Source organism: Apium graveolens, chromosome 8, assembly GCF_009905375.1.
Source record: "Apium graveolens cultivar Ventura chromosome 8, ASM990537v1, whole genome shotgun sequence".
NCBI lineage: Eukaryota > Viridiplantae > Streptophyta > Magnoliopsida > Apiales > Apiaceae > Apium > Apium graveolens.
Window position 1 is genome coordinate 142,327,959 of NC_133654.1, and position 144,179 is coordinate 142,472,137.

At 37.3% G+C, this 144,179-nt stretch overlaps 1 protein-coding gene and 2 non-coding genes across 3 annotated transcripts; 1 reads left to right on the forward strand and 2 right to left on the reverse strand.

Annotated features, from left to right (window-relative positions):
- Positions 1-169: 169 nt before the first annotated feature.
- On the reverse strand, positions 170-276 carry LOC141682237 (small nucleolar RNA R71). Its single transcript, XR_012559638.1, has one exon. It is a non-coding gene; the product is annotated as a small nucleolar RNA R71 (small nucleolar RNA).
- Positions 277-19,432: 19,156 nt separating this feature from the next.
- On the reverse strand, positions 19,433-110,621 carry LOC141680042 (uncharacterized). The gene is made up of 8 exons (XM_074486373.1): positions 110,321-110,621; positions 47,882-47,970; positions 47,570-47,656; positions 47,410-47,470; positions 46,840-46,991; positions 45,984-45,997; positions 19,637-19,714; positions 19,433-19,547 (listed from the first exon to the last, which is right to left on the reverse strand). Exons 1-8 carry the CDS (start codon positions 110,619-110,621, stop codon positions 19,433-19,435), a joined length of 897 nt encoding a protein of 298 aa, XP_074342474.1.
- LOC141681206 (small nucleolar RNA R71) lies at positions 73,130-73,236 on the forward strand. Its single transcript, XR_012558648.1, has one exon. It is a non-coding gene; the product is annotated as a small nucleolar RNA R71 (small nucleolar RNA).
- Positions 110,622-144,179: the final 33,558 nt, after the last annotated feature.

Here is a 144,179-nt window from a genome sequence, read left to right on the forward strand (position 1 = left end):
TAAGTTCAACGATGTGTCTGAAAATGCTATCAAGTTGCGACTATTCCCGTTCTCTTTGAGGGATGAAAAAAAGTGATGGTTACATTCTCTACCACCAGGGTCTATCACCATATGGGAGGATCTTGCTCAAAAATTTCTCACTAAATTCTTTTATATGGTGAAGACTGTTATAATCAGGAATGCTCTTACTCAGTTTGCTCAGCAAACTGGTGGATCTCTGTGTCAGGCTTGGGATCGATATAAGGAGATGCTAAGGAAGTGCCCACACCATGGCATGCCTGATTGGATGATTATAAATTATTTCTACAATGGTTTAGGTGTGCAATCTAGACCTATGCTTGATGCAGCATCTAGTGGAGCCTTATGGGCTAAAAGCTACAATGAAGCTTATGAGTTGATTGAGCTAATGGCAGCCAATGAATACCAGAATCCCATACAAAGAATGTTTCAAGGAAAGGTAGCAGAAATTCTGGAAGTGGATCAAGCTACTGCTATAGCTGCACAACTTCAAGATTTGACAATGAAAGTGGACTCTTTGGCTAATTATGGAGTTAATCAAATCACTAGTGTTTGTGAGCTTTGTGCGGGGGCACATAAAACTGAGCAGTGTCCTATTTCTAGAGAATCAGCTCAATTTGTGAGCAACATTCAGAGATCACAGCAGCATGCTCCAGCCACTTATCATCCGAATAACCGCAATCATCCTAATTTCAGATGGAGCAACAATTAGAATGCGGTGCAACAATCTTATCAGCCATACATAGCAAAGCAGTATAACCCTCCTGGTTTTCAGCAACCGTAATATGCCCCGAGGAAACAAATTCAACTTCAGCAGTTACCTCAAGCTAATGAAAAATCTGAATTGGAGGAGTTGAGGCTCATGTGTAAGAGCCATGTTATTTATATCAAAACCTTGGAAAATCATATTAGGCAAATTGCTAATGCATTACTGAATCGTCAACCTGGCATGCTTCTGAGTGATACTGAAGTTCCTGGAAAGAAGGAAGCTAAGGAGCATGTTAAAGCAATCACATTGAGGTCTGGTAAGGTTGCAAATCCTGAAAAAGCTAAGGCTCTAGATTATGAAGTCGATGCTTAAGAAGAAGAAATGCAGAAGGAAGTAGAAGTGCAACCAAGGAAGACTACTGTTGAGCACACTCCTCCTGAGGGTACTACAGGAGAGAAACAGATCTATCCTCCACCTCCTTTTCCTAAGAGGCTGCAGAAGAAGAAGCTGGACAAGCAGTTTGTGAAATTTCTGGAAGTGTTCAAGAAACTTCACATCAATATACCTTTCGATGAAGCTCTCGAACAAATGCCTAGTTACGCGAAGTTCATGAAAGGTATTCTCTCTAGGAAGGTGAAGCTTGATGACTTAGAGACCGTTGCTCTCACGGAGGAATGCAGTGCGGTGCTGTAACAGAAATTGCCTCCGAAGCTTAAAGATCTTGGAAGCTTCACTATTCCTTGCACCATTGGAAATGTGTCATTTGATAAGTGTCTATATGACTTGGGAGCTGGCATCAATCTGATGCCCTTGTCAATCTTCAAAAAGTTGGACTTGCCTGATCCAAAGCCTACATACATGACTTTGCAGTTGGCCGATCATTCTATTACATATCCGCGAGGTATTGTGGAGGATGTCTTGGTCAAGGTGGATAAACTCATTTTTCCTGCTGATTTTGTAATTCTTGATTTCGAGGAGGATAAGAAAATTCTCATAATCTTGGGAAGACCTTTCTTGGCTACTGGCAGAACCTTGATAGATGTGCAGAAAGGTGAGCTTACCATGCGAGTGATGGATCAGGATATGACTTTTAATGTGTTCAATGCCATGAAGTTCCCTACGGAAAATGAGGAGTGTTTTAAGGTAGAGATGGTCGATTCCGTGGTTAATTATGAATTTGATCGATTGCTAAGGTCTAATTCCTTAGAGAAAGCCTTGTTGGGGAATTCCGATAGTGAAGATGACGAAGGTGGTGAGCACTTTCAATATTTGAATGCTTCTCCCTGGAAGCGAAATATGGATATGCCTTTCGAATCTCTTGGATTGGAGGAGCTGAAAAGTTCTCCGAAGCGACTCAAGCCATCTATTGAGGAAGCTCCTACTCTTCAGCTTAAGCCTTTACTTGAACATTTGAGGTATGCTTTTTTAGGTGATGCATCTACTTTTCCTGTTATTATTGCATCTGACCTTTCAGGTACCGATGAAGAGAAGCTTTTGAGAATTCTTAGAGAATTTAAATCGGTAATTGGTTGGACTACAACAAATATCAAGGAAATCATCCCTTCGTATTGTATGCATAAAATCCTGCTAGAAGATGGAAGCAAGCCTACTGTTGAGCAACAAAGATGGCTAAATCCAATCATGAAAGAGGTTGTGAATAAGGAAATCCTCAAGTGGCTAGATGGAGGGATCATCTATCCTATTTCTGACAATTCATGCGTGAGCCAAGTTCAGTGTGTGCCAAAGAAAGGTGGTATCACTGTGGTAGAAAATGAGAAGAATGAGCTAATTCCTACATGAACAGTAACATGGTGGAGAGTTTGCATGGATTATAGGAAGCTGAACAAGGCTACAAGGAAGGATCACTTCCATTTTCTTTTCATTGATAAGATGCTTGATAGATTGGTTGGGCATGATTACTATTATCTTCTGGATGGATATTCGGGATACAATCAGATTTGTATCGCTCTAGAAGATCAAGAGAAGACTACAATCACATGTCCTTTTGGCACTTTTGCTTTCCGAAGAGTTTCTTTTGGGCTATGTGGAGCGCCAACCACTTTTCAGAGATGTATGATGGCTATCTTCTCTGATATGATTAAAAATAATATAGAAGTGTTCATGGATTATTTCTCCGTCTTTGGAACTTCTTATGACGAATGCTTGCACAATCTTGGGTTAGTGCTAAAAAGGTGCGTTGAAACCAACTTGGTTCTCAATTGGGAAAAATGTCATTTTATGGTGCGCCAAGGCATCATTCCTGGTCACAAGGTTTCTAGTAAAGGTTTAGAGGTGGACAAAGTCAAGGTGGGTGGGTGATCGAAAATCTTCCTCCGCCAATACCTGTTAAGGGAATTCGCAGTTTCCTTGGTCATGCGGGTTTCTATAGGTGATTCATCAAAGACTTCTCAAAGATTTCGAAGCCATTGTGCAATTTTCTAGAGAAAGACGTTCCTTTCAAGTTTGATGACGAGTTCCTTGCTGCTTTTGAAATATTGAAGAAGAGTTTGATTGCGGCACCTATCATAACTGTACCTGATTGGTCTGAACCATTTGAAATGAGGTACGATGCGAGTGACTATGCAGTTGGAGCAGTTCTTGAGCAATATAAGAACAACATAATTCATGTAGTCTTCTATGCTAGTAAGATTTTTAATGGTGCTCAACTGAATTACACCACTACTGAGAAAGAACTTTTAGCTATCGTCTATGGTTTTGAGAAATTTCGATCTTATCTACTTGGGAAAAAGGTGACAGTTTTCACTGATCACGCTGCAATTCGATATCTTGTCTTGAAGAAGGACTCGAAGCCAAGGTTGATTCGATGGGTTCTTTTACTTCAGGAGTTTGAATAAGAGATCAAGGACATAAAAGGGTCTGAAAATCAAGTCTTCGATCATCTCTCGTGCTTAGAGGATCCAATTATTACTTCACAAGATAAGTCTTTGATTAATGAATCTTTTCCCGACGATCAGTTATTTGGAGTGCAAGCAGAAGAACCGTGGTTCGCCGATATAGTGAACTACCTTGTGAGTAATGTTATGCCTCCAGAGTTGACTCCCGTTCAAAGGAAGAAGTTTCTACATGAAGTGAAGTGGTATATATGGGATGAGCCATTTCTTTTTCGCCAAGGAGCTGACCAAATCATCAGGAGATGTATTCCTTACAGCGACACGGGGGGGATCTTGCGAGATTTCCACTCAACGGCTCATGGAGCATATTATGGTGGAGAAAAGACAGCATCTCGTATTCTTCAAGCAGGTTTCTTTTGGCCAACTTTGTTTAAAAATTCTTATCAGTTCATTTTGAAATGTGATCAATGTCAACGTCTGGGTAATATGTCTAAGAGGGATGAGATGCCTCTTAATGTGCTTCTCGAGGTCGAAGTCTTCGATGTTTGGGGAATTGACTTCATGGGGCCATTTGTCTCATCTTGTAACAATCAGTATATCTTGTTGGCGGTTGATTATGTGTCAAAATTGGGTTGAAGTTAAGGCATTGCCAACGAACGATGCGAAGGTAGTGCTTAATTATTTCCACAAGTTGATATTCACAAGATTTGGAACTCCAAGAGTCATAATCAGTGATGAGGGGTCGCATTTTTGTAACCGCAAGTTCACTGCTATGATGTAAAGGTATAATGTCAATCATCACATTGCTACGGCTTATCATCCTCAGACGAATGGTCAAGCCGAGGTATCTAACAGGGAGATCAAGCGCATTTTAGAGAAAGTTATGTGTCCATCGAGAAAAGATTGGTCTTTGAAGTTTGATGAAGCTGTTTCGGCATATCGAACAGCGTATAAGACTCCGCTAGGGATGTCATCGTATCAGTTGGTTTATGGTAAGGGGTGTCATTTACCGGTAGAGCTAGGGCATAAAGCATATTGGGCTTTGAAGAAATTGAATCTGGATTTGGATGCAGCTGGTAAGAAAAGGATGCTTCAATTGAATGAGCTCGACGAGTTTCGACTTCAAGCTTACGAGAACAACAAAATGTATAAGGAGAAAGTCAAGAGGTGGCACGATTGGGGTCTAGTGCTCAAATCATTTGTGTCGGGATAACAAGTTCTTATGTTCAACTCTCGTCTCCGGCTTTATCCTGGAAATTTGAAGTCAATATGGTCAGGGCCGTTTATTATATTCCACATGGAGCGGTGAAATTTTTTGAGAATGATCCGGGCCAAGCGTTTAAGGTAAATGGTCAGAGGTTAAAGCATTACTATGGTGACACGACAAACTGCAAGGTGGTTAGTGCCGTTTTATTGTCCGTTTGATCTCGAGTTTTACATCAAGCTAACGATGTAAAGCATGCGCTTCTTGGGAGGCAACCCAAGTTTGTTGAACATTAGTAGGTAGAGGAAGCAAGAAGAAAAGAGAAAAACATAAAAAAATCAGAAAAACAGAAAAACTCAGGGCCAACTTCAGAAGCCAGGTGCGCCCGTACTAATCTAGCGCGCGACCGCACTGGAATTACAGAAACCAAGCGTGCGCGCCCTGATCTAGCGTGCGGCCTCGCAGATTTGGCAGAAGTTGCGCGCGCCCGCTCTGGTCTAGCGCACGGCCGCGCTGAGCTCCCGACTTTGAAAAAAATATAAGGTATTTTTGTGAAGAGAAAATCGGGATTTTTAATAGAAAATCAATTTATGCTCGAATTTTACTCTCCCATATCCCAAATTTCCCTCTCCAAATCAAACCCATTATTCCCACTATTCCCATAATCAAATCCCACTTTTATTCCATATATAATTCTATTTTCACCACCTATAAATACATACACTTATACACAAACTTCTCCACCACTACACAAATTCTCAAACACAAATTCTCTGTCAAACATACAACTCTTATTCTCTCTACTCAATTCCAATGGCACCCAAGAGACAAAGAACGGAAGTATGCAACAGCACCACCGATTCTTCTAGTGTGGGTGGTCTGAGGCCAAGGTTTTCTACTCCTGAGGCTGAAGCGGAGTATACGAGGCTTCTCTCGAAGCCTATCATCAAGGAGCGAGGTTTTCTGCCATCGGGGAAGGATGGTAAGCTGTTGGAGATGATTCTGGAGATGGGATGGGTTCTTTTTTACGAGGAACCTGCTGATGTGCCCATGAGTGTTGTTTGAGAGTTCTATGCGAATGCGAAGGCGGAGAAGAATGGTTTCACGATGGTAAGGGGGATGACTCTGGAGTACAGTGTTGATGCTATTAGGAGGGTGATTGAGCAGCCCGAGAGGAAGCCCGGGAAGGACACTTGGAACGATAAGACTCTAGAGGACTTTGATCTGAATCTGATTGTTGCTACTTTCTGTGTGCCTGAGACTCATTGGAAGTTCAAGAGGGGCACGACTGATTACTCCACATTCCCTGTCTCGTGCATGAACAGGTTTGCACGTGCTTGGAATTCGTTTATCTGTGCTAACATCATGCCATCTTCTCATGTGCATGAGATTACTGTGGAGCGTGCACGACTGTTATGGGGCATTCTTTAGGGAAATTATGTAGATCTGGGGATGGTTATTTACCAGGGTATTTTGAGGTTCTTGAGAGGAGGTACTATGGGTTCTATACCATATGTGTCCATTGTGACGAAGTTGTGTGTGGCAATTGGTGTTCATTAGCCCGCAAATGAGCAGCTACAGCTTCCTAGTGCTCCTATCGACAGTTCGATGTTGTTGAACATGATAGAGTGGTATGGTGGAAAGCCCAATCCTAAGGGACTTGGATATTCTTATGACCATCTGCCAGGTGGAAGGCCAGCTCCTTAGGCATATATTGGTAGCACAGTACAGGCGAGCAAGGCAGCTTGGAGAGATGAGTTAGGTGAGGCTGGTCCATTGCAGCCGGAGCAGGAGGAGGCAGGAGAAAATATTGGAGCTGGTTTAAGCAAGACACAGTATAGGCGTCTGACAAGGAGGATGGATGCGATGCATGACATCCATAGCAGGTTTGCACGAGAGCTCACCCAGGCATTGGGGACAACTTTTAGAGCCACGGGTGTTGACATCCAGTGGCCATTATTTGGTGAGGATTCCGTGTATCCACCTCCGGACACGCCTGACACTCCCGCGTTAAGGGTGAGGATCCTGATTCTGATTAGGTATGCTTGATTCCTTACTATTACCTTCACTGAGGATAGTGAATATTTTAAGTTTGAGGGTAGTAGTTGAAGGAATATGTTTTGTGTGAGTCGCATATAGTTTGCATATTCATGATAGTTGTTTAGTTCATATAGTTGCATTTTTCCCATGTAGTTTTTTTTATTATTTTTGGTAGTTGTTATGTTAGTTTGTTCATGTAGTTCGTGCATTTACATTATAACATAATCCCAGTATGATTTTTCCGATTGACTTGTGATATTGATGCTAATGTAGTGATATTGTATTTAGTGATGTTGAGTCGTATTGAGGTGATTTGCATGCTAGAGACATTTGTATTTCACAAAGTCTTATAGGTTGCTTAAGTGCTAGATCATGATCATGGTTGGTTTGTTTGTTGAGGTTTAATCGCTTGTTTATATTTAAAATTTAGGATATTCTCTTAATAATAAAATAACATGGATTTTTAGAAATTGGATTAAAAATTGGATTTCATTGCTAGTTGTTGTGGCTAAGTGTCAAATGGCTAGTAGCCAGCTCATATTTATATGAGTAGTCTAGGGTTGACCGAGATGGAGCGAAACGCACTCGTTTAGAAATTGTGAAAAGAAAAAAAAAAGAAAAAAAAGTAAAAAATAAGTGTTATATAATTGATCACGAGTGGGCTCTTTAGTACTCGAGTTATTAAGTTCTTTGGGGACTGTGTGCCTAGTGGCCTAAGGCTTTTATAGTCTGGGATCTGCTAACCTAACGCTCGCTACATGAGTACTATTGTATAAGTCTTTTGTGGACCTCACTCATTGCACGATCAAATATCATATGTGTATTATTTTGTTGTGAATAAAAGCATGAATCCATGTAAAACTCCAATATAAGAATTGAAGTGTCATAAGTTATTATGAGTCTAGCTTTTTATTTTATTTATAACCTTGTGAGTGCCTTGATGAGTAGTGAGTCATGATTATTGATCCAGTTGCGATAGTATATTTGTAAGCATTTGCACACACGCACATCTCTAGTTTGTCAGTTGATTTGTATGGTTTGACTAATCTTTATGTGAGTAACTGCATTGGTTGATATGTTGCTTGTTGATTGGTTTGGTTATTCTATGGGGATCGTTGCATTCATTTAGTTACATTCATGCATTTATGTTTCTTGTTCTTTGAGTCTGTTTATGTTTGAGGACAAGCATCGATTGAAGTTTGGGGGTATGTTGAGTGGCATTTATGAAACCTTATAATGCTCTATTAAGCTTTGAATTGATGCATTTGTACTCAAGTTTTTGGTGTTTTAATGTGTTTTATAGTATTTTTGCATTTCAGGAATTAATCCAGGAATCAGGTGAATTAGCATTATTTTGGTGCTAATATGGTGTTAGGATGATGTCCAAAGAATAAATCTCGGGAAGCCAACTCAATTTCAGCAAGAATTAAAGAAAGAAAAAGTTTTTCCATAAGCATGGCGCACCCATGCTGGTCTAGTGTTCGGCCATGCCCAATTATCAGAAAGCCAGCTCGCATGTGCTGATGAAGCGCGCAACTACGCCGGGTCGGGATGCAGAAATCCTGATTCTACTCAAATTCTAATTGGAGAACTTCTACTTGCATGGGCTGCTATATATAATTAAATAAAGGATGTTTTCCAAAAGAGGGACGTTCCAGATCACAAGGAGAAGCCTGCGAAGACCGTTTTAGCACGATTCAACGAAGACGAAGAAGATCTTATTTTTACTTATGAATCTTTGTTCTAAGTTGTAACTTGGATGCTAGTTTTCTTATTTATGAACCTTACTCTTGTTTCGTACTTTGTTTTATTATTTAATCAGTATAAAGACTACATTTATTATACCATGCTTTTATCGGAACCCACGTTGATGATGAGTCTGATTATGGGTTAATCGTTATCGTGGGGTTCTAGCGGATGCTATTGCATTGTTTGCTCTAATGATGGCTTTTCTTATGGATTTATTTAGTTAATATGTTTCGATACCTTAGTGTGTGGTGAATGTGTGATAACCTAGTATTGGTTGTGCTTATTCGTCTTATGAGCGTCGCGATATTATAAAATATCGTGTTAATCTTTAATGAAGCGACAATGAATTTAAGGATTTAGAACTTGCCATGCTAGCATAGGTTCATGTCTTATTGCTACACATGATTCGTAGGTAATTTTAACCATCTTAGTTTCCCTGTGTAATCATGATAGATAACTTGTGCTTTAATCCATTCTGTTTTCAAATTCTATAGACATATAGGGTCTCAATATATTTGGTGTCTATTCAGCTTCTATCACTTTTGTGGATGTCTGGTAGTATGTTATTCATGCAAGGAAAGTTGGCATTTAGCAGTTTCGTGTTATCTGATTAGTGTCATCACCATTGCATGTTAAAGTTAAGAACAATAAGGCTATTGAATGAAGTATTTAAAGAAGTCAGAATCCCATATTTGTCTCATATAATATACAACTCTTTTTACTCTCTTAGTTATAATTGTTAATTTAATTCGTAGTTATAATCAACTTCAATTTGTTATCGTCTTAATATTGGATAATAACCATATCATCGTTGCGTAAGTGCATAAATCAGATAGTTAACCAAATCAGTCTATGTGTGAACGAACTAGAAACAATTCTAGATTTACTTGTGATCGCGTATACTTGCGTGAATATTAGCGCATGTTTAACCCTAACAATCCTTACACTCTTCTAAGCATAAAACCTGCAATATTTATTCCTTTCTTCGAATATGCCCTGAAATGCAAAACACTACATAAACACATCATAACCACAAACAACTTGAGTACAAAACATCAATTTGAAGCTTTACGATGCATTCTAAGTGGATATAAATGCCACTAACACACCCCTAAACTTGAATCGATGCTTGTCCTCAAGCATAACAGACTTAAAAACAAGAAATAAAAATACATGAATGCAACTAACATGAATGCAATGATCCCCTCGGGATAACTAAACCAACCAAAGCGCAATATCTCAACTAATGCAATTATTCGCACAAAGTTAAATCAAATCCCACAAACCAACTCACAAGCCAGAAATGTGTGTGTGCGCAATTTCTTAACAGATATACTCTCGAAACTAGATTAATAATCATAACTCACCACTCGCCAAGACAATCATAAGGTTATGAATTGAATAAATGATAAACATAAAATGACTAACAACACTTCAATTTTATCAGAGTTATACACGAATTCATGCTTTTATTGTTAACACATAACAAACACATATATGCTTATTTGATCGTGCAATGAGCGAGGTCCGCAAAAGACTTATGCAATAATATCCATGTAGGGAGCGTTAGGTTAGTGGATCCCAGACTATAAAAGCCTTAGGTCACTAGGCACAAAGTCCCCTAGAACTTAATAACTTGAGTATTAAAGAGCCCACTCGTGATCAATTATGCATAACACATCTTTTTTTTTCTTGTTTTCATCTTTTTTTTTCAATTTCTGAATGAGCGCGTTTCGTTCCATCTCGCTCAACCCTAGACTACTCATATAAATATGATCCGGCTACTAGCCATTTGACACCTAGCCACAACTAGCATTGAAATACAATGTTTTTCTCCAATTTTAGAAATTCATGTTATTTCGCCACTAAGAAAATATCATGCATTCTAGATATAAACAAGTTATTAAACCTCGACAAAAAAAATAAACCATGATCATGATCTAGCACTCAAGCAACCTATAAGACTTAGTGAAAATTTCTTGCTTCTAGCATGCAACTCAATTCGCTAGGACTTAACATTCCTTTATACGAAATCACTACACTCGCATCAACATCACAAATCAATCGGAAAATAACCCAAGGGATCATGATAAAATGCACATGCAACTATATGCAACATACTAACATGATAATAACGAAAACAAATAACTACATGATAAATATGCAAACTATATGAATTAACTATCATGAATATGCATCTATATGGACTCACACACAAATATTCATTAACTATCACCCCCAAACTTAAAAATTTCACTGTCCTCGGTGAAGGTAATAGCAAGGAATTAAGGGATACCTACTCAGAATCAGAATGATCATCACCCTCTGCGGGTGGAGTGTCAGGAGGCGGGGTACACATAATGCTCTCCAAAAACTGGCCACTGAATGTCAACCCTCGTGGCTCAGAAATTTGTACCCAATACCTGAGTAACATCCTATGCAAACCTGCTATCCGACTCATACATCGCATCCATCCGCCTCGTCAAACGCCTATACTGCACCGAACCCAAACTAGCATTATCTTCTGCCTCACGCTACTGCTGCGAAGAACTAGGCTCACCAATCTGATGTCTCCATGCTGCTCTGCGTTCCTAAGAAGAACTACCAGCATATGTCTGATCGTCTGGCTGGCCACCCGACAAATGATCATAGGTGTATTCAAGTCCCTTCTCGTTAGCCTTCCCACCAAACCACTCCTGTATTCTCAAATTCGTAGAAGTGTCGATGGGAGCGCTCGGTACCTGAAGATGCTCGTGTGCGGGCCAATGAACACCCACCGCGACACAAAACTTGTCACAATCGAGGCATACGGGATAGAGCTTGTAGTACTGCCACGCAAAAATTGTAAACTACCCTGATGAATGACCGAACTGAGTACACATAATCCCCATGCAAAATCCCCCATAACAACTGCGCATGATCCACAGTCACATCATGCACATGAGATGAAGACATAATGTTTGGATAAATAAAAGTGTTCCAAGCACGAGCAAAACTGTAAATGCATGACGCAGGGAAGTTGACATACTCGTTTGATCCCCTCTAGAACTTCCAATGTATCTCCGGGACATATAACATAACTACAATCAGATCTAAATCAAAATCATCCCCCGTCTTGTTAACCCAATCCTCCTGATCTGGCTTCCTCACAGGTTGGTTGATGACCCTGCGAATAGCCTCTGGGCTGTAGTCCACTGTCAACCCACGCACTATCGAATACCCATTCTTATCAGCCTTCGCGTTCACATAGAACTCGCGAACAATACTCATAGGCACCGCCACGGGTGCCTCATAAAATGAAACCCATCCCATCTCCAAAATCATCTCAAGAAGCTTACCATCCTAACCCAAGGGTAGAAAACCCCTCTCCTTTGCTATCGGTTTCGACAACAACCTTGTATACTCTGCTTAAGCCTCTGAAGTAACAAACCTAAGCCTCGTACCCCCAATACTTGAAGAATCGGTAGTGGTTGGGTTAGTGCTGCTGCTGTCTTGATGTCAGCTCTCTTGGGTGCCACTGGAATTTATAAAGTGCGATAAGAGGGGTGTGTATAGAGATTTAGGTGTTTGAGAATATGTAAAGTGATGGAGATGGATGTATGGAAGTGTATGTATATATAGATATTTAGAATCAGATTTTAGAATAGAAGTGGGATATGATTATGGGTTTTGTGGGGATGATGGGTAGTGTTTAGAATTGATTAGGAGAAGGAATTAGGATAGTGGAATGATGGAAATTCGGCTGGGGTATTGTAATTGTTTGAAATTTTAGGATTTTCTCTTTTTTTTCCTCCAGGGGGTCAGTACGGCTGCCCCTCCAGGCAGCGCGGGTGTGTCGTGTCTCTGCTGTTGCAGCGCGGCTGCCTTGCTTCCCAGTGCGAGCGCACACAATCACTGTTCTTTCAACGCGTCCGCCCCGCTTCCCAGCGCGGGTGCACCGTACTACTGTAGAAAATGCCCTGCTTTTTTTTCTGTTTTTCTTTTTTTTTGTTTTCTTCTGGTTTTTTCTTTCTTCTATCTTCTATTAATATACATAAGCTTGGGTTGCCTCCCAAGAAGCACTGGTTTACATCACTAGCTTGATGTAGAATTTCGAGATCAAGTTAACAATAAAACAACACTAACCACTTCACGGTTTGCCGTATCTCCATAGTAATGCTTCAAACATTGTCCATTTACCTTGAATTCCTGGCCTGGATCATTCTCAAAAATATCCACCGCTCCATTTGGAAATACAGTTTTGACAACAAACGGCCCTGACCATCTCCACTTTATTTTTCTAGGAAAAAGACAGAGACGAGAGTTGAACAAAAGAACTTGTTTCCCCGACATAAATGATTTGAGCACTAGAACCCTATCGTGCCACCTCTCGACTTTCTCCTTATACATTTTGTTGTTCTCATACGCTTGAAGTCGGAACTCGTCGAGTTCATTCAATTACGGCATCATTTTCTTACCAGCTACAGTCAGATCGAGGTTCAGTTTTTTCAAAGCCCAATATGCCTTATGCTCTAGCTCCACAATAAAATGACATCTTTTACCATAAACCAATTGAAACGGTGACATACCTAGCGGAGTCTTGAATGTTGTTCGATATTCCCAAACAACTTTAACCAGCTTCAAAGACCAATCCTTTCTTGATGGACATACAACTTTCTCTAGAATACGATTGATCTCTCTGTTAGATACCTCATATTGACCATTAGTATGAGGATGGTAGGTCGTAGCAATGCGATGATTCACATTATATCTCTGCATCATAGCAGTGAACTTGCAATTGCAGAAAATTGAGCACTACCTTCGCATCATTTGTCGATAAAGCCTTGAGTTCAACCAATTTTGACACATAATCGACCACCAACAATATATATTGATTATTTCAAGATGAGATAAATTTCCCCATGAAGTCAATTCCCCAAACATCGAAGACCTCAACCTCGAGAAGCACATTAAGAGGCATCTCGTCTGTAATAACTCGAATTTTTGAGACCTTGTAAAATGTTAATAAATAGTAACCCTGACGGACGGGAAAAACTTTTGAGCCCACACTATGTAGTGCATGAGAAAATGAGTTTCGGAGTTGATATTATGATTATACGTACCAAATGAGTATATGTAAACGCTATTAGTTTTCGAAGAAAACGAACTTTGAAAAATGACCGTATTTATGACTCATCAAGGATTACGGGAATCACAATATAATTACAAGATTAAAACCCTACGGATTTATATTCAAGTATGACAATTCAAAATAAAGAATAAATACGAAAGGAATTACGACGCGAACCATTTACGAGTAAGTAATACGAAAACGCTTAAGCGACCGAGCGAACGGGTAAATGATTAAATAAACGTAACAAACTGACTAACCATGGTAAGAAAGTAACCATGGTTACTTTATCAAATAGTGAGCTAAACTTAGGATGATCAAGCAAGCTAGCCAAATAGTGTGCTAAGGAAGCTAGCACATGTAGTTTAGCTTGTAAACTAGCAAGCTACTTGGATTTGTCCCCAAGATTTGCAACAAGAATAAAATCCTAGGATACAAAATAGGAGAATATCAAATCAATATAAGATATCACCAATCCCATTTCCTAGAAACAACCAAGGAAGCTAGCATAAAAACCCTCCTTCTCTCCCCACTTGTTCCATTCGGCTATTTCAAGAAAAGGGAGGAATTCAAAATCAAAATCTCAAAATCTAGCTATGGTAAAATCATCCCATTAATTCTCAAGATTCCTAACAACCAAACTAAGGTAATAAAATTATTTCATCTCTTTTTATCAAGGTTTGATGGGTGAAATAAAATCAGGAAAGTTACTAGTGAATAGTATGAATAGTAACTCTTCTTTGGTTTCTTGATTTCAATGGTGGTTTTAGGTTCCAAAAATCATACCAAGCACTTCCAAGACTCCACCATCCTCAAGAACACATCTCAATATTTTAATAAAGGTAAAAATATTTGGCCCAACTTTAGTTAAGATTCATTTTCAAGATCCATTTAGTATGTAGATGTAAACCTAGTTTTAGAAGTGGTATTGTTCAAATCTTGATGTTTAGTTAAGTAGATGTGAGGTTAATTGTTGTTGCATCAAGAACATGATGTTATTGAGAGGAGTTTGTGTGTTGATGATGAGATGATGATTGTTGGTGGTTGTGTTAAGAGTTAGGGCATAAACGAAACCCCGATCATAAACGTAATTCCGTTAAAACGAACAAATCGTAACTTTAAGTTTCTTCAGAAAGTTCCGAAGAGGTAAACTACAGTTTCTGGAAAAAGAACCCTTTATTATGATATAAAATGTTATAAGGATCGTTTAGGCGCTTGAATCGCTTGATTCCGATTTACGGATCAAAAGTTATGGCCGTTTTACTAAAAGTGATTTACGCGACAAAAACTGCTACGAATTACGAACTTTTAAAATATAAATGATCGACTTAAATGTGTTCATAAATCATGAAATATTTACAGAGAGTAACATATTGAGTTTCCTAACTGCCATAAAAATTTCATGTGAAAATAATGATTTTGCAATTTTATAAAAATATCGGAGCCGAGACCGCGCGAGTAGAAACCGTAGAATCCATAGGCGGAGCCGGCGGCGATAATGAAAATGAACCTAAGATACTTAGAGAAATGAAGCGACCATGATGTGAATAAGAGCTTAAAGTAATAATAAGGGTAGTACAAGTTGAGAGGGTGCATAATAAGTAGCGCATGAATGCGAGTCGCCGTAAATTAGAACGGGACCTAACGAATTGTGTTTATGATTAATAGATTTCCGAGCGGAACCTAGAGCATCCTCCACCTCGAGATACCCAGGCAAGTTTACGAACCCAACTCCATTTACTGTTGTGTTGTGAAAGGATTGTTTTATTATCATTGCATAAGTACCATGTTTGCCATGATACGTAGTTATTGAATTTTGCATGATATAGCAATGTTGTACGATAAGTATATATCATGAAATGTTTAATTCCTCCATAAGCGTAACATATTATAATAAGACCGAGAGTCGGTTGGGATTTCAAGATAAAAACCCGGGAATCATTCCGGTGATATTATAAGACGATTACAAGTCCATAATAGTACGTTTTAAAGGGACTCAACGTTAATTTACGAAATATTAAAATAACTCGAACTTTTATTAAAACGACTTCCCAACGATCATATTCCCTCAACTATATTTTATTGTTCGAATAATAAATATTATATACCTATTCCTTTATTATGGGAGAAGTATACTCCAACGATTATTTATTTCAAACCCGATTAAACATTAAAGATTATTAATTTTATAGACATAAACTAGTTGAGGAATATTATTTTAAATATTATTTTACAAGAATAAACTCATTCGAGGTTTAATTATTTATCGATTATCATTTAATTAATTATTATTTATTAAAGGGTTTATTTATAATTTAAAAATTATAGAACCAGATTTAAATTACTTTCTGATTTCGAAAATCATTCGAATAATTTCAGATCATCGGAGAATATTATCCAGACTTATTTAATATTTTGAATATAGTTACAAGGAGAAACTTTTCCCCCTTATTTAATTATCTGTTGACAACGGTCAACTCACATCCTTAGTACTTCTTCCAAAAACTTTCGGAAGTACATATATATATATAAAGTAAATCTATGTCTATCAACAACCAAAACGCTTGGGGGAACTTCGATGTGGTTCGAGTTCTCGAGATATGATAGGATCTCCTAAAGGACAAGAGAGGGGTAGGATCCAAGTACTTCGTGTATTGGATAGACTATTGGTACCGTAGGACACGGTACAATATGTACCTATGGACCTGCGAAGTGTGTGTATACCTGAAATGAGGACACATAGCCCGTATGCGGAAAGGGTGATAACCGGGATACGAAGGTGTCGTCTTTCTACTAGTAGATAGGTTACTTTTATCGCAGTACGACTGATCATCGTATGCGGTGGCTCCAACGAATGTCCTAATTCTTCCAATTGGAATTGTGATGCAATACCGTAACCCAAGCCTAGGTGTTGGGTTTACTTTTAAGGTATTCGCAGGTTAATAAAATCCATTAAAGAATTGTTTTCAGAAGAAGGTATGTATCACCAAGGAAAACTAATTTTGAATAAAACATAATTATCATATATGATATTTTACGTAAGTTATCATACAGTCATTTGCATATTGTACATTATTATGCTGGGCATTATAGCTCACACTTGTTTTCTTAAATTGACATAACACAACAGTGAATCAAGATGCCTTCCATGAGAACCACATCCAGAAAACGGGTAGGAAATGGCCAGTTGTTCCGTAGATTGTTTGGTGTTGTACCACCGGTAGTCCGAATAAGCTGTATTAGTTTTCAGTTATTTTTAGTTCGGCTTATTTATAAGTATGACCTATGTAAGGTAATAAACAAGAAACATATATTTGTCCGACGGACTAGCCTTACTTAAAGGTTACTCCCCGGTAAGACTTAATCACTTTTGGTTTGTAATAATTATCACTTGATGGTTGAATTACTCTAGTTATGAATGGTTCGTTTCCGAGACAATAACCTGTAAGTGTGTGTGATAAGTGTGGGGTCGTGAAGCGTGAGTATTTATATATTATAGTGTGAGTTATGTGGTTGTAGTAGCACTACTAAAAAAAGTAGAATAAATATCGGCTAAAAACCGATGTCTATGAACAAAAAAATCTGATGTCTTCGTTGGTGATGTTAAAGACCCCCTATTTAACATCAGTTTTCAACTGATGTTAAAGAAGACGTATAACATCAGTTTTTAAAGATGTTAAATTTCTAATGCATATCTAATCTTCATATATTATCATAATATGATATTTTAATCAATTTTAACATATGTGAGATAAGAAAAATACTTTCATTTACCCAATAAACTGATGTTACTAATACCAATAACAACGGTTTTCAAGAAAAACTGATGTAAACATAACTTTTGACATCAGTTGTTTATTCAGAACTGATTTCGATTGGTGACTAACGGATGTTTATAAATCTTAATAACATCGGTTTTCTATTCTAAAACTTTTTTTGTTGTAGTATTTAACATCGGTTTTATTCTGTATTACTGATGTCAATGTTCAACTAAAACTGATGTATTAAGCTTTGACAGCCATCATTTTCCACTGTAATGATGTATTTACCTGTTTCATTAATGCACATTTTAAAAAAAAATATAGATTCCAAAAATTTGCCAAACCAATGAACTACAAAAACCAATTACTGCATAATACCAGTTATTTATAAATCTAACAACGAATATTCAAACATCCGGTACAATAGATTCATCTAATCCAAACATCAAGTACTACACATATCCATCCACTTATTCAACTACTGTCTATATTGACTTGGTATCAGCAATACTAACAATGAAAACCAAACAGGAAAGTAAGCAAAACTTTCCAGGAGTTGTGAAGATCTTTAATTATCAGGTGTTTGAGAGAATGATCGACAATGTAAGGATGGTCACAGCTCTGAAAACAAAACAAGTGCAACATAACAGTAGAGAGGTTGAGAACATTTATTTCAGTATTCATATCAAAATCATAAATAAAAATATAAGATTACATTGCATCTACTGTTGTATAATAATCATACTACTCCAAGTTCAACAGCCCCTTCACTATAATCATGTCACACTACTTACATATTGTAATTATATGCTCTTAACTCTTTTAACAAATAGCTTTTCTAGCAATTCACTTTGGGAAAACACTACTTATACAAAACAAAAGGAAATCTGAGAGACTGTTTAATATATCAGTAACTGTAAACTATAATTACAAATGAGGGAATATACAATATAATAACAAGACCAAGAAAGTTATATTAGCTGGTGACAAACATGCTTCCACAACATCAATCGATCAATTCAGGTTAACTTACACTCTAAATGCAATTGGTGATATTGCTCGCATCAAACTGTTTGGAGTTACCAAATAGACACCTCAAGTACAAGCATATTCAATGCACTGTAATTCTGTAAACAATTTAGTAAACTAATACAAAAGAATATCTGCGTTTTCCTTTCAAGAAAAAAAATTGTTTTAAGTGATTGCTTCTAGTGAAAACCTCGTATTTCTAAACATCAAGAAGAAAGAAACTGATACTTAAAACATGCACAAACATTATTAATTTTATTAATATTTGTGTCAACTCAATTTCAACAAAAGTGAGTGCTTGAAACAAAAACACACACCTATATATACCCAGACAAGTGTGTGAAAAGGCGCGCTCACACACACATACAAACATATGCATATGTACATTATAACCAGGTAATCTCCCTTCATTCATACCTGAACACCTTTAAGATATTACACTAATTCAAAACTCATATAAAATTGATAATGATTAATGCTTACTAACCAGGTAATTAGTAATCAACTAATGAGAAAAAATAATCATATAACCACCCCAAAATTTTTATTACCTTCATCAACAAGATTCTTAGTGGCCAGATAGTCAATTCGATAAGGTCCTGTAATATCAGATATCTCTTTCTCACTGGCCCCAATGGAACAGATCATAGTCGATGTATTTTCTATTGCAGGTCCAATTTGATCTGATTTCTCCAAGTCACACTCTACAAGCTCAAACTTCTTTGTAGCTGAGCTAAAGACCAAATAAAATCATGTTAGTATATTATATTTTTACAACAGATCTAAGATGAATGATGCTTTAAGAGCCTCTTCTCTTACATTAAGTTTCTTTATCTGGACCATCATCAGGTTCCATCTGTTGAACACTCTTCAAGTGAACACTCTTTAGCAGTTCCGGAAGGCTTTTTAAGATATTCATGTGCTCAATATAAGATACTGAAGTAAAAGATACTAAATTTATTATATGTCAGTCAAGATTAAGGATGACAAAATCACCACATATGCTAAGAAGAAAAAAATAGCTATTTGAAAGAAGAACTTCGGGTTGTCTCTCATGTTTGGAGATGCAACTGCCCTGTAAAGAAATGGAGAACCGCTGAAGTCAAAATAGAGGGAAGAAGACACAAATACATAAAGACTTTATGGAGGATTAAAAGACTTCACCTAGCTATGCGTTGAGACAACCTATGGAAAGGCATGCTCTGTATGAAGATGATACCAGGTCCTGTTACAGTAGCTGTTGTAATATCCGGGATATATCGTGTAATTATTTTTGCTATTATATAATTATTATGTGTGTTCAGTATCTATTCTGTGAGTTAATTGTTAAGTGTTATCTGTACTTGAATATTCAAAAATAATATTAATTGAGTATTTTAATTTTTATATGTCCAAAATAAAATATAGATAATTGTCATATCTTCCTAATTATTTTTATGTTGGTTTATGGATTTATAAGAATCATATGAAATTTCTAAAATCTTTTTCCGGGTAATTAAAATCTATTTTATAAAAACGGGAACCAACCGACGTCAACCGTTGTTACGTTTTTGGAACCCGAAACTCGTTCGAGAACTCCTTCCTAACCTAATTGTAATATTCCGAGCATATTCCATGTTTCGACTTTTTCGATCCGGCTTACGGTTTGTCCTGCGCGGGTCCCGGCGCAACATTTTCGATACAATATTCATTTCGGTAAATCAATAAAACCCGTATTTTCGATAAACGGGAGCTTTTTATTAAACTATCCCAATTATCACTTCGTAATACGTGTAACCAGGCGCTGAGACCAAGACCGCAGTACAAATTGTACTAATTTGGATAATTATCCCGAAAACCGATACCGTTTCGATCAGTTTTTACAAATAAACGTACCGTTTTATATCCGGAATGATCCAACGGGATACAAATTTTCCATAATTATAAATAGCCTTTTACCGTATTTTATTTCGTATCAAAATCATTTGCAGATAGTTAATTATATAATTTTCAGAGAAAAGCCCTAATTTCTTAAAACTGTTCTAAGAATCAAACAGCAAAACGAAGGCGTTACCGATCTCTGTTTTTAAAGCTTGAGTAACCAAAACGAAGGATTTGAGGTGTTCTATCAGATTCTGAGCTTTGTTTCACTGCAGAAATCAAGGTTATTTTTCTAAAAAAATATTTATTTTCAAATTTATTTTATTAAAAATATGAATTTTTGTTCGGATGATTGTTTGTATGATTTGATGATTGCATGTTGTAGAGCTTGTTTTCCTGATGATTTTCATATGTCATACGTCTGATTTGGAGTTCAATAACATGCTCAAAAGTGGGTTTAATTTTCGAATTTCAAAATTAGGGTTTATAACCCGTATGAATGTTTTCAATTGAAATTTGGGGGTTTTTGATTCAAGGGTTATTAACTGTTGATTTATAGTGGGTTGTGTTCCTTATAAAATTTGCAATCGATTGATATATAGCTCGTTAACAGAGGATGCTTGAATCGAAGGGAGTTGTGTTTTAAAGATTTGCGATGTTCGCCGGAAACCGGCGATGTTCTTGGCCAATTTCCGGCCAGAACAGGGATGATTAGAATGTTTTGAATGCATGAACAAGTTCCTGGTGTTGTGTAGTGTTGATCTGGAGGTGTTGGTGGGGTGAGGACGCCGGGATCGTCTTCTCCGGCCACCTCCGATTTTCCGGCGACTGAAACTGCAATTATAAAAATTCATTTTTAATTTCTGAAAATTCTGAAAATTATTATTTTAATTCCGAAAATTATTTTTAATTCACAAATAAATCTGAATTAATTAGTTAATTAATTTCAGTTAATTTATAATTGATTAATTGGTCAATTAATTCGAAAATTAATTGATTAATTGATTTAATTAATTATTAATTGATTTTAATTAGTTATTTAATTAGATTTAATTATTTAAAAATGATTTAAAAATTCTGAAAAATAGTTTCGAGCTTTAAAATATTATTCTAAATTATTTCCAAGGCTCAATAATTATTCTAAAATTATTTCGGAGCCAGAATGGGCCAACCGAACCCTGTTTATTAACCCAAAATTGATCCAACGACCCGTTTTAATTCCGAAAAATGTTTTAAAAATCATTTTAAATACCCGAAAGCATATTTATGACCCGAGACTTCTTTATAGATGATATGTCATTGATTACGTGATGTATTATGTGTTATACGTGACCTGTTGTTTGACTATCGGTCTATATATTCGGTGTTTACTTGGTTATTGCATATATTTCAATCCGTTAATCGGATTTGGGTAAAACGAAGGGTAGATAGAAGTATGTGTTGAATAAAATCCTGTGAGTTGATGATTGATAGATGCTTATGATATGTGAGCAGAAGAGGCAAGGCATAGGAAAGGGAAACAGGTAGTTGAGGAGTAAGACGATTGTGATTGAAAGCAAGTGCAGGATAGTAAGCTAATATCAGGCAAGTGTTCTGAACTCTCTCGAGATATTGTAATTCTTGACAGTCTTGTTGACATTGTAAGTGCTTTGAAGCACGGAAACCTAAATCCTGATTTCAGTTATTGTTCTTGAGCTATGAACCATATTCTTTCTAATCCATTGATTATTGTATACCCAAACAAGAACCACAAATCTACAATACTACTCCACAAATACATACAAACTAAATACCAGACACTGAACTGAATTATTATATACTCGATCCATGATATCTTATGCTTTGAAAGACCAAATCCTTGAAACCCTGAAACATTGTTTCCTTTGTTCTCCCATTCTTTCATTACCCAGCATTCAAGCTTTAAAAGTACCTTGTTGATCCTTACAAGGATTTAAACCCTTTCATTGTTAAACATTTATTGTTGTTAATGATTTCGGTTATTGTTTATTATTGCATATTCTGTTATTATGTTAGAATTGGATTGTTTTTATAAAATTGTGGACCAAATTCGTGGTCAGACCATATAATGGTCAAGTTAGGCCAATGTGTGCCTTGGATCCAGTAGTTAGAGCAATGCTGTGTGCCTTGCTCGGGGTTAGTGCGTGACTGATCAGCAGCCTAACCTTGGTTTTTAAATTAAAAGTATAATATCCAATTCTAAATCATAATCCATTGTTCACTTGATATCATAAACATATTCACCTGATGATCATTATTCTCAGTTTTGTCATTGTGACTTGCTGAGCTAGTTAGCTCATTTGTGCGATGTTGTTTATATTCTTTCCAGTTGAAAAGGAACCAGTTGGTAAAGAGGATCCCCAGTCCAGCACGAGAGCTAGGGGTTCAGGTTGAGAAAGCTGAGCTAGTAGGCTTCTTTTGGAATAATTTAAGTTTGTAAAAGTTTGTAATAATGTTTAATACTCAGTTTGAATTTGAAATAGTTGGGATTTGAACGGTTTGTAATATATAGTGTGTTTGGCTTGTGTGCATACTTTAACCTGTTGCCGTCCGTGGTTATTGGTAAGTAGGGTCATTGCATATATTATTATTATCTTTATTATTGTTATAAGCAGGTTATAATTAAGGTGTTTGTGTGGACCCCAAACTTCTGACCCGGGTTTGGAGGGCGCCACAGTTTTGGTATCAGAGCTACAGGTTATAAGTCACTGACACAAGCCTAGGTTAACGAGAATGGGTAGAGGGTTAGGATTAGAAGTAAGGCATAGGATGATAGAACGTTGAGAGGTTGAGTGTTTCGGTATATCAGGTATTAGTGTAAATTGCGTTATGGTACGAGATTCTTATATTACGATATGATTTCAGATAGCAGAGATGGCCGACTCTTTTATTCCCGTATCAGCTGATCACTCAGAGCCTTCAGTTGGAGCACCAGCATCAGATCCACATCCTGTCATTCCACCAGCATTGGCTATTCTACCTCCACCGGTATTGCAGCCCGTACCATTGCAGGCTATTCCACCTCTAGGCATGAGGCCACCTGTCAGAGGACCCCCACCTGCTGATTCAGGCTTTACTAGTCATTCAGTCACAGGAGTACCTTTCCAGTTCTCTTCCTCTCATGTTCCATATCATCAGTTTGAGGCTTGCCTTATGGAGCAGCGATTCCTACAGGGTCAGATCCAGGAGTTATTGCATATCATGCGTACCAGAGAGATGGGGAGTGGTGAGAGGCGACTTAGGTTGAGGCTCCAGGCGTTTCGTAGAGCAGCTGCTGTGAGGATTGCTGAGGCTACACATGAGGACATCACCCCTGATTTCCTAGTGGAGTGGGCTAAGTGGGTTCTAGAGGAGCTTGAGGAGATAGGAGGTCCAGATTTGCCATGAGCCAGAGATTCTGAGATGGAGATGCTGAGCAGTGTTGTTATGATTATGTAGTATGGACAGTAGTGTGTAGTGTGTATCAGAAGACTTTTGAGTTATATTTATAGACTAGCGATGCTGACTAGTGAGTAGGTTGTTGTACCCTTTTTGCTTTGACTTTCGAAGCGTCTTTACGCTTGTACTACCCTAAAACTTTTGATCTATATATATCAGTATCTTTTTCCTTTCCAGCACTGTCATTTATTTTATTGCACCTGTTTTACCTTACCTTATTTATTACACCAGTTATACCCTGTGATACCATGTGCCCTGTTTTCCATAACTGTTTATATTATGTAAAGAAGCATGCAATTTATTTAGTCACAACTGTTTTCAAAAAGAAATATTTCTGTTTTGCAAAACTATTCTTTTATGTAAAAGATTGATTCAAAAGCTAAATAAGTTGATTGATTCTTTACAGAAAATGCCTCCCAGAAGAAATACCCGCGCCAACACCCAGAATGAAGAAACCAACAACAACAACAATAATAACCAAAATGATATAAACCAGAATGTGAACCCAGGACCCATGGACCCAGCAATAGCTCAGATTCTTTAAATCTTGGCCCAACAAATAGTTCACCTGGACAACAACAACAAAGACAGACCAATCCCCAGGTAACTTTCAAAACTTTTCAGGCAATAAACCCACCAGAATTCAAGGGTTCCTTAGAGCCAATTGAAGCAAATGTTTGGTTAAAGGAAATAGAAAAGGCATTTTCCTTAGTGAAAGTGAAAGAGGAACAGAAGGTTGAGTTTGCAAGTTACTATCTGAAGAATGAGGCCACCTATTGGTGGGAAATGGTGAAGACACTGGAAGGCACAGATGTTATTAGTTGGTAAAGGTTCAAGGAATTGTTTTTAGAAAAGTATTTTCCTCAGTTTATTCAGGATCAAATGGAGCTGAAATTTTTAGAGTTAAAGCAAGGGAATATGTCGGTAACAGATTATGAGGGGAAGTTTGAGGAATTGTCAAGGTATGTGCCGTCATATGTTGATACTGATAGAAAGAAAGCTAAGAGATTCCAGCAAGGCTTGAAGCCATGGATCAGGGGGAAGGTAGTTATTTTTGAATTGGATACCTATGCCGGGGTTGTACAGAAAGCTATGATCGCAGAGACAGAGAGTGAGATGTTCCAGAAAGATAAGGAAAGCAAGAAAAGGAAAGTTGAGGGAAGTGAGGGTCAGTCACAAACAGGGAAGTTTCCAAATTTTAAGAAGGGCAAGTTTCAGCCAGGGAGAAATTTTAATTTCAGGAGACAAAATGCAGGAGACGGAGGCCAGAGCAATCGTCCAGCTAATGTGAATCCGCCGAATCAGTTGAGATTAACTTTTCCATATTGTCAAGTATGTGGAAAGAAGCATGGAGGAGTTTGTAACAAGTTGAATGTGGTATGTTTTAAATGCAACCAGAAAGGGCACTACTCGAAGGAGTGCCGAAACAGCCAGCAAGAGAGCCAACAAATAAAGATCAACCTATCCGGAATCCAGCAGTGAAAGTTCCAGTCATTGGATTTACATGCTTTAAATGTGGGAAGCCAGGACATATGGCCAGGGATTGCAAGACACCAGCCCAAGTCAGTAATGTATTGAGAATTATGGGATCTACCCCAACAGTGAATGAGACTCCGAGGGCTAGAGTTTTTGACATGTCGGTGAAGGATGCGATCCAGGATACGGATGTCGTGGCAGGTACGCTTAATGTGAACTCTTTATGTGCCAAACTGTTAATAGATTCGGGAGCAACTCGATCGTTTGTTTCACAAGATTTTGTTAGTAAATTAAATCGTCCAGTTGAGTGCTTAAATGAAATAATGACTGTGGAGTTAGCAAATCAAGAACGTGTAGCTGTGAATCAAGTTTGTGAGAATTGTGAGGTTGAGATTTTTGGTAGTAAGTTTTGTGTAGATTTGATACCATTTAAGTTAGGAGAATTTGATGTGATATTAGGGATGGATTGGTTATCTAAGCATGATGCTCAGATAGATTGTCGAAATAAGAAAGTAATGGTGAAAATGCCAGATGAAAGAATAGTAACGTTCCAGGGACAGAAGCAAGTAAAGAAGTTCTTAACGATGATTCAAGCCAAGAAGTTACTACGGCAAGGATGCGAGCATTTCGTAGCATACGTGATTGACAAAAGTCAGGAGCCAGCAAAACATGAAGATATCCCAGTAGTGAATGAATTTCCAGACGTATTTCCCGACGAATTTCCAGGACTTCCTCCAGATAGAGAAATTGAATTTGCGATCGACTTAGCACCTGGAACAGAACCAGTATCCAAAGCCCCGTACAGAATGGCGCATGTTGAGATGAAAGAGCTAGCAAAGCAATTGCAGGAATTGTTAGAGAAAGGAGTAATCAGATCCAGTGTAACACCCCCAAATCCGGGGTCGGGCATCCGGGTTGTCACGAGTTCCATTTCCCTTAATAACACCCAATCTTAATAATTAATCAACTACTCTATACTGTGACCCCACAATAAACACACACACCACACGTTATAGTCTCAGAGATGAACATCCAAAAATAATCACAGGTCACTTTATTCCACAATTATCTGCCAATACACCTTAAAAGGTTTTCTGAATAAATTTACATTTCTTTGCCATTATTACAATTCATAGTTATACATAAGTCTGGTACATCATAAGTTGAAAACCTAGCCTATTGGTAGTTCCTACCTCAGCTACACCGACATCCACGCCTACAGGAAACTACGGAATGTTTCCTATCTGCCTGCGAATTGGGAGCTTAGTCATGTTCATCTTTTCTATCTGTTGTTGTGTGATAAAAGAAGAAGGCAAGGGTGAGCAGCAAGCCCACCAAAATAATATGTATAATGATTAACAATATGATCCTTCTCATAGTACTCATGAAAGTCTTGGTCAAAAGAAATGAACCAAGTTTGATATCTTAATGCGATGAAGTCGCCAAATATTCAGTATATATACATATATACTTTTCAAAATATTGGAAGTCCTCTTCCATGCATAATATACACAGAGTTCCAGTGTATAACTGTATAAAAATATCGTTGCAAGGTGATCTCATATATCTAACCTTGTCTCAACATTTTTCTGAAAATCTTTGTCATTCATAAGACAATTATTAACTAGATATAAGTTTAAAAGATGAAGTTACCAAATACTTCACTACACTTATATCATTTATATCCACATATACATCTTCCTTTATACATTTCCTGAAAACCTCTGTCATGTGAAGTATGAACAGAATTGCAATATCCAATAAATTTGGAAAGGAAAAGAATTTGGCATAAACCAGATATCTTGCTGATCAGGCAAAGATACCCATAAGTAACCTTTTCTACTAGTAGATGGACGAATTCCCCACTGGTCATCACCCTGGTCATAATAGGACCTTATGCTGGACTGCCACTCAGCCACTTATGCATTTGATGGACTCCCACTGAGCCACTTACACTATCATGGACGCCCACTGAGCCCATGTTGCTTATGCCGACTCAATAGATGGACTTACTTCCCGAACGTTGGGTAAGTAATCAATTCATTTACCAAAACTGCAACCGTGTTGCGAATATAAAATACACCACAGAGCCGGATCCCTCAGGTTTTGAGCGAGTATTTAAATCCCCTTAAAAAGGAAGATCTTAAATATAAAAATGAGTTTTGGGATCCGCTCTAACTTTTAAAAATCATTTTGAAGACTCGAAACACTGTAAAGAGTGTTTGGAGTAAAGCTGATTTAATAAAGTAAATCAGTCCCCAGAATATTTAGAAAATGTCTGAATATTATTATTTAAATAATATTCCCATAAAGAATAATCTTTATAAAAATAATTGAAGTAGAAGTATTAAAACTTATACTTAAAACGAGTATTAAATAACCAAAGATATACTTATATGAAAGTACTATCTTTATTTGAATAATCGAAAATAAGTTTGATTATTGACACCTTATTCTTTAATAAAATAAAGAATATATCTCAGCAAATAATCGGAGTCATAGATCCTCAAATGAATATTCAAATAATATTCATTAAATAATATAAACTGAGTCATAAGCCCTCGAATGAATATTCAAATAATATTCAATAAATAATATAAAAGAGTCATAAGCCCTCGAATGAATATTCAAATAATATTCAATAAATAATATAAAAGAGTCATAAGCCCTCGAATGAATATTCAAAATAATATTCATTTAATATAAAGGAGTCATAAGCCTTCGAATAATATTCGAAATAATATTCAATAATAAAATAAAGTTAAAGTTATCGAATAAACCTTATTCGATTAATAGTTTTGAAAACTATGACCATATATATATATAAGTATATATATATATTTATATCCATATATACAAAATCTACTCGGGATCCTCGACTCCCGGTTTTAGAAAATATTTTCACCTTTGGGTCCCTATACTAAGGGTATATGCAAATTACCGCTATCCTCTAGCATAGGTATTATCAACTGAATCAATAGATATATATGGAAAGAATACGAAACAGGCATGCATATATATATACCATAGCAGCATGCTTCAATATATTGCAACATTTGCTAATTAACCAACATGCATCTATCGCAAGATAATGCAAATACATATATACATCACAACAACAGTTATAACGGTTATAAAACTTGCCTGAGCGACTTGGGGTGATAAAAGGCTCGGGACGAGTCTGGTAACCTATAAACAACAAGTAAGTTGGAATTAAACCAAAGTCACTTGTAAATCTATACTTTAACTAACTTAGACTCTAACGCTTGTTTTGCGCTTACTGACTCGCTTAAGTCACTCGGGTACCCTCGGCTCCACCATTTTTAATAATTTAACCTTTACGAGTTTTAAGGCGATTCCTTCGCGAGTGTCTTACCAACTACCTAATACACTTACCATAAATGTTTCATACATTAATTAACCCTTTTTGGTCTTTAACCTATGTTTCAAAGTAAGGCGAGGGGAAAAGTTTCGTTCGCGAAACGCCGTTACATGAAATGGTCGTTTCTCCTAAACCGTGCATCAGAATCGAACGAACTACATATCAAAACGAAGCTCGTAACATGAGCTATCTAAACATGGAAATGGTCATACTCTAGCAGGGGGTTCTCGGGTCCTAATGTTATGCACAAAAACAGTCTAAAGAAAATTGGACGTTACGACGGCTATGTTTACGCGATTTCCCAATTTTAAACCATTCAAAATCAACCCAATTCAACCTCAAATCCAACATACAACCCACCTCCATCCTTATCACATCATAAAAACCCCAACCAATTCAATTTTAACATTTATACTTATGCCTAAGCTTAACTTTAACCATACTTAAGTACTTTTAATCAAAACAACAACATTTACCATTCCATTTCAATACCATTTCAATCGCAAACTCTAAATCACCAACATCAAGCTACAATATCACCCTACTAATCAAAATCATCTTATAATACATAGGAATCTAGGGTTTGGAGATGATATACCTTCCTTGAAGTGGTGGGAGGAGCTAGGAAGCCTTAAGAAGCTTTGAGAAGTCTTAGGAATGCTTGGATCTTCAAGGAAATCAAGAAAAATTTCAAGTTAAAAACTTGAAAACACTATTCATTGTCTTCTTCTTTGATTAAATGAAGAAGATTGAGAAGGAATTGATGGCTTAAACTCATGATATAGCCCTAACTAAGCATAAGGATGATTAGGGAATTATCTTACCAATTTAGGAGGCTTGGATCTTGAGTTTTGAAATTCCTTGCCTTTGGAATAGTAAAAAGCCGAGAGCATGAAGAACAATGCCTTGGTTTCTTTTTGATTTTGATGAAAAATGATTTGCTTGGCTTGGTTGGTTTGATTTTTGTGTTTGTTTTAGTTAATTACCTAGTTGCCCTTGATTTTGTGTGGTTAAAAAGCCACCACATCTCCTTCCTTCCCATGTCATGCCTATGTCATGTTGTGATGTCATCCTTCCCTCTTTGTCCTCCTCTCATTGGTTGGGTGACATCACTCTCTCTAATCCCTTTGATTAACTTCCTAATTGTTTGCCTAATGACCGCTGATCTGTTATACGGTTCGCTTAACTTTCGTTCTCGTTTATCGTTTGAAGGATCATACCCGGGATCTTATTACTTAGGTTCCCTTAACCTTTCTCAATACATTATATTCCTTTTTTTATGATCCTCTATTATAATCCTTTAATTTAAATCCTTTTTATCATGTTACCTTATACTCAATTCTCTCCGTATCTAGTGTATTTCCGGGAAAATCAAAGTGTTCGGATTTGGATTCTGACGATCTTTACATACACTTATATCCCATATAAAGTACTAATAAAATCTCAGAATATCCATATCAGAACCCCTACATAGTGTGGCATGAAAAGTTTTCTCATTCAGCAAAAACACTATTCATAAGGGTTTCAAAAATTTCCCAAAAATTGGGGTTATTACAGTCTCCCCTCCTTAAAAGGATTCCGTCCCGGAATCAAATTGAAAATAAATAGGGATACTCTCTTAGCATTGCACTTTCTAACTCTCGAGTAAATTTTCCCACATTGTGGTTCTTCCATCAAACTCTGACTAGTTTGATAACCCTTCTCCTAAGCACTTGTTCCTTTTCGATGTATAACCCTTTCTGGTTGCTCCCTATAGGTTATGTCTGGTCGCATGCCTATGCGCTCATATGCCCCAATTTATCTGGCATCCGAATTACACTTCCTTAACATTGATACGTGAAACATGTTATGACTTGCTACATGTTCGGGGGTAGGGCTAGCTCATATACTAACTTCCCAAACGTCTTAATATATCCAAGGATCCAACCAATTATAGACTTAGCTTTCCTTTCTTTTCGAACCTCATCAATCCTTTCCAAGGGATACTTATAACATTACTAGGTCCCCTATTTCATACTCTTTGTCCTTTCGTGTCAAATCAACATACTTATCATGTCCATCTTGGGCTACTACCAGCCGTCCTCTGATTAGATCTATCATATCCTTGGTCCTTTGGACCACTGCTGGTCCGAGCATCTTGCGCTCTACAACTTCATCCTAACATAAGGGAGATCGACATTGTCTTCCCTCAAGGATCTCATAAGGCGATATCTCAATACTGACATATGATCTATTGTCGTAAGAAAACTCAATCCGTGTTAAGTGATCATTCCAATTTCTTTCAAGTCTATTGCACAGACTCTCATTATAGCTTTTAGCATTAGAGCTTTTGCTTCTCAATACCCATTCTTTTCCATTTCGTAATCGCTACTACCTTTCGTTCCTAATATTATACTGGTTATACTTTTGCTCGTTAGCATTCTATAACCTTTTAATAACCACGTCAACCTTAGTATCACGAATGTGTTTCCATTCCGAATACTACCACAACTTTACTACTCCTTTTTCAGCTGTTTCTATTTCCTAAAGTTTGATCAATCATATAAAAGTAAAGGAATTTGTTGAGAGATCACTATGATCATGAACACTTGTTATATCGCATAGTTAGTACAGAAGGTGGCCAGCCTTTAGTACTTGACAAACAATTAAACAATAGATGGTATCCTACTAGGCTTCTATCACACAGATAGATAGTCATTCGGCAATACCTCCCCTTCTGGAAGGGTTGTTCTTCTCAGCTTACATGAAATGAAAAGAAGAGAAAAGAACGAACTGAAGAGAATTTTATATATAAAAAAATATACTGCCACAAAATATCTGGCTTGGAACCTACCTCTGAACTATAGAGGTTTGTTATAGGAGAACAAAACATATATGTATTTATATCAACATCAAGTATTATAGCATCGTATTTCACACGCCTAAATATTTTTGCTATTCCGTCCATCATTCTATGGACCCATGCTCTTCCTCGAGCTTATACACAATCACCTTTGAAACTCCTTCGATACCGAAAATCGAACTTGGGATCTCATTCTAGACATCATCGTTACTTGAATTCTATGCTTGCACCGTAACCTTCCTCGTATAATAATACGACTCTCTATTGATAAGAAAGAATAAATATTCAATAGGTAGATACTCTACTTAATTAGTCTATCAATGATAACTTATACACTATCACGACCCGTTTAGTGGTACTCAATCTCAACATCCATTCCAATACAACTCTCACGGTTGTAACCAGCTCATTACTCGCAGAATCATTGCTGCATTACTATGGTCCACTACTGACCTACTGTCGTCATTCACGTTCCATGAAATCTTAATATCTAACCATATGGAGTCCATACATGTCGTATCAAATCCTTCTAAGGAGGTAACATAATCACCATTCCTGATTCATGAAGAACACTCCTGATCCTGACATACATACATGACATGAAGAAGATAAAATTGCAGAAGAGTTTCAATCAAAGCAACGATAGCAGGTTAATACCATTCTAAATCATATGCCTTAAATAGAAGACTTACTCAAAGGTTCGTCTAGTCCTTTTTGAAACATGGTCCTGGCTTATCTCAAGATAGGACCTTCTAAGATAGATAGCCCGTTCATGGAGATTACACGAATTAAACCTTTACCAATTACTATTACGGTTGGGTATTGCACAGTCATCAGAAGGAATGTCAATCTTCCAAACCGTAATACAACCTTCACAGCTTTAACCATCATCATTGTATTCTTTTGGCACAAGCGCCTATAATTATCCTCTTACCTTTAAAGTGTTGGCCACCTCTTTGGCCTTTCCTGATAGTAAAATTTCCTTACAGTCAATGTCATTTTAACCACCTCCAAATAATTTTCTACCTCATTTCAATCACAGCTTATGTGAAGATGTTTTCCTTAAAATCTGATAAGTAAAAAAAATATCACCATTTTTCCATAAGTTATTGCCTCAGTCTTTAGAGGTTAATCACTGTCACGACTGACTCTCAATCATACTTAGAACATCTTTTATCTTAAGTCCTAATTGCCCTGAACAATTTCGACCATTACTGGTTCGATCCATACTTTCTCGTGGTTTAACACGTGCCCCACTTGGCATCATTATAATTATGTCATATTTACTTTATTAACATTTTTATTCTTGAGAATTTCGAATATTTCCTTTCTCCTTGTAAACCCTCTAAGGTTATCCTTCAATCGTTCCTCCTGTATTCCCTATATACAGGGCATATCAAAATACCATTTACTAATACTAGAACCATTATCTATATACTTCTGAAAAATTTCTCCACTGATCCTTAAAGGTTATTATTACCTTAATCCTTTCCAATTCATACTGTCAAAACTCATACTATCCCTATTAAGGGTGAAATGCCAACCTTTATGCATTCCCCTAGGATTCGTTTTAAGTTACCGATATTCTATCCTTAATTCCACCTTTAAAAAGGTACAAGCATCCTTCCATGGATAAAAAAAGTCATATATCCCTGATAAGGGTATCTTATTCAATCATTTCCACCTCGATAGTCTATACCGAATTTCACAATAGCATCTTTATTCAAGTTAAGGTCAATCCACATGGCCTCCAAAAGATACAAATGGTTATCCGCTTTTCTTTCCTGATTTGGTAATGATCACATGGATGATCTGGAAGATATTGGTCGTGTTCAACGTGAACTTCTTCTTAATAAATCCTTATTTACTTTTGTTGTTAATCTCAACAGTCATCTCAATGTTGGGATATCTTTTATACCTGGCGTCTCCCTTCCTGGGTATCAAGCCACCGGTCTTACACTTCACATTCTTGAAGGTCACTTCCTTCATCCAATTTTCCTAATTTCTTACTTCCTTGTCTCCTCAGTCTATCCGCGTCTCAATATTTATCCTTCGAACTATCTCAAGGTTTCCTCAAATCCTCCCAACTTACAGGGGATAAAATATATTTATCTCTTATGCCTTCAACCATCAATTTAACTCATGGTGAATCACCCTCATCCTGAAGATTACATACTTTTCTATTTCTATTGCTACGAGTCTTTAGGGTTTCCTCATACCCAACTTCCTTATCATTCCTCAAACTCTATTGCCTTTATATTCCTTTCCACTTCACTTTCTTTTTATTTTCCTTTCTCTTATCATTATTTCATGAATCAACACAACATAAACATTGATTTCAAATATCCCGTCATTCTGGATTCGTGTCCTCAGAACGAATCTTGATAACTTTTATAACTTAGATTCATAATTCATCATACTCATCCGCTTTTGTTCTAGCTCCAAAGCTTTTACACTACCTCCATAACCTTGGGAAGTACTTTCCCGAAAATAATTGTCTGAACTTAAATCAGTTTATTATAATCTCTTGCTCCGTGCCTTCCTTGGCCTTTCACCAGCCGGTGGCCTCTCTCTTAGGAGGGTAAGTGACAAAAGGTGGCCTCTCTCTTAGGAGGGTAAGTGACAAAAATAGTCTTTTGTGATTCGTCAATCATTTAGAATCTCAAATGATTCATGTATTTCCTTTAGCCAGGCTCTTGCCTCGACCGGGTCAGCTTGTTCCTTGGAACTCTGAGAGCTTAGCGACTTAAAGGTCCTGAAAGAATTTCTCACCGCATTGTTTCCTCAGGGTGGTGGTTGGGGATAATAGTCTAAGTTCTGTCTAGACTGGTCCATAAATTGTCGTATAGGAGTACCATCTCGGGTCTCCTTTCCTTACTCGACTTTCTGTTTCCTTAGTATGAAATGTTTCAACCTTCTCCCATAATCGGGGTTATCTTATACATTAAAAACCTTGTTTTCCACTCTATTATGTTATGGGTTCTTTCTTTCTTGATGGCAACCTCCCTGACTATCACATTCAGGGTTTTCCCTAAATCTTATTCCTCAAACTATGGCTCTCATCTAAGTTCTCATCCTTAAGCTCTTGAACTTTTGGAACCCAATTTCTGTAGGAACACCTCACTATCCCCTTATCATCTTTCTCGGTGTGGATCTCTTCTCCAGTCATTGACTCTCTGCCTTCATTCATCACTTTTTCTGACGCAATATGTTCTTTTCCAAAAATTCGGTCTGTATTGCAATCTCAAACAGCTTTTCGGTACCGGCTCCAGTTACCTTCACTTCTATTTCCATTTTCTCAAAATCTCTTATAAACTATCCCAAAGACGTTATCATATTGGGTCTCTCCTTTTTACTAAGGTCATCAGCCACCACATTGGCTTTCCCCGAATGATAAAGAATCTCCCAATCATAATTCTTGATTAGCTCTAACCGCCTCCTCTGGCGTATGTTGAGCTCTTTCTACGTAAAAATGTACTAGAGCTCCTATAGTTTGTGTAAATCTTGCACTTCTCTCCATACAAGTAGTGCCTCCAATCTTTAGGGAAAAACTATTGCCACGAGCCCAAGCTCATGGGTGGGGATATCGAATTTTATATTCCCTTAATTGTCTTGACGCGTACGCGATTACCTTGCTGTGCTGTATATGAAGCACCCTAATTCCTTATGTGAAGCGTCACTACACATCACAAAATCTCATTTTCCATCCGGCAACGCCAACATAGGGAACGTCACCAACCTTTGCTTCGGTTCTTAAAAGTTGTTCTCGCATTTCTCTGTCCATTCAAACTTCTCAGTCTTACGAGTAAGCCGCGTTAAAGGGGCTACTATCTGTACAAACTTGAACGAACCTCCGGTAGTGACCGGCCAATCCTACCTCTGGTAGTTTCCCTAACCATGGTCATCAATTCCTCAGTGGTCCTTTATTCATTCTTCTTAGGATCCTCCACGGGATCCTCCTCAGCAACAATCCCTTCTAGGACAACATCCTCAACCGCTACATCCTCAATATGAACATCATCCGGTCCTGCGTTAGGACGCTCTATCGGATCCACAATCCGATCTCCAATTAGTAATAAAACATCATCGCGTTGTTGCTCCTCAACCTCAGGGTTCGGAGTCCCGCTACCATATACGATAACGAACTACTCTTCTATCACGATATTTATAAGGGTTCCCATAAGGGTTTTAACTGTCAGTACTACGTTAGGTAGCCCGACTATGAACTTGGCAAGAGTTCTTATTATCTTAGTTATTATCTTAACGTCACATCATCTCTGAGGTTTATAACGCTTAGCTCTGATACCACTTCTGTAACACCCCCAAATCCGGGGTCGGGGATCCGGGTTGTCACGAGTTCCATTTCCCTTAATAACACCCAATCTTAATAATTAATCAACTACTCTGTACTGTGACCCCACAATAAACACACACACCACACGTTATAGTCTCAGAGATGAACATCCAAAAATAATCACAGGTCACTTTATTCCACAATTATCTGCCAATACACCTTAAAAGGTTTTCTGAATAAATTTACATTTCTTTGCCATTATTACAATTCATAGTTATACATAAGTCTGGTACATCATAAGTTGAAAACCTAGCCTATTGGTAGTTCCTACCTCAGCTACAACGACATCCACGCCTACAGGAAACTGCAGAATGTTTCCTATCTGCCTGCGAATTGGGAGCTTAGTCCTGTTCATCTTTTTTATCTGTTATTGTGTGATGAAAGAAGAAAGCAAGGGTGAGCAGCAAGCCCACCAAAATAATATGTATAATGATTAACAATATGAGCCTTCTCATAGTACTCATGAAAGTCTTGGTCAAAAGAAATGAACCAAGTTTGATATCTTAATGCGATGAAGTCGCCAAATATTCAGTATATATACATACATACTTTTTAAAATATTGGAAGTCCTCTTCCATGCATAATATACACAGAGTTCCAGTGTATAACTGTATAAAAATATCGTTGCAAGGTGATCTCATATATCTAACCTTGTCTCAACATTTTTCTGAAAATCTTTGTCATTCATAAGACAATTATTAACTAGATATAAGTTTAAAAGATGAAGTTACCAAATACTTCCCTACACTTATATCATTTATAAAGCTACTTGAACTGCCATTGTTCAAAGTATAATGAGCTTTCAACAGTTCATCACATAGATGAGACTACAAGACAAGATTTGAATAGATTAAATCTTCAAAATATTATTAAAGGAAATGAAGTTATGATATACTTCATTAAATTCTGATATATATAGATATATCCACATATACATCTTCCTTTCTACATTTCCTGAAAACCTCTGTCATGTGAAGTATGAACAGAATTGCAATATCCAATAAATTTGGAAAGGAAAAGAATTTGGCATAAACCAGATATCTTGCTGATCAGGCAAAGATACCCATAAGTAACCTTTTCTACTAGTAGATGGACGAATTCCCCACTGGTCATCACCCTGGTCGTAATAGGACCTTATGCTGGACTGCCACTCAGCCACTTATGCATTTGATGGACTCCCACTGAGCCACTTACACTATCATGGATGCCCACTGAGCCCATGTTGCTTATGCCGACTCAATAGATGGACTTACTTCCCGAACGTTGGGTAAGTAATCAATTCATTTACCAAAACTGCAACCGTGTTGCGAATATAAAATACACCACAGAGCCGGATCCCTCAGGTTTTGAGCGAGTATTTAAATCCCCTTAAAAAGGAAGATCTTAAATATAAAAATGAGTTTTGGGATCCGCTCTAACTTTTAAAAATCATTTTGAAGACTCGAAACACTTTAAAGAGTGTTTGGAGTAAAGCTGATTTAATAAAGTAAATCAGTCCCCAGAATATTTAGAAAATGTCTGAATATTATTATTTAAATAATATTCCCATAAAGAATAATCTTTATAAAAATAATTGAAGTAGAAGTATTAAAACTTATACTTGAAACGAGTATTAAATAACCAAAGATATACTTATATGAAAGTACTATCTTTATTTGAATAATCGAAAATAAGTTTGATTATTGACACCTTATTCTTTAATAAAATAAAGAATATATCTCAGCAAATAATCGGAGTCATAGATCCTCAAATGAATATTCAAATAATATTCATTAAATAATATAAACTGAGCTTCGTCAAAAAAAAAAATAAAATAATATAAACTGAGTCATAAGCCCTCGAATGAATATTCAAATAATATTCAATAAATAATATAAAAGAGTCATAAGCCCTCGAATGAATATTCAAATAATATTCAATAAATAATATAAAAGAGTCATAAGCCCTCGAATGAATATTCAAAATAATATTCATTTAATATAAAGGAGTCATAAGCCTTCGAATAATATTCGAAATAATATTCAATAATAAAATAAAGTTAAAGTTATCGAATAAACCTTATTCGATTAATAGTTTTGAAAACTATGACCATATATATATATAAGTATATATATATATATATTTATATCCATATATACAAAATCTACTCGGGATCCTCGACTCCCGGTTTTAGAAAATATTTTCACCTTTGGGTCCCTATACTAAGGGTATATGTAAATTACCGCTATCCTCTAGCATAGGTATTATCAACTGAATCAACAGATATATATGGAAAGAATACGAAACAGGCATGCATATATATATATACCATAGCAGCATGCTTCAATATATTGCGACATTTGCTAATTAACCAACATGCATCTATCACAAGATAATGTAAATACATATATACATCACAACAACAGTTATAACGGTTAGAAAACTTGCCTGAGCGACTTGGGGTGATAAAAGGCTCGGGACGAGTCTGGTAACCTATAAACAACAGGTAAGTTGGAATTAAACCAAAGTCACTTGTAAATCTATACTTTAACTAACTTAGACTCTAGCGCTTGTTTTGCGCTTACTGACTCGCTTAAGTCACTCGGGTACCCTCGGCTCCACCATTTTTAATAATTTAACCTTTACGAGTTTTAAGGCGATTCCTTCGCGAGTGTCTTACCAACTGCCTAACACACTTACCATAAATGTTTCATACATTAATTAACCCATTTTGGTCTTTAACCTATGTTTCAAAGTAAGGCGAGGGGAAAAGTTTCGTTCGCGAAATGCCGTTACATGAATTGGCCGTTTCTCCTAAACCGTGCATCGGAATTGAACGAACTACATATCAAAACGAAGCTCGTAACATGAGCTATCTAAACATGGCAATAGTCATAATCTAGCAGGGGGTTCTCGGGTCCTAATGTTATGCACAAAAACAGTCTAAAGAAAATCGGACGTTACGACGACTATGTTTACGCGATTTCCCAATTTTAAACCATTCAAAACCAACCCAATTCAACCTCAAATCCAACATACAACCCACCTCCATCCTTATCACATCATAACAACCCCAACCAATTCAATTTTAACATTCATACTTATGCCTAAGCTTAACTTTAACCATACTTAAGTTCTTTTAATCAAAACAACAACATTTACCATTCCATTTCAATTCCATTTCAATCCCAAACTCTAAATCACCAACATCAAGCTACAATATCACCCTACTAATCAAAATCATCTTATAATACATAGGAATCTAGGGTTTGGAGATGATATACCTTCCTTGAAGTGGTGGGAGGAGCTAGGAAGCCTTAAGAAGCTTTGAGAAGTCTTAGGAATGCTTGGATCATCAAGGAAATCAAGAAAAATTTCAAGTTAAAAACTTGAAAACACTATTCATTGTCTTCTTCTTTGATTAAATGAAGAAGATTGAGAAGGAATTGATGGCTTAAACTCATGATATAGCCCTAACTAAGCATGAGGATGATTAGGGAATTATCTTACCAATTTAGGAGGCTTGGATCTTGAGTTTTGAAATTCCTTGCCTTTGGAATAGTAAAAAGCCGAGAGTATGAAGAACAATGCCTTGGTTTCTTTTTGATTTTGATGAAAAATGATTTGCTTGGCTTAGTTGGTTTGATTTTTGTGTTTGTTTTAGTTAATTACCTAGTTGCCCTTGATTTTGTGTGGTTAAAAAGCCACCACATCTCCTTCCTTCCCATGTCATGCCTATATCATATTGTGATGTCATCCTTCCCTCTTTGTCCTCCTCTCATTGGTTGGGTGACATCACTCTCTCTAATCCCTTTGATTAACTTCCTAATTGTTTGCCTAATGACCGCTGATCTGTTATACGGTTCGCTTAACTTTCGTTCTCGTTTATCGTTTGAAGGATCATACCCGAGATCTTATTACTTAGGTTCCCTTAACCTTTCTCAATACATTATATTCCTTTTTTTATGATCCTCTATTATAATCCTTTAATTTAAATCCTTTTTATCCTGTTACCTTATACTCAATTCTCTCCGTATCTAGTGTATTTCCGGGAAAATCAAAGTGTTCGGATTTGGATTCTGACGATCTTTACATACACTTATATCCCATATAAAGTACTAATAAAATCTCAGAATATCCATATCAGAACCCCTACATAGTGTGGCATGAAAAGTTTTCTCATTCAGCAAAAACACTATTCATAAGGGTTTCAAAAATTTCCCAAAAATTGGGGTTATTACACCCAGCGTATCTCCGTGGGGTGTACCGGTATTATTTTACAAAAAGAAAGATGGAAGCATGAGACTGTGCATCGACTATAGGGAGCTCAACAAGTTGACAATCAAGAATAAGTATCCGTTACCCAAAATTGATGATTTGTTTGACCAATTGAAGGATGCCAAGTATTTATCCAAGATCGATTTAAGATCGGGATATCATCAACTGAAGATCAAACCAGAAGATATACCAAAGACAGCTTTCAGAACAAGGTATGGACATTACGAGTTTTTAGTGATGTCTTTTGGATTGACCAACGCCCCAGCAGCGTTTATGGACCTGATGAACAGAATTTTCAAGGAATATTTGGACAAGTTCGTTATAGTATTTATAGACGATATTTTAATCTATTCAAAGACGGAGGAGGATCATGCAGAACATTTAAGGACAATTTTGGAGATTTTAAGGAAAAAGAAGTTATATGCTAAATTGTCGAAGTGTGAGTTTTGGATACAAGAAGTTCAGTTCTTAGGACACATAGTCAGTAACGAAAGGATCAAAGTGGATCCGGCAAAGATCGAAGCAATTACGAATTGGGAGAGACCGAGAACACCCACTGAGGTAAGAAGTTTCTTGGAATTGGCAGGATATTATCGACGATTCGTTCAGAATTTCTCAAGGATTGCCACACCAATAACAAAGCTTACACGAAAGAATGAAAAGTTTATATGGAATGACAAGTACGAAGAAAGTTTTCAGGAATTGAAGCGGAGATTAATCACAACACCTGTGTTGTCACTTCCAGACGATCAAGGGAATTTCGTAATTTATAGCGATGCTTCCTACAAAGGATTAGGATGTGTTCTTATGCAGCACGACAAGGTGATTGCGTATGCGTCAAGGCAATTGAAACCACACGAACAAAAGTATCCAACTCATGACTTGGAGCTAGCAGCTATAGTTTTTGCTTTGAAGATTTGGAGACATTATTTGTATGGAGAAAAGTGTGAGATTTTCACGGATCATAAAAGTTTGAAATATATATTTACCCAGAAGGAACTTAATATGAGGCAAAGGAGATGGTTAGAATTAATCAAGGATTATGATTGCTCGATTAATTATCATCCCGGTAAGGCAAACGTGGTGGCAGACGCATTAAGCCGGAAGGAAAAGTTAAATGAGTTATCAGGACCTGAAGATATATATAAGGAATTTCAGAAATTGGAATTGGAAATTAGAGTTTGTGAACCTAAGGAAGCGAAAGTGTACAGTATGACTTTCCAGCCGGAGTTGTTGGAGAAAATAAAGAAATGTCAGAAAGATGTAATTGATCAAGATATAAATCGTTTGGTAGGTGAAGAATTATGCACGCAGAAGGATGATCAAGGCATTTTGAGATTTTCATCTAGAATCTGGATTCCACCAGTGACGGAGTTAAAGAATGAAATTTTACAAGAAGCACATAGTTCAAGATATTCCATCCATCCAGGGAGTACCAAAATGTACAGAGATTTAAAGAAGAATTATTGGTGGCCAGATATGAAGAGAGAAATTGCGGAATGGGTTAGTAAATGTTATACCTGTCAGAGAGTTAAAGCAGAGCATCAAAGACCAAGCAGATTGCTACAGCCATTGGAGATTCCAGAGTGGAAGTGGGAACATATTACCATGGATTTCATAGTTGGATTACCAAGGACAAGGGCTAATCATGATGCCAAAGTGAAAGAACGATCCAGACAATCGAGGATATGTTACGTGTTTGTGCGATTGATTTCAAAGGAAGTTGGGACGAACATTTACCTCTGGTAGAGTTTGCTTACAACAACAGTTATCATGCCAGCATTGGAATGCCACCCTATGAAGCCCTTTATGGACGCAAATGTAGATCTCCAATATATTGGGACGAAGTAGGAGAACGCAAGATACTTGGACCTGAACTGGTACAGCAGACAAAGGAAGTTGTTGAACTTATCCAGAAAAGATTAATAGCCGCTCAAAATCGTCAGAGGAAATATGCAGACCAATCAAGGAAAGACATGGAATTTGAAGAAGGAAGCTTGGTACTACTGAAAGTATCACCATGGAAAGGACTAACGAGGTTTGGAAAGAAAGGGAAGCTAAGCCCAAGATATGTCGGACCTTTTGAGATCCTAAAGCGCGTTGGCAAAGTAGCTTACGAATTGGCGTTACCTCCGCACATGGAGGACATTCACAATGTTTTCATGTATCGATGCTCAAGAAATATAATCCAGACTCCAGGCATGTAATAGAATATGAGCCAATAGAGCTTCAGGAAGATTTATCATATGTAGAGAGTCCGATAGAGATTCTAGAGGCAAGAAAGAAAGTATTGAGAAATAAAGTGGTAAAGTTAGTAAGAGTATTGTGGAGAAACCCAAAGGTTGAAGAGTCAACCTGGGAGTTAGAAAGTGATATGAGAGAAAAGTACCCTCATTTGTTTTCTTAGAGATTCTGAGGACAAAATCCTTTTAAGGGGGAAAGATGTAATATCCGGGATATATCGTGTAATTATTTTTGCTATTATATAATTATTATGTGTGTTCAGTATCTATTCTGTGAGTTAATTGTTAAGTGTTATCTCTACTTGAATATTCAAAAATAATATTAATTGAGTATTTTAATTTTTATATGTCCAAAATAAAATATAGATAATTGTCATATCTTCCTAATTATTTTTATTTTGGTTTATGGATTTATAAGAATCATATGAAATTTCTAAAATATTTTTCCGGGTAATTAAAATCTATTTTATAAAAACGGGAACCAACCGACGTCAACCGTTGTTACGTTTTTGGAACCCGAAACTCGTTCGAGAACTCCTTCCTAACCTAATTGTAATATTTCGAGCATATTCCATGTTTCGACTTTTTCGATCCGGCTTACGGTTTGTCCTGCGCGGGTCCCGGCGCAACATTTTCGATACAATATTCGTTTCGGTAAATCAATAAAACCCGTATTTTCGATAAACGGGAGCTTTTTATTAAACTATCCCAATTATCACATCGTAATACGTGTAACCAGGCGCTGAGACCAAGACCGCAGTACAAATTATACTAATATGGATAATTATCCCGAAAACCGATACCGTTTGGATCAGTTTTTATAAATAAACATACCGTTTTATATCCGGAATGATCCAACGGGATACAAATTTTCCATAATTATAAATAGCCTTTTACCGTATTTTATTTCGTATGAAAATCATTTGCAGATAGTTAATTATATAATTTTCAGAGAAAAGCCCTAATTTCTTAAAACTGTTCTAAGAATCAAACAGCAAAACGAAGGCGTTACCGATCTCTGTTTTTAAAGCTTGAGTAACCAAAACGAAGGATTTGAGGTGTTCTATCAGATTCTGAGCTTTGTTTCACTGCAGAAATCAAGGTTATTTTTCTAAAAATTTATTTATTTTCGAATTTATTTTATTAAAAATATGAATTTTGTTCGGATGATTGTTTGTATGATTTGATGATTGCATGTTGTAGAGCTTGTTTTCCTGATGATTTTCATATGTCATACGTCTGATTTGGAGTTCAATAACATGCTCAAAAGTGGGTTTAATTTTCGAATTTCAAAATTAGGGTTTATAACCCGTATGAATGTTTTCAATGGAAATTTGGGGGTTTTGATTCAAGGGTTATTAACTGTTGATTTATAGTGGGTTGTGTTCCTTATAAAATTTGCAATCGATTGATATATAGCTCGTTAACAGAGGATGCTTGAATCGAAGGGAGTTGTGTTTTAAAGATTTGCGATGTTCGCTGGAAACCGGCGATGTTCTTTGCCAATTTCCGGCCAGAACAGGGATGATTAGAATGTTTTGAATGCATGAACAAGTTCCTGGTGTTGTGTAGTGTTGATCTGGAGGTGTTGGTGGGGTGAGGACGCCGGGATCGTCTTCTCCGGCCACCCCCGATTTTTCGGCGACTGAAACTGCAAAATTGCAGTTTAGTCCCTGTATTTTTGAAGATGGTGAAGTTTAGTCCCTATAGTTTGCAAAGTTTTCAAAAATAGGATTCCTGTTTATAAAATGTTTAAAAATCATATTTCCTATTTATTTTTATTATAAAAATTCATTTTTAATTTCTGAAAATTCTGAAAATTATTATTTTAATTCCGAAAATTATTTTTAATTCACAAATAAATCTGAATTAATTAGTTAATTAATTTTAGTTAATTTATAATTGATTAATTGGTTAATTAATTCGAAAATTAATTGATTAATTGATTTAATTAATTATTAATTGATTTTAATTAGTTATTTAATTAGATTTAATTATTTAAAAATGATTTAAAAATTCTGAAAAATAGTTTCGAGCTTTAAAATATTATTCTAAATTATTTCCAAGGCTCGATAATTATTCTAAAATTATTTCGGAGCCAGAATGGGCCAACCGAACCCTGTTTATTAACCCGAAATTGATCCAACGACCCGTTTTAATTTCGAAAAATGTTTTAAAAACCATTTTAAATACCCGAAAGCATATTTATGACCCGAGACTTCTTTATAGATGATATGTCATTGATTACGTGATGTATTATGTGTTATACGTGACCTGTTGTTTGACTATCGGTCTATATATTCGGTGTTTACTTGGTTATTGCATAGATTTCAATCCGTTAATCGGATTTGGGTAAAACGAAGGGTAGATAGAAGTATGTGTTGAATAGAATCCTGTGAGTTGATGATTGATAGATGCTTATGATATGTGAGCAGAAGAGGCAAGGCGTAGGAAAGGGAAACAGGTAGTTGAGGAGTAAGACGATTGTGATTGAAAGCAAGTGCAGGATAGTAAGCTAATATCAGGCAAGTGTTCTGAACTCTCTCGAGATATTGTAATTTTTGACAGTCTTGTTGACATTGCAAGTGCTTTGAAGCACGGAAACCTAAATCCTGATTTCAGTTATTGTTCTTGAGCTATGAACCATATTCTTTCTAATCCATTGATTATTGTATACCCAAACAAGAACCATAAATCTACGATACTACTCCACAAATACATACAAACTAAATACCAGACACTGAACTGAATTATTATATACTCAATCCATGATATCTTATGCTTTGAAAGACCAAATCCTTGAAACCCTGAAATGTTGTTTCCTTTGTTATCCAATTCTTTCATTACCCAGCATTCAAGCTTTAAAAGTACCTTGTTGATCCTTACAAGGATTTAAACCCTTTCATTGTTAAACATTTATTGTTGTTAATGATTTCGGTTATTGTTTATTATTGCATATTCTGTTATTATGTTAGAATTGGATTGTTTTTATAAAATTGTGGACCAGATTCGTGGTCAGACCATATAATGGTCAAGTTAGGCCAATGTGTGCCTTGGATCTAGTAGTTAGAGCAATGCTGTGTGCCTTGCTCGGGGTTAGTGCGTGACTGATCAGCAGCCTAACCTTGGTTTTTAAATTAAAAGTATAATATCCAATTCTAAATCATAATCCATTGTTCACTTGATATCATAAACATATTCACCTGATGATCATTATTCTCAGTTTTGTCATTGTGACTTGCTGAGCTAGTTAGCTCATTTGTGCAATGTTGTTTATATTCTTTCCAGTTAAAAAGGAACCAGTTGGTAAAGAGGATCCCCAGTCCAGCGCGAGAGCTAGGGGTTCAGGTTGAGAAAGCTGAGCTAGTAGGCTTCTTTTGGAATAATTTAAGTTTTTAAAAGTTTGTAATAATATTTAATACTCAGTTTAAATTTGAAATAGTTGGGATTTGAACGGTTTGTAATATATAGTGTGTTTGGCTTGTGTGCATACTTTAACCTGTTGCGGTCCGTGGTGATTGGTAAGTAGGGTCATTGCATATATTATTATTATCTTTATTATTTTTATAAGCAGGTTATAATTAAGGTGTTTGTGTGGACCCCAAACTTCTGACCCGGGTTTGGAGGGCGCCACAGCTGTTACTACATTCTCACCCTACAGTACAACTAAAAATTCATACTGTAATTTGTTGAATAAAAATTCTAACGTTGCTAGCAACTAAACAGATGTCTAATTTCTTTCATACACACACTCAAATAATTCACATACTCTTGCCTTGCTCCCCCACACATCCATAATCTTGTTCTTTTATTGGAGTTGCATGTCCCGGTACATTAACAATGCAAATAATATCAAATAGCTTATGCTTGTATGTGTTCAAGAAATCAAATTATAACCACGTTGAATATTAAATGTAGTACCTGTCGAAACCACTCAGGTTGGCTATTGCCATGTCGTCTAAGCCAATTTCTGAATGCCAGGACCAAACAATCAGCTTGTGTGGGTGTAAAAGTAATATTTGTGTACTCCTTGTTGACATCAGTAAAACCTTCCATTGACTTTGAAAGGAACACCTTCTCTTAACCCTGAAGCACAATCATGTCCCCATCGTATACTTTGTTTGATGTCCAGTGTTCATGCCATCCAGGAATTACATGTTCAATGGGAAAATTATTAAAGCGATGGTGATCACTGAACATAACTTTTACTACCTGTAAATTTTCTTCATTCTTTTGAGAATAAAGTATGATGCATAATAGGACAGAGATCTGATATTAAAATAATTCCACTATAAAACAAAGCCCAAATAGTCAAGTGATTTCACTTCCCTAGATTTTTCAACTTGTACTACGTGGCTGGATAGATTTGGATAAATATATTTACCAGCTGACTGATTGCTAAAAGTTTGAGAAATAACATATTATGTATTTCTTCATTGGATGTAAAAGGCGTACAAAAGTAAATAATAACAGTAAACTAGATAATAAGAAGATTACCCCAAACACCACCCTTCTCATGCGACCATTAAATTTGATATGTACATCCACTGTTCCTGACAGCGCGATGATGCTGGACACATCAACAACAAGGACTTCACCTACCTCAAGACTTTTCCGCACAAGTAAAACCAGACAAAGAGGGAATAAAACTCTTGAAAATACACGAAGAGTTCTAGATAAACCAATTAGAACATAAATCAGAGTTGTGTACACTACTCAAAAATTACAGGGGGCGGAGATCTGATGCTTGTGGGAAATGATTGCAATTATTTTTACAAAATATTTTTATTCCTCAAGAAAAATATTAAATGCGGCAGTTCAATAAAGTCACAACCTCTTGATCTTTCTAAGTTATTGCAAACGAGAAAGGTAAATACTGAAATATTCAAAACTTAGTTGTTACTTCAGGCAAGATAATGGGAAACCTAGAATCCCATGCCACTTCAAATCTAAGCTATGTCTTTTATATATAACAGGCCCTAACAACAATTTTTCTCCTTTTTAGACCGCTAAAAAAGCCTTCATCTGGACTCATTCTAAATATTATTGGTAAATCAGAAACCATACCAGATCCACCACGAACTATGAATGCAAGCCCTTGGCCAGATAATTTTTGTCTCAGGAATCCCTATAATTATCAGATAATTATCTTCTGGACCAAGAGTGTCAAGAAAAACTTCAAGGAATGATAGTTCAACTTTTTAAGACACACAGTCAACCATCTTACCTCTATACCAGGTACAACATTACGTGCCCTTTGATCAACTCCATTGTTGACTTTCACATCATTGATGGAGCATAGAAATGGATCTGGCTACAAAACATATCATCAATTTACATAGACGTTAAGTTAAACTATATACTCTCTTTCAGATAAAACTTTTATAAGAATTTGTAAGATATTATAATATATGAAAAAAAGTTTAGGACATAATCATCAAAATATGCAGTATCAATATAAAGAAACAGATTGTGTGAAACAATTTAACCTGCCCGTGCCATCCAAGACTAGCACTTTCTAATCTGTCAAAGCAGTAACCTGAGCATCCAAACTCTCGCCATATACCCTCTTTGAATACTCACTTTGAAATTCATTTTCCAGAAAGGAAAATCCGACATCAAAAGATCCTGCAAAGGATTCAATCACAATTCAAAGTAGTTGCAGAAAAATTAAGGGATAAACAATACGATTGATCAAAAATAGTACAAGTATAAGGAAGTCACTACCTAAAAATTACCATGTCCTAAAAAAAAGCTAATCTCTGCCCTAAAAAAAAGCTAATTATGCCCTAAAAGACTATCAAGAAATTGCATCAGGACTTGGGATCAGGGACCGACCACAATGAATTTCGACCGGGGAAACTCATGATGTGCGGACTTATAAACCAAATCTCAAAATAAAACAAAGAGACAATCACGAAATTAATCAATGTACTAAATAAATCCTAATACACACATAAACAAAGCCTCAACTAATTAACATATCCTCAACTAATTCAAAAATTAGGGTTTTAAATTGAGACCCCTAATTTGAAATTAAATTCTTGAGGTTCTCACCTTTTTAAACCTCTGAAATCGAAACCCCCAAACTGAAATCGAATCTTTGACCTCGAAGCTTTGGTATTTGACCACGAAGCTTGGAGAGAGAAAATTTGGGGGAGATATGCTTGTCGAAATCGAAGATTGTAGATCTTCATCAGCGATGAGTACACTATTCTTGCTTTTCAATCGAGTTCTTGAGTGTTTGGTCGAGAGAGAGAGTAGAGAGTAAAGTTATTTCTTTGATTTTATGATTAATGTTTTGTTGTATTCTATTTTTAATTTATGTTTTTAAGTGTTAAGTTGAAAAGAGGGGGAAATGAAAAAAACTAAGGAAAAAATGAGGGAGTTGAAAGAGGGAATCAAAATTTTAGTAGGGGGAATGGGGAAGGCGCGTTTCAGTAAATTTTAAATTATACTTACAACATCGGTTGGGCTAAAACACCACTGTGTATATTAACAAAAGACATCGGTTAGCTAAAACCGATGTAGAAAACACATGTTACATCGGCTTCAGAAGCAACGGATGTCTAAGAGGCGATGTCTATTCAACTTTTTCTAGTAGTGTAATTTAGATGACGTGGCCTCCGAGATTCCTGACCCCGGATTTTGGGGCGCCACAGAAATGGTATCAGAGCCTTAGGTTATCGAATCTTGGAAACGATAGGATATAAAATATGTAGACGTGAGAGTAATAAAATAATCAATAAGAGCTCAAGTCCAGTTCGTCGTCGGGCAACACGGGTAGTCTTGACAGTTTTACCCTCAAGGGAATTTCGACTCTAAGTTAGTAACACCTTGCCTATTGTGTCAGGTACCAGTGGAGCCTATGAGGGAGGTTGACCCTGTTGAGGATGTTATGGTTCCTGAGCGTGACCCTACTCCCGAGCCAGAGAACCCACCCATTGATGATTTAGATGATGACCCTACGGAGACTGACCTTCCTGTCCCCATAGCTAATGACGTTGAGATGACCCAGGGAGATGGCGTAGGCTGGAGGGATGTAGAGATGTACCCTCACCCGACTATTCGCTCTCCTACCCCACCCCCAGGAATTCAGATCCCTATGCCCTATATTGATGATGATGACGAGGATGGGATATATGCACAGGTCTACGAGGCTTACGACATATCCTCTAGCGACCCAGACTCACCTCTACCACCCCCGGTGACCATACATGTAGCTGTACATGACTGGATGGTGGCTCAGCTTAACGCTGAGATTACTGCGACATCTGCTCGCATTGTGGAGTTATGCCAGGAATTGACAGCTGAGAGCCATCAGACTAGGATACCCAGGGGACTTCAGAGCTGCTTCCCCAGCCATTGCCCGCAGAGAGATTGATGGGATCGAGCTCCATACCGGGTTCAGATGAGGATGACAGCGATTGGAGGATACATCCCGGTAGTTGATGCAGAGCTGATGTTGGCAGGAGCGATGAGGAGGGTGCGTGACCTCACGCGCAGTGACAGTGACTGAGGGACTAGTAACTAGATATGGACCTTGAAGAAGGTTGGGTGACTTGTCACCCATTTTGATAGGATAGCTAGTAGTAGATAGCGTTCCTAGCCCTTCAGGGTACACGGCTTATATATTTGCATTTCAGTATTCAGGACAAGTAATGATGTATTATAATCAGGCATGTATGAACTCAGCTAGTTATTTTGTTCCCCAAGATATAAGTAAGTGACCTTATGAAATATATATCTAAGCAGTTATCAAGAAATTGTTGTCCATATTATTGCACTTTATAAAAACATGCTAGATAAGAAATTACATGCTTACACATGAATAAATTAATCTGTTATAATTACAACTATGTTGATAAATCTTCATTATCAGAACAATGTCACCCCGTAGAAGAGGAACCAGGGCACAGCCCGCAGAATCAGTTAACCAACAACGGAATGATCTGACCCTGTAGTAAATGAAGAAAGTGAAGTGGACCTAGACTATATTGAATATGATGAGGAAGAATATGTAGAAGAAGAGGCCGAGGATACCCATAAGGAAGGGAACCCCATAAATGAATTTATGGAACTGCTAAGAGCAAATATGAACTAATAGCCTATTCCACCACAGCAACATACTGCCCAATAGACTGCAGTTACTGCCTTTAGGGCCTTCAAATCTCTCAAACCCCCAGAGTTTCTAGGACTTGCCGACCCCGTTGAAGCATGGGCCTGGCTCAAAGAGATAGAAAAGTCCTTTGAGATACTAGGTGTTGAGGAACGACACAAGACTATTTTCGCTTCTTACATGCTGAAAGGAGAAGTTAACTACTGGTGGGAGTCCAAACAAAACCTAGAGACTGATGTTGTGATCCCATGGGATAGATTTACCCGACTATTCTTAGACAAGTACTTCCCTAGGTTTATGGAAACCCATATGAATATTAAGTTTCTGGAGTTGAAACAGGTAAGATGACTGTGGCAGAATATGACGCCAAGTTTACTGAGTTATCGAGATTTGTGCCTGAGTTCGTGAATACCGAAGAAAAGAAAGCGCGAAGGTTTCAGCTTGGTCTGAAACATTGGATCCAAAACCGAGTGGCGGTGTTAAAGCTGACAGACTATTTCACCTTAGTGCAGAAAGCCTCGATTGTTGAAGCTGGCAGTGAGCAGAGTGTGAAGGAAAAGGAAAATAGGAAGAGGAAGATAGGAAGCCAAGGGATAGGAACCGGGAACAGGAGCCTTCCAAGCAGGTTCGTCAGGGGAGTGGTGTCCCAACCTGCGCGAGGCCCCGGATTCAGAAAGGCCCCAAGCGAGAGTGTTGGCCAGGGCGGCGGACAATCTAGGGCAACATTTCATAGCCAACCACGTGCCCCAATACCAGAATGTCAGACATGCGGAAAAAGACATCTTGGGATGTGCACCCAGGCAAGAGCCCCTCTGAAATGTTACAGGTGCGACCAACCCGGACACCTTGCCAACAACTGTCCCCAATATAGCAAGACATATTTCCAATATGGGAAAGTAGGAAATATGAGGAAGGATTGCCCGATAATGAAGCCCCCAGTCTCATGTATGAGCACAGATGCATCCAACCGACCCCCAGCTGCTAGGACCTTCAACATGACTGTTCAGGATGCTGTTTGAAATACTGACGTGATAGCAGGTACCCTTTTGTTAAATTCCGAGCATGCAAATGTCCTATTTGATTCGGGAGCAACCAAGTCATTCATATCTCTAGATTTTGCTAAAAAGTTAAAACTTAACACCATACCCTTACGCGAGATATTACAAGTGGAAATAGCAAATAAAGAAATAATTTCTGTAAATCAAGTACACCCTAAGTGCAAGTTGAAATTAGAAGGGAAGGTCTTCGAGGTTGACTTAATCCCATTTGCGTTAGGAGAATTTGATATAATCTTAGGAATGTATTGGTTATCCAGTAACGGAGCGCAAATAGATTGTGAACGGAAGAGAGTAAAGATAAGTGTGCAGAATAAAAAAGAAGTAGTGTTTAAAGGTCAACAACAGAAACAGAAATTTCTGACCATGCTACAAGCAAAAAGATTGTTAAGGAAGGGAAACGAGGCCTATTTGGCTTATGTGATAGATACCAAGAAGAAGGTCCCTAATATACAGGACATACCCGTAGTAAACGAATTCGAGGATGTATTCCCAGAGAACTTACCAGGGTTGCCACCTGACAGGGAACTAGAATTCGCTATAGAAATAGCACCAGGAACGGCACTAGTATACGAGGCCCCATACATGTTAGCCCCAGTTGAGATGAAGGAACTAGCTTCTCAACTGCAAGAGTTATTAGATAATGGAATGATAAGACCCAGTGTGTTGCCATGGGGAGCACCAGTACTGTTCATAAAGAAAAAATATGGCAGCATGAGATTATGCATAGACTCTCGAGAGCTGAATAAGCTGACTATTAAGAATAGGTACCCTCTCCCCAGGATTGATGACCTATTCGACCAACTCAAGGGAGCTGTACATTTTTCCAAAATAGATTTGAGAATAGGATATCACCAGTTAAAAATCAAACTGGAAGATATACCGAAGACTGCTTTTCGCACTAGGTATGGGCACTATGAGTTCTTAGTCATGTCATTTGGGTTAACCAATGCACCCGCAGCCTTTATGGATTAGATGAACAGAGTGTTCAAAAAGTACCTGGATATATGTGTGATAGTTTTTATAGATGATATTCTGATCTACTCATGGACATAGCAAGAACATGCAGAAACATTTGAAATAGTCTTAGAAATCTTGAGGAATGAGAAATTATATGCCAAGTTCTCGAAGTGCGAGTTTTGGTTGAGAGAAGTTCAGTTTTTAGGACATGTGGTGAGTAGCAAAGGAGTTTTAGTTGACCCTGCCAAAATAGAGGCGGTATCCAATTGGGAAAGACCAACTACCCCAACAGAGGTTAGGAGTTTTGTGGGTTTAGCAGGATATTACCGAATATTCGTGCAAGACTTTGCTAAGATAGCCGCTTCACTGACTAGACTTACCCGAAAGACATAATAGTTTGTATGGACAGAGAAATGTGAGGAGAGTTTTCAAGAGCCGAAAAGGAGGCTGGTGTCAGCACCAGTGCTTGCTCTTCCCGATGGAAAGGGAGAGTTTGTGATATACAGCGACACATCGCTTAAAGGATTAGGATGTGTACTGATGCAACACGGAAAAGTTATAGCATATGCCTCTCGACAATTGAAGGAGTATGAGAGTAGATACCCGACGCATGATCTAGAACTAGCAGCCATAGTGTTTGCCCTGAAAATTTGGAGACACTACTTATACGGTGAGAAATGCGAGATCTACACTGACCATAAAAGCCTCAAATATATTTTCACTAAGAAGGAACTGAACATGAGACAGAGGAGATGGTTAGAGTTGATTAAGGACTATGACTGTGAAATTTTGTATCACCCGGGTAAAGCCAATGTGGTGGCTGATGCCCTTAGTAGGAAGGAAATACTCAAGATGATAATGACATTAGAGGAGTTAATTAAAGAATTCGAGAAAATGGAAATCGGCGTGAAAATGACCGGTAAAAGAACGGAAGGATTATTTGAGATTACGCTAGTGCCGAAACTGACTGAAAAGATACGAGTATGTCAGGAAAAGAAGATGAGCGAAGAAAAAGGAACATTGACTGGTGAAGAAGTGAGATGCGAGAAGGACGAGAAAGGGATCATCAGGTATGCGTCTCGGATTTGGATTCCAAATGTGCATGAGTTAAAGGATGAGCTGCTTCACGAAGGGCACAACTCCAGATATTCAATCCACCCAGGAAGTACAAAAATGTACCGTGACCTTAAGGAATATTATTGGTGGCCTAACATGAAGAGAGAAGTAGGAGAGTGGGTCAGCAAGTGCTTGACATGCCAGAGAGTGAAGGCGGAACATCAGCGACCTAGTGCACTATTACGGCCCCTGGAAATTCCGGAATGGAAATGGGAGCATATAGCCATGGATTTTGTGACAGGCTTACCAAGGACAAAGACCGATCACGACGCCATATGGGTTATCACAGATAGATTGACCAAGTCCGCACACTTCCTACCAATCAACGAAAGGTACACCGTAGACAAGTTGATGGATATTTACTTGAAGGAAATTGTAGTGAGACACGGCGTTCCTGTAGCCATAGTGTCAGATAGAGACCCAAGGTTTAATTCTCAATTTTGGAGAAGCTCCCAGGAATGTGTAGGCACCAGACTAAACATGAGTACCGCTTACCACCTCCAGACTGATGGACAAAGAGAAAGGACTATTCAGACCCTAGAAGATATGCTACGAGTGTGTGCCTTTGATTCCAAAGGAAATTGGAATGACCACTTACCCCTGATCGAATTTGCTTAAAACAATAGCTATCACGCTAGCATAGGAATGCCTCCGTATGAAGCTCTTTACGGAAGGAGATGTCGCTCTCCCCTATGTTGGGATGAAGTTGGAAAACACAAGATATTAGGGCCAGAATTAGTCAAACAGACCAGTGAAATGGTGAGACTCATCAGGAAAAGACTGGTAGCAACTCATGGACAGACAAAAGAAGTACGCCGACCAGACCAGGAAGGATAGAGAATACGAAGTAGGAGATTCTGTGCTATTGAAGGTATCTCTGGGGAAAGGAGTGATGAGGTTTGGGAAGAAAGGAAAGCTGAGTCCCAGATTGTAACGACTGTGATATTTACGTCTGTATTATATTATATTTATAATAAATAAGGTGTGTTAATGTGTCATTTATGTGTGATTATCTATTAAACCCTAATTGTTACGTGTTACGTATATTCCGTGTCATTTCTGTATTTTAAAGTATTTTCAAGATGTTTTATTTCGTATTCATAGGTTTCATTTCAAACGTTTTACGACCCAAACCATGATTTTAAAGCCAGTATTTCAAATAAAATAATGGGCCTTATTTTTCATCAAACGGCTTTTACCATCGCATTATTCTGAACATCTAGATATTTTATAAATTTTCTCGTTTTGCGAAAAATGACTTTTCCGGGCCCCATTGGATGTTAAAAACCCCACAAAAATCACATTTTTATTTTTATAAAATTATAGGACTTTTATTTATACCATTTCTTTGTATTTTTGCAATATTCACAATTTTTGAGAAATTTTGGCATATATATTGTATATATAAAATATTTATAAATTAAATTTTAATACCCAAAAATTAGGAAAATTAGGGCTAAATATTTTTATTAAATGTATAATTAGCCCCTTAATTTTATTTAGGAGTATTAATTTTGCAGCTATAAATACCCTAATTATTATTAATTTAATTAATTAAAAATCAGAAATTCTGCAATTTCCCCATTTTTCCAGAAATTAGGGTTTGGTGTTCTTGATTTCAACCGGAGATTTGATCGTGATTCCGACCTCCAAATCAGACATGTGAGTAGTCAATCGAAAGCTCTTGATCTCTACTTTCTATTTCTTTCATCAATTTTGTGTTTTGTTGCTTCGATTTTCAATTCGTAATTCTAGGGTTTATACCTGATTTGGTACTTTTTGATTATGGGGTTATTTGTTGAAATTGATATTGTAAATAGCTTTATTTGATGATTTCTGATTGATTCCTGCTAGTTAATTTTACTGACGATAGCTAGATATCATAGTTCAATTTTAGGGTTCTTGAACTGATTTGGGTATTTACAAATCGTTGTGTTTTGGTTGATGAGAGTTATATGAACAGATTGCCCAGATTGTGTAGATGATTATACGTATTTTTAATTGATTTTTCTATTCCTAGATTTGTGATTCGTATTTTTGAGTGTTCAACCCGTTTTTGAATTCAGGTTTTGAGTTTGAGTGATTGTTAGACGATTCTGTTGTTAGAATCGTGTAGAGTGCTAAATTTCCAGTCAATTGACACCGGTTTGGTGTGATTTGCATTCCGTTCTCGGGTCGCCGGAGTTTGCAGCGAAGCTCGCCGGTTTCTACTGTGTTTTCGCCGGAGAAGGAGCTGTGGGGTTCGTCGGTCACTGTAGACGTGGGGGAAAGGATTGCTGCAGTCGAGGGAAATGATTTGGCATAAAAAACGCATCGAAACCGTGCTCGTTTAGCTGTATTTTTGTCCCGCCGGTAATAGACCGCCGGTGCCGGATTCTGGGCAGCCAGACGGCTGTTCTTGGCAACCCGTGGTCGACCCGATTTCAACCCGGTGTACGACCCGGTTTCAATCCATTAAAACCCTAATTCCTTTTCTGATTTATATTTCCAGAATTTTAGAATTTAGTTTTATTTTTATAAAACCAGAAATTAGTTTTTATTAATTCTGAAAATCAATTAAAAATTAGTTTTAATTCTGTAAAATAGTATTAATAATTCCTAAATTATTTTCTTAATTTAGAAATTCGAATTTAGTGATTTAATTAAGTATTTAATTATTTAATCATTTACGTATTTATTTATTATTTAATAATTAAGTAAATAATTAATAATTAAAGATTAAAATTTATCGAATAATACGAGAAAATATTCGATAATTAGGGGAATAAAATGATTAACTTGTAATTATACGGGTATTTGAACGATAAGTTCCATTATTATTTGGACGATAGTTAATTATTTGTAAAATATCGTAATAATTATTCGCAGCGAATAATTAAATACAGATAGTTGATTTAAATCGTATAAACTGTAATAATAATCGTAATAGTTTAATAATTATGCGAGAAACGCGAATAACTCATAGAAATACGAATAATTGATTGTTGAATTGAATTCTAATTCGAATAATAGTTTATTTAATCGATAGTTATCGTATTAGCTGAGTGTATCAATTATTTATTTGTAAATAATCGATCTAATCAAATAAATAATGATAAGTTGTAAATATTTGTAATAAATTGTGATTAATCCTAATAATTAGGAATTAATTATTTTAAATTATTAAATAATTACTTATTAATTATTTATTAGTTATTTATTTATTAATTACTTAAAATGATTAATTATTTCGATAATTAATCAAATAACTTTCGATAAATCATAACATATTCATTTTAACTCCAAAAATTATAGAAAAATTATTTTTGACTTAGATTTTTCTTAAATAATTATTTTAGGATTTAAAATATTGTAATAATTATTTATATTGAATAATAATTTAATTTATCAGTGTTTAATTGATATTAATTAGACCGTTAGTCCGATTTGAGCGAAACGAAAGCCATTTGACTCGGAAAAATGAATTATTTTCATTAAAAATAATATGAAGACCTAATTTCTTCTAGAAAATTGTTGACTTTTTTAATTGCTTGATAATCAGTCGAAATGCGTGCCGAGACGAGTCCGAAAAATTTCGGAAAAATGGGAAATGAAGCAAATGGCATCCAGCGGAGCAATCAGCGAGGCGATTTTGATTCTAAAAATTATTCTAACTATAAAAATGATTATGTGCTTATGTGCTTATATGTATTATGTGGTTAATCGAGTCTTACTTATATATGCAATATACGAATCTGTCATAAGCGCATAGGTAGATGTTAGGAACGAAATGAAGTCGATTCCAGATGCAATTGTAATACAAAATGACTTAACCAATCTATTTTGCTAACAGAAGCTAAGCAGGCAAGGCAGGTCGAGTAGGTGATAGACGAAAAGTGATTTAATTGCAGCGAGTCGCGCAGAAGGCAAGTTTCTCCCCTATTCTACTTTCTAAATAGTAATATTCATTTCAAATTCTTATTACGCTAGTACTCTTTTAATTCTCCTGTTCATATTTCATTTCAATTCTTGATTCATTCCTTTCATTTGAATTCATTGTTCATATTCCAATTGTTACTCGCAATCATTAATATATTCTGGCGATTAGAATATATCAAAGCATACCGATTGTTCCGGTTGCTATTCCAGGGACTGGATAATACTAGTTTCGGGATTAAGTCTACTTAATCCTAAGGACCGGGATATAACCGGATCCTTGAGATGGGTCGTAGTGCCTGGGTGCCCGACGGGATCTATATAGTGAGATATAGATCTGCACTGTATCCTGGCTGATCAGCAAGGTATAGCTGCGAACTTGAGTCCAGTTTAGTTCATTTATATTCGCCAGTAATGGCCTTCTTTCTATTCTCGTGGGGTTATATCTTTGCAGATATACCCGGGTTACGGATTCAATTATATTGTTTTAGCACTGTTTATATTTTGTGGACTTGTTGAGCAATTTTTTGGCTCACCCTTTTGTTGTTATTCACCTTATTGTTTTCAGTTAAGAAGGAATATGAAATCCATCAGGACTCGAGTGGTAAAGAAGCGGGTCAAGCCTCAGGATCCTCTCATACCCAAGGTGTTGATTCCAATCCAGAAAGAAAACTTTGAGTTACCCGAGCAGGTGGAGTGTTGATAGATAGTATGTGTGTTTGAATAAAAGATGGACTTAGTTTAAAAAAGGATTAGACAATGGTTTGTGATAAAAAAAAGTTTGTGAGATTTTGAATGTCGGTTTGTAATAAAAGTAGTTAGTGGTTCTTGTTTTCATACTTCAACCTAAAAATATCCTGGTTAGTATTAAAGGGGTTTAGTTTCATTTCTTTATTATTTGTTAATCAGATTGTACATGTTTGGAGAATAGCTAGTAACCCCAAGACTTATACCCCGGGTCTGGAGGGCGTTACAGTTTGGCATCAGAGCTGTAGGTTTGGTCCCTGAAAATAAAAACATTAGGATTAAGATAAGATAGGGAGATCACATAGGATAGGGATAGTTAAATAAGAAGAATAGTGTTAGGATGTAGGTCAGATTAGAATAGGGAAGTATAAATCTTAGGATTATTTAGTGACCTTTTCTTTTCTTTGGTATATTATCAGATGGCATCTTCTGGTTATTCTGCATCTTCCGAGAGGACAATTACCGGGCCAGCAGCACCAGTTATACCTCCAGTATCTGAGTACATGTTTCCTCCTCTACCACCTCCACCACCATTGCCACAGGAGTCGGTACCACCAGTACAGGGGATAGTTCATGACCCCATAGAGATGTTTGATCCCTTTGAGTTCTTTGAGCCGATGGTTCCTTTACCAGTTGAGCATCAGTTTATACCAGGTATTGAGCAGGAATTACCACCACCACCATTATTACCTCCTATACCAGTGCATGCCCCAGAGCCGGATGTGTTTCAGATGATTCCAGTCGAGGGGATGGGAGAGCATGATGTGGATCTACAGCTAGGATTACCACAGCAGGGTGCAGGCATACCGAGGGTTCCTTCACAGGAGTCGGTAGGTCAGGTTGCTCAGCCATATATGGTACCATACCATGAGTATAGAGTTATGAGGGATGATGTTGAGTATTGGCGGGCACAGTGTCGAGAGATTATGCATCTGTTTGATCAGAGGGACAGAGGACCGTTAGCGTCCCTACAGCCGGATTATTATATGAGACAGCGATTGCAGTCAGTGTTGATGAGTGCCACTTGGGAGCTTGATGATTTGACCCATGAGGGACCACCTTCTTTCGCAGAGTTCTACAGGATATTCCGCTTGGCACAGACCTTGGTCCAGGAACTTAGGGATGAGCTTAGGCGTATTCCGCCTGGGTTTTGAGACAGTGACAGTTTGAGACAGTGACTCCAGGGTACAGATGTATATAGAGGCAGCATAGTATAACCTAGTTAGTAGTGTGTATGTGTGTACTAGTAGTTTAACCTGTAGTAGTAGTTTGACATGTAGTGGTAATATAACATGTAGCCGCGGTGATTACCAGCAGAGCGAGACTTTTTGTATCAAGCATTTACACCTGAGGCTGGTGTCATATATATAACTGAACTTTTTCAAATTTCTTTTATTTAAATTTCAGTCTTTACAGTTTTTACAGCATTTACTTTCACTTTATTGTTTTTCCAGCCTTCCATATTATAATTCCTGTTGAAAAAGAAAAGAAATATCCATAAAAAAACAACCATTTTATTTAATTGCTTACATTTCCAGTTTTTATATTCAGCAACTATTTTTTTATTTCAAGCATGTTGTTAATACAGGATAAATTGTTTTCTTACCTACTGTCAATTGTTTATTAAACTGTTAAAGATATATCACTTGTTTTATTATCAGAAGAAGATGGCACCAAAAAGAAAGACTAGGGCTGAGACCTTTAACAACAATTCTGAAGGTCAGACTAATGAGACCATGAACCAAATGTTCCATCTGATGCAACAACAGATGGTAATGATGCAGCAGCAGATGCAGCATCAACAACAACAAATCCAACAACAAATGTTACAGTAGTCACCTCGTCCTGAGCCTCAATTACCACCAGTATTACTTGTTGTTACTTTTAAGCAGTTTCAGGCAGTTAAACCTCCAGAATTTGACGGGTCTACTGATCCTATTAAAGCCACCACCTGGTTAAAAGAAATAGAGAAAGCGTTTGCACTAGTGAAGATCGGTGAGGACCAGAATACTGATTTTGCTAGTTACTTGTTGAAGGAAGAGGCAAATTATTGGTGGGAATCTAAAAAGGCTTTAGAGGGTGAAGATGTTATTACTTGGGATAGGTTCAAAGAGTTGTTTTTAGAAAAGCATTTTTCTCGCTACATGAGAAATCAGATGCAGATAAAGTTTTTGAAACTGAAGCAGGGAACTATGTTCGTGACAGATTATGAAGCCAAATTTAATGAGTTGGCTAGGTTCGTATCAGAACAGGTTGATACTGAAGAGAAACGAGTTCAGAGGTTTCAAGAGGGATTACGATCGTGGATCCGTGGACAGGTTGCAGTTTTTGAATTAACCACATATACCGCTGTGGTCCAGAAAACTTTAATCATCGAAGGAGAGAGTGAAAGATCTCAACGAGATACAGGACAGGGAAGTTTCCAAGACCGTTCCAACAGGAAGCCGGGATTTCAAGCCCGGGCAAATTTAAATTTCAAAAGGATAGGACAAGGTACACAAAAAGCAGGTAATCGTTTCCAAGCCTCCAAGCAGCAGGGAATTGTTAAGGTTTCAGTGTCGTATTGCAAAACTTGTGGACGCAAGAATACCAGCGTATATATTAAAGCAGATGTGACATGTTTCAAATGCAAGCAGAAAGGGCACTATTCTAATGAATGTCCAACAGGAAAAACAACAGAAATCACTTGCTACCAATGTGGAAAGAAAGGGCATATCGCTAGGAATTGTAAAGGACCAGCAATGGCAGCCAGTATTCCAAAAGTATTGGCATTATCTCCGCCGAATCAACCCAAAGCAAGGACTTTCAACATGACAATGAAAGAAGCAGTGCAGAGTCCAAGTGTGATCGCAGGTACGCTTTTGGTGAACTCCATAGATTCAAAAGTATTAATTGATCCTGGAGCTACCCGTTCATTTATTTCTGAAGAATATCTTGATAAATTACATTACGAAATATGGTTGGACGAGACCTTAATTATAAAATTAGCGAATGACGACCAAGTTCCAGTGGATCACCTGTGTCCTGCGTGTGATATAGAAATAACTGGACATCATTTTTCTGTAGACTTAATTCCTTTTAAGCTAGGAGAATTTGATATCATATTGGGAATGGATTGGTTGGCATGTCATAATGCTCAGATATATTGCGCGAATAAGAAAGTCAAATTGCGAACTGCGGAAAATGCAACGGTAATATTCAAGGGCGAGAAACTGCGGAAGAAATTTCCCACCGTGATGCAGACTAAACGATTGCTTCGACAAGGTTGTGAAGTGTACGTAGCTAATATCTTAGATACTGAAAAAGGAAGTCCTAAAATAGAAGACATTCCAGTTGTGTGTGAATTTACGGACGTCTTTCCAGACGAGTTTCCAGGGTTACCGCCAGATCGAGAAATCGAGTTCACGATTGATCTAGCACCAGGTACAGAACCAGTTTCGAAAGCTCCATATTGAATGGCTCCAGTCGAGATGAAAGAATTGTCAATGCAACTGCAAGATCTTCTAGACCGAGGCATCATACGACCTAGTGTTTCCTCATGGGGTGCATCGATGTTATTCGTGAAGAAGAAGGACGACAGTATGCGATTATGAATCGACTATCGGGAGTTGAATAAACTCACTATCAAGAACAAGTATCCTTTACCGGGAATTGATGATTTGTTTGATCAGCTAAAAGGAGCTGCATGGTTTTCGAAGATAGATTTGCGATCAGGCTATCATCAATTGAAGATTAAAGCTGAAGATATTCCAAAGACTGCGTTTCGTACGAGATATGGGCATTACGAGTTTTTGGTAATGGCATTCGGTTTGACAAATGCGCTAGCTGCATTCATGGATTTAATAAACAGGGTATTCAAGAAATATTTGGACAAATTCGTGATTGTATTCATTGATGACATCTTGATTTATTCCAAGACGGAAGAAGAGCATGCAGAACACTTAAGGATAGCTTTGGAAATTCTGAGGAAAGAGCAACTATACGCGAAATTCTCCAAATGTGAATTCTGGTTGAAAGAAGTACAATTTCTAGGGCATATCATCAGTAGAGAAGGCATCCAAGTCGATCCAGCAAAGATTGAAGCTGTATTAAATTGAGAACGACCAAAGACACCGACAGAAGTTCAAAGTTTCTTGGGATTGGCAGGGTATTATCGAAGATTTGTCAAAGATTTTGCGAAAATAGCAACGCCGCTGACCAAGTTAACTCGAAAAAGTGAAAAGTTTGTATAGAATGATAAATGTGAAGAAAGTTTCCAAGAGTTGAAGAATCGGTTAGTAACCGCACCAGTACTATTATTGTGAGACGAGTAAGGGAATTTCGTCATTTACAGCGACGCTTCGTATCGCGGACTAGGATGTGTATTGATGCAGCACGGTAATGTAATCGCAAATGCTTCGAGACAACTTAAGCCTCATGAACAGAAATATCCCACTCATGACCTGGAATTGGCTGCGATCGTATTTGCATTGAAACTTTGGAGACATTATCTCTACAGTGAAAAATGTGAAATTTACACGGATCATAAAAGTCTGAAGTATATCTTTACGTAAAAAGAATTGAATATGCGACAACATCGATGGCTGGAATTGATTAAAGATTACGATGTCACGATCAGTTATCATCCAGGGAAAACAAATGTTGTAGCAGATGCGCTGAGAAGAATAGAAAGATTGAATTGGTTAACTTCATACGAAGAATTAAGCAATGAATTCGACAAATTGGAAATCGAGATTTGTATTCCCAATGAATCTGTAGAAGCTATTCACGCTATGACTTTCCAACCGGAGTTGCTAGAGAAGATTCGCCGCTGTCAAGAAAAAGTGATGGGTCAAGATGACGACCTAACGGGAGAAGAGATCACAACTCAGAAAGATAATGAAGGAATTTTACGCTTTGCATCGAGAATCTGGATCCCTAATGTGGCAGAATTAAAAGAAGAAATATTGCGAGATGCGCACAGTTTTAAGTATTCTATTCATCCAGGAAGCACAAAAATGTATCGCGATCTGAAGGAAAACTTTTGGTGGCCGAACATGAAGAAGGAAATAGAAGAATGGGTAAGTAAATGCTACACATGCCAACGAGTTAAAGCGGAACATCAACGTCCGAGCGGATTATTACAACCGTTAGACATTCCAGAATGGAAATGGGAACATCTAGCGATGGATTTTGTAGTAGGATTACCGAGGACTAGAGCAAATCATAATGCGATATGGGTAATCATTGATAGACTCACGAAGTTGGCACATTTTCTACCGATTAATGAAAGATGTTCGCTCGATAAGCTAGTGCACATATATCTCAAGGAAATTGTGATGCGACATGGAGTTCCAATATCTATCGTGTCTGATTGAGATCCTCGTTTCAACTCAAGATTTTAGAGACAATTTCAAGAATGTCTTGGAACTAAATTAAACATGAGTACCGCTTATCATCCGCAAACTGATGGGCAAAGTGATAGAACTATCCAAACGATTGAAGACATGCTACGAGTTTGTGCGATCGATTTTGAAGGCAGTTGGGATGAGCATTTACCTTTGGTGGAATTTTCTTATAATAACAGCTATCACGCAAGCATTAGAATGTCATATTACGAAGCATTATACGGGAGAAAATGCAGATCACCAGTACATTGGGATGAAGTTGGAGAACGTAAGATTTTGGGTCCAGAATTAATTCAACAAACTAAAGAAAAGATTGAACTCATTCGGAAACGACTCGATGAAGCACAAAACATGCAACGCAAACATGCAGACCAAGCAAGAAAGGATATGGACTATCAGGAAGGAGAGAACGTATTACTCAAAATATCGCCATGGAAAGTATTGACCGGATTTGGCAATAAGGGTAAATTGAAGCCACGATACGTCGGACCGTTTGAAATTTTGAAGAAAGTGGGAAAAGTTGCGTACGAATTAGCTTTACCGCCTCATATGCAATATATTCACAATGTGTTTCACGTGTCGATGCTTAAGTGATATAATCCTGATTCTAGGCATGTAATAGAATATGAGCCGATAGATATCCAACCTGATTTATCTTTTGTAGAACAGCCTGTAAGAATTTTAGATTGGCGAGAGAAAGTATTGAGAAATAAGTCTGTATATTTAGTGCGAGTGTTGTGGAGAAATCCTATGGTTGAAGAATCAACCTGGGAACTTGAGAGTGAAATGTTAGAGAAATACCCTCATTTGTTTTCGTAGAAGATTCTGAGGACAGAATCCTATTAAGGGGGAAGAATGTAACGACTGGGAAATTTACGTCTGTATTATATTATATTTATAATAAATAAGGTGTGTTAATGTGTCATTTATCTGTGATTATCTGTTAAACCCTAATTGTTACGTGTTTTCCGTGTCATTTCTGTATTTTAAAGTATTTTCCAGATGTTTTATTTCGTATTCATAGGTTTCATTTCAAACGTTTTACGACCCAAACAATGATTTTAAAGCCAGTATTTCAAATAAAATAATGGGCCTTATTTTTCAAAAAACGGCTTTTACCATCGCATTATTTTGAACATCTAGATATTTTATAAATTTTCTTGTTTTGCGAAAAATGACTTTTTCGGGCCCCATTGGGTATTAAAAACCCCACAAAAATCACATTTTTATTTTTATAAAATTATAGGACTTTTATTTATACCATTTCTTTGTATTTTTGCAATATTCACAATTTTTGGGAAATTTTGGCATATATATTGTATATATAAAATATTTATAAATTAAATTTTAATACCCAAAAATAATGAAAATTAGGGCTAAATATTTTTATTAAATGTATAATTAGCCCCTTAATTTTGCAGCTATAAATACCTTAATTATTATTAATTTAATTAATTAAAAATCAGAAATTCTGCAATTTCCCCAATTTTCCAGAAATTAGGGTTTGGTGTTCTTGATTTCAACCGGAGATTTGATCGTGATTCCGACCTCCAAATCAGACATGTGAGTAGTCAATCGAAAGCTCTTGATCTCTACTTTCTATTTCTTTCATCAATTTTGTGTTTTGTTACTTCGATTTTCAATTCATAATTCTTGGGTTTATACCCGATTTGGTACTTTTTGATTCTGGGGTTATTTGTTGAAATTAATATTGTAAATAGCTTTATTTGATAATTTCTGATTGATTCCTGCTATTTAATTTTACTGACGATAGCTAGATATCATAGTTCAATTTTAGGGTTCTTGAACTGATTTGGGTATTTACCAATCGTTGTGTTTTGGTTGATGTGAGTTATATGAACAGATTGCCCAGATTGTGTAGATGATTATACCTATTTTTAATTGATTTTTCTATTCCTAGATTTTTTATTCGTATTTTTGAGTGTTCGACCCGTTTTTGAATTCGGGTTTTGAGTTTGAGTGATTGTTAGACGATTCTGTTGTTAGAATCATGTAGAGTGCTAAATTTCCAGTCAATTGGCACCGGTTTGGTGTGATTTGCATTCCGTTCTCGGGTCGCCGGAGTTTGCAATGAAGCTCGCCGGTTTCTGCTGTGTTTTCGCCGGAGAAGGAGCTGCGGGATTCGTCGGTCACTAGAGACGTGGGGGGAGGATTGCTGCAGCCGAGGGGAATGATTTGGCATAAAAAAATGCATCGAAATCGTGCTCGTTTAGTTGTATTTTTGTCCCGCCGGAAACAGACTGCCGGTGCCGGATTCTGCGCAACCGGACGGCTGTTCTTGGCAACCCGTGGTCGACCCGGTTTCAACCCGGTTTCAACCCGTTGTACGACCCGGTTTCAATCCATTAAAACCCTAATTCCTTTTCTGATTTATGTTTCCAGAATTTTAGAATTTAGTTTTATTTTTATAAAAACAGAAATTAGTTTTTATTAATTCTGAAAATCAATTAAAAATTAGTTTTAATTCTTTAAAATAGTATTAATAATTCCTAAATTATTTTCTTAATTTAGAAATTCGAATTTAGTGCTTTAATTAAGTATTTAATTATTTAATCATTTACCTATTTATTTATTATTTAATAATTAAGTAAATAATTAATAATTAAAGATTAAAATTTATCGAATAATACGAGAAAAGATTCGATAATTAGGGGAATAAAATGATTAACTCGTAATTATACGGGTATTGGAACGATAAGTTCCATTATTATTTGGACGATAGTTAATTATTTGTAAAATATCGTAATAATTATTCGTAGCGAATAATTAAATACATATAGTTGATTTAAATCATATAAACTGTAATAATAATCGTAATAGTTTAATAATTATGCGAGAAACGGGAATAACTCATAGAAATATGAATAATTGATTGTTGAATTGAATTCTGATTCGAATAATAGTTTATTTATTCGATAGTTATCGTATCAGCTGAGTGTATCGATTATTCATTTGTAAATAATCGATCAAATCAAATAAATAATGATAAGTTGTAAATATTTGTAATAAATTGTGATTAATCCTAATAATTAGGAATTAATTATTTTAAATTATTAAATTATTACTTATTAATTAATTATTAGTTATTTATTTATTAATTATTTAAAATGATTAATTATTTCGATAATTAATCAAATAACTTTCGATAAATCATAACATATTCATTTTAACTCCAAAAATTATAGAAAAATTATTTTTGACTTGGATTTTTATTTAATAAATATTTTAGGATATAAAAAATTGTAATAATTATTTATATTGAATAATAAATTAATTTATCAGTGTTTAATTTATATTAATTAGACCGTTAGTCCGATTTGAGCGAAACGAAAGCCATTTGACTCAGAAAAATGAATTATTTTCATTAAAAATAGTATGAAGACCTAATTTCTTCTAGAAAATTGTTGAATTTATTAATTGCTTGATAATCAGTCGAAATGTGTGCCGAGACGAGTCTAAAAAATTTCGGAAAAATGGGAAATGAAGCAAATGGCAACCAGCGGAGCAATCAGAGAGTCAATTTTGATTCTAAAAATTATTCTAACTATAAAAATGATTATATGCTTATGTGCTTATATGTATTATGTGGTTAATCGAGTCTTACTTATATATGCAATATACGAGTCAGTCATAAGCGTATGGGTAGATGTTAGGAACGAAATGAAGTCGATTCCAGATGCAATTGAAGTACAAAATGACTTAACCAATCTATTTTGCTAACATAAGCTAAGCCAGCAAGGCAGGTCGAGTTGGTGATGGACGAAAAGTGATTTAATTGCAGTGAGTCGCGCAGAAGGCAAGTTTCTCCCCTATTATACTTTCAGAATAGTAATATTCATTTCAAATTCTTATTACGCTAGTACTCTTTTAATTCTCTTGTTCATCTTTCATTTCAATTCTTGATTCATTCCTTTCATTTGAATTCATTGTTCATATTCCAATTGTTACTCGCAATCATTGATATATTCTGGCGATTAGAATATATCAAAGCATATCGATTGTTCCGGTTGCTATTCCAGGGACTGGATAATACTACTTTCGGGATTAAGTCTACTTAATCCTAAGGACCGGGACATAACCGGATCCTTGAGTTGGGCTGTAGTGCCTGGGTGCCCTACGGGATCTATATAGTGCCCGGGTTACGGATTCAATTACATTGCTTTAACACTGTTTATATTTTTTGGACTTGTTGAGCAATTTTTTGGCTCACCCTTTTATTGTTATTCACCTTATTGTTTTCAGTTAAGAAGGAATATGAAACCCATCAGGACTCGAGGGGTAAAGAAGCGGGTCAAGCCTCGTGATCCTCTCATACCCAAGGTGTTGATTCCAATCCAGGAAGAAAGCTTTGAGTTACCTGAGCAGGTGGAGTGTTGATAGATAGTGTGTGTGTTGGAATAAAAGATGGACTTAGTTTAAAAATGAATTAGACAATGGTTTATGAAAAAAAAAGTTTGTGAGATTTTGAATGTCGGTTTGTAATAAAAGTAGTTAGCGGTTCTTGTTTTCATACTTCAACCTAAAAAGATCCTGGTTAGTATTAAAGGGGTTTAGTTTCATTTCTTTATTATTTGTTAATCAGATTGTACAGGTTTGGAGATTAGCTAGTAACCCCCAGATACCCCGGGTCTGGAGGGCGTTACACAGATTCATAGGACCCTTTGAAGTTTTGAGGAGAATAGGACCTCTAGCTTACGAGTTCGCCTTGCCTCCTAATATGCAACAAGTGCATAACGTGTTCCACGTGTCCATGTTAAGGAAGTACCATGCAGATGCACGACATGTAATAGAATACGAGCAGGTAGATTTACAACCAGACCAGATCTACATCGAGCAGCCGGGATATGAAGGTGTCGTCCTTCTACTAGTAGAAAAGGTTACTTTTATCGCAGTACGAATGATCATCGTATGCGGTGGCTCCAACGAATGTCCTAATTCTTCCAATTGGAATTATGACGCAATACCGTAACCCAAGCCTAGGTGTTGGGTTTACTTTTAAATTATTCGCAGGTTAATAAAATCCATTAAAGAATTATTTTCATAAGAAGGTGTGTATCACCAAGGAAAACTAATTTCGAATAAAACATAATTATCATATATGATGTTTTACGTAAGTTATCATATAGTCATTTGCATACTGTATATTATTATGCTGGGCATTATAGCTCACACTTGTTTTCTTAAATTGACACAACACGACAGTGAATCAGGATGCCTGCCATGAGAACCACAGCCAGGAAACGGGTAGGAAATGACCAGTTGTTCCATAGATTGTTTGGTGTTTTACCACAGGTAGTCCGAATAAGCTGGATTAGTTTTCAGTTGTTTTTAGTTCGGATTATTTATAAGTATGACTTATGTAAGGTAATAAACAAGAAACATATATTTGTCCAACGGACTAGCCTTACTTAAAGGTTACTCCCCGGTAAGACTTAATCACTTTTGGGTTGTAATAATTATCACTTGATGGTTGAATTACTCTAGTTATGAATGGTTCGTTTCCAAGACAATAACCTGTAAGTGTGTGTGTGTGATAAGTGTGGGGTCGTGAAGCATGAGTATTTATATATTGTAGTGTGAGTTATGTGGTTGTAGTAGTTTAGATGGTGTGGCCTCCGAGATTCCTGACCCCGGATTTTGGGGTGCCACATCGTCCCTCTTGGTCATATTACCAACACGCCGGCATCGATCACACTTCAAAACGAACTGATGCGCATCCTTAAACAAACTCGGCCAGAAGAATCCTGCTTGAAGGATATGAGCTGCTGTCTTCTCTCCACCATAGTGGCCTCTATAAACAGTTAAATGGCAGTCTCGTCAGATACCCTATGTCTCGTTGTACGAAATACATCTCCTGATGATTTGGTCAGCTCCTTGCCGAAATAAAAATGGCTCATCCCACATGTACCATTTCACTTCATGAAGAAACTTATTCCTTTGAGCATAAGTCAAGTCTAGAGGCATAACGTTACCCACAAGGTAGTTCACAGTGTCTGCAAACCACCGTTCTTCTTCTTGCACCGCAAACAACTGCTCATTGGGAAAAGTCTCATTTATCATTGACTTATCCTGTTAAGATGTACTTGGATCTTCTAAACGAGAGAGATGATCAGCGACTTGATTATCAGTACCTAGTCTATCCTTGATCTCCAACTCAAATTCCTGAAGTAAAAGAACCCATCGAATCAATCAATCTAGGCTTCGATTCCTTCTTCGAGATGAGATAACGAATAGCGACATGATCAGTGAAAACTATCAGCTTCGTCCCAAGCAAATAAGATCGAAACTTCTCAAAACCATAGACGATGGTTAAGAGTTCCTTCTCAGTAGTAGTGTAGTTCAGTTGAGCACCATTAAGGGTCTTACTAGCATAGAAGACCACATGAAATATAGTGTTCTTCCTTTTCCCAAGAACTACTCCAACTATATAGTCACTCGCATCGCACATCATTTTAAAAGGTTCAGTCCAATCAGGTGCAATTATGACTGGTGTCGTGATCAAACTCTTCTTTAAGCTCTCAAAAGCAGCTAGGCACTCGTCATCAAACTTGAAAGGAATATCTTTCTCTAGCAGATTGCACAATGGCTTTGAAATTTTAGAGAAGTCCTTGATGAAACGCCGATAGAAACCCGCATGACCAAGAAAGCTGTAGATTCCCTTAACTGAAATTGGTTGAGGAAGATTTTCAATGACCCCCACCTTGGCTTTGTCCACCTTGACACGTTTACTAGAGACTTTGTTCCCAAGAATGATGCCCTGTTGCACCATAAAGTGACATTTCCCCCAATTGAGAATCAGATTGGTCTCAACACACCTTTTCAGCACTAAACCAAGATTTTGCGAGCATTCATCATAAGAAGTTCTGAAGACAGAGAAGTCATCCATTAACACTTCAACATTATTTCCAATCATATCAGAGAAGTTAGCCATCAGGCATCTCTAAAATGTGGCTGGTGCACCATATAATCCAAAAAAACTCTTTTGAAGGCGAAAGTACCAAACAGATAAGTGAAGGTAGTCTTTTCCTGATCTTCTAGAGCGATGCAAATCTGATTATAACCCGAATAGCCATCCTGAAGACAGTAGTACTCATGCCCAGCCAACATGTCAAGCATCTGATCAATAAAAGGAAGAGGGAAGTGATCTTTGCTTGTGGCTTTATTCAACTTCCTGTAATCCATGCAAACTCTCCACCCCGTGACTGTTCGAGTAGGAATGAGCTCATTCTTTTCATTAACAACCATGGTGATGCCTCTTTTCTTTGGCACACATTGAACTGGACTCACCCAAGAACTGTCATAAATAGGATAGATGATCCCTGCATCTAGCCTCTTGAGAATTTCCTTCTTCACAATCTCTTTCATGATCGGATTTAGCCTTCTCTATTGCTCAACAGTCGGCTTGCTTCCTTCTTCTAGTAGAATTTTGTGCATGCGATAAGAAGGGTTGATTCCCTTGATATTTCTATAGTCCATCCAATTTCCAATTTGAACTCTCTCAGAATTCTCAAGAGCTTTTCGTCATCACTACCTGAAAGGTCAGATGTAATAATAACAGGAAAAGTATATGCATCACCTAAAAATGCATACCTCAAGTGTTCAGGAAAAGGTTTAAGCTCGAGTGTAGGAGCTTCCTCAATAGATGGTTTGAGACACTTTGGAGAATTTTTCAGCTCTTCCAATCCATGAGATTCAAAAGGCATATACAGCCTTCGCTTCCAAGGAGAAGCATTCAAATACTGCAACTGTTCATCACCTTCGTCATCTTCACTATATGAATCCCTCATCAAGGTTTTCTCTAAGGCATCAGACTTTAGCATTTGATCAAGCTCTGAAGTAACCACAGATTCAACCAATTCCACCTTAAATCACTTATCTTCATCAATAGGGAATTTCATGGCATTAAAAACATTGAAGGTCACATCCTGATCCTGAACTCGCATAGTGAGCTCACCTTTCTACACATCAATCAAGGTTCGGCCTGTATCCAAAAAAGGTCTTCCCAGGATTATGAGAATCTTCTTATCCTCCTCAAAATCAAGAATTACAAAGAAAGCAGGAAATATGATTTTGTCCACTTTAACCAAGACATCCTCCATAATACCTCGTGGATATGTAATAGAACAATCGGCCAACTGTAAGGACATATAAGTAGGCTTTGGATCAGGTAAACCCAACTTCTTGATGATAGACAAAGGCATTAGGTTGATGCTAGCTCCCAAATCACATAGAATTTTGTCGAACGATAATTTTCCAATGGTACAAGGAATAATGAAGCTTCCAGGATCCTTAAGCTTCGGAGGTAACTTCTGTTGCAGCACAACATTGCATTCTTCTGTAAGAGCAACAGTCTCTATGTCATCGAGCTTCACTTTCCGAGAGAAAATACCTTTCATGAACTTTGCATAGCTTGTTATTTATTCAAGAGCTTCAGCGAAAGGTATGTTGATATGAAGTTTCTTGAAAACTTCCAAGAAATTAGAAAATTGTTTATCCAGCTTCTGCTTCTGCAACCTTTTAGGAAAATAAGGTGGAGGATAGACCTGTTTTTCCCCTGTATTACTCTCATGAGGAGTGCTGACAACAACTTTCTTCCTTCATTCCACTTCTGCTTCCTTCTGCACATCTTCTTCAGTGCCAACTTCAGATTCTGAAATTTGAGATTTTTCGGGTTTCGCAATCTTCCCAGACCTTAATATAATTTCCTTAACCTGCTTTTTTGTTTCCCTCTTGCCTAGAATTTTTATGTCACTAGGGAGTGTACCAGGTTGTCGATTCAACAAAGCATTGGAAATCTGCCCAATTTGATTCTCTAGAGTCTTGATAGAAACTGCTTGACTCTTGCACATGAGCCTCAACTCCTCCAATTCAGATTTTTCATTAGATTGATTTTTACTTTCATGCGGTAGTTGCTGAAGTTGGAGTTGTTGTCTTGGTGCATATAGAAGTTGTTAAAAACCAGGATGGTTGAATTATTTTGCTTCATACAGCTAATAAGGCCGTTGCACCACATTCTGATTGTTTCTCCAGCTGAAGTTAGGATGATTGCGATTGTTGGGATGATAAGTGGCTGGAGCTGGTTGCTGCGATCTCTGAAAGTTGCTTACATACTGAGCTGATTCACTAGAAATAGCACACTGCTCAGGTTCATATGCACCTGCACAAAGCTCACAAACAGTTGTAATCTGATTAACTCCATAATTAGCCAAAGAATCCACCTTCATCGTCAAAGCTTGCAGCTGAGCAGTTATAGCAGTAGCTATATCCACTTCCAAAACTCCTGCTACCTTACTATGAGGCATTCTCAGAGTTAGCTCTGGTATTCATTAGCAGCCATAAGTTCAATCAACTCATAAGCTTCATCGTAGCTCTTAGCCCATAAGGCTCCACCTGATGCTGCATCTAGCATGGGTCTAGACTGTGTTCCCAAACTATTGTAAAAGCAATTTATGATCATCCAATCAGGCATGCCATGATGAGGAAACTTCCTAATCATCTCCTTGTAGCGATCCCAATCCTCACACAAAGATTCTACCGATTGCTGCGCAAATTGAGTAAGAGAATTCCTGATTGCAGCTGTCTTCGCCATAGGGAAGAATTTAGTTAGAAACTTCTGAGCAAGATCCTCCCATTTGGTGATAGAACCTGTTGGTAAAGAATGTAACCAGTACTTAGCTTTATCCCTTAGAGAGAATGGGAAAAGCCTCAGCTTCTCGATGAAATCTGTGATGTGCATGTTGGGATCTTCTATTAGAGAACCCCCAAACTGAACTGAATTTTGTATCATCTGAATCATGCTCGACTTGATTTCAAAGGTGTTAGCCATAATAGCTGGTATGTTAATACTAGACTGAATATCATTGATCTTCGGTTGAGAGTAATCCATCAAAGCCTTCGGATTCACTGATTGATCTCCCATTGCAACGAGTGCTTCTTCTTCAACTTTCTCAACTTTTTCAAAAACTTCTTCCACTCTTCCAACTCCTTCCAGTGCTTCTTTACGAGATTAAAAATGTGTTCGCATACATGCCCTCTAGAGTACCTGTAACACAACAAGTACCCAAGTAAGTAAAATATCTGAGTCAGTGAACTTTAACGACCACTGATGACAAGCACATAAACTAAAAATTAACACCGAGTCCCCGACAGCGGCACCAAAAATTTGTTAGGACGAAAACACTCGCTAAAATTCACGTAAGTATACGCATTCGTAAGTAGTATAAGATATAAATCAGATTCGTACCCACAAAGACTCTTTTTGGTTAACTTAAGATTATGCACCTATGCAACAATGATATGGTTGTCGCTCAATGCTAAGACAATAATAAGTTGAGATATTTTATAACTAAGAATTAACTATCATGCAATTAACTAAGAGATTAGAAGTGATATGAATCACTATATGAGACAAACATGGGATTCTAACTTAATTAAATACTTCATTCAAAGTCATTGTTCTCAACCTTAGCATGCAATGGTGATGACACTAATCAGATAACATGAAACTAGTAAATGCCCACTCTCGTTGTATGAATACCCTACTACCAGACATCCACAAAAGAGATAGATGTTGAATAGACACCAATTATGTCCAGACCCTATATTTCTGTAGAATTTGATAATATAAAGGTTTAATGAACAAGTTATCTATCGTGATTACATAGGGCAAGTAAGATGGTTAAAAATACCTACGAATCATGCATAACAAATACATGAACCTATGATAGCATGGCAAGTTCTAAATCTCTATATTCACTGTCGCTTCAATAAAGGTTAACACGCTATCTTATATGTTCGAGACGCACATAAGACGAATAAGCACAACCAATACTAGGATATCATACCATCACCACACACTTAGTTATCGAAACAATTAACTATAGAAATCCATAAGAAAATCCATTAGAATCCCACGATAACGATTAGTTCATAACCGAACTCATCGTCACCATGGGTTCCAATGAAAGCACGGTAGATAAATCAATATAAACTAAGTCTGGAATAACTAAATTAAAATAAAGTACATAACAAAAGTATTAGGTTCAACAATAAAGAAACCGAGTATCCAAGACTACAACTTAAGCAACGAATCACAAGTAAAATAAGTTCTTCTTCTCCTTCCTTAAAATTGTGCTATTAGGTCTTCTTACTGTCTTCTTGTTGGGAATATGTTGTGAACTTGATGATTACATTAACAAAACACCTTAGTAGATTTAACTTAGTGAAAAATGTAGCACTCAACGGATGATCAAATATAGTCCCGACGGATGACTCAAATATAGTCCCGACGGATGATGATGTGACATCCATCGAGTGAGTAGCTTATGTAATAATAAGTATTGTAACTCATTTCTGCAAACAACTTTGTATAGATTCTGTAGTAGCATATAAGTCATGTTGACTCTTATTAGATATGCAGAATAGGTTGATTAATTATAAATATAAGATGTTTTGTAATTCTGCATAAGTGAAATGAAGTCAAGTGTCAAATAGCTACCCGGCGGATGATCAACAAAGCTACCCGATGGATGATTAACAAAGCTACCCGATGGATGACAAGCATGTACCCGACGGATCATCAATTTAAATGTCTTTTGACAGTGACAACACAATCACATGCGTTGGGTATTTGCAAAAGGGCCGAACCAGTTATTGGACAAGCTTTTTAGTTGCAAAAGGAATGTGGCAGCCTGTTTAACAGGAAATGAAGAACAAAGAAGCATTATCATTTCCATGCAAGTTAAAAAGATTTTCAAAGTGCTGGAATGGAGTAGTGAAGCAGATGGAGTTTAACTTAATAGTTTTGTTTTATTATCCTGTCTTATTACCATGTAAACTTGGTGGTATATAAACCAACTGTAGTTAATAGAGCAAACAACCAAGCAAACACTTTTAGAAGAGAAATAGAAAAAGCTATAACTGTTAAGAATTTCTCTGTAGTTTGTTTGTTCACTTGTAAAGCCGCTGTGAGACAATTTATTTTTCAGGAGTTCTTAATTCGATATATATATATATATCTGGTGGATACTTTTAAATCCACTAGAAAGTTTTAAAGACTTGTGTTTTTATTACTTTATGTTTTTGATTTATTTAACTTGTGATTCCGCACCTTGCAAATCAAAACACTTATATATATAGTTTGAGTTAGAGCATTTTATAGTTCAAGAATTTTTTTACTAGAATTACATTCACCCCCCTTCTATAATTCTTGCTGCATTGTTAGGGACTAACAATTGGTATCAGAGCAAGCTCTTGAAGCACAAAGAGTTTAAAGATCACAACAAATAGCAAGATGAACAAGAAGGATGTTGGAGTCAAGATTCCTTTTCTGGACAAAGATAATTACTTTTAAAGGTAAAGATGCATCTCCATTTACTTTCTCAAGATGAGGCCTATGTGGATTGCATAGAGAGAGGTCCTCATGTACCAATGAGAGCTGCAACTGGAAATGAGCCATCAGTCCCAAGCCAAGGCATGAATGGTCAGATCCTGATATTGAACAAGTCAGGAAAGACAAGAAGGCCATGAATATTCTGTTCAATGGAGTTGATGGTGACATGTTTGATAACATCATTAACTGCAAGACAACCAAGGAAGTTTGGGATACCATTCAAATAATCTGTGATGGCACTAAACAAGTTAGAGAAAACAAGATGCAGTTACTAATTCAGCAATATGAGCATTTCCACTGTGAAGAAGGTGAAACTCTCACTGATATCTTTAGTAGATTTCAAAAGCTACTAAATGCTCTGAAGCTGCATGGAAGAGTCTACCAAACCAAAGATTCTTACCTCAAATCCCTGAGATTCCTTCCAAAAGAATGGAAACCAATGACAGTCTCCCTGAGAAATTCACAAGAATACAAGGGGTTTACACTAGAGAGACTGTATGGCATTCTAAAGACTTATGAGCTTGAAATAGAGCAAGATGAAAGAATGGGGAAAGGGAGGAAGAAAGGAGGGTCCATTGCACTGGTTGTTGAGTTAGAGAAAGAGAAGGAGATGAAGATAGAAGCTGTTGAGTCTACTTCAAAGGTCTGTGAAAACAAGGGCAAGGGGCGGGTAGCAGAAAATGAAGATTCCTTGAGCCAAGATGATATGGATGATATTGATGAACATCTTGCATTTCTTTCCAAAAGATTTGCCAAGCTCAAGTTCAAGAAGAAATTTGGAGCAGCTAAGCCAAATAGAAACATGGTGGATAAATCAAAATTCAAGTGTTTCAAATGTGGCTTGGCAGGGCACTTTTCCAGTGAGCGTAGAAAGTCAGATTCCAGCAAGAAGAAGTTTGATCCTATGGATTATAAACAGAAGTATTTTGAGTTGCTCAAACAAAAGGAAAGGGCTTTTATTACATAAGAAAATGACTGGGTAGCAGATGGTCTGGATGAGGATGAAGATGTCATCTATGTCAATCTAGCCCTAATGGCCAAGTTCGATGAAACAGAGAAAAGTTCTTCAAGTAATCAGGTAATCACCACCAACCTTGGACATTTATCTAAAGCTGAGTGTAATGATGCAATAAATGACATGTCTACAGAATTATATCATTTGTGTGTTACACTTAAGTCCCTCACTAAGGAAAATGCTAAAATCAAATAAAACAATTTGTTTTTAAGTGAGAGGAATAATGTGCTAGAGTTTCAGTTTATTGAATTTGAAAAATTGAGAATAGAATGTAAGATTGCTAAGGATGAATTAACTGAGTCCTTGAAGAAAGAAGAGATTTTGAAGAAGCAGCTTGAACAAGAACATTAGGTGATTAAGGCATGGAAATCATCTAGAGATGTCCATGCTCAAATCACCAAAGTTCAAGGTATTGAGTCCTTCTGTGATGCAGACTGGAAAAAGCGTAAAGAGAAGCTGGAATCCAATTTGGTTGAAGGATTGCTAACAGATGTAGACTCGACGGATGATGAGAGTCATCCGTTGGATAATCAAAAAGGTTATCCGTCGAGTGACATAAATCCTCATCCATCGGCTGTGAGCAAACCTGTGAGTAAAGCCAAACTTGCCAAGTTAAATGAAAAATATGGATCAGTTTCCAAAAACTTTATTTCAGGAGAATCAAGTCAAGTGAAGAAGGAGAAGAAAGTGAATGTTGGTCATTTGTCCATCAAGCAATTGAATGACGGATTAGAAAAGATTGAGGTTAAAACAGAAGCTAAAAAGAAAAACAATAGAAATGGGAAAGTAGGAATTAACAAACATAACAACTACACACCTGATAAGTATGCTCCAAGAAAGATATGTGTTAAGTGTGGTAGTGTTAATCACTTGTCTGTTAATTACAAACTTGCCATGCCTACTCCCATATCTGTGCCACCTTCTTTTCCCAATATGAGTGATATGCCTTCTATGCCTATGAATGATATGTCTGCACAGAATATGAATGCACAATTTTCTAATATGCCATTTGCACCTAATCCTTATTATGCCGCATTTAGTATGCCTCAAATGCCATTTAGCATGCCCTACTGGAATAACATGTTTACAAATAGTATGCCATTTCCTGTTAATCAAAATATGCATGATAATTCTGTTTTAATGACTGGTTTCAAAGGTCCAACTCAGATGACTAAGGATGAATCTGATATCCCTAAGTCAAATAAGATAAAACCTATAAAACAAAAGAAGAAAGCTAACAAGGCAGGACCCAAGGAAACTTGGGTTCCAAAATCAACTTGATTTGGTTTTGATGTGTGCAGGGAAACAGAAAGAATCTGTGGTACTTGGATAGTGGTTGTTCAAGACACATGACTGGAGATTCTACCCTGCTCACAGAGTTCAAGGAGAGAGTTGGCCCAAGTATTACTTTTGGAGATGACAGCAAGGGTTATACTGTGGGATATGGCTTGATTTCTAAAGACAATATCATCATTGAGGAGGGTGCCCTAGTGGATGGTCTCAAGCATAATTTGCTGAGTATCAGCCAGCTTTGTGACAAGGGCAATTCGGTAACCTTCAATTGAGAAGCCTGTGTTGTGACAAACAAGAGGAGAAACAAAGTGGTTCTCACTGGAGTGAGAAAAGGAAATTTGTACCTAGCAGACTTCAACTCATCAAATGCAGAATCTGTTACTTTTCTTCTTAGTAAAGCAAGTCAAGATAAAAGTTGGCTATGGCACAAGAAGCTGTCCCATCTAAACTTCAAGACCATGAATGAGCTTGTAAAGAAAGAATTGGTTAGAGGTATTCCTCAAGTGGAGTTTTCTAAGGATGGATTGTGTGATGCTTGTCATAAAGGAAAGCAGATCAAAGCATCATTCAGAAAGCAGCTTGATTCAACAATTGAAGAACCTTTGTAATGGCTACACATGGATTTGTTTGGACCAGTCAATGTGTTGTCCATCTCAAGGAAACTATTTTGCCTAGTAATTGTGGATGATTTCTCAAAGTTCTCTTGGACATATTTCCTAAAGTCTAAAGATGAAGCTAGTGAAATCATCATCAATCACATAAGGCAAGTCAACAATCATCCTGATTTTAAAGTAAAAAGAATCAGGATTGACAATGGAACTGAGTTCAAGAATTCTGTGATGAGATCATCTTGTGAAGAAACTAGGATTATGCATGAATTTTCTGCATCAAGGACTCCCCAACAAAATGGAGTGGTAGAAAGAAAGAACAGATCTCTTATTGAAGCTGCAAGGACAATGCTTGAAGAATCAAAGTTACCAACATACTTTTGTGCTGAAGCTGTGAACACTGCATGCTACACTCAAGATATCTCTTTGATAAATCAAGCAAAATGCATGACTCCCTACCAATTGTTCAAGAACAGGAAACCAACTCTAAATTTTCTTCATGTCTTTGGCTGCAAATGTTATATCTTAAAGAATCAAACTGATCAATATGGGAAGTTTGATGCTAAAGCAGATGAAGGAATTTTTGGTGGATATGCTGTGGGAAAAGCATATAGAGTCTACAATCTAAGAACCAACATTGTTTTGGAATCAATACATGTTGTGTTTGACGATAAAAATATTGAAGGACTGCAAGATGGAGATTTCCATGAGAGCCTCAAATTTGACAATGTGGAGATGGTTAGTGATGACAGTGATGATGAAAGTGATCAAGAAACTATAACTAAGGATAGTGCAGAAAAATCTATAACTAATGAAGCTAATAACTCGTCATCCATCGAGTTACAAAATGCTTCATCCGTCGGGAGACAATATGTATCATCCATCGGGAGACAATCAGCCTCATCCGTCGGAACTCAAAGTGCTTCATCCGTCGGGTCATTGAGAAGCTGAAAGTCAAGGTAGATCACTCATAGAAAGTTCCCCTCTCTCAAATCAAAGATTCACTAACTCAGGGGGATTTTCTCATAATCAAAACTCAGTCACATATCAAGACAACTATGAGGCCTCTTCATCTAGAGCAAATCTACCATAACAGAGAAAATGGATAAGAGATCATGCCTATGAGCTAATTATTGGTGATGCATCTTCTAGAGTTCAGACAAGGAAAGAAACTCATGAAGAATGTCTATATAGCAGCTTCTTATCTAAGGAAGAACCAAAGAAGGTAGAAGAAGCTCTGTTGGATCCTGATTGGAGTTTAGCTATGCAGGAGGACCTAAACCAATTTGAAAGGAATAAAGTATGGAAGCTGGTACCCAAGCCTAAAGGAAAGAATCCAATAGACACCAAATGGGTATTCAGAAACAAGATGGATGAAAATGGCATAGTAGTCAAATACAAAGCTAGATTGGTTGCTAAGGGCTATTGTCAGCAAGAAGGAATAGATTTTGATGAAACCTTTGCTCCTGTTGCAAGACTTAAAGTGTGGCGCCCTCCAAACCCGGGTCAGAAGTTTGGAGTCCACAACACAAACACAATATATCAACCTGTATAAGAAATATTATTTATAATGACCCTGCTTCACAAAACCACGGATCGCAACAGGTTAAAGTATGAAAACAAGCCACAACCTTAATTTTTATTACAACGTACCAAATCCCAACTAATTTAACTTACAGCTGATAATAAAATTATTCTTACAATCTTACTATCTCACTACCTCCATAAACTTCTGCTAGCTTGATCCAACTCAATCTGGAATCCTAGCTCGTACATTGAGCTGGGAAACCTCGCTATCAACCGTATCCCTTTTAACTGTAGAATACATAAAAAGATTCGCAAGAGTGAGCTAACTAGCTCAGCAAGTCATAATAACGATAACTGAGGTTAAACAGTGATCAAGTGAGATGATTCAGATGAATCAAGTTTCTTTTTAACTAATCATTAGAATTGGATATTCATTTTAAGTTTTAAAACCAAGGTTAGGCTGCTGATCAGTCACGCACTAACCCCGAGCAAAGCACACAGCACTGCTCTAATTACTGGATCCAAGGCACATGTTGGCCTAATTCGACCACGAATCTGGTATGACCACGAATCTGGTCCACATAAAGAAAACTATCCAATTCTAAAACAATTCAGTGTAATAACAATGTAGTTCAATGAGCAAGATCATAATCAACAACGATAAAGCATCGGTATTAAAACATAATGCAATTCAAGATGCATCACAGGGTATATCAAGATACGTATAAGAAACGGTTTTCAGTTTGTAAAGTGATCAGGTATCAAACAATTAATGATTGTTCGAGGTATAGTTCTTTGATGTTGTAAGGAATGGTTGAGATGTAAAACTTTTGTGTTTTCAAGCAATTTCGTTCCAGTGTTTGAAGTTTGGTAGTTATACATTTGAGAAGTAGTATCATATTTGTGTGGTTTGGTGTCTGAGGATCAGCAAAGTACGGTTTGCAAAGAATAAGGCTTACGGCTCAAGATCAAGAAAGAATCAGGGTTTAAGGGTATATAGTTTTAAGCATATGCATTATAAAACAGGAGTTATGTTTAATGATAACAATATGTTATAAAACAGTTCGAAACATTGGTAAAATATCTTGAAGAAAAGTTTAAAAAAAATACTTGCCTTACAGGGATTTACAATTATTACTGATCAAGTCTGGGCCAACTCTGCCGCTTAGGCTTTTACGTCTAACCACTATATCACTCTGGATTCGACCTCAACACTCAAATCCATTGATTGCGACCTTACTGAGCTTTTCGACTCACCACCAACTATCTTTTGTCCAATTCCAATTCTCGGGCATTCCAACTAGAACCTACAAGGTCGAAACATCCTAACTTAGACATTCAATTATGCTTGACATATCCTCGCTAACAATCTACCCGAACGTTAACAAAATCCGACTCGTAACATACTTCATATAATAATACACGTATCACTTAAGGTTCACGTTCTCGAAAATTGGTTCAGTGTTCGTTTTCGGAAAATACCTATATTCTTTATTTTACAAAATCAGGGTTATCGATTTAGAAAAATATTTCATCACATCGTATAATCTAGTTTCGTATAAAACACACACACACACATATATATATAGTCTCTCAACGTCTCGATATTCATCGGATACGTTTCCGTATTTGCGTAGGTAAATTTCCAGGAAATCGGGCAGCGTCTCCTTTGTTTAGCGGACTACCCGTCGAAACATCAATCGACGTCAACCCAACAATAATCAAATTCACAACTACAATTCCAGCCACCAGTTCAACTCAACAATCAATTCAATCACCATTCGTCAACTAATTTACGTACTTGACTTTAATGTAAAAAAATCAAATTCTTGTTTCAACGATAATCTCAAGAACTAATTTATTTATTTTAAAATATTAGGACTCAGAATTATATCATCATCGTCCACCGTTGACTCACCGAAGTTCATCGTCAACGGCGATAAAATTACGGGTACCCGATCAATTTCTGGTTTCCAACATAATTTCACCGATTACAAAATAAATTCCCGCATAAATTATAACTTATTTCACGAACCGCCTTCAAATAATTCTGCAGAAAATAAATGAATAAAAATTTTCAGGCAACACTTTAATCGAAGAAGCTACAAAACAAGGACCCAACATCTCGCGGCAACAGTGGCCGGAAAAACGGCTGGAAAGAGCAAAGAGATCAGGCAGAAATCAAGAAATCATTCCCCTGATTCTGATACACATGCACATATAACCAATATACACACATCAGTACAATCACAGAAGCGCGTAAGTCACCCAGCCAGAAAGATGTCCGGCGGCGGCCGGAAAACGAAACCACAGGCGGCACAACAAAATAGAAATATAGGGAATTTACCGGGCACAAGCTGCAACGCCACGGGAAGAACAGAGAATATATATGCAGGAGAGATGTATGAGATTGAGAGAGAAAAGAGTGAGATATGTGAGTTTGAGAGATTAGGATGAGGATGAGTGTTTGTATTGTTTATTTTATTACATATGTATTTTTTTTTTTATTTAACGAATGGCACACTGCCATGAATTAACTAATACCCCTGGAATGCAACACGTGTCTTATTATCATCCGCGAGCCTGAGTTTTGACCCGATTTTTTTCACAATATAACAAATAATGTGCGGGCAATTAAGTCAAGAAAATTATAAAAATAGTCTTAAAATTTTGTAAAAATCCCGAAGTTTATAAAAACATAAATTTCAAAATTTTAAAATATTTTTCAAAACGCAGTTTGTACCCGCTTTTTATCAATGAAACGAACAACGAGCGCGTGAAATTAATCCCGAAAATTTCCAAAATAATTTTAAAATTCTCGGAATATTCCAAACTTATATAAACATGAATTTCATAATTTTTGAAGAATTTTAGAATTAAATATGGATTTTACAAATAAAAGCAATCAGAAAATGATTTAAAGATAAATAATTAATAAAATATTGATTTCTCAATTTTATAAAATCCTAAAAATAATTATTGTAATTATAAAATCATAAAAACAATTTTAGAGACATTCCAAGTATTTACGCAAATAAATTTGCACCAAATCCACTTTTGAAAATGAAACAATCCAATACGACCCCATAATTAGTCACATGAACAACTCGGTATATTATAGATCACACATCAATAATCAAACATCACATAGCGGTCAAAACCAATACACATATTTTATTTATTTAATAATTTCCATAATTACATAATTAGATAATTCAAAAATACACGAGTCGTTATATCCTTCCCCCTTAAAAAGATTCTGTCCTCAGAATCTGGTCTAGTTAAACAAGTGAGGATATTTGTCAAGCAAATCTGACTCTAGTTTCCAAGTGGACTCTTCTACTCGAGGATTTTCAACGTATTCACCATAGATATATACTCATTTCCAAGGACTCGCCTTGAACGATCAAGAATTTGGATTAATCACTATATGCAGAACAAACTTGGACAAGAGCCCGTTGGCTCCTAATCAATCTCTGAATTCAGATCGAATGCTTATTGCTTTAATATTGACTGGAAAACACATTGTATGTACACACTGTTGTGATGGTCACATCAACTCATGAACAACTTTATCTATTTTTATCAATACCTCGAATGGTTCATTAATTTTAGGACTTAACCTGTCCCTTCTACTCAAACTTATCCAGTCTTCTTCAAGATGAAACTTATACTAACATTACTGGTCCTATTTCTATACTCATACTCTCTCTCGATACAATTTCGTCTTCCTTCTTTGTCTACTCCGAGCTGCTTCAATCAATATTACTACGCTCTTGGTGTGCCGATTTAACTTAGAATTTGATAGCTTTCTTTCTCCTATTTTATTTTAATAGAAATGGGGACCTACACTTGCGTTCACATGAAGCTCGGTAAAATGGCATTCCAAAGCCGATATCACTGATAAATGATCATTCCAGTGTTTCCTTAAGACTCATCCTCTCAACATATTTTACAATTCCTGAACCACTTCCGTACTTTGATTCTTCGTTTAAGGATGATAGGCGGTGCTCGTTTTCAACTCGGTTTCCAAACATTTAAACATTTCTTACTCCTTTTCATTAGTTAAGGTTGAAAAGTAATCTCATATATTCACGTATTATCATCTTTAAGTATTTGAACTTCAGATTCCATTCTTTCAAATTCGTCTATTAACTCCTCGGTGGTCTTAATCACATCCAATTTTTTCTGTCAGCATAAGGCATCTGCTATCATACGACTTTGCTTGGGTAGTTGTTAATGGATTAATTCAGAATCTTTTGTTAACCTTAGTCAAAATTTCATTCTTGAAAACTCAACGCATAGTGGCTTTTCTTCTGATCCTTGGAGAAAAATCTTTGGGCATTCCACGCAGACTTTCTTATTCTCGGAGTAGCTGGGGATGTTATCAATAAATACAGTTTTCTTATCTAAGTACTCCTTATACACCATGATCCTTAATTTCTTGTAATCATCTGATACATTTCATGATTCGTCTCTTGCAAAGTCACTTTCTGAGTCTACCTTATCCACTAGACCTTCCAATACTTCGTCTTAACTCTTTGGCGTGTCCAACACTTCCCAATCTATTTTGAAATTCGCTTCTTAAACCTGGTTATCACTAATTTTCTTTAAATTTCCATATATCTTGGCATCTCTTCAATAACTTAAATACTTAATGTTGTGAATTTTCCTGTGGGATCTCATTTCTTAATTCTTCTGCTTGTAGCATCCAAGTGCGGGAAGAAAATCTGGAGATATCGTGATCATTTTCCTAGGCGCATATATTTCCTCTTACTAACTACTAACATCGTAATCCATTATCCTCTCTTGACATCTCATCATACTATCCATCCTTGCTCCCTTTTGGATTATAACCTTTAGCTTCCAATTCCAACTTCCAAAATTCCATAGTTAATTCTTCTGGTGTAGTCTCTATGTTCGTTCTCTCCTTTTTGCTTATCGTTTGCCACTACATTCGCTTTTCACCGTAAATACTTCAAACTCTTATGGTCTGTATACATCTTACATATTTCTCCATTCATATCATGTTTTCCAATCTTTCAAAATAAATACTATTACTGTTAGTCCCAATTACGAATAGGATACTTCTGCTCATAAGGTTTCGGTTGTCAGGGTGCATATACAATAACGTTATTGTGCTAAATCAGCACACCTCCTACTTCTTTATGAGAAGCATCACTATAACTACTATACCTCCTTGATACTCTCGAAATGATAAAGCAGGTGCTGTAACCATTCTTTCACTTATCTCCGTAAAACTTTCTTTATCCTTCTCTACTTCATATAAACTTCTTGCTTCTCCTGGTTAGCTTCGTCCAAGATATGGCAACTTCCAAGAAATCTTGCACAAATTTTCGATAGTAACCGGCTTATGATAACACTTCTGACTTTTGTTGGTGTTTCTGGTTTCTTTTCATTCATAGTAACTTTAATTTCTACTGAATCCCTTTTTGATCTTTTCCACATTGCCTATTTATGTTAAAAACTATACTTCATACAACTTCTTTCTTTTCTAACTTTCCAATCATCCTTAAATGCTTTGCCTGGTCCTTCATTAACTTTAAGTATCACAACTACAGCTTCTCCAGATATTCCATAAAGATTATGTCCATCAAGTTCAAATATCACTGGTATATTGGTTAATCCAAATGACAATACGAAAACAGTACTTGGTTCTGAAAATTTTCTTTGATAAATTCATAGGTTTAATCTTTAATTGGCGAAATACCAAGTCTTAAATCAGTCTTATAAAAATACTTTGCTTCCTTCGTTTGATCAACCAAATCATTGGGTCAAGGTAACATATACTTTCTTTTGATAGTAAACTTGTTGAGCTTTCGCTAGTCGACGCATAATCTCATACTTCCATTTTCTTATTAACAATTAGTACTAGTGCACCTTATAGGATCTATTGGGTCTAATCGCTTTTTCCTCGAATATCTCTTGCATCTACTTTGCTAACTTCCGCATTTTAACTGGTGCCATTTTGGGTAAGGCCGTAGTCACTGGCTTCGTTTCAGGCGCTAAGTCAATCGCGAGCTTCCTTTCTCTATCGGGAAGAAATGTTGATAACTCGTCTAAAACATATCTTGAAACTCCTTAATTGCTATTGAATCTTCAAATTTTGTTTGCTTCTGACTTTTATGTATCCCATAATCACCATAATGCTCATATATTGATCACCGTAATTATTACTGGCAAATTCTTTACCCTCCTTCTTCCTTTATACCTCATCATATTCTCGTTTGACGTCTTCAGGACTATCTTTTCACCATGACAGTTTGACTAGGCATCACGCTTAAATAGTTAATCCATTCCTTAGAATAATGTCAAATCCTCTTATCTCAATGATATCAATTCTTCACAACTTATTGCCATAAATCTCAATCCCACTATTGGTACTTATTTAACAACTACACGTTCTTGACTCGCTAGTCCTTTAATCACGGTCTTATTAAATCAACAGGGTAATTTATCTTATCAACATAACCTTGGGAGCTAAACAATCAAGTTGCTTTCACATCTTTTAATTCTTTAACACATAAAGTATCCACAATAATTATTTACATCACCACGTCCGAATTCTAAATAATACATTTCACAGAAAAAAATTGCAATTTCTCATTCTCGAAGACGTATTCCTCATTGGAGTAGATTTCCTTGATTCTTAGTGGATTCTTTACTGGGGCTAGTGATTTGTAATCCTCGTCATGTGCCCGTGTTTCCTTTCCATACATAAGAGGTAGATGGAACTTCGTCCGCTTGATTAAGAATACGTTGATTTCTGCTTGAAAACCTTTTGCAAAGAACGAAAGTACAACGAAGGAACTAGAAGGATTCACAATTCAAAAAAATTGAAGGTTGAAAATAAAGAAGAAACAAGGATTTGATATGAATGAGACAACCACATTGGTACTTAAGATGGCCAGTCTTTCATACCATATGGCATACAGCACATGATTAGGTGGCGTCCCACCCGACGCTTCGTCATTCTGACAAAGTGTCTTACCATAACACTGTTTGTCCCAATCAGAAAACAAAACTTGAGGGAAACAAATAAATTTGAAAGGAATGGAATATCCTCCTTCTCGATAATATAGAAAAGAGTTTATTTGAGAAAAGAAGTTCATACATTTTTAGGGATTGAGAAGTAATATATGCCGTAATATTGAAAACTAGAACGATACCATTGGTCACCATCCACGTTTCACTTGTATTCATCTTTCGAGCTCGTTCGATCATATCCCAATTGTATCATATAACAACTTTAGAAAGTATGCTGAAATGCCTTCACAAATTAAGCATTATGGTAAATTCCTACTCGTCACATCTTGCGTCTTGAATATCGCACCCACACGGATAATACTTTAACAATTCGATCATATTGGCGTTCCTACTATGTAACTTTGAGATTCCCCTTTTAATTTAGAATAACCACGTACCGTTCGACATAACGATCCTTTTGTTAATAATATTCTGCTTTTAGAGAGGTCTGGAAATCTTTCCAATCTTCTGCGATCACGCTCCGGCTTCTGTTAAATCAATGAATTCTCCGAACTCTGATAGTCCTAGTAATTTGAATGTATAGTTACTCTGTGCGCTGATTCTGTTGTAAATTTTATCAGACAATACTTGCACTTTACTGCTAGGAATAATCAACTTCTTCATAATCATAGGTTACTTCGTTCTCGAAATTAGCAATACTAAGTCTGAAGTAAGTATCCTTCCAGGAAATCCAGGTTTTTAACAAACAAGAAACTCAAGTAGTAACTTGACAACCAAGGTTTAAAACTTATTTTATTCAAAAAGGCTTTTGGAAATTTTGTAAGGAAAATCTTCTTTGAAAACTTGTTAAAAATTTTGAAAATCACAAATCTGGTTGTCCTTACTATATGAGTTGGTTGTTGTCCTTCCGACCTATAACAAGGTACCAAATTAATGGATCGATCATATAAAGGTCCATTCGCTTCAATCTACCTTTTCTTCTTCATCGTGTCCACTTACCTTCCTTAATCGACGAAACTTCAATTGTTGTCGCACATTATCTTATTCGTAGCTTCTCATCAAGGCTCCTATACTGGTGATATTCCCGACATTATCGTTGTAATAGTTAAATAGAACAGGCTATCCAATGGTCAACAAGTCTATTTCATAGAACAAAGTTTGCCCGTATCACATCACATCACTACTTTACATATCGCATTTATCATAGCACCATCATTTAATTCCACCAAAATTTCCAGATTTATACCTTTCTTTCTAACTCTTTCAAAATCATCTAATTCATCCCATAATTATTCACGGGTGGCTTAGTCACTAATGACTTCTTTTAACCCGATAACAGCTATCCTCCGAAACACTTAAATCTTCTCTCTAAACTTCTTCTCACCTTTATTTATATCTCAAGTTCTCACCATTTACTGTAACTTTCGAATCCATCCTCGTAGGTACAATCGCTTTATAGGACAAGTTCTAAACTGGGGGTATAGAACATGATGTAGGGTAAACTAAAGAGATATACTCATAACCGAATGTCCAATAAAATAAAATTAAACAGAGGGAGGTTCTTGAATAGGTAGTCTCGTATTAAAAGGTAGTAGAATAGTGTAGAATAGCTTGAAGAGGTGTAACTGTCATAACGGAAGGTAGTGCCATTAATACTGATGGAGGAACAAGGTGAAATCGAATCTGAGAGAAGATGGCGATCCTTGAACGGAAAACTCCAAACGATCAGATGATATAGAGAAGTCAGGATCTACCATTTCTGTTGTCCGGAAATCACGTCGCAAGCTAAGAATCCCGAGTCACAATACGAACCTTGCCGGAGACCTACTATACAATCGCACTCAACCTCACAACATCTTATCTTTCTATTTCCTATTCCTAATCCTAACCCTCTACCCCATCCCGACAATCTAGGCTTGTTTTAGTGACTTATAACCTGTAGCTCTGATACCAACCTGTGGCGCCCTCCAAACCCGGGTCAGAAATTTGGAGTCCACAACACAAACACAATATATCAACCTGTATAAGAAATATTATTTATAATGACCCTGCTTCACAAAACCACGGATCGCAACAGGTTAAAGTATGAAAACAAGCCACAACCTTAATTTTTATTACAACGTACCAAATCCCAACTAATTTAACTTACAGCTGATAATAAAATTATTCTTACAATCTTACTATCTCACTACCTCCATAAACTTCTGCTAGCTTGATCCAACTCAATCTGGAATCCTAGCTCGTACATTGAGCTGGGAAACCTCGCTATCAACCGTATCCCTTTTAACTGTAGAATACATAAAAAGATTCGCAAGAGTGAGCTAACTAGCTCAGCAAGTCATAATAACGATAACTGAGGTTAAACAGTGATCAAGTGGGATGATTCAGATGAATCAAGTTTCTTTTTAACTAATCATTAGAATTGGATATTCATTTTAAGTTTTAAAACCAAGGTTAGGCTGCTGATCAGTCACGCACTAACCCCGAGCAAAGCACACAACACTGCTCTAATTACTGGATCCAAGGCACATGTTGGCCTAATTCGACCACGAATCTGGTCTGACCACGAATCTGGTCCACATAAAGAAAACTATCCAATTCTAAAACAATTCAGTGTAATAACAATGTAGTTCAATGAGCAAGATCATAATCAACAACGATAAAGCATCGGTATTAAAACATAATGCAATTCAAGATGCATCACAGGGTATATCAAGATACGTATAAGAAACGGTTTTCAGTTTGTAAAGTGATCAGGTATCAAACAATTAATGATTGTTCGAGGTATAGTTCTTTGATGTTGTAAGGAATGGTTGAGATCTAAAACTTTTGTGTTTTCAAGCAATTTCGTTCCAGTGTTTGAAGTTTGGTAGTTATACATTTGAGAAGTAGTATCATATTTGTGTGGTTTGGTGTCTGAGGATCAACAAAGTACGGTTTGCAAAGAATAAGGCTTACGGCTCAAGATCAAGAAAGAATCAGGGTTTAAGGGTATATAGTTTGAAGCATATGCATTATAAAATAGGAGTTATGTTTAATGATAACAATATGTTATAAAATAGTTCGAAACATTGGTAAAATATCTTGAAGAAAAGTTTAAAAAAAATACTTGCCTTACAGAGCTTTACAATTATTACTGATCAAGTCTGGGCCAACTCTGCCGCTTAGGCTTTTACGTCTAACCACTATATCACTCTGGATTCGACCTCAACACTCAAATCCATTGATTGGGACCTTACTGAGCTTTTCGACTCACCACCAACTATCTTTTGTCCAATTCCAATTCTCGGGCATTCCAACTAGAACCTACAAGGTCGAAACATCCTAACTTAGACATTCAATTATGCTTGACATATCCTCGCTAACAATCTACCCGAACGATAACAAAATCCGACTCGTAACATACTTCATATAATAATACACGTATCACTTAAGGTTCACGTTCTCGAAAATCGGTTCAGTGTTCGTTTTCGGAAAATACCTATATTCTTTATTTTACGAAATCAGGGTTATCGATTTAGAAAAATATTTCATCACATCGTATAATCTAGTTTCATATAAAACACACACACACATATATATATATAGTCTCTCAACGTCCCGATATTCATCGGATACGTTTTCGTATTTGCGTAGGTAAATTTCCCGGAAATCGGGCAGCGTCTCCTTTGTTTAGCGGACTACCCGTCGAAACATCAATCGACGTCAACCCAACAATAATCAAATTCACAACTACAATTCCAGCCACCAGTTCAACTCAACAATCAATCCAATCACCATTCGTCAACTAATTTACGTACTTGACTTTAATGTAAAAAAATCAAATTCTTGTTTCAACGATAATCTCAAGAACTAATTTATTTATTTTAAAATATTAGGACTCAGAATTATATCATCATCGTCCACCGTTGACTCACCGAAGTTCATCGTCAACGGCGATAAAATTACGGGTACCCGATCAATTTCTGGTTTCCAACATAATTTCACCGATTACAAAATAAATTCCCGCATAAATTATAACTTATTTCACGAACCGCCTTCAAATAATTCTGCAGAAAATAAATGAATAAAAATTTTCAGGCAACACTTTAATCGAAGAAGCTACAAAACAAGGACCCAACATCTCGCGGCAACAGTGGCCGGAAAAACGGCTGGAAAGAGCAAAGAGATCAGGCAGAAATCAAGAAATCATTCCCCTGATTCTGATACACATGCACATATAACCAATATACACACATCAGTACAATCACAGAAGCGCGTAAGTCACCCAGCCAGAAAGATGTCCGGCGGCGGCCGGAAAACGAAACCACAGGCGGCACAACAAAATAGAAATATAGGGAATTTACCGGGCACAAGCTGCAACGCCACGGGAAGAACAGAGAATATATATGCAGGAGAGATGTATGAGATTGAGAGAGAAAAGAGTGAGATATGTGAGTTTGAGAGATTAGGATGAGGATGAGTGTTTGTATTGTTTATTTTATTACATATGTATTATTTTTTTTTATTTAACGAATGGCACACTGCCATGAATCATCTAATACCCCTGGAATGCAACACGTGTCTTATTATCATCCGCGAGCCTGAGTTTTGACCCGATTTTTTTCACAATATAACAAATAATGTGCGGGCAATTAAGTCAAGAAAATTATAAAATAGTCTTAAAATTTTGTAAAAATCCCGAAGTTTATAAAAACATAAATTTCAAAATTTCAAAATATTTTTCAAAACGCAGTTTGTACCCGCTTTTTATCAATGAAACGAAACAACGAGCGCGTGAAATTAATCCCGAAAATTTCCAAAATAATTTTAAAATTCTCAGAATATTCCAAACTTATATAAACATGAATTTCATAATTTTTGAAGAATTTTAGAATTAAATATGGATTTTACAAATAAAAGCAATCAGAAAATGATTTAAAGATAAATAATTAATAAAATATTGATTTCTCAATTTTATAAAATCCTAAAAATAATTATTGTAATTATAAAATCATAAAAACAATTTTAGAGACATTCCAAGTATTTACGCAAATAAATTTGCACCAAATCCACTTTTGAAAATGAAACAATCCAATACGACCCCATAATTAATCACATGAACAACCCGGTATATTATAGATCACACATCAATAATCAAACATCACATAGCGGTCAAAACCAATACACATATTTTATTTATTTAATAATTTCCATAATTACATAATTAGATAATTCAAAAATACACGAGTCGTTATATAAAGCCATCAGAATCTTCTTAGCCCATGCCAATTTCAAGGTCTTTCAAATGAATGTCAAGAGTGCTTTTCTAAATGGAGATTTGGAGGAGGAAGTCTATGTCAGTCAACCTCCTGGTTTTGAAGAACCAAATTTCCCAAATCATGTCTACTATCTTTTGAAAGCACTCTATGGACTGAAGCAAGCACCTAGAGCCTGGTATGACACTTTATCAAAGTTCCTTTTGGAAAATCACTTCACAAGAGGTATTGTGGATAAAACTTTATTCTTTAGAAATGTTAATGGCTCTAGTATACTTGTTCAAATCTATGTAGATAATATTATATTTGGCTCTACAGATGAAAAACTTTACAAAAAGTTTTCCAAATTAATGCAAAGTAAGTATGAAATGAGCATGATGGGAGAACTAACTTACTTTCTTGGTTTACAAACTAAGCAAGTTAGTGATAGGAATATTCATTAGTCAAACTAAATACATTCATGATCTTTTAAAGAAGTTTGACCCAATGGATTGCACATCTGCAAAAACACCCATGGCCACTGCAACTAAAGCTTGAATTAACCAACTAAAGCTAGTAGGCCATATATAATGTTTCATACTTGTCTTTGTGCTAGATTTCAGGCTGATCCTAGAGAATCTCATTTAGTAGCTATTAAGAGATTTTTCAGATATCTCAAGGGAACACCAAAACTTGGCATTTGGTACCCTAGATATTCTGGTTTTGATCTAGCTGGTTATTCAGATGCAGATTATGCAGGTTGTAAAATAGACAGAATAAGTACAACAGGAACCTGTGAGTTTCTAAACAAGCTTGTGTCCTTGTTCAGTAAAAAGCAACATTTAGTTTCTACCTCTACAGCAGAAGCTGAATATATTGCTGCTGGCAGTTGCTGTGCATAGATTTTGTGGATGAAAAACCAATTTCTAGTCTATGGTATGTAAGTGGAAATAATACCTATTTTCAGTTATAACATAAGTGCAATTTCCATTACTGAGAATCCAGTACAACATTCAAGAACAAAGCACATAGACATCAAGTATTTTATTAGGGAACATGTAATGAATGGTATTGTGGAACTACATTTTGTTCCAAGTGAAAAACAGCATGCAGATATATTTACCAAGCCACTGGATGAATCCAACTTTTCAAGGTTGGTAAGTGAGTTAGGTATGCTTAATTATTATTAAATTATTTAAGATATTTTTGCAAGTTGTAATGCAGCCATAAATTTAATTGAATTTTTGCTTTGGATGAAATTTTGGCTAAGTCGAAATTTACATCCCGACGGATGATCATTATCCATCGAGTTTGATCATCCTTCGGAATAGAATATCTAAAATTCAATTATTTTTCTGGATTATTTTAATAACCCGACGGATCAAATATTTTAACCTCATCCGTCCAGTTGTCCAAATCATGGCTGTTAATTCTCTGAACATCATCCATCGAGTTTACTTACAGTCTGTAAGTATATTTCGATTGATGGTTGATAGAATTTTGACAATTTATTTTAATTTAAACGGCCATTTTGGGCAAATTTGATTGGTTCTTTATTACTTTTGTCATTTTATTTTTGAGAGAGTATAAAAGCAAATTTTATTTTCATTACTTTTCTTTTATCATTCTCAATTCATCTGCACTAACTTCTTTTTATATCAAAAGCAATTACCCTCTCTCTCTGCAATTTTTACTCTCTAACAATGGCACCAGTCATCAAAATCATGTCTCAAACTGGCTTTATCTATGAGAAGAACAATTTCACTGCTCTAGTGAACAAGGGGATTCAACAGTCTGGCGACTACCACAAAATGTTGGATTTTGTGCAAGGCTGTAAGCTCAACTATGCCATGCTAGAGTCTCCCACTATCTATTGTGAGGTTGTGGAGGAGATATGGACAACTGCAGTGTACAACTCAACTGACAAGATCATCACTTTCACTATTAAAGGTAAGGAATTATGTCTTAATAGTGACATTGTTAAAGCATGCTTTATGATTCCTGATAATATTGTCTCTACTCTACACACAGACACTGATATTGTTAACATGTTAAACTCCATGGGTTATGCACTCACCATCTCTAAATTAAGTGAAATTAGGAGATTGGGTCTTAGGAAAGAATGGAGTTACCTGTGTGATGTAGTTACTAAAGTATTTTCTGGTAAAATTAGTAATTTTGATTCTGTTAATATCTTCATGCTCAACATGATTTACATGCTAGTAACTGATAAATACTTAAATTTTAGTGATCTAGTCTTGTTTGAGTTGGGGTTTAAGTTAGGGGAGCTTAATAAGAGGGGTAAGAGTGTTTATTATGCTAGATTTTTCATGATGCTTGCTAACCACCTCTCTGAGGACATTGTGATTGAGAACCCAACCAACAAGTTAAACTGTTAGGTTCAAGAAAGGAGAATTATTGCAGATCTCAATAGAGCAGATCACCACAAAGAGGTGCCACTTTTCTACATTTCAGTAATGGAGGCACCTCAGGTAAGTGAGGTAATTTTAACTGTCTCTACTCTTCCAACCTCAAACATTTCTTTGCCTTCTAGTATAGTAGTGGCATCTGTGTCAATGACCAGATAGATGCCTACCCAAGCTACCAAAACCAAAGTCTCAAAAACAAAGAAAAAGAAAGCCCCCTCTGGTGTCTCTCAAAAGATGCCAGCTGTAAAATCCACTAAACACAAAGAGGGGTGTGTGAAGGTGGGACAAATAGGTGGGGACAGGGTGAAAATCAAAGAAGCCTTAAGAATAAGGATGGTGAGCATAGTGTACCCAAACCAAGCCATACCACAGTTTCCCAACAAACTGTGGTTTTTAATAAGGACAAAAGCTCAATTCTAGTTTCATCCTCTCAAAAGGATGTAACTGTTGAAACAAGCTCTCAACCAGGAGCACAGAACAAAAGGAGTAGGAACACAAGTTCACCATAAACTTACACAAGAAAGAAGAAAACTAAAGCCCTTGGGGATGCACAGGGTACACACACAGTGCAAACTGGAGCTAAAAACCCAGTCAATGCACCATCTCAAAGTCAAATTGAGGTGGCTGCAACAAATGTGGAGTCACAACCAAAATATGTACAAATTGAAACACCTCAAACACCAAATTATCCCACATACTCTTTGGATGTTGACATGATTCAAACATCTCAACCATATTCTCCATCTTTAACTCTGTTGGAGAAGCCAAAAATCCATGCAAGTGAGCATCATCTTCTAGATGATTTGTTGGCTCACTTGCCATTTCTTTCTGAGACTGTTGAGACATCTGTGCCAAAATTTTCATCAATCTGCACAGAGTCTACAATAGTCTCCACTCCACACTCATTCATTTCTACTCACTCGATGGATATCGTTGATCCGTCGAGTAGTGATTGTATCCTGACGGATGTGCCTAACAGCAGTCATCCGTCGGATAGTCAAATTACTAACCCGATGGATATTTCTCATCCATCGGGTGTCTCTGCACAACTCCAATGTTCAACTATATTTACAAGTGCAGATGAATTAGTAATTGTGCAATCACTATTAGGATTGAGGGAAGGTAGTGACTTGAGTGAGAGTCTGGGTTGCTCCCAGGAAAAAGGAGAGGAAAAGAGTGATCCAATGCAGTCCATTTCTTCAGGACTGGCAAAAATGAGTATGAGGAGTCCCACCTTAGATGGTGAAGGTGAGGGTGTGAGGGTGGGGAGCCAAGGTGAGACCTTGATGCAAGAAAAGAGAGAAAATGAGAGAAATGCAGGTACTGGAGATATAAGGGTGGATGTCATTGTAAGTGAGTTAAGGAATGTCCACGATGCAGACAGGGAGGGACTATCTCAGCAAACTCAAGCTCTTATAGATTCTACCTCCTTGGATGCTGAGACATCTACTCACCCTGTTCCAACATATCAACTTCTAGCTGGACCGGGCAATGCCAATGCAGAAAGAATGCTCAATTTGGTGCACACCACATAGTCCATGCAAAGAGCTAAGGATGCCATCACAGCTTTTCCCTTAACAGGTGGTGATGTTGATTATGAGACCGGTGGTTTAGAAGAATTCTTTGGAGGTGAGGATGGAGATAGTGAAGAAGAGCCATTGGACATAGGGGGAGAAGTAGGCCCTAGTTCCAGATCAAGCATGCCATCATGGGCCTTCTCCAAGATATATGATGATCACCATTTCAAGGCCACACTCATCCAACTTATCAGCCAAACACAGTCTGCACTTCAATCAACCATAAATGCTAGAACCAAGAAGCTTCTGCAAGCACACCTTGCTTCTCTGCAATTACAACAAATCCAAGGTCTTCAACATACTCAGGATGTCACTACTATCAAATGTGAAATTGATCAAATGAAAAGGGACATTTCTGAAAGGTTGGATTCTAAACTTTCAGAGACAACAATGACAGACATCAAAAGACAGCTCAGGAAAAACTCTGATCTTGCAACCAAGGTGGATTCCTTGGACAAAAGAATGGTTGTTATGGAATCCTCTCTTACAGCAATCCATCTACACCAAGCTCAAAAAACAGACTTGCTTCAGAAACTTGTGGCTGCACAGACCTCCTCCTCTACTCAACTTGCTGATAACAGAAGGGGAAGAAAGGGAGTTCTAGGAGTTAGGGGGAGCAAAAAGTGCTTAACATTCAGGTGAGTAAAGCAATTGTGCCAACAATTGCTTTCACAAAGCCACTAGCTAAAGATAGCATTGATCTGATAAATGAAGTAGCAGCCACTTTGAGAGCAGCTGAGAAGAAGCAGTTGAGTCCAATCAACTGGGAGAAAATTGATGAGGATGTTCAAAAGAAATTTGGTCTAGCAAAGAAGCCAAAAAAATCAGCCATTCATCACTCTCAAGTTAGGCAAATTTCTGTGAATGATATGAGCATGAACTATCTGGAGAGAGGCCAGGCATCCTGCATCAAATCTCCAAAGGCAGATCTAATCATGAAGCCAAAGGTGAACTACCCAAAGTCTTCACTCAAGAACCCTTTGGACACAGTGTATGAGACACCAAAGCCTGATGAGAAAAAGCTGTTGGCCAGGTCTATAGCATTCTATAAAGATCCTGTAAATTCAACTCTAAAAAGGAGAATTGCCAAAGGTTTCAGAAATGGTAAGGAAATTTGTGTGGTGGATGGACACCCTCAATTTGTTGAAGCAAAAAGGGAAGAAAAGGCAAAATTGAAGCAAGAAAAGAAGCAAACTGCTCTAGATGCTAAAAAGCTCAAACAAAAGAAGGAGCAAACTACTATCTTGGCCAAGTTGCAAGCTGTGAAACCCACACAGCAAATTCCCGAACAACCATCTGAAACCACTAAATCTAAAGATCATAAAATGCAAGAAGCACCTCAAAAGAAAAGAAAATTCATATACAAGCTTCCTTCTAAGAGAAAATTGGATTTCAGTGATGAGGAGATGGAAAACTACTTTCCCAAAGAGTCTACTTCTACGATAACTCAAACATACATGCCCTCTATGGCACATGAAGAATTCAAGATAGATCTATCCAAGAATTTTCAAGCTGAACCTATCATTCCAAAGGATGAGCTAATAGACTGAGAGAGTCTACCAATTCCTGAACTCAATTTACCTCATTTCATGAAGCCAAAGAAAACAAAGACCAGAGCAGTCAAGAAAGTGAAGCCCTTAACTCTCAGATCCAAGTCCCTAACCAAAGCTCAAACCAAGGTCAACAAGGGAGATATCATGTACATATGTGATATCAAGGAATTTTCTGATCTAAACCTCTATCTAGATGAACTGGAAGAAGTTAGAGGGATTGATGCTTACAGGATTCTACCTGAAAGGCTAATATTCAAGTACAAGGGAGAAAGAAAGATAACATGGCCACTTCACAGGATTCTTCAAGAAAGCCAATCTATACTAATAAAAGTCTATTCATCTTTCAAGAAGAACTTTAGATTCAATGTGACATCTAGAAGACTAGTTCTAAAGAAGATTAAAGAACTGAGGAGTATTAGAGCCAAAGATGCACTCCCAAAGACTTTAGTTATTCCTTACACAGGAAGTAGAGTGCATCTAAGGCCCTACTGGCTGATGGAATTCATGGATGATAAGGGAGTTAGAAGATTCTTTAGACTAGAGGACCAGCTGAGCATCTCTAGCAATGAGATTTTACTGGAAATGCAAGAAATGCTAGATCTGTCAGAAGCTGATGAACTTGAATTCCACAGATAGCTCCAAAATCAGATAGAAGAAAACGACAGGAAGCTTGGAAAGAAATCCATACCATCAAGGGCATAGATCAATCTGTTCAGACTAGAGGAGCACCTGAAAAATGACTGTGAGCAAATCTTTGTACACTTTGTCTTGTAAATTTTTCACTAAATCCTGCAGCACTTTTTAGTTTTATCTACTACCTTTTAAATTTGTATTTTTAGGGTGTTTTGTTATCATCAAGTTTCTCTTAATTTATGGCTACAATTCTAGTAGGCATAAATTGGGGGAGATTGTTGGGAATATGTTGTGAACTTGATGATTACATTAAGAAAACACCTTAATAGATTTAACTTAGTGAAAAATATAGCACTCGACGGATGATCAAATATAGTCCCAACGGATGACTCAAATATAGTCCTGACGGATGATGATGTGACATCCATCGAGTGAGTAGCTTATGTAATAATAAGTATTGTAACTCATTTCTGCAAACAACTTTGTATAGATTCTGTAGTAACATATAAGTCATGTTGACTCTTATTAGATATGCAGAATAGGTTGATTAATAGTAAATATAAGATGTCTTGTAATTCTGCATAAGTGAAATGAAGTCAAGTGTCAAATAGCTACCCAACGGATGATCAACAAAGCTACCCGACGGATGATCAACAAAGCTACTTGACGGATGACAAGCATGTACCTGGAGGATCATCAATTCAAATGTCTTTTGACAGTGACAACACAGTTACATGCGTTGGGTGTTTGCAAAAGGAATGTGGCAGCATGTTTAACAGGAAATGAAGAACAAAGAAGCATTACCATTTACATGCAAGTTAAGAAGATTTTCAAAGTGCTGGAATAGAGTAGTGAAGCAGCATGGAGTTTGACTTGATAGTTTTGTTTTATTATCCTGTCATAATACCATGTAAAGTTGGTGGTATATAAACAAAGTGTAGCTAGTAGAGCAAACAACCAAGCAAACACTTTTAGAAGAGAAATAGAAAAAGCTGTAACTGTTAAGAATTTCTCTGTAGTTTGTTTATTCACTTGTAAAGCAGTTGTGAGACAATTTGTTCTTCACAGAGTTCTTAATTCGATATATATATATATATATATATATATATATATATATATCTGGTGGATACTTTCAAATCCAACAGAAAGTTTTACAAACTTGTGTTTTTATTACTTTATGTTTTTTATTTTTTTAACTTGTGATTCCGCACCTTTCAATTCAAAACACTTATATATATAGTTTGAGTTAGAACATTTTATAGTTCAAGAAAAAGTTTACTAGAATTACATTCAACCCCCTTCTGTAATTCTTACTGCATTGTTAGGGACTAACACTTCTTCTTACTCACTGTTATAAAAACGTCTTTAAAAGGTCTTTAAATACTAGCCCAATCGACCAGAACTCCAGCAGATCAATATTCTACTAGAAACAGGATTCTGGAAAATGACCTAGCGAGGCCGCCCTGAGATCCCGCGTGGCCGCTCTAAGTATGGCGCAGCCGCTCCGAAGTGTAGCGCGGTCGTGCTGAGCTTCTGAAAAACTATTTTTTTTTTCTTATTTCTTTTCTTCAAATACTGGTTTTTTTGCGCATCAACTGAGGCTCCATCCTAACACTCTTCTAAGCATAAAACCTACAATATTTATTCCTTCTTTCGAATATGCCCTGAAATGCAAAACACTATAAAAACACATCATAAACACAAACAACTTGAGTACAAAACACCAATTCGAAGCTTTATGAGGCGTTCTAAGTGGATATAAATGCCACTTAACAAAGACGTGCCAAAAACAACCTTTAGGACAAGGTATGGACATTATGAGTTTCTAGTGATGCCATTTGTATTTACGAACGCCTCTGCTGCTTTCATAGACTTGATGAATCGAGTATTCAAGAAATATCCAGATAAGTTTGTGATAGTATATATTAATGACATCCTGATTTACTCTAAGTCTCGCGAAGGACACGCTGAACACCTTAGATTGACATTGGAAATTCTGAGGAGAGAAAAGTTGTAGGCCAAATTTTCAAAATGTGAATTTTGGCTAGATAAAGTGCAATTCTTAGGACTTTTCATCAGTAGTGAAGGAATTGTAGTGGACCCTGCAAAGATTGAGGCTGTGGAAAATTGGGAGCAACCAAAGATGCCAACCGAAGTTTCCTTGAATTAGCTAGTTATTATCGCAGATTTATACAAGACTTCTCGAAGATAGCTACGCCATTGACTCGACTCACACAAAAGAATGAGAAATTCGAATAGACTCTCAGATGTGAGGAAAGTTTCCAAGAATTAAAGAATGGATTAACTTCTGCACCAGTGCTAACTTTACCGGATGACTCAGGAAATTTTGTATTTATAGTGACGCATCTCTCAAAGGATTAGGATGTGTATTAATGGAAAACGGGAAAGTCATTGCTTATGCCTCAATGTAATTGAATGAGTATGATATAAGATATCCTACTCATGATTTGAAGTTAACAGCAATAGTTTTTGCGTTTAAAATGTGGAGACACTACTTATATGGAGAGAAATACGAAATCTATATGGATCATAAAATCCTGAAGTATATCTTTACCCAGAAGGAATTGAATATGAGGCAAAGAAGATGATTAGAATTGATTAAGGACTACAATTGTACAATAAATTACCATCCTGGAAATGCGAATGTAGTTGCAGATACCTTAAGTCGAAAAGAGAGGTTGAAGATGCTAGTAACATCCGAAGAATTAATCCGAGAAATTAAAAAAATGGAAATGGAGATAAAGATTCCAGTTCGAGCAAATTAAAGAAATTATGAGATTCGAGTACACCCGCAAATAATAGAAAAGATTCAATGATGACAAGAAGTGATGATGGAAACTAATAGAGTCGAGCTGACATGAGAAGAAGTTCTAAGTTTAAGAAATAACCAAGGAATTAGGAGGTTTTCCTCAAGAATTTGGATTCCCATTGTGCCAAAATTAAAGGATGAGATTATGAACGAAGCATATAATTCTAGATATTCTATCCACTCTGGAAGCACAAAGATGTACCAAGATATAAAGAAGAATTTTTGGTGGCCCAACATGAAAAGAGAAATTGCTGAATGGGTAGGTAAGTGTTTAACATTTCAGAAGATAAAAGCCGAACATCAGAGACCCAGTGGTCTATTACAACCTTTAGAGACTCCCTAATGGAAATGGGAACATATCACTATGGATTTCATTGTCAGATTTCCAAGATCTAAGACCAACCATGACACCATTTGGGTCATAGTTGAATGATTAACCAAATGTACACATTTTCTTCCAATTAGTGAAAGATACACTATAGAAAAATTGGTCAATATGTATTTGAAGGAAGTCGTGGTTGGACATGGAGTACCAGTTTCAATTATGTCAGATAGAGATACGAGATTCACATCAAGATTTTGGAAAAGTTTTCAGGAATGCTTAGGCACGAGATTAAATATGAGTACGGTATATCATCCCCAAATAGATGGATAAAGTGAAAGGAGTATACAGACAATTGAATATATGTTAAGGGCTTGTGTCTTGGATTTCAAAGAAAATTGGAATGTTCATTTGGTGTTAGTAGAATTTGCTTACAACAACAGTTTTCACTCAAGCATAGGAATGGCTCCATTTGAAGCACTCTATTGTAGGAAATGCAGGTCATCAGTGTGTTGGGAAGAAGTAGGATAGAGAAAGATTTATGGACCTGAATTGATTCAACGGACGAAACAATCCATTGACATTATTTAGAAAAGGTTAATAGCCGCCCAAGATCGGCAAAGGAAATACGCTGATTTAGGATGAAAACTTAAAGAGTTTGAGGTTGGAGATAAAGTATTGCTGGTATCACCTTGGAAAGGAGTCATAAGATTCGGAAAGAAAGGAAAATTAAGTCCTAGATATATTGGTCCATTTGAGATTTTGAAGAAAGTAGGCGCGGTATCTTACCAGTTAGCATTACCACCAGATCTTCAGTATATCCATTATGTATTTCATATATCTGTTCTAAAAGCTTACCATATTGATAGTCGTCACGTACTTGCCTACGAGCTAATAGAAATTCAATCAGATTTGATATACGAGGATCAACCTGTTCGAATTATGGATAGAAAGGTCCAGAAGCTAAGAAATAAGGAAATGAACTTGGTGAAGGTAATCTGGAGAAGCCATTCAGTAGAAAAAGCTACTTGGGAACCTGAAGAAGATATGCGAAAGAATTACCCCTCACTATTCTCTAATGATGCTGATTTCGAGGACGAAATCTTTTAAGGAGGGAGACTGTAACGTCCGAGAAATTTAAGTAAGTTATGGTTTTTGTTTTACCTTAGAATTTAATTCAAATTATTCGAATATTAGGATACTTGATATTTGAATATGTAGAGGGTAAACCACTGTTAAATTCTGAAAATACGAGTATGATCTATTTTCTTTTGTTTAGATATAATTACTTACTACTCCTATTAGTTTTGGTAAATTATAGTGTGCGTGCGATTAATTTAATTATAAGTTATGATTTCTTTTATTATTATATTATTTGGTTACTCACTATGGTATTATTATTTATTTTAGCGAGTTAAGAGGATGATTTTGTAATAGGGTAAATTGATCATGGATACGTGAATAATTCTTCTTTTTATTAATAACAAATTGATCGAAAGATGAGTTTAAAGTAATGTTAGTTTCTCGTAATCTACTATTATTATTTTTCTTGTATCCTTTAAATAAATTATTTGGATAATGATAGGGAATAAAATAAGGGTTGAGTATGTAATTAATATTGCATTAGTTATATCAGAATTGGGCTGAAAGTCAGGCCCATTTGAGAGGGCCCAAAACCTTAAATATTAATTAATTTCATAATTAATTAATAATGGATAAGTCAGCTGACAAGATGAGTCCTAGTGGGGAAATAAATCATTGTAGATTGATCTCTAAGGAACCTCGTGGGATAAGGAATCAGCTTCCTACTTTCTAGGACTCCAAAGTCTATTATAATTCTAAGACCTGCCCACCAAGTCTCCTAACCCAAGTCCAATTCAAGGACTCCCAACGTCTATATAAGGGGCCTTAACCCACAGATTAGAACTACGTTCTTGAATTTATCCTTGACAATCAGCAAGGTACGTAGGCATCTTGTTAAGGCAGATCGAGTCACAAAACACAAGATCAGTCAAATTGAGCCTCGAAGCTCACGTTCCCTAGTAATCAACACAACAATTATTATACCTTAAGTTTTTTGATCCATGACATTTGGCACCGACTGTGAGGAAGCACAACAACAACCATGGTGAGAACACGGAGAGGAAGCAGCGCCCTATAAGGAGGAACACCAGCGGGGACAACCCAAATGATTTCGTCAACCGTGGAGGTACCTCCGCATTCAACCTATGTCGCCACCCAAGGAGGAGCCCAGGTAGGGGCAACTGAACCTCAAGGGACGATTCCCCCAGCTCCTCAAGAGACGAATCCCCAACTTCAACAGCTACATACATCTGTGAATTCTCGACCCGTTGGGTATGAGTATTCAAGTATTATGACCACTAACCCCCTTATGAGATGCCCCTTTACCCCGAGGTTGGAGGTAGTGGACATGCCGGATGGAGTGAAGCACGGGGGAAAACACCCCCTATATACAAGGTTTGGCTCCTATCCCGGAGGATCGGGAATTTTCTGGTCCTTATACTGAGAGAGACTCTAAATCTTCGGATGATGAAGTAGCCCCAAGAAGGAGACGTGATGGCAAAGAGCCGATGTCTGATGGTAACCAACGTCCTAGGAGCACCCGAGGGACGAATCCCCAAGAAGTGCAGGAGAGAATCAGGGCTCATGAGGTTGAGATTCAAAGGCGGAAGCGTGACTTGGAGGTGCACCAGGCTCCCAGACCCCCACTACTACCTAGGGGGAGGAATCCTCCTCCAACCATAGACCTGGATGGTCCGTCACAAAGAAGGACTATAGTCCCAAGAGCCGATACAAGCAACCTTTTCCCCTTGGAGATCCTGATGATCCTACTCCACCATTCACCGAAGAGATAATGAATGCCCATATCTCAAAGAAGTTCAAGATGCCCACTATCAAAGCTTATGATGGCACTGGAGATCCCGCTAATCATGTCAGGACATTCTCTAATGCACTGTTGCTACAGCCCGTGAATGACGCTATTAAGTGGCGGGCCTTTCCTCAAACCCTGTCGGAAATGGCTCAAAGATGGTATAGTCGTTTGCCCCCGAACTCCATTGGGTCCTTCAGAGAATTAAGTCAGGGTTTTATTTAGCAATTCATCAGCGGGAGAGTGCATGAGAAAAGTTTAGCATCCCTCATGAGTATTGTGCAGGGAGGAAAGGAATCCTTGAGAGACTACCTGAATCGTTTCACAAAGGAAGCTTTAAAAGTCCCGGACCTTGATGACAAGGTAGCTATGTAGCACTGCAACAAGGAACTAGGGACGAGTTCTTCAAGATGCCCTTGGCCAACCGCCCGACTGAAAGCATGTTGCAGCTCCAAGATAGGGCCGGGAAGTACATCAAGGTGGAGTAAAGCATGAGGAAGACAGTAGTAAGTAACGAGCCCACTGGAGGAAAGAAGCAGAAAATTGATCTAGAATATATTGCTAAGGACAAGTATCCTAGAACTGAGCAAAACCCTAATTCAACCCCAAAGAAGGGAGGACCTGGGCAAAAGCTCACTGAATATGTTAAGCTGAATGCTCCTAGAAGCCAGATCTTGATGGAAATCTAGAAAGATCAAGATATTCGTTGGCTTAAACCCTTGAAGGTTGATCCTGCCAAGCTAGATAAGAGCAAATATTGTAGACTTCACAAAGATGTTACTCATGACACCGATGAGTAGAGGCAACTGAAAGATGAAATAGAATTCTTCATCCGGAAAGGAAGATTGAACAAGTACACTGGGGAAGGAGGAGATAGAAATAACAATGGGAGAAAGAATTTTGAAGATCATAGGAGAGACCAAAAATGATCAGGGGCGGAATCCCCAGCCTAGGGGTCCAGTTATAAATGCAATCTTTGGAGGACCGCGACCCTGAGGGCCTGTGATAAACACAATATTTGGAGGACCAACTGCTGCTGAATTATCCAGGAACTCCAAGAAAGCATATACCCGAGAGGTTATGCATATTGTTAGGGAAGCCCCAAAGAGGGCCAGGACAGGATTAACAATATAATTTGATGATCCAGGAAAGCATATACCAGAGAGGTTATGCATATTGTTAGGGAAGCCCCAAAGAGGGCCAGGACAGGATTAACAATGGAATTTGATGATTCTGACTTGGAGGGTGTGAAATTTCCTCATGCTGACCTGCTGGTCATAACACCAATAATAGGGAACAGCCCGGTGAAGAGGGTCCTTGTAGATAATGGTGCTTCAGTGGATATCTTGCTCCATGACACCTTTTGAAGGAGGGGTTACAATGATTCTCAATTGACCCCGACGGATATGCCGATATATGGATTTGCGGGAGTGGAGTGCCCCGTGGAAGGGATAATCAAGTTGCCAACAACCATAGGTCACGAACCAAGGCAAGCAACACAGATGTTGGACTTTGTGGTGGTGAAGGCTAGTTCAACTTATAACGCTATCATAGAAATAACGGGGATACATGCCTTCAAGGCAGTCCCTTCTTCCTACCATTCAGTTATGAATTTTCCCTCCCAGAATGGGATTAGAGAAGAAAGAGGAGATCAAAAAATGGCTAGAAGTTGTTATTTGGCCTCACTGAGGGCAGATGGAGTTGGGGGGGCAGGTTCTGCCTATTGAGGATCTGGATATCCGAGAGAATGATGAGAAAAGAGGGAAGCCAGCAGAAGACTTGGTTTCGGTTCCTTTAGGTCCCGAGGATCCTCAGAAAGTGACTTTCATTGGAGCCACACTAGAGGAGTCCCTGAGAGGGAAGTTGGTGAAATTTCTGCAAGAAAATAGTGATGTGTTTGCATGGTCGGCAGATGACATGCAAAGCATAGACCCGGAACTGATTACTCACAAGCTGAATGTGGATCCGAGTCGGAAGTCGGTGAAGCAAAAGAAAAGAAGTTTTGCTCCAGAAAGGCAAGAAGCTATAAAACATGAAGTAGAAAAGTTTTTAGAGGCTGGTTTCATTGAGGAGATACAATTTTCAGAATGGTTAGCAAACCCTGTGATGGTAAGGGAAGCCAATGGAAAATGGAGGATGTGTGTGGACTTCACTGATCTTAATGACGCATGACCTAAGGACTGTTTTCCATTTCCAAGGATAGATACTTTGATAGATGCTACTGCTGGACATGAGATGCTGAGCTTCATGGATGGGTTTAGTGGATACAACCAAATCAAGATGCACAAGGACGATATCCTAAAGGTATCATTCATCAATGACTTTGGTGTTTATTGTTATCTTGTTATGACATTTGGTCTCAAGAATGCAGGAGCCACCTATCAAAGGTTGGTAAATAAGATTTTTAAGGATCTTATTGGCAAGACCATGGAAGTTTATGTCGATGACATATTAGTCAAGAGTCTAGTAAAGACTGATCATATAACCCATTTGAGGGAAGCTTTTGAGGTCCTGAGATACCACAAGATGATGTTAAATCCTACAAAGTGTGCTTTCGGAGTAGGACCTGGAAAGTTTTTGGGATTGATGGTCTCCAAGAGAGGAATCAAGGCCAATCCCGATAAAATAAAGGCAATCCTGGACATGGAGCCACCAAAAACTATCAAAGATGTTCAAAAGCACACTGAAAGGGTTGCTGCATTGGGACGATTCATCTCAAAGTCTGGGGACAAGTGCTTGTCATTCTTCAAGTCCTTAAAGAAGGTTAAGGATTTTGTATGGAGTGAGGAAAGCCAGAAGGCATTCGAGAAATTAAAGAAATATATGGCCCAGGCCTTGTTGTTGGACAAGCCAGCTCTGATTGAAGTTTTATACTTGCACTTGGCCGTTTCAGAGAATGCCTTGACCGCTATATTGATTAAGGAGGAACTTAAAATCCAGAAACCCGTATACTATGTTAGCAAAATTCTGTATGGAGCTGAGTTGAATTATTCAACTACTGAGAAGTTTGCTTTAGCCTTGGTAATGGCTTCAAGAAAGTTGCGTCCTTACTTTCAGGCTCATAAGATTGAAGTGCTCACAAATCAGCCCTTGAGAAATATTATTCATAGTCCCAAGGCTAGTGGGAGGCTGATTAAGTGGGCAGTAGAGCTAGGAGAATTCGACATCAAATATAAGCCACGAATGGCAATAAAAGCCCAAGCATTGGCTGACTTCATGGTGGAATGTACCATACCCATCCAAGAAGTCGGGGGGTAGGTAGATACTATACCTCCAAACACAGAAGGTTATAAAGGGGACAAAGAGAAGGAAGTTAAGGAAAAGGAATATTGGGTCCTCTATTTTGATGGAGCATCAAAAACAAATTCAAGTGGAGCAGGTTTGGTTTTATAAAGCCCCGATAGATTCTTAATTGAATATGCTATGAAGTTAGATTTTCCAACCACAAACAATGAGGCAGAATATGAAGCTCTGATAGCTGGCCTCGGCCTAGCAGGGTCACTGAGAGTCAAGAACTTGAAGGTCTATGGAGACTCGAAGTTGGTCATATCCCATGTGAAGGAGGGTTTGAGGCAAGGGATGATACGATGGCTAAGTATATCCGCCTAGTAAGAGTTGTGATGACTCAATTTGATGAGTGCCATGTTGAGCACATCCCAAGGGAGGAAAATGCTAAGGCGGATGCATTATCGAAGTTTGCTTTGTCTGAGATAGAGGAAAGTTCAGGAAGTGTATGCTTCCGCATTCTGAAGACACGGAGCATTGATGTTAAGCTCGTAGCTCCTATAGGGCTGGGGACATCATGGATAGATCCCATTAAGACCCACATTCAAACTGGTTGGCTGCCAAATGACGTGACTGAAGCACAGAAGCTGGTTGTTCGAGCACTGAGATACTTCTTGATAGACGGGATTTTGTATAAAAGATCTTATGTAATCCCATACTTAAGATGTCTCAGGCCCGATGAGGCACGCTTGGCTCTTGAAGAAGTACATAAAGGTATTTGTGGGCAACACTTGGGGGGCAGAGCACTGGCTCATAAGATAACCCGTTTAGGCTTCCATTGGCCAGAAATGATGGTCGATGCCAAAAAATATGTGAAAAAGTGTGACCGCTGTCAGAAACATGCACCTATCGTTTGATAACCCCCCGAGATGCTGACCTCCATCAACTCTCCCATCCCCTTTGCCATGTGGGGAATGGATATACTTGGACCTTTCCCCATGGCCACGACACAAAGGAAGTTCCTGATTGTAACAATTGATTATTTTACTAAGTGGATTGAAGCCAAGCCTTTGGCCAAGATCATAACTAAGCAGGTTGCACAATTCCTGTGGGAAAACATCATGTGCCGTTATGGAATTCCCCGTATCCTGGTTACCGATAATGGAACACAATTCAACAATGAGGAATTCAAGAAGTATTGTGAGGAGAATGAGATTGAGTTACAGTTTATCTCCGTATCTCACCCGCAAGCCAATGGGCAAGCTGGAGTGGCAAATCGAATAATCCTGGATGGACTAAAGAAGAGGATCGAGAAGTCGAGGAATAACTGGGTGGATGAAATACTCCCACTACTATGGGCCTATAGGACTACCTGTAGAGTCACGACCGGAGCAACTCCCTTCATGTTAGCATATGGGGAAGAAGCGGTTGTTCTTGTAGAGATATCACATTCGTCTCCCAGGATCCTAGCTTTTAATGCTGAGGAAAATGAAGAAGGTGGTTAGCCCTGGATCTAATTGATGAAGTACGAGATGAGGCACATGCTAAGATAATGGAATATCAGAAAACGGCTTCGTTCTACTACAACTAAGGGTTAAGGAAAGGTTCTTCAAGCAAGGTGACTTAGTCCTGAGGAAGGTGGAAGCTTCTGGTGTTGGGAAGGACCATACAAGGTCATAAGTTTTCAAGGTAGAGGAACCTACAAGCTGGAGACTATGGATGGTTTTGAGGTCCCAAGAACATGGCATGCACAAAACCTGAAGATTTACTATGTGTAAATTGTTTGAGCACGATTCTCACTTGTCAAGATGACAAGTAGGTTGAAAAGCACCTTGAAGCTTTGCTTGCTTAGGATTTACATGTTTTAGTTTTATTTTGAGGTTTATTAAGACTTGTGTAAGGGATGAATCCCAACAGTTTATGAAATTTAGAAAGTTCTCGAAATATGTTTAAATCCCTGTGGCAAGTCAAGTAAACTAAGTGCACGAGATTAAAGCATAAAGTTCAATAAATAAAAATGGTTCAAATAAATAGTACAAAGTCTGATAAATTAAGTCTCAAAGACAAAGTAAAATAAATAAACCACGTAGGGCTAGAAAAGCTCTAAGGAGTAGAGGTGCCCTCAGCATCCATATCATCATATTCGACATTCTCGCTGGTAGTCTCAGTAGTCCCGGAGGAGGAAGAGCTACCATCAGCAGCGGGCCTTGAAGATGACTCGGGAGGAGGAAGAAGAGGGTCTTGAGGGATACAATCTGAGACAACCACTCGGGTGCGGAACCTCTGTAGTAAAGCCTCGTCTTTCGGGTAGACATAGTCCGCTGGGTTAATATCAGGGCAATCCTCGTTCATGATCCCAAGGGCCGTATCCCAGCCAGTCCTAAAAAACTCAGGGAATACCGAGTTGTCCCTCACCCTCATAGACTAGGTAAACTCCTCCGAGTCCAGGTAGTTGTCAATCGCCTTGTCCTTTTTGGCCCTTAGCACAACCAGCTCAGCATTGGACTCTCCGAGCTCCTCCTCCTTACGCTTCAAATTTCTCTCCAAAGCATCGTACTTCCTCTGCTGCTTCCTGAGGGCATTATCAGCTTTGTCCGTAACCCTCTTCCATGATTCATCTTGCCTCACAGCGCCTTGGAAGTAGGCGTTAGACTGAAATGAAACGATAAACAAAGATATAAGGCAAGTGAATGCTACAAGTGAAAAGAGAGTAAAATTGTAAGAAAGAGTCGTACCAAGGCCAAGGACTGAGCTCCCATGAGCTTTATCCTCTCCAGGTCGGGAGTAGCTACCACATCGGTGAAGTCTTTGGGGGTTACACCGTGGTAAGACCAATCCTAGGCATGTTTTGTGGATCCAACCATAGTATCCCCTCGGCGGAATCCCCACAGAGGCTGGAAAGCACTAGTGGCAACAGAGGCAACAGCAGCAGCTGAGATAGGGGCATTTTGGGCTTCAGTTCCCTCAGCAGAAACCTCCACCATGGGCTCTTTATGCTTCCTCAAGAAGCTAGGCTCTGTAGCCTTCCCTCGAGTGTCCAGTCCCACAAGGCGAGCCTTCTTCATCCTCGCGGTCTCCTCGGAAATAGGCACGCTATCCTCATTAATTTCCTTAGCAGCTGCAAAAATAAGAGAAAAATAAAAATAAGTGGTGCCAATAATGCATGGAAGAAAATAAAAATGAGAAGGGAAGAAAAATACCCTGTTGAGAAATTGAGAGCCCCACGTGAATAAGGGAAAACTCCTCTAAAAGAGTCCAGCTGATAGTGGCACCATCATCCCCAGTAAGCTCATCATAAATGATAGTTTCCTCGGGGGTTAGGTGAATGGATTTGAGGCTACCATCACTAACCTTCCCGAAGGAAGATCTGAAGAGGGTGCCTCATTCCCCATTCTCCCACCTTAACCCGACAAAACTACTCCTCCAATGTTGGTTATTATCGGGAATAGAAGCACTATTAAAAATATGTTTACACTTGGGCCTTTGTTTGATGTAGACCCAACCACAAATACTCGAAGAACTGTTATAAAACTGGAAGATTTTCCTAAAAAATGCTACTGATAAAGGAAAACCTCCCCTAAGACAACAAACCATGAAATATAAAATGTTCCTCCAGGCGTTTGGAGGAAGCTGATAGGGGTTAATTTGCAAGTCTGCGAAAAGGTGGGGAATGAAAGGATGAAAAGGAAACCTAAGCCCAGCATTAAGGGCATCTGTGTAAATAAAAAGAGTGTCTAGTTTCCAGTGGCAGGTACGATCACCACCGAAAATAGGAACTAACCTAAGGGGAGGACGAACATTATAAAGTGCGTTCATTTTTTCAAAATCTATATTGTGCCAGGTGTTGCAATAATCAAACGAATCAAGGTGTGCATTAGAGGGGTACTCGTCCCCTCTATTGTTAATCATATCTAATAAAGACATGTAAGAAGAGCGGATTTAGATGTCGTTATCTTGTTTCGAAGCCGAGGCAATCTTGGTCGCTCTCTCAGCACCCTTGTCTGCCATTAGTGGAGGAGGAAGGAAGCTTTGAAACCTGAAAAAGGCCGAAAAAGGTTAGGGAGTTGGCCGGAAAACTCTAAGGGGAGGAGTGTTGAGAGTGGGGAGGATAGAAGAGAGTTGGAGTTGAGTGAAAAATGAAATGAGAAGTGTGAGGGGATCACACTCCCATCTCACCCTTATATAGCCAAAAGGAAGGCAAGTTGGGCCTTAAAAAAGCCCATTTGGGCTCAAAAATAAGAAGATTCTGGATGTTCTAGGGAATTCTTCGAAAAATTTAAGTAAAAAACTTAAATTAAATAAATATTTTTGGAAATTCTGGAAGAATCCAGAAAAAACCTCAGAAATTCTAGAAAATTATGGAATTTGGGCTTAAGAATGAAGGCCCAGCCCAAATCTTACAAGGCCTGAGAGTATGGAAGCCCAATGAAAAGGTCCAGGTTAGAAAATATAATAAAACCAAATCTTATTGGAGTTGGGAATGGATCAAGCCCAAATTCCGGGCCCATAATCAATGCCCAACTTAAGCCCAGATAAGGGCTCAAATGTTTGAAATTAAAGGCCCTACAAAATGGAGTCCTGTTTGGCTAAGAAAAAGCCCTGTTGAAAAAGCATGGGCCCAATGAAGCCCAAAATCAAGGACAAAGAAAAAGCCCAGACAAAGGGATGGGCCAAAAATATAATAATGATATATAATAATAAAAATCCTGACCCAATCCGATCAGGATTCTTATTGAATTTTTGTCTGAATGCATGAGGTCGAAAATGCCTTCGACAAAGGCTAGAAAGAAGGGTTAATTCGGTCAAAAGCATAATTCCTGACCGAAAGGGTCAGGATTCTGATCAAAAAATCTTAACCCTAAAGGAATTTATCGACCAGGAAGTAGCCCAAGATCCCGATCGTATGGATCCTGCCCGAAATAGCTTCGACCTGGGCATACTCAACATTAATTCGACCAGGATCCTGGTCGAACAGTATATAAAAAAGAAAAAGAAAAGAAGAAAAAGGAGAAAAATCCTGAAAAATTGCAGAAATTAAGGAAATTCCTTAAGAAATTTTCTGAAAAATATTAATATTTTTGGAAAATTAGGGAAAAATTCCTAAAAATTAAGGAAAAAATCCCAGAATTAAGGGAGAATTTTATAAAAAAAATAAGGAAAAAAATCCCAGAAGTAAGGGAAAATTCCTGGAAATTAAAGTAACTCCTAAAATAATAGGAATAAAGGAAAATTGTTGTAAATGTGTAGGTCGCTCCACACTTTACGCAAAAACGATACCCTGTAAGGGAACGAATGAGCTTAACTTCTGCAAAACCTTTTCACGGTTTCCCCGAAGTTGAAGGCAAATGATAGGGAATAAAATAAGGCATGAGTATGTAATTAATGTTGCATTAGTTATATCAGATTTGGGCTGAAAGTCAGGCCCATTTGAGAGGGCCCAAAACCCTGAATATTAATTAATTTTTTAATTAATTAATAATGGATAAGTCAGCTGACAAGATGAGTCCTAGTGGGGAAATAAATCATTGTAGATTGACCTCCAAGGAACCTCGTGGGATAAGAAATCAGCTTCCTATTTCCTAGGACTCCAAAGTCTATTCTAATTCTGAAAACTGCCCACCAAGTCTCCTAACCCAAGTCCAATTCAAGGACTCCCAACGTCTATATAAGGGGTCTTACCCCACAGATCAGAACTACGTTTTTTGACTTGATTCTTGACAATCGGCAAGGTACGTAGGCATCTTGTTAAGGCATATCGAGTCACGAAACACAAGAGCAGTCAAATCGAGCCTCGAAGCTCACGCTCCCTAGTAATCAACATATCAATTATTATACCTTAAGTTTTTTGATCCATAGCAGATAATATCGCTATTTGATATAATATTTGATGGAGTAGTCAAAATGATTGCAGAGATTAATAACGTTGGTTTTAGTTAATTTTATTTTAATTTTAATTTTATTTTATTTTGACTATTATTTTATTTTATTTTAAATATTATTATTTTCGTTTTATTATTTAATTCGGTGAAACAGATTTTTTATTAAAATAATGTATTTAAATATATTTTATATTTTATATTTTTGAAAAGGATTGGAATGTTTGAAGAGTAAACGTTTTGAACCTCGTAAAACAATTTGAGCGATATTATTTGTATTAGCATTATCTTCAAAAAGAATAAGGTATTTTCTTTACATATATTTTTATTATCCTATAAGGGAGAAGATGCTTCTTAAATAAGATTAGTCCTTAAAAATAAATATGTATGTGTACTTATACCCTTAAATAAATTAAGTGAGGGTCCGTATTAAATAAAGTAGGATTTTAGGAGTATAAATATCTTAAATTGGGAATTAAAGTTCATTCTCACTTTACTAAGGTTTCTCCCAAAATCCCTAACCCTTAAATACCTAATTAATATATACAATCAGGAGGTGATTTTTGGTGGTTAATCAAGTTTGGATTCTAGATTCTACATCACATATCGAATAAGAGAAGCACTAATTACCTATTTTAAGGAGTTGATCAAGTCATTTTCAAGCTCTCCAAAAAGGTACCATTTTTACTACTTATTAGGTAAGGATTTTGATCATTTATTATTAGAATTACTTAATTAAATGAATGACAAATGTGTTTTGTTATATTGTTATATGTTATTTTTAATTTGGATAAGAATATTGGTATTTTATAGGTTGAGATTAATCAATATTTTGGTATAGAATTAAGAAAATAGTGGGTAATAATATTTGTAAATGGAAAGGAGATGGGTATTTGCAATGGCTTAAAGTTGGGTAATTTTGACCCAATTCAATTACGGTTTGAACCCATGATTTGGGTGTTTTTGATTTGGTGAAGAATTTGTTGTGAGATGGGTACGGAAAGAACAAGGACGAAGAGACGAAGAGATTGATGTAGGTATTGCGGGCGAAAAACCACCGGAACGGCGGAACCACCTCTGCCTACTTCCGGAAGCAACGTGGAGGTCGTGAGGTGGGGAAACGGGATGGAATGAAGGGGAAACGGGGGGAATCGATTGTGCTCGAGGAGAGGATCATTTTCGTGGTAAAATCCAAGCAAATGGTGGAGAAATGAGCGGATGGTGAGAGAGAGGGAGAGAGAGAGGCAGAGATCGAGAGAGAGAGAGAGATGAGGGATAAGAGAGGAGAAAGAGAGAAGAAGGAGGGGAGTATTTGGGTCGGTCATCGGTGACGGAATCCGGCCGGTGGCTCGCCGGAATTAATGGTGGTGAAAGGAGGAAGGAGGAAGATGATGAAGGAGGGGTAAAATGGTCTTTTCTTAATTAAATATTTCTTTTAAATGTAAAATTTAAGAAAGATAAATAATAAAAATAATAAAGTGAAAGGGGTAGAGATGTATAGTATTATTAGTAAATATTGGGATAAATCTAAAAATGTTATATGATTATAAAAAATAAAAAAAACTAGGTGAATTTTATTTAAATAACTTTTGGAATTAAATAAAATGAGGGTGTGAGTAAGAAAAGGGGGATTAAAAATAGAATAAATGTTTGTTATTCTTTATGCACATTTTTTGAATCCTAGCAGACGAGATAAGCATAATTCGGAATAGTATGAATTTAATAATTATCTGGTATTACTAAAATAGTTTGATGAATGATTATTTTATTCTTAGAAATTTATCGGAGTGGAATGCTACTTACATTGGGAATGTGATTATTTTATTTTCTGAATTATACGCTAATTAAAATAAAAATAAAAATAAAATACAATTTAAGGTTTATAAGAGGTTGTATTTTGAAATACTTATACTAAAATATTTTGATGTGATTTATTATTTTAGAAAATATCCGAAGTGGAATTGTTAACCCGAAACAGTGAATTTTCGCTACTAGTGCGCTAAATATCGGTGGCAAGGCAAGTTTCTCTACTCCCTTTCCGATTTGTGAGAGTTATATTAGCATGTTGACAACGAATATTTGCAAATTTAATGATTGAGCCTCACTAGTGATTATTTTTCTTCGACCAAGTTCTCAATAGATGACCCTTGATAAATTCTTATTTGTTACGAAGAAATAACGTGTATCTCTTTATTTGACTGATCATATCATTTCAGGACAATTACTTTATCTTCCATTACGAATTTAAATTTCTATATTCATCTAAATAATTCCAAATACTTACATCGATTAATCTTTCGAACTGATAATCATTTCCTATTAAATCTGAATTAACCTTTTATCAATTCATTAAACCCTCCCAGAATTCATGAATGATAAATCAACTAGTTATTCTTTCTTTCTATTCTTAAGGAAATATTATCGAATTAATTTTATTCCGGATTCATTCAAGATATTCGTTTGACATAATTATTCTCATTGTTCGAGATGATCCATGTGTTTGAAGATTTTCGATATATTGTTCATATCGATGTTGAGGTAATATCCTAATTAAATTGACTGGTTCATTGTTAGAACCAGAATATGTGTTAATATTTTGATCTCTTATGATATGATGTGAAGTGAGAACTGAATCGGGATGTGTTCATCTGTACTGGTCAACGTGGGATTTTACCCAAGGTGTTTATTGTGAAAGTATGATATGTGGACATTTTATTCGACTCGAGTGCAGCCGAGGGTTAAGACATTAACCCTTTGCTTTTATGCTAGCAAGTGTGTGTTAGGCATTCTTACGACATACTGTGATCGGGTGAGTGTAAGATTCGCAGGAGGACGGTACACTGTGGTAGCTGGTCGCATCATTGATGTACTAGGGATGGAAAATGACCATTTAATATTGAATCAAATGGCTTTGTGCCAGATAAGAGCTTCCTTAAAATCGTGAAGTATTGTTGATTATCCTTTATTGAATTTAAATTTTGTTGCTTTTGGCACCCATTTCCATTATTTTATATTTGATGGTCATGTATACTTGTTGAGCACTTGGTTTCTCACTCTTGCTATTCTTATATTTCCAAAATAGTGAAAAATGAAGCTGACGATCCATATGTTCCATCAAGGTAGAGGAAAGGAAAAGAGCCAGTTTGTAGTGACAGCATTTTGCCGTTCAGCTAAATATTATCATCATTTGTAATAAACTAACTCTACTATCTTCAACCTAGTATCTGTACTTATAATAGTTTATTTATCATGTATGTAATAAAAAGGTTTGTACGAGAGACTCGGTCCTGAAATATGTGGAGTGGTATCCACAGTGAATGATGCATTTGGATATGGTTTGTAATAATACAGGCGTGCGATGTAACGACTCGTTTATTTTTAGTATTATTTAAATATGTAATTATTGAATAATTAAATAAATAAAATATATACATGGGTTCTGTCAGTGGGTTGTTGCTTCGTTATTATGTATGTGTGACTACTAGTGTATGGGATTGAATTGTGTGGTTATTTTTGGGTTGTATGATTTTGTCACACTTTTAAAAGTGATTTTATTGCAGTTTTATTTTCCATAAATATTTGGATTGTCTCTAAAATTATTTTTATGGTTTTATAATTACAATAATTATTTTTAGAATTTTATAAAATTTAAAAATCAATAGTTTATCAATTATTTAGCCCTATATGATTTTCTAATCATATTTAAATATAAATTCCATATTAAATTCAGAAATGTTTCAAAAATTATGAAATTCATATTTATTTAAGTTTGGAATATTCCGAGAATTTTAAAATTATTCTGGGAATTTTTGGGATTAATCTCACCCGCGCTTCGATTCGTTTAATTGATAAAAGTGGGTATAAATTGCATTTTAGAAATTATTTTAAAATTATGAAATTTATTTTTTTATAAATTTCGGGATATTTGTAACATTTTAAGACTATTTTCGTGATTTTCTGGATTTATTTTAATTGCAGCTCGGTTCGTTAATTGTGAAGTGCAGGTACGATTTGCATTTCAAAAATGCTTTGAAAATTATGAAAATTTTATTTTATTAGTTTCAGAATTTTTATAAAATTTTAAAACTAGATTGGTAAATTTTTGGATTATTATCTTTCACAAATTATTCATTAAAAAATCTAGTATCGGAGCAAATCAGGCCTCAGAACCTTCGTGATTATCTCGAAACATACGTGTTACTGCTACGTGTCCTGCAATCAGTTTGGACAGCAGATATATATATATATATATATATAACAAAAAAACAGGGGGCATAAAAATACACAAACACGCGTACGGGGGTTGGGGGGTTATATCCTCTCACCGGAATTTTTTTCCCCGTTGCTTCTATGCTCTCTCTCTCTTGTTTCCTCTTCTTTCCCTCTCTTCTTCTCCTCAGTTTTCCTCCACCTTTTCCCTGTTCCTGAGCTACCGCGGTTGTGTTTTTTTCGGCGAACCACCGTTGGTCATCCCTGTTGGTTTCTACGTCTTGGCTTTCCGGTATCCTGTTGTTCAGTTCGTAAATGGTTCCTTTAAGTTGTGTATATATCTGTGTATACGCATGTGTGCCAATTATGGTGTTTTGTTGAATTGCATGAAGCAGTCGATTCTTGATTCTGTAAATAGTCGGATATGATTATTAAGGTCAGAATTGGAATTGCGAATTTGGGTAGTCGGGTTATGATTAATTAATTGTGATTGTTGGATTGTGAGGCGTCGATTATGTTTCAACGGGTAGCTCGATAAACAAAGGAGGCACTGCCCGATTTTCGGGAAATTAATTCCAAAAATATGGGAATGTATCCAGTAGATTATCGGGAATACCAGTCGAATGCATAGCTAAATGATTATAAGTATTCTATGATCTTTAATTACGTGTCGTGGTGAAATATTTTGTAAAATACTCAACAACCCTGATTTACTGAACTAATGCTTATATGTATTTTGCGGAAGTAAATTCCAAATTGAGTTTGAGTACGTGAACCCTAGTTTTTGCGTGTGTTATTATAATAGGTCTAATTACGAGTCGAGATTTTATATTGAATGGATAAGTTTGTTAGCGAGGATATGTCAAGCATAATCGGAAGTCTAAATTAGGGTATTTCGACTCCGTAGGTTATAGTCGGAAGGCTCGAGTGGCGTTGGACTAAAGCCAACCTAGTGATCAGTCGACAAGCTCAGCGAGGTTCCAAGCAAAGGACCTGAGTGTTGAGGTCGGATCCAGGATAGTCTACTAGTAAGGAGATAAAGCCGAGCGTCCAAGTCAGTCATAGTCAATCGATATTAGTTGTAAAACTTTGCAAGACAAGTACCCCTGGCCATTATTTTATGGTTCAGTACATATGAATGAAATATTGTTTTATTTTCGAATAGGAACAGAAACGTTTTAGGTTACGTATCCCCTGTATTTAAAAATGTTATTTAATATGTTTTTGGGGAAAAGTAACTTCTGAAAGTACCTATCTCTAAAATATGATTAAAATGAAAGGAAGTTTTGAATAGTGTGCTATGATAAAATTATTTTGAAAAGAGATAGGTAAAAGTGGATTTGAAAACTGGATAAAACAAATCAGATATTGGATAACGTTGCATAAGTGGCTAATTCGGTTACGCATATTACATAACTGATTAGTCCAACATAGATAATCAGAGACCTAGCTAGTCTCTGCGGATCCGGTTATTTTGTGTGAAAGCCCGATCAACTTTCCTAGACATTTTGTGTGATAGCCCGGAAAACTATCCTAGATAATTTGTGTTGAGGCCTGATCCGCCGTCACTAGATAACATCCAATATATATCTGATTATGGTTTTGTGGTTCCAGTAATGGAATAAATGATTAAGGTTCCAGTAAAGGAACAAGTGATTAAGGTTCCAGTAACGGAACAAGTGATTAAGGTTCCAGTAACGGAACAAATGGTTTTGGGTCCCCGTAATTGGACAAATGGTTTTATGGTTAATTTAATAGGAACGGAAGATTTGGAAATGAGAATAACATGCTAAAATTTAACTCTGGTATCTATGCACAGCACAAGACTGTTAATTTTATTTTACAGAGCATGCTAGTTTTGATATCCAGTTTACACATGTTTTGCTTATTTTCTAACGAGTTATAAATTATGTTCCTATGACTTCTTTACTTTAAATTGTTTATTTATTATTCATATAATGGTACTGCAGAGCAATTGATTGCTCACCTTTGCAGAATTTTTTGTATATATGTATTGTAGATGCCAAGGAGACTCTTCTGTCGTAGTTAGGGCAGGGTTCCAGTTCCTTCTGTTACAGGCTCCTCTGCGGTAGTTGTGTCAGACCAAAGATGGTCTGTTGAGTTGTTGTATTAAGATAGTATTGTTCGGATCGTGTGTAGTAAGTTGGATTTGTAATCATTGTTACCTAAGTCATACTTAAACCTGGAAAAGATCTTGGTAAAAAGGGGTCGTGTTTATGTAATAATGTTGAGTTGCATTATATTGTGTTGTTATTATTGTTGTTGATGACGTCAACTCCTGACCCCGGGGTTGAGGCCGTCACATTTGTTATCAGGGCTACAGGTTTGATTTCATGATTTAGGTTAGGACTAGAGTCATAAGAGTGCAGGAAGGTTTATATATAGATACGAGTCAGCAACTCAATCAGAGGAGCGAGTCTAGGAGTTCAGTCGAGGGTTTCGAGGGCGTAACCCTGACGTCTGTTGTGAATTGGCTGGAACTGCCCTAGCTTAGAGTATATCTCCTTTGTATACGCATTATTGGTAGGTTCGATAGAGATTTCTAGCTTTTTTCTCGTGAAAATGAGTCTAGTTGAGAGAATTCAACTTCTGAGTGGACCCTGGATGTGTCAGCTAAAGAGACGCCAATGTTATTTTTAAATATTGTGTTTCCTATGTCAAGTGATGTTGTTGGACCAAGTGTGTCACCTCGGTGAGTTCGGATAATATGATAATGGTCGGTGGCTGCTATGACAGCCAAGTTTCGTGAAGTGCGGGGATCAGTACTGTTGTTATATCTTAAACCTTATACGCATTTCTTGAGACATATTTTGTTTCCCAGAATGAATATTTTTTTCCCAGCAAGTTGCTTTTTTATCCGTAAGGAAGTCAAATGCAAAGTAAGCAGCTTAGAGTTCTGTCGATCCTATTATAAATCAGATTTTCTCCCTCCCTATTTATGAATTCCCTTTTAAGCATTATTTCTTTCCTCGATGATTTTATCGGTTGATTGGGGCAAACAATGCATACAATTTGACTATTTGTCTGTGTGACAAAGGGTCTGGTAGGACGCCACCAATGTATGTGTTGTGAGCTATGCGGTACTAAGACTGGCCATCTTATGTACTTGTATGGTTGCTCTCAGTCATACCTATGTCTTCTCCTCTTTTCCATACAATATCATTAATTCCTTGACTTTAAAATTTCATTTGAAGTCTCGAGGCAATGAGTTGTCAGTAGCTTTTGTAATTAGACAGTCTAGAGGAATATAAGTTTTACATCGGGTTGCAGCTTTAGAAAAGTTATCTCCGTGGAAGATGGGTCAATTGTAAGAGATAAGAAGTCTCCTTGGGAAGGATGGTTGATTGAAACTCAAACTAGTGCGTTAGCCAAGTCTGTGATTCTTAAGATTAACTTGACTTACCAGTTTACCCTTTCTGGGTGGTGCCTAGTATAGCCCGTCTAGCTTTACGGTATATGGAGTTTGTTAATGTTGTATCTTTAATGGTGCTGAAAGGTTGCTCAATTGTTGTTATATTGAGAGGGCATGCTATAATGTTTAGTACCTTTATATTCCATTTTTTTGCGCTGTTGTTGATTCTGCTACTGTTACCGTTGCTATTGTTGCTAGTGTTGCTAATCTAGATATCTTTTATAAATGGATCCTAAGAATAAAGACATGGGTGCTTTGATGGGAAGCATTTTCCTTACACAGGTGCACCATTTGAACGGTGATATTTTATTATACATTCTCATTATATTTTTGTACCTGTTATATTTTAGGATAATGCCACCCAAGAAAGCTACCCAGTCTAAAGAAAATAGTAGTAGTTTGGAGGAGGGTCCAGTTATAAACGAAATTCTAGACTTGTTGCTCCAGCAACAGCAACAACAGTTGCAGTTAATCCAGTAGATTCAGCAGCAACAACATTAACAAGGAGAGCTAAACCAAACTACTAGTTTTAAATCCTTTCAGTCTGTTAAGCCCCCAGAGTTCAAGGGCGAAGTAGATCCTGTTGTTTCCAGAAATTGGCTTAAGGAAATGGAAAAGGAATTTACCCTCACACAAGTAAGTGATGATCTTAAGATCGATTATGCGAGTTACTTTCTTAAGAATGAAGCAAATTACTGGTGGGAATCCATTCGTGTGTTGGAAGGAGATGGCCTTGTTTCTTGGACGAGATTTACAGAATTATTCTTGGAAAAGTATTTTCCCGATGGTCTAAGGAATGAGTTGGAAGTCGAGTTTCTAGAACTGAAACAAGGTGAAAGAAGTGTGTTAGAGTATGAGGCCAAGTTTAAAGAATTGGCCTGATTAGTTCCTGAGTATGTTAGTACGAAGGTTCAGAAAGAAAGGAGGTTTCAACAAGGGTTGAATCCTGAAATTCACAGAGGAGTTGTGGCATTGCAACTCAAGACATACTCCTCTATGGTTCAGGCCGCTCTGGTAATGGAAAGTGACAAGAAGTTGGCCGTTAAGGAAGAGAGTGATAAGAAAAGGAAGTTTGAAGGTGATATAGATGGGACAGACCAAGGTGAACCTAGTCAGGAGTTGAGAATCAGTTTGGCCGAAGCAGGAGTAAGAGATTCCAGAGACAGAGTTTCTCTCAGGCTAGGTCTAGTGCTACTACAGTTGCTTCCACTCCAGCCCAGTCAGTCAAGTCAGCAGTGGATTGCAAGTCCTGTGACAGGAGACACAGTGGTTCATGCAAAAAGAATGTGCAATATTTCAAGTGTGGTCATAAGGGTCATTATGTATTGGAATGCAATCCAGAAAATCCAGGAGTTACGTGCTATAATTGTGGAAAATTTGGGCATATTGTAAGGAGTTGTAAAACGGTTACTCAAGATACTACATCCCAAAGGCCAACATCCTGCACAGCTGGAAGCAAAACTTTCAAAAGGACCAAGAAATTGAGTGTTTAGAATTTGGACGTAGTTACAGCTGATCTGATACCCTTTGAGCTAGAAGAGTTCAATTTGATTTTAGGAACGGGTTGTTTGTCCTGTGGTAACGCAAGGAGTGGTTTTTAGAAGAAGCAAATTGTATAGTGTATAAAAGCCAATAGTAAGGTAAGTTTTTAGGTGCAGAAGCAATATAAGAAGTTTTTCCCAATCATGCGAGGAAAGGAGTAATAAGCTAAGGATATAAGGTAGATCCACCATGTGTAAAGATACGAAGAAGAAAATATATAAGCTGAAGGAAGTTTAAGTAATAAATAAATGCCCTGGAGTCACTCTAGAGGTCAGTGGAACGAAATAATTAGTTTGATAATTGTAAAAGTTATTGGAAAGGGAAGTGAGCATACCAGATATAATCCCCTGGGGTGCAACAATGAGGTTGTCGGAGAAGAGGGATAAATTTTGAGATTGTGAACTAATTATCGGGAGTTTAACAAAACGACGAGTAAAAATAACTAACCCCTATTAAGAATTGATTACTTATGAATTCAAGGAGTGTGTTATTTCTTGGGGATTGACTTAAGATCCAGCCTGAGGACATGTCAAAGACTGCAATTAAAAGGAATTATGAGTATTGCAAGTTCTGGTGATATTATGTGGAGTAACAAGTGTATCAGTTGCCTATAAGGAATTAAGGAACATGGTGTATAAGGAGAACTTGAATAAGGAAATTGTATTTATTGATAACATCCTCAAATACTCAAAGATTAATAAAGTCTGTGTAGAACACCCAAGGATTTTCTCACGAAGATTAGAAGGGAAGTAACTATAGCTAAGTTAACAAGTATGAATTTTAGCTGAGATAAACAAAGGATTTCGATCTTTCCAGTAAAAATCACCTAAGCAAAACCAGTGTGGTAATAGATGCCCTGTGTAGAAGGAAAGGATTGAATGTAGTTAAGATCACTAAGGGGATAATAAAAGAATTGGAAAGAGTGGAATGTGAAATTCAAATTCCTAAAGGTGATAAGAAGTGAATATATGAGATTACTTTTTAGCTTTAACTGATGGAAATGAGTAAGAGGTGTTCGAATGTCTGGAAACTAAGTTGAAAGTGAGAGTACCATCTATCCTCCGTAGAGGAAGGGCCAAAGTGAAAAGACGATTCAGATGATATAAGATATGTTGAGAGTATATATATTTTGGATCTAAGAGGAAACTGAGGTAATCACGTACCATTGATTGAGTTTTTCTATATTAATAGTTATCATACTAGTAGGGGAATGCTACCTTGTGAAGCCTTGTATGGACATAAGTGTGGTTCCCCACACTATTAAGAAAAAATGGGAGCAGAAATATTGTTAGGTTCTGAATTAATTCAGCACACCCTGGACGTAGTGGTGTTGATTTGGAAAAGAGTTGAAGCAGCTCGGGATAGACAAAGAAAGAAGGCGGATCTGCATCGAAAGAGTATGGACATAGAAATAGAAACGTGAGTATTGACAAAAGTTTCATCTTAGAAATGATTGGTTAGGTTTGATTAGAAGGGGCGAGTTGAGTCCTAAATATATGGAACTGTTCGAAGTATCGAGGAAGATAGAAAAAGTTGCTCATGAGTTAGTATTGCAGCCGCAGTTATAGCAAATTTATAGTGTGTTCTATGTGTCAATTTTAAAGTGATATTTTCTGATTTAAATCGAGTCGTTGATTAGGAACCAATGGGCTCTCATCCAAACTTATTCTACGTGGAGTGATCGACCCAAATCCTAGATCATTATAAGTGAATCCTTAAGAATGAGTTTATATCTATAGTGAGTATTTGTAAATAAATCCTCAAGTAGAAGAGTCTACTTAAGAGTTAGAGTCAGATATGCTTGACAAGTATCCTCACTTATTTAGTTAAATCAGATTCTGAGGATAGAATCTTTTTAAGGGGGGAAGGATGTAACGATTCATATATTTTTAGTATATTTAAATGTGTAATTTTTGAATAATTAAATAAATAAAATATGTATATGGGTTCTGTCAGTGGGTTGTTGCTTTGTTATTATGTATATGTGACTACTAGTGTATTAGATTGAATTGTGTGGTTAATAATTGGGTTGTATGATTTTGTTTCACTTTTAAAAGTGATTTTATTGCAGTTTTATTTTTCATAAGTATTTGAATTTGCCTCTAAAATTGTTTTCATGGTTTTATAATTACAATAATTATTTTTGGAATTTTATAAAATTTAAAAATCAATATTTTATCAATTATTTAGCCCTATATGATTTTCTCATCATATTTAAGTGTAAATTCCATATTAAATTCAGAAATGTTTCAAAAATTAGGAAATACATATTTATTTAAGTTTGGAATATTCCGCGAATTTTAAAATTATTTTGGGAATTTTTGGGATTAATGTCACTCGTGCGTCGATTCGTTTAATTGATAAAAGCGGGTATAAATTGCGCTTTAGAAATTATTTTAAAATTATGAAATTTATGTTTATATAAACTTCGGGATATTTGTAACATTATAAGACTATTTTCATCATTTTCTGGATTTGTTTTAAGTGCAACTCGGTTCGTTAATTGTGAAATGCGGGTATGAGTTGTGTTTCAAAAATGCTTTAAAAATTATGAAAAATTTATTTTCTTAGTTTCGGGATTTTTATAAAATTTTAAAACTAGTTTGGTAAATTTTTGGATTATTATCATTCGCAAATTATTCGTTAAAAAATCAAGTATCGGAGCAAATCATTCCTTAGGACCTTCGTGATTATCTCAAAACATACATGTTACTGCCATGTGTCCTACAATCAGTTTGGACAGCAGATATATATATATATATAAACAAAAAAAATAGGGGGAATAAAAACACACAAACACGCGCAGGGGGGTGGGGCTTATATCCTCTCGCCGGAATTTTTTTTCTCCGTTACTTCTATGCTCTCCCTCTCTTGTTTCCTCTTCTTTCCCCTTCTGCTTCTCTCCTCAGTTTTCCTCCGCCTTTTCCCTGTTCCTGAGCTACCGCGATTGTGTTTTTTTTTCCGGCGAACCGCTGTTGGTCATGCCTGTTGGTTCCGCGGCTTGGCTTTCAGGTATCCTGTTGTTCAGTTCGTAAATGGTTCCTTTAAGTTGTGTATATATCTGTGTATACGCATGTGTGTCTAGTTGTGGTATTTTGTTGAATTGCATGAAGCAGTCGATTCTTGTTTCTGTAAATAGTCGGATATAATTGTTAAGGTCAGAATTGGAATTGCGAATTTGTGTAGTCGGGTTATGATTAATTAATTGTGATTGTTGGATTGTGAGGCGTCGATTATGTTTCGGCGGGTAGATCGATAAACAAAGGATACGCTGCCCGATTTTCGAGAAATTAATTCCAAAAATACGGGTATATATCTATTAGATTATCGGGAATACCAGTCGAACGCATAGCTATATGATTATAAGTATTCTATGATCTTTAATTACGTGTCGTGGTTAAAATATTTTGTAAAATACTCAACAACCCCGATTTACTGAACTGATGCGTATATGTATTTTGCAAAATTAAATCCCAAATTGAGTTTGAGTACGTGAACACTAATTGTTGCGTGTGTTATTATAATAGGTCTAATTATGAGTCAGGATTTGATATTGAATGGGTAAGTTTTTTAGCGAGGATATGTCAAGCATAATCGGAAGTCTAAATTAGGGTATTTCGACTCTGTAGGTTATAGTCAGAAGGCCCGAGAGTGGCGTTGGATTAAAGCCAACCTAGTGATCAGTCTACAAGCTTAGCGAGGTTCCAAGCAAAGGACCTGAGTGTTGAGGTCGGATCCAGGATAGTCTACTAGTAAGGCGATAAAGACGAGTGTCCAAGTCAGTCCAAGGTCAATCGATATTAGTTATAAGACTCAGCAAGGCAAGTACCCTTGACCATTTTTTATGGTTCAGTATATATGAATGAAATGTTATTTTATTTTGGAACAGGAACATAAACGTTTTAGGTTACGTATCCCCTGTATTTGAAAATATTGTTTAATATGTTTTTGGGGAAAAGTAACTTCTGAAAGTACCTATCTAAGATGTGATTAAAATGAAAGGAAGTTTTGAATAGTGTGCTGTGATAAAATTGTTTTGAAAAGAGATAGGTAAAAGTGGATTTGAAAACTGGATAAAATGAATTAGATATTGGATAACGTTGCGTAAGTGGCTAATTCAGTTGCGCGTATTACATAACCGATTAGTCCCGCATAGATAATCAAAAACCTAGCTAGTCTCTGCAGATCCGGTTATTTTGTGTGAAAGCCCAATCAGCTTTCCTAGATATTTTATGTGATAGCCCGATTAACTATCCTAGATAATTTTTGTGGTGGCATGATCAGCCGTCCCTAGATAACATCCAATATATATTTGATTGTGGTTTTGCGGTTCCAGTAATGGAACAAGTGATTAAGGTTCCAGTAACGGAACAAGTGATTAAAGTTCCAGTAACGGAACAAGTGATTAAGGTTCCAGTAACGGAACAAATGGTTTTGGATCCTCGTAACGGGATAAATGGTTTTATGGTTCCTGTAATAGGAACTAAAGATTTGGAAATGAGAATAGCATGCTAAAATTTAACTCTGGTATTTATGCACAGCACACGACTGTTAATTTTATTTTACAGAGCATGCTAGTTTTGATATCCAGTTTACACATGTTTTGCTTGTTTTCTAACGAGTTATAAATTATGTTCCTGTGACTGCTTTACTTTAAATTGTTTATTTGTTATTCATATAGTGGTACTGCTGAGCAATTGATTGCTCACCCTTGCAGAATGTTTTGTATATATGTATTACAGATGCCTAGGAGACTCTTCCGTCGTAGTCAGGGCAGGGTTCCAGTTCCTTCCGTTACAGGCTCCTCTGAGGTAGTTGTGTTAGACCAAAGATGGTCTGTTGAGTTGCTATATTAAGATAATATTGTTCGGATTGTGTGTAGTAAGTTGGATTTGTAATCATTGTAACCTAAGTCATACTTAAACCTGGAAAAGATCTTGGTAAAAAGGGGTCGTGTTTATGTAATAATGTTGAGTTGGATTATATTGTGTTGTTATTATTATTGTTGATGACGTCAACTCCTGACCCCGGGGTTGAGGCCATCACATGCGAAGCTTGATATCGTGGCAACCTGAATCCACGAAAGGGTGGGTTTGGGGGAGTCACAGAGTTGGTATCAGAGCTGTAGTTATATTTACTAGGAATGCGAACCCTAGAAATATAAACGTATATGAGAGAGTATAGTTAAGAGTGTTTATAACTCGTAGAGTATATACCACTCAAAGATAAGATAGGGATCAATAAGAAAATGACCCTTTTTGACTTAGAAGTTTTTTTCAAAGAATACTATGTTAAAAAGGTACCTTATTATTTTATAATTTTATGATTCAGATGTCATACTATAGAGCTGCTCGAGATAGGTCCCCTACTCCTTTTTTGGGAAAGAGCATTGATTCCAGTTCAAATACTGATCCTTTTGAGGCCTATATAGTTATACCTAGTGATAGAAAGGATTTGTATGTCTAGAAGATTCCAGCAACACCCAGAGCTCCACCTATTGTTATTGACTTGAAATATTACCCACTCCCTGATGAGACTTTTGGTTGTCCTGCTGCTGTGGAGGATACAGTGATCCAGCCTACTGATGTCACCCCTGTTTTCACTAGTCTACTTGACTTGACTCCGATTCCTTCACATGTGATTCCAGCTACTGAGGAGATACTTGTTGTCATGACTCCTCGTGAGGAGGATCATTTAGCTGCTGACTTAGGGACTCATTTCCACCCAGAGCTACCAGAGGTCACACCATTGAGTGTAGGTAAACCAGTTATGCCTACCGCTGACTTGTACCGTTTTGAGACCATGGTTACTGCTGATTTTGAGCATATTTCTACACAGACTATGGCACCTACAGGACTTCCTGATTCTGAGCCTCTAGATATGGATGTGGATCCACCTTCACCACTGTTAGCACCATTTCCTTCTGATATGCCAGTGTGTGATACTTCACCCCCTACTCATACGGTTCATGTTGCCCCTGCCACTGTAGGCTTATGGGGATTTACTGAGGCTATTCCATAACTAACTGCTGCTATGGGAGGTTATCCAGTGGCTAGTGGTCATGCCTTTATTTATTACGGAACTACACAGATACATATACCATCTGATTACCTTTTTCGTATGAGATTCACTTGACTTTCTTATGATACCATATACATATTATGGAATTGTTGAGCAACTATGGCTCACCTTTGTTGTCACTCACTTTATCTTTCAGTAAAATCCAGGAATGAAGCCTATTCACACTAGAGTAGTAAATAAGCGAGTGAAAAGGCAGGACCCTCTGGCACCAAGGGTTCTAATCACGATTCAGGAAGAGAGCTTTGAACTACCTGAACATGTTTAGCTTGGATAGTTTTGTGTGTGTTTGAATAAAATGAATCTAGTTTAAAGCATGTTTAGATAATTGATTTGTAATAAAGAAAGGTTATAAGATTTTGAATTTGAGAATGTAATATGAGTAATGTTGTATTCTTATCTTCATACCTTAACCTTAAAGATCCTGAGTAGTAGTAAGAAGGGGTTAGATGTATATTTATATAATTACTGTACATGTTGATTTATGTTGGTAGTTGGAAACTAACCCCAGAGCTAGACCCCAGATTTGGAGGGCGTTATAGTTTGCCATTAGAGCTGTAGGTTTTGGTCCATGAAACAAGAACATTAGGATTAGGATTGGATAGGAAGATCACATAAAATAGGAATAGGATTGTTAGGGTCTTTGTTAGATTATAGGTTAGGAATTTGTAAGTTCTAGGTATCGGAAGTTGACCTTTTCTTGTGTTATGATTATTTTATCATATGGAGACCTCGTCAGATTATAGGCGTACAGAGTAAGCAGTAGCAGATCCACCAGCACCACAGATACCAGATCAGGTAGAGTATCCATTGGATTTTGAGCCACATTTACCAGCTGAATATCACTATCCCTAGGTTATTGAGCCCCAACCACTGCCGTCATTTTCTCCAGTTCCTCTAGTAGTATATGCTCATGTTCCCTAGATATTTTAGATGCCAACGATGGAGCACATGGGAGAGCAAGAGGTCGACCAGCCCGTAGTTCCTATGGACCCAACACCAGAGATTATTCAACAGGATCTTGCCAAGGCTATCAGAGTACCTTCCAGGGGGTTAGTAGAGGAGATAGGAGAGCCCCATATTGTTCCTTACCATGAGTTTGCCAGTATGCGGGGGGATCAGCAGTTTTGGAGGGCCCGATGTAGAGAGATACTTGGTATGATAGATCAGCGAAAGACCGGTCCACTGGCATCATTGCAACCAGATTACTTCTTGAGAGAGAGACTCAGACAGATATACCGAGGAGATTACAGAGAGTTGGGAGAGTTGAGACATGAGGGATCCCATACTTATGCAGAGTTCTATCAGGCAGTCAAACTTGTTCAGTCGATACTAGAGACGCTCCGTCAGGAGATGGATCGAGTACCACCAGATTTCTGAGACAGGTTAAGGCAGTCAAATATGGTTGTATGCTATGTGATATATGTTTATAGAGGCATGCATAGTAGTAGTAGTGAGATTAAGCATGTATATCTCACAGTTTTGGTTTGTATTAGGCAGTAGTATTTGGCAGACTTTTGTATCAAACACTCACACATGTCGCCTATGTTGTTATATAAAATAAACCTTTTTCAAACTCTTTTCTTTTATTTATTTAAACTTCATTTTTACAGTATTTACATTTCCTTAGTTGTCCTATGGCCCCTTTTCATATTTTAAAATTATGTTTGACTTGTGAAATGATAAACAAATTATTTGATAATGATGTTATGTGGAACGGAAGTATAAAAAAATTGATATAATTAAATTCCTGTTCAAATAAAAGTTAAATTGTTTCTTTATTTATTATCAATTGTTTAACGGATTATTAAATAAATTGCTTGTCTTATCACCAGAATAATAGCACCTAAACGAAAGACTGGATCTGAGACTTCCGATAACGACCCTGAGGAACAAAATAACCACACCATGAACCAGATGCTTCATTTAATACAACATCAGATGGTTATAATGCAACAGCAGACGCAACAACAAAAACAACAATTCCAACAACAGATGTTACAACAGCCACCTCAAAATGTACCACAAGTACCACCATTATTCGTGCCTACCGTTACCTTCAAGTAATTCCAGTAAGTAAAAACACCAGAATTTGAAGGTTCCGCGGATCCTACTAAAGCCAGGACATGGCTGAAGAAGATTGAAAAAGCATTTGCACTAGTAAAGGTCGAGGAAAATTAAAAGACTAAGTTTGCAAGTTATTTTCTAAAAGGAGAAGCTACTATCGGTGGGAGTCGAAGAAGGCTTTTGAAGATACTGATATTGCAACGTGGGATAGGTTCACTTAGTTACTTTTGGAGAAGTATTTTCCCCGCTACATGAAGAAATGGATGGAATTAAAGTTTGTAGAATTGAAGCAAGGGAACCTTTCAGTGGCTGAGTATGAAGTGAAGTTTACTGAGTTGTCTAGGTTTGTGTCAGAGCAGGTAGATACAGAAGAGAAGCAGACGAAGAGATTTCAACAGGGGTTGAAATCATGGATTCACAGTGGGGTAGCAGTGTTTGAGCTGACAACATATACAGCCATCATTCAGAAGGCCATGATAATCGAAGGAGAAAGTAAGATGTCCCAGAAGGAAAGGGGACAAGGGAATTTTCAGAGTCATTTTAACAGGCAACCGGAATTTCATGTCGGGAGAAACTTTAGAAGGTCAGGCCATGGGAATCAAAGAGCAGGCAATCATTTCCAAGTTTTGAATCAGCAGAGGATAGCAAGACCACCATTTCCAGAATGTAAGACATGTGGCTGGAAGCATACGGGTGTTTGTAATAAGTCGAACATTACATATTTCAGAGGTAAGCAGAAGGGGCACTATTCTAACAAATTCCCAACAGGGAAGACAGATGTTACGTGTTTCCAATATGGGAGGAAAGGACATATTGCCATAAATTGTAAAGGACCAGCTATAGCAGCAAGTGTTCCGACGATTATGGCACCACCGCCACCACCACAACAGAATCAATCTAAAGAAAGAACTTTCAACATGGCAATGAAAGAGGCAGTGCAAAATCATAGCATAGTTGCAGGTACGCTTTTTGTGAAGTCTGTAAATGAAAAAGTATTAGTTGATTCTAGAGCTACAAGATCTTCCATTTCTGAAGACTTTATCGGTAAGTTATGTTATGAAGTTCAATGGTTGGGTGAGACGTCAATTATAAAGTTAGCTAATGAGGATCAAGTTCTCGTAGATCGAGTATGTCCATAGTGCGACATCAAAATAGCAGGACATCACTTATCCACTGACTTGATACCTTTTAAGTTGGGAGAGTTTGATGTTATATTAGGAATGGATTAGTTAGCCGGTCATAATGCCCAAATTGACTGTGCAAATAAGAAAGTGAATCTACAAACTACAGATACTGTAAGGGTAATAATTAGGGGTGAGAAACAGATGAAGAAATTCCTCACAATAATGCAGACTAAGTGATTGCTACGTCAAGGATGTAAAGCTTATCTAGATTATATGCTGGATGTTAACAAAGAAGGTCCAAGAATTGAAGACATTCCGGTTGTATGTAAGTTTCCAGACGTATTTCCTGATTAACTTCTAGGGTTACCACCGGATCGAGAAATTGAGTTTATAATTGATCTATCGCCAGGCACTGAACCAGTTTCGAAAGCACCATATCGAATGGCACCTGTTGAAATGAAAGATTTTGCTACGCAAATACAAGATCTTTTGGATAGAGGGATTATAAGACCTAGTGTATCCCCATGGGGTGCACCGGTACTGTTTGTCAAGAAAAAGGACAGTAGTAATATGATTGTACATAGACTATCGCGAGTTGAACAAGTTGACTATTAAGAATATATATCCCTTACCAAGGATTGATGATTTATTTGGTCAACTGAAGGGAGGAGCATGGTTCTCGAAGATTGATTTACGATCAGGTTACCATCAATTGAAGATTGAGGCAGAGAATATTCCTAAAAATGCTTTTCGTACCAGGTATGGTCACTATGAGTTCCTCGTAATGGCGTTCAGGTTGACTAATGCACCAGCAACATTCATGGATCTGATGAACAGATTTTTCAAAAAATACTTGGATAAATTTATGATTGTATTTTTTAATGACATCTTGATCTATTCAAAAAGTGAAGCAGAACATGCAGAGCACCTAAGAATTGCTTTGGAAATCATAAGGAAAGAACGATTATACGCGAAATTTTCTAAATGCGAAATTTGGCTAGGAGAAGTACAATTTCTAGGCCATATAATCAGTATTGAAGGAATTAAAGTTGATTTAGTAAAGATTGAGGCTATTCCAAATTGGGAAAGACCGAAGACACCTACAGAAGTCAGGAGTTTTGTAATAACCCCAAAATTTTGAACTTTTTGTAACCCTTATGAATAGTGTTTTTGCTGAAATAGCTGAATAAGAAAACTTTTCTTGACACACTATGTAGGGGTTCTTTTATGGATATTCTGAGATTTTATTGGTACTCTATATGATATATAAGTGTATGTAAAGATCGTTAGAATCCAAATTTGAACCTTTTGATTTTTCCCGAAAATCCACCAGATATCGAAAGAATTGAGTATAAGGTAATAGGATAAAAAGGATTTAAATTCAAGGATTTTAAGAGAGGATCATAAAAGGAATATAATGTATTGAGAAAGGTTAGGGGAACCTAAGTAATAAGATCCCGGGTATGATCCCTCAAACGATAAACGAAAACGAAAGAAAAATCAAAATCCTAGTTCCAAGCTTTGTTAAATTGCAAGGTAATTATCTATGACTCCTTATGAATAGTTATGGATATCCTATAAGTTTGAGCTCCTAAATCATTCACAATCTCTTCCTAAAAATCTTGGAAGAAGATGGTGAATAGTGTTTTTCAAGAACTAAAATTTTTGTTCTGGAAGTTTTGTTTAGATTAAGCTTGGATAAGGACTTTAAGGGTGATTCCAAGCTAATTACTTGATTCTCCACTATCCAAGGAAGGTATAACCCCTCCAAACCCTAAATTTATTTGAGTAATTAGGTTTAGTTTTGTTGTTATAATTCATGAGAGGCTTGCTTGTTGTGAATGTAGTGATTAGTTGGTTTTGTGAAGTTTTTGGAGTGGTAATTCTTGGATTGTTGATTAATGAACTTAAGTGTAGTTTAAATTCATGTTTAAGAATAGTATAAATTGATAATGTAGAGTTGTTGGGGCTGTTATGATGAAGTATGGATGGAGTTTTGGTTGGGATGTTGATTGTGAGTTGATTGTGAGATGATTTGGAGTGGTTTAAATTTGGGTAATCGCGTAAACATAGCCGTCGTAATGTTCGATTTACTTTAGGCTGTTTTTGTTCTTAACATTAGGACCCGTGAACTCACTGCTAGGTTTTGAACATTTCCATGATTAGATAGTACATGATACGAGCTTCGTTTTGATATGTAGTTCGTTTGATTCCGATGTACGGTTTAGGAGAAACAACCGTTTTAAGTAACGGTGTTTCGCGAACGAATCATTACCCCTCGCCTTACTTTGAAACATAGGTTAAAGATCTAAAACGACTAACTGGAGTATGAAACAATTATGTAAAGTGTATTAGGAAGTTGGTAAGACACTCGCGAAAGAATCGCCTTAAAACTCGTAATGGTTAATTTATTAAAAATGGTGGAGCCGAGGGTACTCGAGTGACTTAAGAGAATCATTAAGCGCAAAGCGAGCGTTAGAGTCTAAATTGGTTAATGTATAGACTTATAAGTGACTTTGGTTTAATTCCAACTTATATGTTGTTTATAGGTTACCAGACTCGTCCCAAGCCATTTGTAACCCCCAGTCGCTCAGGCAAGTTTTCTATCCGTTATACTGTTGTTGTGATGTATACATTTGTACATGCATTATCTTGTGATAGATGCATAATGGTTATTTAGCAAATTCTTGCGATATATTGTAGCATGTGATATGGTATATATGCATGCCTTTTTCGTATTCTTGATACATATATCTGCTGATACAGTTGATAATACCTATACTAGAGATAAGCGGTAATTTGCATATACCCTTAGTATAGGGGACCCAAAGGTGAACTTTTTCAAAAACCGGGAGTCGAGGCTCCCGAGTATAATATATATATTTATTTATATATATATGAATAGTTTTCAAAACTATGAATCGAATAAGGTTTATTTGATAACTTTATTTTATTATTGAATATTATCATGAATATTCATTCGAGGACTTATGACCCCGTTTAATTATTATTGAATATTATTTTTAATATTCATTCGAGGACTTATGACTCCGCTTAATTTATTTATGAATATTATTATTGAATATTCATTCGAGGACTTATGACTCCGATTATTTACTAAATAATATTCTTTATTTTATTAAAGAATAATGTGTCGATGATCAAACTTACTTTTGATTATTCAAATAAAGATATTACTTTCGTATATCTTTGGTTATTTAATATTCATTTCAAGTATAAGTTTTACAACTTCTACTTAAATTATTTTTATAAAGATTATTCTTTATGAGAATATTATTTAAATAATAATATTCGGATATTTTCTAATAAATCGGGACTGATTTATTTCATTAAATCAGCATTACTCAAAACATTCTTAAAAATGTTTGCGAGCCTTCAAAATGATTTTAAAAGTTAGAGCGGACCTCAAAACTCATTTGTTTTATATATTTAAGATCTTCCATTCAAAGGGGATTTAAATATTCGCTCAAAACCTGAGGGATCCGGCTCTATGGTGTGTTTTATATTTTCAACCAGGTTGCTATTTTGATAAAAGAGTTTTGATTACTTACCCAACACTCGGGAAGTAAAATTCTTGGAACAAGTTAATCCATTAACAGGCATCGCCTGGGAAATATCGGTGAGTTTTCCTTTCTAACTAGATACGACTTCTTAGTGGAGCCGTATCAACAAGTTTCTACTTGGGGAAAGTGGGAACGAGCTTTACGTTTCAGAGTCATGGATTTCATCTGAACTAGGAGTGGCATAAGTGGTCGAGTGGCGCCGGCCCAGCCTAATTATATTGGCCCAAATGGCCTGGAAGTTCCGCTAAGACGGTCCATTCCTTAGGAGTCCAGTGTTAGGTTGACAAGTAAATCCGACAGGTTCTCCTCTACATGTAGAAAATGGTGGGGTTGTACTACTGCGACTGATCATCGTAAGTGGTCTTCCTGGCGCGACAAACTCCCCTAATGAGTTCATCATCCAGTTGGACAATTCTGCAACACTACCCAGAGCATTTCGATCGAAAGGCTACGAATGGGTGGTTGCCGAAGCTTTGACAAAGTCAAACAGTTATAATGGTGTTCCCATTGAATGAAGTATCTCGTAACTTCATTTCCTTTAAAAGTATTTCAAAGATTGAATCTATTCAAGTTTTAACTTGTGGTCTCATCTATGGGATGACCTTTTGAAACTTATTATACCTTGAACAGTTGTAGTTCAAGTAGATTTCTAAAAATGGTATAAGTATAGTGAAGTAATTGGTAAATTCATCTTCCTTTAAGCTTATATCCAATAAGTAATTACCTTACGCTTGATAAAGGATTCTAGTAAGTTATCCATTTAGATACTTGCATTATTGTTTATACTATATATTATCTTGCGAGTTGTAATGCTCACTCTTGCTTCATTTCTTCATCACACAACAACAGTTAGGAAAGATGGCCAGACTCAAGCAGACCCAGCGCAAGCGCGTGGAAGTGTCCCGCATCTTCCCGTTGATATTGTAGCTTCTATAGCTGCAGAGGTAGATCTATTGGTAGATCAGGCATTCTACTTCTGGGAACCAAATATTGTATAATTATAACTTGTGGCAGATAATGGCATTAACTGTAAATTTATCAAGTAATCATTTTGGGTTGTAATAACTTTTAAATTGTGGATTCAAGGACTTGTACTTATTTTAATTTCATCTATGAGACTATAACGGGTTGTGGTGTGTGTTAGTGTGGGGTCATAGCATAAGGTTATTTATTATAATTAAGTGAAGTGATATTGTGGAAAGAAAGACCGTGACGACCCGGATTCCCGACCCTGGATCTGGGGGTGTTACAGAATTGGTATCAGAGCTAAGCGTTATAAACCTCAGAGATGATGCGACGATATAATAATAAACTCACAAAGATAATAAGAACTTTTGCCAAGTTCATGGTCGGACTACTTAAAGTAGCGCTGACAGTTAAAACCCTTACGGGAACCCTTATAAGTATCATGATAGTAACTTAGCTCGTTTAATGTGTAGGCACATGAGATAGAGGACCCTGAGATGTTCGAGCGTGAGCATGATGAGGCACTGCTAGATGTCGAGGATCAGGAGGAGCCTGAGATGGAGGAGGATGAGGAGGACCCCTCAGAGGAGTCAAAGACAGAGGTCATTGCTATTTCAGATGAGGAGGACCCGGATGAGGTCCCAGTAGCTGAGGAGCGTGTCGGAGCTATGGTAGTGTACACTGGTACCCCTTTACCCTCACTCCCGGTGGTCAGAGCTCCTACCCCTCCACCACTATCCTGGAGCCCATATGATGACAGCTCAGGGACCCATACTTCCGAGCCTAGGAAGACCGAGGAGGCACCCCCAGCGGCTCCGGATTCACCACCTCTCGACCCTGCCCATAGGCAGTCTTTGTTAGCCCACGGTTATGTTCAGGATGTACTGAGGACCCGAGTGGCTGTTGCTGAGGCCCGGCTGGATGAGGTCAGGAGGGAGTTGGATGCGGAGAGGGCGGGTAGGCATACCCGAGCTTATGAGACTAGGGCTGCTATACCCCGATCCTTGAGGAGGGAGCTGATGGGGATAGAGCTCACGTCCCGAGCGAGACTCAGATCGCTCTAGGGGGACAGGCATGGTAGGATCTCCAAGCGGCAGGCCGACTATATCTTCCGTCGTGCGATGGAAAGGGTATGGGAGCTGACCCGCTCCGGTGTATGATTCAGGACTGACGATGGGATAGTCTAGTTGTCTAGTTAGTCGAGGCCTTAGTAAGAGCCAATTTTCCGGGATAGTTGACTTATATATAGCATCCCTTTTTCTGACTAGACAGATAGACTCTTGTGTATCACTTTTGGGACAGATGGCTGTAGCACTGTTGTACTTTTGACTAGATCAAACTATGTATTTCTCGCATTATGTATATATTTGTTTCCTTTCAGTTCAGTTCCTTAGTGACGAGATCACTGTTTTTATCATTATTATTATTGCACTTCTTATTAGAACTGTCATAAAATAATAGAACTACGAGATACATTCTCCCCATTATAGAGCTGTGCAAGGCACAATGTTGTGTATGATTGTGACCTAACGTTGAATTTCCCAAAAAAAATTATTATCAGTATCATGCCGCCAAGAAAGATTGGAACTAGGGCGAACCCTGGATCTGAGGACCAGGGAAGCCATAACCAGTACGGTAGGAACCAAGAACACAGTGAAGAGGAAGATGAGGATTATGTGGAACAGGATGACTCCCTGTATGAAGAGGAAGAGGAAACATATGATGTTGAGGGATTTGAGATAGAGGCTGAAGAAGGAAAAACTGAGTTTAAGCAACCAGTACCAAACCCAGGCATGGATCTCATGGGCCAGTTCATGCAACTACTAAGGCAGAACTTGGAACGTCAACCCAACCCACCCCCACAAGGAAATAACAATGTTGTGGCAAACTCTTTCAGGGCTTTTAACTCCCTTAAGCCCCCTGAGTTCCACGGATCAGCCGACCCAGTTGAGGCAAGGGCATGGTTAAAGGAAATGGAGAAATCCTTTGAAATTCTGAGTATCGATGAGGCACAGAATACTGTATTTGCTACCTACCTTCTGAAAGGATAGGCTAACTACTGGTGGGAGGCCAAGAAAAACATGGAGACAGATGCTATTATAACCTGGGAGAGATTCAGTCAGTTGTTTCTGGGAAAATATTTCCCGAGGTTTATGGAAAACCAGATAGAGCTCAAGTTCTTGGAGCTAAAGCAGAATAACTTATCTGTAGCAGAGTACGAAGTGAAATTTACTGAGTTATCAAGGTTTGTGCCGGAATTTGTGAGCACCGAGGAAAAGAAAGCTAGGAGGTTTCAGCAGGGACTAAAACCGTGGATTCAGAATAGGGTGGCAATCCTTGAGCTTACTGATTATGTCACTCTGGTGCAAAAGGCCACTATTATAGAAGCCGGAAGTGAACAGATCAAGAAGGAAAGAGAGAACACTGGGTTTAAATGGCCAATGAGTGTGAATGTGAGCCAGAGCGGCCAGAAGTCAAGAATGTCCTATTCCAACCAGCCTCGACCCCCATTGTCAGCCTGTAACACTTGTGGAATGATGCATTCTGGGAAATGTAAGGGAAAGCCAGTAACCTGCTTTAAGTGTGGGCAAGTGGGCCACTATTCCCACAGATGCCCTTCGTCAGCCCCTGCTGTCATTCAAACCACCACTTGTCATCAGTGTGGATGCCGGGTCATTGGAAGAAGGAATGCCCAATGAACAAACCAGCAGCTTCAGGAGCCAGCAGGGCTGCCTCCAATAAGCCACCTACTGTGAGGACTTTCAACATGACAGTCCAGGATGCTATGAAAGACTCAGATGTGATAGCAGGTACCCTTTCTCTAAATTCAGTCAGTGCAAACGTTTATTTGATTCGGGAGCAACTAAATCTTTTATATCAAAGGACCTTGCGCGTAAATTAAGACTTAAGGCTGAACCCTTGATAGAACCCTTACAAGTAGAAATAGCCAATCATGAAATTATTCCTGTTAACCAGATTCACCCCGCCTGTGAGTTAGGCATAGGGGAGCAATCTTTTAGTGTTGATCTGATTCCTTTTAAATTAGGGGAGTTTGATGTAATTTTGGGAATGGACTGGCTATCTAGCAATGATGCTCAGATAGACTGTAAGGGGAAGAAAGTTAAGTTAAATATCACAGGAAAGAAAGAAGTCATATTTAGAGGGAAGAGGCAGACGCAGAAACTTTTGACTATGGCCCAGGCCAGAAGGATGCTACGAAAAGGAAATGAGGCTTACCTAGCCTATGTGGTGGACACGCAGAAGGAGGTGCCCAACTTACAAGATATTCCCGTAGTCAACGAATTTGAAGACATATTCCCACAAGACCTTCCGGGATTACCACCCGATAGAGTGATTGAATTTGCTATTGAGTTGGCCCCAGGGACGGCACCAGTTTCAAAAGCACCTTACCGGTTAGCCCCATTAGAAATGAAGGAATTAGCTACCCAATTGCAGGAAATTTTGGATAAGGGTATGATAAGACCCAGTGTGTCTCCGTGGGGAGCACCAGTGTTATTTGTTAAGAAGAAGGATGGGAGCATGAAGCTGTGCATCGACTATCGAGAGTTAAACAAGCTAACCATAAAGAACAGGTACCCGTTACCTAGAATAGACGATCTGTTCGACCAGCTAAAGGATGCTGTTTATTTTTCCAAGATTGACCTGAGAACTGGATATCACCAACTAAAGATTAAACCCGAAGATATTCCCAAGACAGCGTTCCGTACCAGGTATGGGCACTATGAGTTCTTGGTAATGTCCTTTGGATTAACCAACGTCCCAGCGGCTTTCATGGACTTAATTAACAGAGTATTCAAGAAGTACTTGGACAAGTGTGTGATAGTTTTTATCGATGATATTTTAATCTACTCAAGGACTGAGGCAGAGCATGCAGAGCATTTGAGGATAGCTCTAGGAATACTCAGAGAGGAACAGTTATATGCCAAATTCTCGAAGTGTGAATTCTGGTGGAATGAAGTACAGTTTTTAGGAAATGTGATCAATAAAGAAGGAGTATTGGTTGACCCCTCCAAGATAGAGGCGGTCTCCAATTGGGAAAGGCCAACCACACCCACAGAGGTAAGGAGTTTCATAGGATTGGCCGGCTACTATCGTAGATTTGTACAGGACTTTGTGAAGATCGCAGCCCCTTTGACACGACTTACTCGTAAGACAGAGAAGTTTGAATGGATGGAGAAATGCGAGAACAGTTTTCAGGAATTAAAGAAAAGGTTGGTAATGGCCCCGGTGTTGGCATTGCCAGACGGAAAAGGAGATTTTGTGATATATAGTGACGCGTCGCACAAAGGATTAGGGTGTGTGCTTATACAGCACGGTAAAGTGATTGCGTATGCGTCGAGACAACTGAAGGAATACGAGATTAGATATCCTACTCATGACCTTGAGCTCGCAGCAATAGTTTTTGCCCTAAAAATTTGGAGGCACTACTTGTATGGAGAGAAGTGCGAGATTTTCACAGACTATAAGAGCCTCAAGTACATATTTACGCAGAAAGAGCTCAACATGCGCCAGAGGAGATGGTTAGAGCTAATCAAGGACTATGATTGTGAGATTCTCTATCATCCCGGGAAAGCCAATATGGTGGTTGATGCCCTTAGTAGAAAGGAAAGACTCAGAATGATAATGACTTCGGAAGAATTAATAAAGGATTTCGAGAGGATGGAAATAGAAGTAAAGGTAACCGGAACCGGAACTGAAAAGCTGTTTGAGATCTCAATGCAGCCAGAGTTATTGGAAAAGATCAGATTGTGCCAAGAGAAAATAATGAATGAAGGAAGAGAGTCAATGACTGGAGAAGAGATCCATACTGAGAAAGATGATAAAGGAATAATGAGGTACTCCTACCGGATTTGGGTTCCGAACGTTCAAGAGCTTAAAGATGAGATTTTGGATGAAAGCCATAGTTCAAGATATTCCATTCACCCGGGAAGCACCAAGATGTATAGGGATTTGAAGGAATATTACTGGTGGCCCAACATGAAGAGGGACGTAGCAGAATGGGTAAGCAAATGTTTGACTTGCCAAAGAGTAAAGGCAGAGCACCAGAGACCCAGTGGACTCTTACGACCCCTGGAGATTCCCGAATGGAAATGGGAACAGATAGCCATGGATTTTGTTGTCGGTTTACCAAGGACAAAAGCCAACCATGATGCCATATGGGTGATTATAGACCGACTGACAAAGTCAGCTCATTTCATTCCTATCAATGAGAGATACACAGTCGATAGACTGGTGGACATTTACCTTAAGGAAATAGTGACGCGACATGGAGTCCCAGCGTCCATTGTCTCAGACCGAGACCCCAGGTTCAACTCCAGATTTTGGAGGAGCTTTCAAGAATGTGCGGGGACCAAGTTAAATATGAGTACCGCTTACCATCCCCAGACGGATGGGCAGAGTGAAAGGACCATCTAGACACTAGAGGATATATTGAGAGTCTGTGCAATAGACTTTAAATGAAGTTGGGATGATCACTTGTCGTTGATCAAATTTTCTTATAGCAATAGCTTTCATGCTAGCATCGGAATGCCGCCTTATGAGGCCCTGTACAGAAGAAGGTGTCGATCTCCCTTATACTGGGATGAAGTAGGAGAGCGGAAGATGCTCGGACCTGAAGTGATCCAAAGGACCAAAGACATAGTGGATCTCATCAGAGGACGGCTGGTAGCAGCCCAAGACAAACAGAAGAAATATGCAGACCTAGCCCGAAAGGACAAGGAGTATGGAGTAGGGGACTTAGTACTACTAAAAGTATCCCCTTGGAAGGGGTTAATGAGATTTGAAAAGAAAGGAAAACTAAGCCCTAGATACATTGGACCTTTTGAGATACTAAGACGGATTGGGAAGTTGGCTTACGAGCTAGCCTTACCCCCGAACCTACAACAAGTTCATAATGTGTTCCATGTGTCAATGCTAAGGAAGTATCATCGGGATGTCAGACACATAGTGGAGTACGAGCATGTGGATATGCACCCAGATCTGACTTGCGTGGAGAAACCAGTAAAGATTATGGATAAGAAGGAGCAGGTGCTTCGGAACAAAGTGATCAAGCTAGTCAGAGTGCTATGGCAGAATCATAATATGGTAGAATCAACTTGGGAACTAAAGAGCGCAATGCTAGAAAAGTACCCCCATTTGTTTTCTATTTAATTCCGGGACGGAATCCTTTTAAGGAGGGGAGACTGTAATAACCCCAAAATTTTGAACTTTTTGTAACCCTTATGAATAGTGTTTTTGCTGATATTGCTGAATAAGAAAACTTTTCATGCCACACTATGTAGGGGTTCTTTTATGGATATTCTGAGATTTTATTGGTACTCTATATGATATATAAGTGTATGTAAAGATCGTCAGAATCCAAATTTGAACCTTTTGATTTTTCCCAAAAATCCACCAGATATCGAAAGAATTGAGTATAAGGTAACAGGATAAAAAGGATTTTAAGAGAGGATTTTAAGAGAGGATCATAAATGGAATATAATGTATTGAGAAAGGTTAAGGGAACCTAAGTAATAATATCCCGGGTATGATCCCTCAAATGATAAACGGAAACGAAAGTTAAGCGAACCGTATAACAGATCAGCGGTCATTAGCCAAATAATTAAAAGCTAATCAAAGAGATTAGTGAGGATGATGTCATCAAACCAATAAGAAGAGGAGAAAGGAGGGAGGGTGACATCACATGGTGACATAAGCATGACCAAGCAAAGTGTGTAGTTGGTTGAATTAGAACCACACAAAAGTTACCATGGTAAAAATGTAACAAAACAAAACAAATCAAATTATCAACCAACCAAGCCAAAATCATTCACAATTTCTATGCATAGTTATGGATATCCTATAAGTTTGAGCTCCTAAATCATTCACAATCTCCTTATGCATGGTAATTATCTAAGACTCCTTATGCAAGGTAATTATCTAAGACTCCTTATTCAAGGTAATTATCCTAGTTCCAAGCTTTGTTAAATTGCAAGGTAATTATCTAAGACTCCTTATGCATAGTTATGGATATCCTATAAGTTTGAGCTCCTAAATCATTCACAATATCTTCCTAAAAATCATGGAAGAAGATGGTGAAT

Coding starts and splice junctions, on each gene's coding strand:
- LOC141680042 (XM_074486373.1), bottom strand. CDS start 110,621: ATGAGGGTGAGGGACAACTCGGTATTCCCTGAGTTTTTTAGGACTGGC. Junction 46,992..47,409: donor CATAGTTCGTGGTGGATCTG/GTATGGTTTCTG, acceptor TATTTTCAAGAG/TTTTATTCCCTCTTTGTCTG. Junction 19,548..19,636: donor TTGTCTCAACGCATAGCTAG/GTGAAGTCTTTT, acceptor ATTTCTTTACAG/GGCAGTTGCATCTCCAAACA.